The sequence below is a fragment of the Herpailurus yagouaroundi genome, unplaced genomic scaffold (assembly GCF_014898765.1).
Source record: "Herpailurus yagouaroundi ecotype Mexico unplaced genomic scaffold, PumYag 77, whole genome shotgun sequence".
NCBI lineage: Eukaryota > Metazoa > Chordata > Mammalia > Carnivora > Felidae > Herpailurus > Herpailurus yagouaroundi.
This window is the reverse complement of record NW_024412388.1, coordinates 75,441,274-75,585,452: the sequence shown is the minus strand read 5'-3', so window position 1 is coordinate 75,585,452 and position 144,179 is coordinate 75,441,274. Positions and strand designations below refer to the sequence as shown.

The following is a 144,179-nucleotide window of genomic DNA, read 5'->3' as shown; positions in this document are numbered from 1 at the left end:
AATTTCTCAAAACAGATATAAATAATATATCTGAACAAGAATTTAGAATAAAAGTCAAAAAATTAATAGCTAGGCTATTAGTCTGTTAAAAAAAGCATAGAAGACAGCAGAGAATCTATTGCTGCAGCGATCAAAGACCTAAAAAACCATCATGATGAATTAAGAAATGCTATAAATGAGACGTAAAATAAACTAGATACAGTGGAAGTGAGGATGGAAGAAGCAGAGGAGAGGATAGGTGAAATAGAAGAGAAAATTATGGAAAATGATGAAGCTGAAAAAAAGAGGGAAAGGAAATTATTAGACCACGAGGAGAGAATTAGAAGCCTAAGTGATTCAATGAAATGAAGTAATATCTGTACCATAGGAGTCCCAGAAGAAGAAGAGAGAGAGAGAAAAAGGGGAAGAAGGTTTATTTGAACAAATTATAGGTGAAAACTTCCCTAATCTGGAGAAGCAAACAGGCATCCAAGTCTAAGAGGCACAGAGAACTCCCTTCAAAATCAACAAAAACAGGTCAACACCACAACATATAGTCAAACTGGAAAAATACAAAGATAAAAAGAGAATTCTGAAAGCAGCTAGGGACAAACAGGCCTTAGCCCACAAGGGTAGACACATAAGGGTAGTAACAGACCTGCTCACTGAAACTTGGCAGTCCACAAGGGAGTGGCAGGAAATATTCAACATGCTGAATAAGAAAAATATGCAGCCAAGAATCCTTTATCCAGCAAACCTGTCATTCAGAATAGAAGGCAAGATAAAAACTTTTCAAGACAAACAAAAACTAAAGGAGTTCATGACCACTAAACCAGCCATGCAAGAGATCCTAAGGGGGACTCTGTGAGTGGAAAACAGCAAAGACTACAAAGGACTAAAGACATCATCACAATCATGAAACCTACAGATAACACAATGACACTGCATCCATATTTGTCAATAATAACTCTGAATGTAAATGGACTAAATTCCCCAGCCAAAAGACATAGAGTATCAGAATGGATAACAAAAACCAAGATCCATCTATATGCTGACTACAAGAGACTCATTTTAGACATGAGGACACTTGCAGATTAAAAGTGAGGGGATGGAGAACCATCTCTCATACTACTAGATATCAAAGGAAAGCTGGAGTAGCCATACTTACACCAGACAAACTAGATTTTAAAGCAAAGACTATAACAAGAAATGAAGAAGAGCATTGCATCATAATTAAGCGGTCTATCCATCAAGAAGAACTAACGATTGTAAATGTTTATGACCCCAATGTGATGGCACCCAAATACATAAGTCAATTAATCACAAACATAAATGTATAAATAATAATACCATGTATAATAAATGTATAAATAATAATACCATGATTACAGGGGACTTTAATACTCCACTTACAACAATGGACAGATCATCTAGGCAGAAAACCAATAAGGAAACAACAGCTCTGAATAACACATTGAACCAGATGGACTTAACAGATATATTCAGAACTTTTCATCCAAAAGCAGCAGAATACACATTCTTATTGAGTGCATATGGAATGTTCTCCAAAATAGGTCACTTATTGGGTCACAAAGCAGCCCTCAACAAATATAAAGGGACTGAGATCATACCATGCATATTTTCAGATCACAATACTTTGTTACTTGAAATCAACCACAAGAAAATATTTGGAAAGTACCCAAATACATGGAGGTTAAAGAACATCCTACTAAAGAATGAATGGATCAACTAGGAAATTCAGGAAGAAATTAAAAAATACATGGAAGTAAGTGAAAATGAAAACATGACAATCTAAACCCTTTGGGATGCAGCAAAGGCAGTTGTAAGAGGAAAATACATTGCAATCCAGGCCTATCTCAAGAAGCAAGAAGGGTTGCAAACACACAACCTAACTGCTCACCTAAAGGAACTAGAAGCAGAACAGCAAAGAAATCCCAAAGTCAACAGAGGAAGAGAAATAATAAAGAGTAGAGCAGAAATAAACCATATAGAATCCAAAACAACAACAACAACAACAAAATAGTAGAACAGATCAATGAATCTAAGAGCTGGTTTTTTGAAAAAAAATAAACAAATTAGATAACCCCCTAGCCAGACTTCTCAAAAAGAAAAGAGAGAGGACCTAAATAGATAAAAATCACAAATGAAAGAGGAAAAATCACAATCAGCTCCACAGAAATACAAATAATTATTAGAGAATACTATGAAAAATTGTATGCCAACAAACTGGACAACCTGGAAGAAATGGATAAATTCCTAGACACACACTAACAAAACTCAAATGGGAAGAAATAGGAAAATTGAACAGACCCATAACCAGTGAAGAAATTGAATTGGTTATCAAAAATCTCCAGCAAATACGAGTCCTTGGCCAGATGGCTTCCCAGGGGAATTCTACCAGACATTTAAAGCAGAGTTAATACCTATTCCTCTCAAACTGTTCCAAAAAATGGAAATGGAAAGAAAGCTTCCAGACTCATTCTATGAAGCCAGCATTACCTTGATTCCCAAACCAGGCAAAAACCCCACTGAAAAGGGGAATTACAGGCCAATATCCCTGATGAACATGGATCCAAAAGTGCTCAACAAGATACCAGCAAATCGAATTCAACAGCATATAAAAAGAATTATTCACCATGATCAAGTGGGATTCATTCCTGGGCTGCAGGGATGGTTCAATATTCACAAATCAATGTGATACATCACATTAATAAAAGAAAGGATAAGAACCATATGATCCTGTCAATAGATGCAGAAAAAAACATTTGACAAAATACAGCATCCTTTCATGATAAAAACTCTCAAGAAAGTTGGGATAGAAGGAACAGACCTAAACATCATAAAAGCCACATATGAAAATCCCACAGATAAATCATCCTCAATGGGGAAAAACTGAGAGCTTTCCCCCTGAGATCAGGAACACAACAGGGATGTTCATTCTCACCACTGTTGCTTAACATAGTGTTGGAAATCCTAGCCTCAGCCACCAGACAACAAACAAAATAAAAGGTATCCAAATTGGCAAAGAAGAGGTCATAATTTCACTCTTCACAGATGACATGATACTCTACATGGAAAACCCATAAGATTCCACCAAAAAACTGCTAGAGCTGATACATGAATTTTGCAAAGTTGCAGGATATAAAATCAATGTACAGAAATCAGTTGCATTTCTATACACCAATAATGTAGCAACAGAAAGAGATATCAAGGAATAGATCCCACTTAAAAATTGCACCAAGAACCATAAAATACCTAGGAAGAAACCTAACCAAAGAGGTAAAAGATCTGTATGCTGAAAACTATAGAAAGCTTATGAAGGAAATTGAAGAAGATACAAAGAAATGGAAAAATATTCCATGCTCTTGGATTGGAAGAAACAATATTATTAAAATGTCTACCCAAAGCAATCTACACATTCAATGCAATCCCAATCAAAATAGCACCAACATTCTTCACAGAGCTATAACAAACAATCCTAAAATTCGTATGGAACCACAAAAGACCCCTAATAGCCAAAGTAATGTTGAAAAAGAAAACCAAAGCTAGAAGTGTCACGTCTCGGTCTTCAGCCTGTACTACAAAGCTGTAATCATCAAGACAGTATGGTATTAGCACAAAAACAGACACATAGACCAATGGAATCGAATAGAGAACCCAGAACTGGACCCACAAATATATGGCCAACTAATCTGACAAAGCAGGAAAGAGTATCCAATGAAAAAAAGACTGTCTCTTTAGCAAATGGTGCTGGGAGAACTGGACAGCAACATGCAGAAGAATGAACCTGAACCACTTTCTTGTACCATACACAAAAATAAACTCAAAATGGATGAAAGACCTAAATGTGAGACAGGAAACCATCAAAAAACCTACAGGAGAAAAGAGGCAACAACCTCTTTGGCCTCACCACAGCAACTTCTTACTAGATGTATCTCTGAAGGCAAGGGAAATAAAAGCAAAAATGAACTATTGGGACCTTATCAAGATAAAACATTTCTGTACAGCAAAGGAAACAATCAGCAAAACTAAAAGTTAAACTATGGAATGGGAGAAGATATTTGCAAATGACATCAAATAAAGGGTTAGTATCCAAAATCTATAAAGAACTTACCAAACTCAACATCCAAAAAACAAATAGTCCAGTGGAGAAATGGGCAAAAGACATGAATAGACACTTTTCCAAAGAAGACATCCAGATGGCAGACACATGAAAAAATGCTCAACATCGCTCGTCATTAGGGAAATACAAATCAAAACCACAATGAGAAATCACCTCACACTGATCAGAATGGCTAAACTTAACAACTAAGGAAACAACAGATGTTGGTGAGACAACAGAGAGTAGAGAAAGGGGAACCCTCTAGCACCCTTGGTGGGAATGCAAACTGGTGCTGCCTCCCTGGAGGTTCTTCAAAAAATTAAAAATAGAATTCCCCTACCACCACCAATAGCACTAGTAGGAATTTATCCAAAGGACAAAGGAGTGCTGATTTGAAGGGGCACATGCACCCCAATCTTTATAGAAGTACTGTCAACAATAGCCAAATTATGGAAAGAGAACAAATGTCCATCAACTGACAAATGGATAAAGAAGATGTGGTATATAGGGGCACCTGGGTGGCTCAGTCGGTTAAGTGTCTAACTCGCAGGTCATGACCTCACAATTCGTGAGTTTGAGCCCCACATAGGGCTCTGTGCTGACAGCTCAGAGCCCGAATCCTTGTTCAGATTCTATGTCTCCTTCTCTTTTTTCCCCTTTCCCACTCTTACTCTGTGTCTCTTTCAAAAATAAATAAATATTTTAAAAAATTAAAAAAATATATCTGGTGTATATATACACACACACAATTGAATACTACTCGGCAACGAAAGGGAATGAAATCTTGCCATTTTCAATAATGTGGATGGAATTGGAGGGTATTATGCTAAGGGAAATAAGTCAGTCAGAGAAAGACAGGTATCATATGATATCACTCATATGTGCAATGTGAGAAATTTAACAGATAAGCATAGGGGAAGGGAAGGAAAAATAAGATAAAAACAGAGAGAGAGGCAAACCATAAAAGACTCTTAAATACAGAGAACAAATTGAGGGTTGATGGGGATGAGGGGGTTTGGGGTGGCGGGGAAAGTGGGTGATGGGCATGAGTAGGGTACTTGTTGGGATGAGCACTAGGTGTTGTATGTAAGTGATGAATCACGGGAATCTACTCCTGAAGCCAAGACACTGTATGCTAGCTAACTTGAGAATAAAAAAATAAATTTGCAAAGGGCAAGAATGAAGAGATTCACTGTACCAATCTATTCATCCTTTCTACTATTCAACTATCCATCTATCTGTCTTACTCTTCCTTCTTTCAACAAGTATTTGAGTACTTAACATTTGCACATAAGGGACATGATCCCTGTCCCTTATGGAACTTACACTCTTGTGTAAATGGTACATAGACTACTTAAGTTCACATTGGAGAGGCTATAACTGAGAAGGAAACTGGGATGGTTGGATCAAGTAGGGTTGTGGTTAGGGAAGGTTTTCCACAAAAATGATGTGTACAGTGAGAGCTGAAAGCTCATAGAAAATATGGGAAATGTGTTATGTGTCATGGGAAGTATGGGTAATATCAGGACAAAGAGAGATGATAGAATGTTCCAAATAGAAAGAACACAATGTGCAAAGGCCCTGAGGCAAGTGTGAGTATAGTTCAGCAAAATTCTCAAGGTAGCTGCTCTGCCAGGTGAGAAATGTTCATTTGAATTATTTATGAATGGTATAGTAGCTAGTTCCATAGAATATCTGACGTGTGAAAGGTGTGTGGTTTACTCATTTGCAGCTGTTCTTTGTCCTTAAGTTCTAGATTGAATTGTGCTACCCCTGGCAGCTCTCTTTGTCCTTTTTTTTTTAACCAGCCTTTGAAAAGTAGATTGCTAAGACCAAAGCTTTTGGTTTTTAAGACATGGCACTTTATGGGGCGCCTGGGTGGCGCAGTCGGTTAAGCGTCCGACTTCAACCAGGTCACGATCTCACTGTCTGTGAGTTCGAGCCCCGCGTCGGGCTCAGGGCTGATGGCTCAGAGCCTGGAGCCTGTTTCCGATTCTGTGTCTCCCTCTCTCTCTGCCCCTCGCCCGTTCATGCTCTGTCTCTCTCTGTCCCAAAAATAAATAAACGTTGAAAAAAAAAAAAAGACATGGCATTTTAAATTGAAACACTGCAATTGTCAGAGTACTCAATAAAAAAATTTCCGTCTCTTCTCATTTTAAAGAGGAGGAAACTGGGTTGCAGAGAGGCTAGATACTTTTCTCTAGGTTCCACAGCTATTGAATCGCAGCTGTTAAATCAAATAAAGGCTAGACTTGGAGTAACAGTGACCTCCACATATTAGACTCAGGAGCAACATGACCACTGGAGTACGTGAAGAACGAGAACAACCACACAGGCTACCTACTACCTTTAACAATACAGAATAACAAGGCTACTCAAACTCTTATCATGGACAAAAGCATGTTCTTTGTCTCTTTTGGTGGGTAAAGTCTTCTAGTCTGAAAACTTTTCCAATAATATCTGCCATGGTCCTTCCTAACATCCTATTATTAGAGTAGTTGAGTCTTGAAAACATGAGTTGTCTCCAAGCATTCCTTTGAAGTTGATAGCTAGTTGAGCACAAGATAGGGTCCTAGACAATGGTTGGAAACCTGGAGATTCAGAATAAGAAAAAGGCAAATGAAGTGGAAATTTAAGAAACCCCCATGCAAGCTTCTCTTTACTTAGGGCTGACAGTTTATGATTCCTAGGGAAATTGAGTAAACATAATCAGAATAATTACTAAACACCTCCAGTCTTGACCAACAATCACAAGAATGACAGAGAAAAGAAAAATTTGAATACCTGTGTAGTTAGGTATGGTGAATAGAAGAAGATATGTCATGTGTGAAGGTAGCAGTAATATTTCAAAAGTCTAAGGGATGTATATATCACACCAAGAAACATTAATGATTCAAATCTCTTCACACACACTTCCCCTAGTAAATATACATCAAGCACATCCTGCCACAGGAAATGTTGCAGATGATGTCCTAACCCTTGAGTGAAATCAAAAGACCCTAAATTGAAACTTCTCTTTATCAGAAATTTTCTACCATAAAACTTTCTGTATTGTTTAGGAAATTTTAGTTACATGTTAACAGAATACCTAACTCAAACTGGTGTAAAAAACACATTTATTAGTTTATACATTTGAAAGGGCCAGAGGTAGGACTTGTCATAGATGTGGTTTGATCTGGGGGATCAAATGATGGTTTTCTCATCCTGCTCAACCTTTTCTTCCTTTGTGTGTGAGCTTCATCTCTAGGTTGCTTCTTTAATAAGATGAGATGGTGGTAGCATTTCTGAGCTGTGTATTTGCATCTACAAAATTTGGTGGAACAGTGAAAGCTTGTCTTTCTCAGAGACAATCACCATGGCCCAGGACCTAGGGTTGTGAGGTTTTGCTTAAGTTAGTTAAGGTCCTCCATGGAGGTGAGCAGTGGGATCATTTCCACCCAAACGAGTCAGCAGAGAATGTAGATGGGAGGATTTACCCAAAGAGAACTCTACTACTAGATAAATGGGGGAATGGATGCTAAATAGCAAAGAAAAGATATTTGCTACCCTTGATTTTTTTTTCTTCTTTTTTTTTGAAATTCCACCTGGAGGGACTCTCAGTAAAGTTTAGCTTCTGTATTGGTTACAATATAGCTTTAGGTGTGTGAAATGGGGACTCAAAATAACAGTATATTAAAGAATGAATGTTACTTCACTCTTATTTAAAAAAAATTTTAATGTTTTTATTTATTTTTGAGAGGCAGAGAGACAGAGTGTGAGTGGGGGAGGGGCAGAGAGAGGGAGACACAGAATCTGAAGCAGGCTCCAGGCTATGAGCTATCAGCACAGAGCCCAATATGGGGCTTGAACGCACAAACCATGAGATCATGACCTGGGCTGAAGTTGGATGCTTAACCGACTGAGCCACCCAGGTGTCCCACTTCACTCTTCGTTAAAGTCTGAGATGGTATGGGGGCTTTGTATTCTGAAACTTTGAAGAATCAGAGTCCTGCCTTGCTCTGTCATCTCTAGGGTGTTGTTTCAATCTCTGTGATCAAACATGGATCACTACTATGTCCTAATCCAACTTGACAAGGGTAAAGAAGGGGAGGCTATGTCTCTTCCATTTAATTCAGAGTTTTTCAACATTGGCACCATAGACATTTTGGGCCAGATAATTCTTTGTTGGAAGGGAGGATGTCTTGCACATTGTAGGATGTTTAGCAGCATTCCTTGACCTTTATCCACCAGATGCCAGTAGCATCTTCCTTTCCACTAGCTGTGACAACCAAAATAATTCTAGATTTGCCAAATAACTCCCTAGGGGGGCATATTTTACTTCTGCTCATATTCTTTGTGTAGAATTGAGTTGTATGGTCATTCATAGCTTCAAGAGACTGGGAGGTGTGGCCCTTTTCTTTTTTCCTTGGTGGCTATGTGCCATCAAAAATGGGACCACCAGTATTGTCTATCAGTGTCCAAATATAAGTATGTCATTCCCTGTTAACATCAATTGAGGGGCAAAATATGATAATGGAAATAATTTTTGAAGCTTTGCCTTTATACATTTCTATAAATTCACAAAAATTTTCCAAAATATTTCTGAAACTCTTTAGGATACATTTCACAATTGTGAACATTCTTCTGGACTTTGACAATGGGAAATTTGAAATCCATGAAATGGTATGCAGGTGTCCTACAAATAATATTTTCACTGATGTCCATTTTGAGGGCAATGAAGTCAGTGTCAAATGCAATTTTAATCACTCTCAAAACTTCCACTCTGAAGCTGCTGGTGCACCCTTATGCCTGCCATTACTGCTAAAGCCATTGGTGTCAACAAAGGCTACCAGCCATCCCACTACATCATAAATCTCTCTCCACCCCCCGTCTTTGGTCTTGATGATGTACTGATGAGGGCTTCCAATATGTTATAGACATTTTAGTAAATCTAGCCTTCAACATTGCTTCTTCTGTCCTTAGGACTCACAGAAAGATTGCGAGTGTTGGGATGGAATGGAAGACAATTCTGAGTTAACACAAATCTTGACGTTCTTAAAATCATTATTCCATTTTGATGATTGAAACATTGTTATTGAATCTCTTATTTGCTTAACACCTAGCAGAATTATTTCCCAGAATTATTTCTCAGTTTCATATGTAAATATATTTCACGTATACTATCCCATAAGTTTTCCTGACCAGCCCAAACATGTGGAGATCCAGTTTAGATTCAAACTGTAATCCTTTGCTATTTATTGATTCAGTCATACATTTCAATCATTCATAATTTTCACTCATTTATTCAATAATTTATTCAACAAGTAATTGAATCAATTTATTCAATCATTTATTGAATGTCTACTACATAAAAGTGTGTTCTGGGTCTTAGAGTTGAAACTGTGAGCACCTCTGACATGATCCTTATTTACATGATTTAATAGGTGCTATGGTGACAGTTCCCTCCTCCTCCACAGTATCAATTTGTGAGTTGCATACATTGTACATTCTTTAATTGGAAGTTCTTAAGTTAGACAGTATCTCTCTGCTACCCATTTGCTGCCATTGGTGTGTACCCAGCCAGTTCAATATTTGTGTAGGTCAGTAAAATTATTCAGCCATATATTCTCGAGTTAAGCAGAATGCTTCAGTTATCAGGAGTCTTGGATTGTCAGGTGTGAGGGTGATCTGACTGCTACATCTGTCACCCCATTGATTGCCAGGGTTGATTAAGCTGATCTGGCTGGCTAGGCAGGTGTCCCCTTCTTCACTCACTGCCCCATGTGCATCTCTCCCGAAGCTGTGAAGCTGCACGCTAGGTCAAAGAGGATGACCTTCTCTGATGGAGGAGGACCGTTCTTCAGTCAAGGGTATATGAGTAGCTGTGCTCCCCTGCTAGAACCTCCAAACATGCTCTAAGGAATCTTGGATTGTCTAGTATTTGTTGAATCTGAGTTGTTCTTTTTCTCCAAGAGCTTAGGTCAGACTGAAGGGGAACTACCTCATCATGTGTGATTTGCTCTGTAAGATCTCATCATCTGAATTGCTTTTTATTTTTTTGGAATTATTAAAAATATACATATGATAAAATTTATTACTTTAACCATTTTAGGTGTACATTAAATACATTCACACGGTTGCTCAATCATCACCACCATCCATCTCCAGAGTTTTTCCTCTTCCCTAGTGGAAACTCTGTACACATGTAATGATAATAACCCATTATCCCCTTCAGTCTAGACCTTGGTAACCACCATTTGACTTCCTGTCTTTATGAGTCTAGGGACCTCATACATGTGGAATCATACAGTCCTTTTGTGACTGGTTTATTAATCTCAGTATAATGTCTTCAAGGTTCGTCCACATTGTAGCCTGTGTCAGAATGTCCTTTTTTAAGGATGAATAGTATTCTATTGTATATATAGCCTGAATTTTGTTTATCCATTTATTCATTGATGGACAGAAATGTTTTTTTTCTGCTTTTTAGGAGGAGTCTCATCTTGAATACCAAATTATGCATGCCCCCCAAATCTTGCACTGGTAAATGTCAACACTGTAAAGTAGAGTACTTAACTCTGTTGTATCAATGGACAAGCTATAAAATCTGCAATTGCCAGTCAAGAAGAAAATGTAATTTTACAGTAAATCAAATTACTGCCACCCTTTTATTAACAGTAGAAGCCCTAAGATGGGATTATGAAATTACTGGTTTATGAAAAAAATCAGTTTAGAAATTTTAGCAGTCTTAATGCCATTAAGTATATTTAAAAGTAATGAAAAATCTTTCTCTGATGTGTTTGTGCTGACCAATATGTTAACTACCAGCCAAATGTAGGCTTTAAAATTTAAATTACTTAAAATTAAATGAAATTAAAAATTCAGTTCCTCAGTCACACTAGCCACATTTCATTTTTTTTTTTCAACGTTTTTTTAATTTATTTTTGGGACAGAGAGAGACAGAGCATGAACGGGGGAGGGGCAGAGAGAGAGGGAGACACAGAATCGGAAACAGGCTCCAGGCTCCGAGCCATCAGCCCAGAGCCTGTCGCGGGCTCGAACTCACGGACTGCGAGATCGTGACCTGGCTGAAGTCGGACGTTTAACCGACTGCGCCACCCAGGCGCCCCCACACTAGCCACATTTCAAATGCTCTACCACATCATTGTTAGGGGCTACCGTATTGAACAGTATAGACATAGAATGTTTATTAAAAAATTTTTTTTTCTTAAGTTTATTTATTTATGAGAGATAGAGATAGCATGAGTGAGGGAGAGGTAGAGAGAGAGGGAGACACAGAATCTGAAGGAGGCTTCAGGCTCTGAGCTGTCAGCATAGAGCCCGACGCGGGGCTTGAACTCATGAACTGTAAGATTATGACCCGTGTGGAAGTCGGATGTTTAACCGACTGAGCCACCCAGGTGCCCCTAGAATGTTTCTATAATCCCAGAAAATTATATTCTACAATGCTGATTGTGTTAGCTGGGATTTTCTTCCCCAAAGTCTTTAGAGATCATTTAAACTTCATAAAATTCATTGCTGCCTTATAGAGTATGGTATTCTGAATGCTCCTTGGCTTTGCTAGCCTGCACTCTGTAGATGAAAGACAGGACTTAATCTTCTGTGGAGCATAAGAATGTATCAATATATAGTCTTGGTTGCTAGCCAGTCACTCACATAGGCACACAGAGCCCAGTATGCACAGAGGAAAGAGGAAAGGTAAAACTCCAATAAGGGCTAAGGAGGCAGGAAATGAAAACATAAATTCTCATAAGTTAATAGCATTTTAAGTCTTCATGGTTTTAGAAATTTAGTTTGTAGGCTCTCAAACACCAAGTAGTAAAAATGCACATAGATGGAAACCTTCAATAAATAACACATTTGGACCTAATGTCCCTTATTTCTTAGGATGGGATACCTGGTAATCTATTGTAGAGAGAACTCTCATGGGGATAGTAAATGGGGCCTGATTATGACCGAGGCAGACTACTTTAGACTTTCCTTTTTTTTCACAGAGTTGATTTTCAACCTGTCTTTGCAATTGAGATATCCTGGTAGTAAAGATTTATTTATAACTGTTATTCTATTTGTATGACATCACGCGCTCTTAAAGAGGAGCCAGTAAATTTCATTTTCAGGGTCTTGACATCCCTTTAACTTATTAGGACAGAGGCCTTTTTTTTTAAGCAACTTTCTGTATACCTAGAACCTAGCAGAGTCCTTGTACATAATTGGTGCTCAACAAATGTTGAATGAATGAATGAATGAATGAATGAATATGAACACCTAGAAGTTCTGGAAGGCTGGGGTTGGGAATCATTCCTTTCAGAAAGTTGATTTTCCCTGAAAGAGACTCTATTGAACTTTCATCTATAGGCTTGTGGGGTCCTTCAGTTAACAAAGAAGGAAGGGACACAGGATGGTGTTAGTCATAATATAAAATGGCTTGAGTTCCAGTTCCATCTCAGCCTCTCATTAGCCATGTGAACTTGACCATATTAACCTTTCGAAGTTGTTTCCACATTTGAAGCACAATAATAACTATATGGTAAGATTTCTGTGAGAATCAAATTAGATACACAAACTATTTAGCTAAGTGCTTGACACATATTTAGCTCTCAGTATATGTTAACTTAAAAAGAGCACACTTTAGGGGTGCCTGGGTGGCTCAGTTGGTTAAGCATCTGACTTCGGCTCATGTCATGATCTCACGGTCCGTGAGTTTGAGCCCCGCATGGGGCTCTGTGCTGACAGCTCAGAGTCTGGAGCCTGCTTCGGATTCTGTGTCTCCTTATCTCTCTGACCCTCCCCCGTTCATGCTCTGTCTTTCTTTGTCTCAAAACTAATTAAACATTAAATTTTTTTTTTTAAGGGCACACTTTAAGTGTCTGTGGGGAGAATCTAGGCTTGGGCTAAAAGTAAGAGAAGGAAAGAGAGTGTGTTACGGGAATCTAGGAGAAAGAGAGAGAGCTTGTGACACACTCCACAGAATCAAGAATAAAGAATGAAGAGCAGGTGGAAATCTCACTGATGCAAAGGAATCCTTATGTTCTGGATACCTACTAGGTACTTGACAGACCAAACACATTCCAGCCTCTCAGCCTTTGCTTTTTTGGTCTCTGTTTGAAGTTGTTTTCCTGCAGATATCTGCATATCACTCCCTCAGTTCATTCAGGACTTTGCTCACATGATGCTCCTCTCTGTTGAGCCTATTGAAAAAGGTACTGTCTGACCTTCTAATGCCCTATCTTCAATTATAATGATAATTATTCTTCACAGAGCTAGAACAAGCAATTCTAAAATTTGTATGGAACCAGAAAAGACTCCCAATAGCCAAAGCAATCTTGAAAAAGAAAACCAAGGGGGGAAGCATCACAATTCCAGACTTCAAGCTGTATTACAAAGCTATATAATCATCAAGGCATCTGGTACTAGCACAAAAACAGACACATAGACCAATGGAACAGAGAACCCAGAAATGGACCCACAAATGTATGGCCAACTAATCACTGAAAAAGCAGGAAAGAGTATCCAATGGAAAAAAGACAGTCTTTTCAGCAAGGTATTGGGAAAACTATACAGCACACACAGAAGAATGAACCTGGACCACTTTCTAACACCATACACAAAATTAAACTTGAAATCAATTAAAGACCTAAATGTGAGACAGGAAACCAAAACTGTAGAGGAGAAAGCAGGAAACAACCTCTTTGACCTTGGCCACAGCAACTTCTTACTAGAGGCAAGGGAACAAAAGCAAAAATGCACTAATGGACCTCATCAAGATAAAAAGCTTCTGCATAGCAAAGGAAACAATCAGCAAAACTAAAAGGGAACTGATGGAATTAGAGAAGATATTTGCAAATGACATATCAAATAAAGGGTTAGTACCCAAAATCTATAAAGAACTTACCAAACTCAACACCTGAAGAAATGGTGAATGTCCAGTGAAGAAAAGGACAAAAGACATGAATTGACACTTTTCCAAAGAAGACATCCAGATGGTGAATAGACATATGAAAAGATGCTCAACATCACTCATCATCAGGAAAATACAAATCAAAACCACAATGAGATACCACCTCACACTGGTCAGAGTGGCGGAAATTAACAACTCAGGAAACAACAGATGTTGAAGAGGATGTGGAGAAAGGGGAACCCTCTTGCACCCTCGGTGGGAATGCAAACTGGTTCAGCCACTCTTGAAAACAGTGTGGAGGTTCCTCAAAAACTTAAAAATAGAATTACCTTATGACCAGCAATAGCACTAGTAGGAATCTGTCTAAAGGATAAAGGAGTGATGATTTGAAGGGGCACATGTGCCCCAATGTTTATAGAAGCACTATCAACAATAGTAAAATTATGGAAAGAGCCCAAATGGATATTTGGGCTGACAAAAATGGATATCAACTGACAAATGGATAAAGAAGATGTGGTATATAGGGGTGCCTAGGTGGCTTAGTCAGTTAAGCACTGACTTCGGCTCAGGTAATGATCTTGCAGTTTGTGGGTTCGAGTCCCACATCAGGCTCTGTGCTGACAGCTCAGAGCCTGTAGACTGCTTCAGATTCCATGTCTCCCTCTCTCTGCCCACATGTACTGGGTGTCTCTTTCTCTCTCTCAAAAATAAATAAACATTAAAAAATTAGAAAAAAGAAGATATGGTATATATATGTAGTGGAATATTACCCAGCAATCAAAAGGAATGAAATCTTGCCATTTGCAACAACGTGGATGGAACTAGATTGTACTATGCTAAGCAAAATAAGTCAGTCAGAGAAAGATAAAAATCATATGATTTCACTCATATGTGGAATTTTAAAAACAAAACAGATGAACATAGGGGAAAGGAAGGAAAAATAAGATACAAACAGAGAGGGAGGCAAACCATAAGAGACTCTTATACAGAGTCTTAATATAGAGAACAAAATAAAGGTTGCTAGATGGGTGTTGGGGGGGTGGGCTGGTAAATGGGTGATGGGCATTAAGGAGGGCACTTATCCGGATGAGCACTGGGTGTTATATGTAAGTGATAAATCACTAAATTCTACTCATGAAACCATTAGTATACTGTATGTTAACTAACCTGGATTTAAATAAAATAAAACTAAATACGTAAGTAATAAAATGCAAGAAAAAATGGTAATTACACACGGTACTTTTTTTTTAATGAACACTTTTACGGTTTACACTATTATATACATCCTTTTCACCCACTATATTCTAATTACATGTGGGTAGAGACTGTCTTTTTTTTTTTGTCATTGTTCACTGTATTTTGAATAGTGCTTGTTAATAATAGACTTGAAATGAATTGTTTTTTGTTGAAATCACATTTTTATCATTTGACCCTCATTAGAACACTGATGGTAAGAGCCTTAACCTAGGCTGTGGGGGAAAACATGGAGCTCAGAGAGGTTAAATGACTTGGTAAAGATCTCTTGATCTTTTGAATGAGTCTTGAAACCAATATTTGTGATTCAAAAACAAATGGTCTTTCTACTATACCACATAAATTAGTTTATACTCTTTTTTCAAAAGGACTTTCAGGTTAAATGGGGGTAGTACTTATGCAAAATAAGGCAAATAGGGATAAAAGAGAACAGAGATCTTGTATATAAAGTTAAGGAAATAGTAGTCTCTTAATCTGAGATAAGCAAAATGTTGCCACAGTTCTTTTTTTTTTTTTTTTTTCCTAGGCCCAGAGCAGCTGGTAGAAGCAAACAGGTTTGCATTGACCTTGGCACTCAATCTCTGTTTTTTTTGTTTTTTTAAAATTAATTTATTATTTATTTATTTATTTTTAATATGAAACTTATTGTCAAATTGGTTTCCATACAACACCCAGTGCTCATCCTAACAGGTGCCCTCCTCAATGCCCATCACCCACCCTCCCCGCCCTCCCACCCCCCATCAACCCTCAGTTTATTCTCAGTTTTTAAGAGTCTCTTATGGTTTGGCTCTCTCCCTAATTTTTTTTCCCCCTTCCCCTCCCCTATGGTCTTCTGTTACGTTTCTCAGGATCCACATAACAGTGAAAACATCTGGTATCTGTCTTTCTCTGTATGACTTATTTCACTTAGCGTAACACTCTCCAGGTCCATCCACGTTGCTACAAAAGGCCATATTTCATTCTTTCTCATTGCCAAGTAGTATTCCATTGTATATATAAACCACAACTTCTTTATCCATTTATCAGTTGATGGACATTTAGGTTCTTTCCATAATTTGGCTATTGTTGAAAGTGCTGCTATAAACATTGGGGTACAAGTGCCGCTATGCATCAGCACTCCTGTATTGTCAAACTGGGTAACATACAGTGTGTAAAGTGTGCTCTTGGTTTTTGGGATAGATTCCTGTGATTCACTGCTTACATACAACACCCAGTGATCATCCCAGCAAGTGCCCTCCTCAATGCCCATCCCGCCATTTATTTGCAAATATCTTCTCCCATTCCATCGTTTAACTTTTAGTTTTGCTGATTGTTTCCTTTGCTGTACAGAAATGTTTTATGTTGATGAGGTCCCAATAGCTTGTTTTTGCTTTTAATTCCCTTGCCTTTGGAGACGTGTTGAGCAAGAAGTTGCTGTGGCTGAGGTCAAAGAGGTTGTTGCCTGCTTTCTCCTCTAGAGTTTTGATGGTTTCCTGTCTCACATGTAGGCCTTTCACCCATTTTGAATTTATTTTTGTATATGGTGTAAGAAAGTGGTCTAGTTTCAACTTTTCTGCATGTTGCTGTCCAGTTCTCCCAGCACCATTTGCTAAAGAGACTGTCTTTTCTCCATTGGATACTCTTTCCTGCTTTGTCAAAGATTAGCTGGCCATACATTTGTGGGTCCAATTATGGGTTCTTTAGTCTATTCCATTGGTCTATGTGTCTGTTTTTGTGCCAATACCATACTGTCTTGATGATTACAGCTTTGTAGTTGAGGCTAAAGTCTGGAATTGTGATGCCTCCTGCTTTGGTTTTCTTCTTCAATATTACTTTGGCTATTCGGGGTGTTTTGTAGTTCCATATAAATTTTAGGAGTGTTTGTTCTAGTTTTGAGAAGAATGGCCATGCAATTTTTATTGGGATTGCATTGAATGTATACACTGCTTTGGGTAGTATTGACATTTTAATAATATTTATTCTTCCAATCCATGAAGAATGGAATGTTTTTCCATTTCTTTGTGTCTTCTTCAATTTCCTTCATAAGCTTTCTATAGTTTTCAGCATACAGATCTTTTACCTCTTTGGTTAGGTTTCTTCCTAGGTATTTTATGGTTCTTGGTGCAATTGTAAATGGGATCAGTTTCTTGATTTCTCTTTCCATTGCTTCATTATTGGTGTATAGAAATGCAACCAATTTCTGTGCATTGATTTTTTACCCTGCAAATTTGCTGAATTCATGTATCAGTTCTAGCCATCTTTTGGTGGAGTCTTTTGGGTTTTCCTTGTGGAGTATCATGTTATCTGTGAAAAGTGAAAGTTTGACTTCTTCTTTGCCAATTTTGATGCCTTTTATTTCGCTTTGTTATGTGATTGCTGATGCTAGGACTTCCAACACTATGTTAAACAACAGTGGTGAGAGTGGACATCCCTGTCGTGTTCCTGATCTCAGGGGGAAAGCCCTAAGTCTTTCCCGTTGAGGATGATATTAGCTGTGGGCTTTTCATATATGGCTTTTATGATGTTTAGGTCTGTTCCTTCCATCCCGACTTTCTTGAGGGTTTTTATTATGAAAGGATGCTGTATTTTGCCAAATGCTTTTTTCTGCACTTACTGACAGGATCATATGGTTCTTATCTTTCCTTTTATTAATGTGATATATCACATTGATTTGTGAATACTGAACCATCCCTGCAGTTCAGGAATGAATCCTACTTGATCATGGTGAATAATTCTTTTTATATGCTGTTGAATTCGATTTGCTGGTATCTTGTTGAGAAATTTTGCATCCATGTTCACCAGGGATATTGGTCTGTAATTCTCCTTTTTAGTGGGGTTTTTGTCTGGTTTGGGAATCAAGGTGATGCTGGCTTCATAGAATGAGTCCAGAAGTTTTCCTTTCAGTTCTTTTTCTTGGAATAGCTTGAGAAGGATAGGTATTAACTCGCTTTAAATGTCTGGTAGAATTCCCCTGGGAAGCTATCTGGTCCAGGATTCTAATTTGCTGGGAGATTTTTCATAACTGATTCAATTTCTTCACTAGTGATGGGTCTGTTCAAATTTTCTATTTCTTCCCATTTGAGTTTTGGCAGTTTGTGTGTGTCTAGGAATTTATCCATTTCTTCCAGGTTGTCCAGTTTGTTGGCATATCATTTTTCATAGTATTCTCTGATAATTGTTTATATTTCTGAGTGATTGGTTGTCATAAATCCATTTTCATTTGTGATTTTATCTATTTGGGTCCCCTCTCTCTTCTCTCTCTCTCTCTCTCTCTTTTTTTTTTTTTTTAAGAGTCTGGCTAGGGGTTTATCTATTTTGTTTATTTTTTCAAAAAGCCAGCTCTTAGTTTCATTGATCTGTTCTACTTTTTTTTTTTTTTCTGGATTCTATATTGTTTATTTCTGCTTTGATCTTTACTATTTCTCTTCTTTTGCTGGCCTTGGGGTTTCTTTGTTGTTCTGCTTCTAGTTCCTTTAAGTGTGCTGTTAGATTTTGTAGTTGGGATTTTTCTTGTTTCTTGAGATAGGCTTGGATTGCAATGTATTTCCCTCTTAGGACTGCCTTTGTTGCATCCCAAAAGGTTTGGACTGTCATGTTTTCATTTTCATTTGTTTCCATATACTTTAAAATTTTTTCTTTAATTGCCTGGTTGACACATTCATTCTTTAGTAGGATGTTCTTTAACCTCCATGCATTTGGAGGTTTTCCAAACTTTTGCCTGTGGTTGATTTCAAGTTTCACAGCATTGTGATCTGAAAGTGTGCATGGTATGATTTCAATTCTTCTATATTTATTAAGGGCTGTTTTGTGACTCAGTTTGTGATCTCTCTTGGAGAATGTTGCACATGCACTCGAGGAGAATGTGTATTCTGCTGCTTTAGGATGAAAAGTTCTGAGTATACATATCTGTCAAGTCCATCTGGTCCAGTGTATCATCAGGGCCATTGTTTCTTTATTCATTTTCCTTCTAGATGATCTGTCCATTGTTGTAAGTGGAGTATTGAAGTCCCCTGCAATGACCACCTTCTTTCCAATAAGGCTGCTTATGTTTGTGATTGTTTTATATATTTGGGTATTTCCAAATTCGGTGCATAAACATTTATAATTGTTAGCTCTTCTTGATGGATAGGCCCTGTAATTATGATATAATGTCCTTCTTCATCTCTTGTTGCAGCCTTTAGTTTAAAATATACTTTGTCTAAGTATGGTTACTCCAGATTTCTTTTGACTTCCAGTAGCATGATAGATGGTTATCCATCCCTCACTTTAAATCTGAAGATGTCCTTGGGTCTAAAATGGGTCTCTTGTAGAAAGCAAATAGATGGGTCTTGTTTTTTTTATCCATTCTGATACCCCATGTCTTTCAATTGGAGCATTTAGTCCATTTACATTCAGTGTAATTATTGAAAGACATAGATTGAAAGATATAGATTGTGTTATCTGTAGGTTTCATGCTTGTAGTGATGTCTCTGGCCCTTTGTGGTCTTTGCAACATTGTACTCACAGAGTTCCCCTTAGGATATCTTGTGGGGCTGGTTTAGTTGTGATGAATTCCTTCAGTTTTTGTTTGTCCGGAAAAACCTTTATCTCTCCTTTTATTCTGAATGACAGGCTTGCTGGATAAAGGATTCTTGGCTGTATATATTTCCTATTCAACACATTGAAAATTTCCTGCCACTCCTTTCTGGCCTGCCAAGTTTCAGTAGATAGGTTCTGCTACTACCCTTATGTGTTTACTTTTATAGGTTAAGGCCTGTTTGCCCCAGCTGCTTTCAGAATTCTCTTTATCTTTGTATTTTGCCAGTTTCACTATGATATGTCATGCAGAAGATCAATTCAAGTTATGTCTGAAGGGAGTTCTCTGTGCCTGCTGGATTTCAATGTCTGTTTCCTTCCCCAGATTGGGGAAGTTCTCAGCTATGATTTGTTCAAGTACTCCTTCAGCCTCTTTGTCTCTCTCTTCTTGTTTTGTAACTCCTATGATATGGATATTATTCTGTTTCATTGAATCACTTAGTTTTTTAATTCTCTTGTGGTCCAGAATTTTTTTAAATCTTTCTTTTGCTCAGCTTCATCTTTTTCCACAATTTTATCTTCTATTTCACTTATTCTCCCCTCTGCCTCTTCAATCCTCACTGTCACCACATCTAGTTTATTTTGTACCTCATTTACAGCATTTCTTAATTTGTCATGATTATTTTTTAGTTCCTTGATCTCTGCAGCAAATCTCTGCAGCAACAGATTCCCTGCTGTCTTCTATGCTTTTTTCAAGCCCCGCAATTAATCTTATGACTATTACTTTAAATTCTTGATCAGATATATTGTTTATATCTGATTGGAGCAATTCTTTAGCTGTCATTTCTTCCTGGACTTTCTTTTGAGGAGAATTCTTCCATTTCATCCTTTTGGCTAGTTTTCTGTCCCTTACGTGTTTTAAAAGCTTATTATGTGTCCTGCACCTATGAGCACTACTATATTAAAGAGGGGTCATACACTGTCCTGGGCCTGGCCCTTCAGGAGGTGTTTTTTTGGAGTGTGTTACCTGCTCTCTGTTGTTGTGACTTTGGTTACTTTATCTCCCTACTCATAGTGATGTTTTGAACCCTCCACCAGGTGTGCTTTGCTTTGTTTGTTGAAGTAATTCTGGAAAGGAAAACAAACAAAAAACAAAAACAAGCGCACACACAAAAATCCAAAAACAAAAAAATCAGAACACCAGCTACAAGTAAACAACAGGGTGGAGGTGGTGCTGATGGAGTAGTCCTTGTCCCATACAAGGAGAAAAATGACAGGAGTGGGGAAAAAGAAAAGAAAGGAAAATTGACCAGAGAATGAGACTATATGGCTTAGTCCAATGAGAGAGAAAGGAAAATAAAGGAGGTGTAGAACATGTATAAAGAGAATAGATTAAATATGTCTGCTTAAACAAACCAACAACCAGAATAACCAGACTAGAGGAGGGAAGAGATAAGAAGGAGAAAAGGAAGAATATATACATTTATAATAAGAATTGCCCGAGAATTAAACGAGGCAATGCAACAGCGCTGATCGGGAGGAGGGGCTGGCTGGTTTGTCAGCATCAATCCCGCTCGTGTATACAGGCAGTTACCAGGCACAGAGGGGTGTGGCTTGGTGTACGCGGGTCCCACCTTCCCTGAAGGTCCACCTTGTTTGTGATGGGGAGAAAAATGGCAACACCCCAGTCTTTCCTCCACGTTCCAGGTGTTCCAAACCACTCGGTTCAGGCAGTCCTCCCTGTGCTGCAGGTGCTAATGAGGTGGTTTGTCCCGCTCCGCCTACGCCCACACCGCCTTGGCACTTGGCTAGGATTTAAACCAGGATGTCTTAAAAAGTCCCATTCCGGGCGATTCCGGGGAAGAGCAGCTCTGCGCCGCCTCACTGTGCGGCGCACGCGCGGTTTGTCTTACTCAGCTGACTCCCGCACCTCCCTGGCGCTCAGCTGGAACGTAAACCCCTGTGTCTTAAAGGGTCCCTCTCTGTGCGCGCGGTTCCGGGAAGTGCCGCTCCACCCTGCGGCTATATGGTCTCTGGCTGGCGGGCGCAGGCAGCCTTTGCCCTTTGAACGGATATATACCTTCATCCCCCAGAACTCCAGGGAGAGGATTACTTTCTCCCACTGCAAACTGTGCCTCTGAACTAGTTACTGAGCCTGGGACTGGCTTCCCTCCTCCCCAGGTGCGCAAACAGGGCAGCCGGCCCCAGCCGGGAGAAAGCCCCACAGTTAGAGATTGGATCTTTCTCTGTCCAGGTCGGTAGTTTTCCTCTTGTCCAGATACAGTCCTACGCTCCTCCAGCCTCTCTTTCTCTTCCTTTTGTCTCTCTGCAGAAGGGGATCCCGCCTCTTCATTCCTCCACTGCCGGTTTTCTCTCTCCCAGTTCTCAGTCATGAACCTATGGCCCACCAGTTTGTCCCAGTGGGTCCCTGGAGGCGTCTCTGTCACTTTGCTGCCTGGACTCTTGGAGTTCAAAGTTCCTTTGGCCTCAACACTGCTGTGTTTGCAAGAGGAGGGACCTTCATATCCCCCTACTTCTCCGCCATTTTGGATCCCTCTGGCACTCAAGCTCTTATCCCAAGTATTTGAGTTCTAACCCCAGATGGCTGAATCATCAAGTAAGTCTGTTTTCTTTATTACAGTTATTACAAAGTATTTCAGAACAGAAGCTGTATCTTAACATCTGAGTCCCTTACATCCTTTAGCATGATGCCTTGCCAGATGGTCAATGTCTGTAGAGTGACAGATATCTTGCTTCCATGCATGGCAAGGGAGGTTACACTAAATGCATTCTACCATCCTGGCTACCTCTAAGAGTCTACAAATTTTTGGAAAAGTACTTGGAGTGTTGATGTGTGCTTACTAAAAAAGTTATACATGTCAAACCCCAGCATAAGAGAAATTGAAAGGGAATAACAGTGGAAGTTTACATGGCATATGTTCTCGCTTCAGTAGGTGGCTACCCATCTGAGCATGAGCACTGAGCTGGAGAGCCTGTAGATGGAGCCTCCTTTGTGTTCTGGAAAAGAGCTTTGACCTGATGGGCAGATAAGCCTGAAAGCTCTGTACTGTATACTACGGAAGAGATAACTTTAAGCAGATATAGTTTTGAGTAAATGTACAATTTGATTACTCTTTCATCAAGTAGGAATTACATTTGGCTATGTATAATAGAAACCCCAAACAATAGTGGCTTAAGTCAGACAATAGTTTATTTTTCTTTCATAAAACAAAAGATCTGGAGGAAGGTAGGGATGGTACAGAAGCCCAAGGATATCAAGTTTCTAAGATTCTTGCGGTTCCTCATAGTGTTTCCTTTGTGGTCAAATGCAAGTGGCTGCTGTGGCACCTGCCATCATGCCTGCGCTTGAAGATGCATGAAGGAGAAATTAAAAAGAGCACAAACGGCAAAAAAGGCATTCCAGCTGAGTCTGTCCCTTCCTTTTTTATGTTTTTTTTTTTTTCTCCTGCCTTCAAACACCTACTTATATCTCCTTGACCAGAACCTTGACATATGGATACCTCTGTCCACGTATACAATATCTGCAATGGAATCTGGGAAATTTAGTTTTTATTAGCTGGGCACTTTGCCCTCGTTGTCCAATAAAATAAATATTCTGTCAGTAAGGAACAATGGGAGAATTAATGGACGTTTGATAAATATCTAGCAGTCTTGCCATACTATCCATTAAAAAAACCTCAGAAGGGTCCCATGGAACCATGGTTATGTTAAAGAATACTGCATTTTGATGGGTCTTCTGACGAGTTAGTTGCATGATACAATCTGAAGTAGCTTTATGAGTTTATTTTTCGATAGGGATATTTAAGAGTTCTCTGAAATGTTGGATATTACATGGAAGGCACCCTGGAGTTGGTTCAAACTTTGGCTTCACCACAATTCACTGTGAGCTACTTTGAGGTTCAGTTGAATTACATGTAAAAGGAGATAGGACAAACTGAATTTTAAATTTATATGCAAAAGCAAATGATTAAAATAAACAAGACATTCCTAAAGAAGTACAGGGTGGAAGAACTTCCTTATCAGAAATTAAAAATTTATTATAAAATTCTATTTCTTCAGATGGTCTGGGATTAGGTGCAAAGCTACATAGGTTGACCAATGAAATAGCGAAAAGAGCCCAGAAACAGACCAACACAAAAATGGAAATTTTATTTATGACTGAAATGACACTGAAAATTGATTAGAAAAATATATACTTTTCAATATATGGCACTGGAACAATTGGTTATCTAATGTGAAAAGATGAAATTGGAACCCTATCTCATACCACATATAAAAAAATCAAATCTACGTGGGTTAAGACTTATACATACAAGGCAAAATGTATAAAGTTGAGCAGAAATAGTAAGTTTCCAATGTGTTTCCACTTGAGCAAAGCACAAAACCATGCAAAACCACATAATACATTTCTTAATAATATAAATATGGTTAAGTATAAATAAAGTAAGGCAAAGATGAAGAGAAAATTTAGGATTGCATTTCCTCTTAGGGGAAATGAAAGGGGACATAGAAGACCTAAACATTCTTGTTCTTAAATTGGGTGGTGTCTACAAAGAAGCTTTGTATATCATTATTTCTTTTGCCTTACACATTTTTATAAGGATTCTTTTGTACTTACATATGACTTTGAAAAGATTTAAAATGCAGATAGGGAAGATAATAATCTCATTGGATTATTATGAATATTAAACATGAAGTATTTGAAAAAGCATTTGATAAATATAAGTTTTTTTCTGTCCACTACACTGTGTACTTCTTGAGGGCAGAATTATTTATTATTCATCTTTGTATCCTTGGCCCAGTGTCTGAAATACAGTATGCACCTAATAAGCATTTTTTGAATGAATGAATGAATGAGTGAATAAATGAATGAGAAGCCATTTTAGTGTTAGCATGTATTTATACCGATTTTTAATGTTGGTATTATTAAAACTAAGCTTCCTTCTAACATTCATTAACAAACATATCACTTTACGCACTCATTTACTCATTTATTAATGTATTCATTCTTCAAATATCTAATAAGGCCTACCATGTTCTACATGCCATGCAGGTTGTTGGCAGAACTGAGATGAGTTACCCATATTTCCTATTTCCAGCAAGCTCACAGTCTAGTGGAAGAGGCAAACAGGTAGTTAGGCAATAATTATTGCTTCTGTAAACCATTACTAGTAGTGATAAGACTATCACTACTAGCTATAATACAGGATGCTTATTTTCCTGTTGACTTTTTCTTCTCTTTAGATAATAAGGACATTTTCAAAGTGTATCTTGATCAGTGGTAAATCAACTTACTTAGCTCTATTTCACAGGCATTCTTGAGAAATGAGATTTTATTATCTCACATGAACTGGAAGCTGAGGTGTAGGCATGCTTTTGCCTTTAAATTGAGTTCAGTTTAGACTGGAAATCAGATATGAATAGGAAAAGGATCTACTTAATCAGTACCTGCGAGGACCCTAGTGACAGAGAGAAGTGCTTTAAGTACAGAGAGTTTGTATTTGACAGATTTCAGCACCTGGCTGGTGACATAACAGCCAATGCCAATATGGGAGTTGATAGCTGTGGGGGATATGAATGCAGCCAAGATGAAGTCCACAAAAAGGAATGAGGAAGATTGAAACTTCAGCTGGGTTGACACTAAGGTGATTACATTAAACAAGACAGACAAGTGTTGAGGACAGGATTTCCCAAATTGTATTCCTTGGAATGTCGTTCCTTCAAAGATGCTTTATAAAAAAAAGGAATAGAAATACATTTGGGAAATGCTGATCCTCTCCTTAGATTCACAATGCAGAGTATCATATTTAAGCCCCCATGAAACCACTTCAACTTTGTTTAGAAGATGACAAAATGATGTGAAGACACTGTTCAATTTTTGATGTATCTGTCCTTTCTATTTTTACTTATGTCTTATTTTCCCAACAATAAATTCTTGAGTGCCTACTGTAAGGCAATTTAATTGACTATTAAATTAATTGTAATTTGGGAGAAGTAAAAGAATTTTAAATGAAAGAAAAAATATGATACTGGGTTATTGTCTCTGGGGTGACAGCACGAAGTATGTATAGCAACCTTAAATTAAAATGTCTTGGGGGTGCCCAGCTGGCTTGGTTGGTGGAGCATGCAACTCTTGACCTTGGGGTTGTAGGTTCAAGCCCCAGGTTGGGTGTAGAGATTGCTTTAAATTTTTTTTTTTTTCAACGTTTATTTATTTTTGCGACAGAGAGAGACAGAGCATGAACGGGGGAGGGGCAGAGAGAGAGGGAGACACAGAATCGGAGACAGGCTCCAGGCTGGAAACAGGCTCCAGGCTCTGAGCCATCAGCCCAGAGCCTGACGCGGGGCTCGAACTCACGGACCGCGAGATCGTGACCTGGCTGAAGTCGGACGCTTAACCGACTGCGCCACCCAGGCGCCCCTAGAGATTGCTTTAAAACACACACACACTCACACACACACAAAATCTTAAAAAAAAAAAAAAGTCTTGAATATCTGCTAGAGAAACACTGTAACACCTAGTGACAGTTCCTGAAAGTGCAGGTACATCCCATAGATGGTTTTCTATCCCTTCCCCGAATGGAGATAATGGCCCTCCTCACACAAACTGAGATCCTTAAAAAGTAAATGGAGCTTGGGTGGGCCATGAATTAAAAACAAAATTATTGCAAAAGTAGTACATGTTGATTATAGAAAACATAAGATATACAATTACAAAAGAAAAATAAAAAGAAACCGTGTGTGTGTGTGTGTGTGTGTGTGTGTATGTATGCTCACATTTTCTGTGCATTCATATATACTATAAATGTTTTATAGTGTAAATTGTACTATAATTAGTAATTGCAATAAACGTTCTTTTATAACCATATTTCACATAATAATTCTAGACTATAAATCTAGATGCTTAAAATTTATTGCATAATATTCTATTATATGGTACATTATAATAATTTAACCTTTTCCTATTGATGAACATTTAGGTTGTTTAAAAATTCTCATGATTATAAATAACACTACAATGAACATCTTTTGTATTCTTGACATTTATTTCTTCAAACTAAATTCTTAAGAAATGGAAATGCTGGCCTTTAAGATCTACACATGTAAATTTTAAAATTTTCTCTCAAAAAGTTTTTACCAGTTTACATTCTCACCTGTAGTGTTATGAATCTCTTTCTTGCCATACCTTCACATACTGAACAGTTACACATAGAACACTGAATTTTATGCATAAAACTAATGTGCCAATATGAAGACAAACAGATTTCCTTGTTTTAAGTTGCATTTCTTTGATTAATTTCTGTGTTAGAACCTCTTTTCCTGATGTTTACTGCTGGCTGTTTCCTTTTCTTTTCCTACTCAGCTTGTTTTTTTTCTATTGGGGGCTGCCTTCTTACTGGTACACCATCAGATTGCTTTGCCTGTGTTTTTGTGTGTTGGTTGTTTTCAACTTTTTATTTTGAGCTAATTTTGGACTTACAAATTTATAAAAATGGCACAAAGTGTTCCTGTATACCCTTTACTAGTTTCCTCTAATATGTTAATCTTATATAACCATAGTACAATCTACAAAAGCAGGAAGTTAACGTTGGCACAACACTATAAACTAAACTACAGACTTTGAGTTTCATCAGTTTTTCCACTAATTTCCTTTTTCTGTTCCAGCATGCAGTCCAGGATCCCACATTGCATTTAGCTGATATTTCTCCTTAATCTTCTCCAATCTGTTACTGTTCCACAATCTTTCTTTGTTTTTCATAACCATGATACTTTTAGAGAACTGATCAGTTATTTCATAGAATGTCCCTCAATTTGGGTTTGTCACATGTACTCCTCAAGATGGAATGAGGTTAGGGGCACCTGGGTGGCTCATTTGGTTAAGGTCCTACTTTGGCTCATGTCATGATCTCCTGGTTCGCAAGGTGGAGCCCCACATCGGGCTCTCTGCTGTCAGCATGAAGCTGCTTTAGATCCTCTGTCCCCCTCTCTCTCTGCACCTCCCCCGCTTGTTCTTGCGCTTTCTCTCTCACACAAAAATAAATAAGCATTAAAAAAAAAAAAAGATGGAATGAGGTTATGCATTTTGGGCAAAAATACCACAAAAGTGGTGTTCTGCCATTCTCGGTGCATCTTATCAAGTGGTTCATGATGTTGATATATTATTGCTGGTGATGTCATCACTTGGTTAAGGTGGTGTCTTCTGGGTTTCTATAAAGTTTCTATCTTTCTCTTTCTAGCTAATATCTGTCTTAGGTGAGATACTTTGAGGCCAGGCAAATCTAGTTTCTCCTCAACTAATTAAGTTCTTGCTTCAAATTGAATAAATTGAAACTGAAAATTGTGTATGGTAAATTATAGATGGGGTTGTTATAAGACAGACATTTAGGATGGCAATCACTGGGCCCATTCTCAAACAAAAGTCTTTGGTTCTACATTTTAATAAATGGGTGAATAAATATTTTATATCATGTTTTATATAAAACATATAAAACATTTATATGTTTTAACAAAATAAAATATTCAAAGTATTTATTATCTTTTAATGATTTCATACTTTCACTGATTTCTTCAATTAACAACTTAATACTGGCCCTGATTACATTTGATAAGAAGGCTCCTACTGTAGAAGGAATTCTATGCAATATTACTCAATTGAAACCTTAAATCTGCAGAAGATAATTTGAAGAAATATTAAATGCTAAAAGAATTGTGGCCTTGTGTTTCTTTATAATAGATCAAATAAAATCTTATGAGTGTTGACATTGCAATATTCTCTTTTTGCATATCTCCTATCCCTGAAGAGACATAATAACTTCAGAGATATAGTTCAATTGTCCTGGAGAAAACTAGACTGTGTTTGAATTCTAAGATTGCCTCTTACTAGCCATATGACCTTGGACAAATCAAGTCACCTCTCTAAGTCACCTGTCTCACAGGGCCATTGTAAAAATCAACTCATAGAACACTGGCCAAAGGGGTTTGCAAAGCATAAAGCAATAAACATATGCCAAGGATTATTAATACTGTAATCTTTTATTAGCTCTTTTTTTTTATTAGCTCTTAAGACCATTCTTGGAGGTATAAGTGTTGGTTACTGTGATGTCAATTTTGTTTCTAGGGAATAAAGAAGTATTACGAAGCACATGGCATGTGCTATAATATTTTTTGTTTTTGTAATATACAGTATTGCATTTGATTCATTTCTATATTATTTTCTTGGTACAACTTCCTACCACACTTTGACAAACAAGGAATGAGCTGCTTATCTATAAAGATTTATAGTGTAGGGATTCTATAGTCTTGGGAAGATGTCATTGGCAGTGCAAATAGCAAGGTTAACATGGTTGTTTACGAAATAAATACAAACTTCAGTTAGTATTTCATCTTGAAAACCGGTTTAAGCACTTTTTAGATAACCTCTTATAATTGAAGTCCTTTTATAAGCTTGGCCTTTATGTTGAGTTTTGTCAAATTCAAGGTCAGGCAGAAATTCTAACATTAATCGGTTCAAAATTGTGGCCATTGTCTTCTCATGAAATATACTAGCTGCTGCTTGCTTTTCTATCATCTTCCCTTTTCTTCTTATATCTCATATGTATAGTTTTTTTTTTTAATAATTTCATTAAGTTGAATTAGTCACAGTGGAACAGAAGTTCTTGCCTTTTGGTTTAGTGAATACCTTCTGACTTATTACACCCACAGTCAAAAGCAGTTCATTCTGATTTGATAAATGCATTGAAAGCATCTGAAATTGTTTCATCCTTTTTCTTTCTTGCCTTTTCATCTTTTGGTGCAATCAAATGAAATATCCTCTAGGTTTCCTAATCGAAGCTGTCTGCTCTGGCCTGGTGTTAAAAATGTGTGTTTCAATAAGTGTTCCTGTGTGACAGTAAGTTCCCCAATCTTGAAAGTATGTTATATTAAAGCTTTAAAACAGAACACCTTAAATCAATTTCTAATGTTTTCAAGTTGTGCATTTGTTATTAAATCAGTATGTGAATATTTCACACATATGTGCAATATATTATACATATTACACATATTACTAAATATAATTATATAGTTGAGTGAGAGAAATATTGTTTATTAGTTGTTTTGTTAAGTAGGGCACAGGCATCCATGGTAACTTCTATGCTTGCATTTTTTCCATCCATGATTTTAATGCTAGTACACATTCATGGAATTATGGTCTAAAACATCATGGGAGTTTTAAGATTTTTTTCACAGTCTATCATCAAGAGCATGAGAGCACTAACTTGACATTGCTCGCTTACTAGATCACTAGTTAATAGTTAACTTGAAGGACACACACATGTAGAGTTAATATTTGATGTAGGAGTTTTATTTTCTCTGTGGAATTGTCCTGCATGAGGTCATCTTCAATATGCCATGCTTTCATTGTCATAATTACTTTTTGTTTTGTTCTCAAGAAGGTTTGTACTCACAGTTGCTGTGATTTCTCTCTTTTCTCTTAAAAACTCCTTTTATCATAATGTCATAGTGATATCTTCTGTGATGCCATTTTTATATTATGCAGCCACTAAAAAGGAGAATTACACATTGTTGAAATGTATATGGTAGTACAAAATACCACTTGTGCCCCCCAATAACTTGTTGAGAATGTGATGACAGGACAATGATTGAAATCATGTAGCAGTTGTTCTCATACTTTAACAAAAATGAGAAAGAGCTGGTTTAAAGGTGTGGTGGCACTTTCAGAAGACATGCACCTGTCATCAGACAGTGGAGTGACAGACAGGCTAGTGAGGAGTTGAAATATCATCCAGATATTCTAGGCCTCTGCTAGCATAACTTGGTGCTGAAATTATACGAGTTCCTGAATGCTTCCCAGGAGTTCTTTATTGAAATCTCTGCTAAGGAATCAACAGGATGGATTATTCTTGCTTGGATTCATTTCAAGAGATTGATTTTAGGAAGAAGCATTGTCTGTTTCTTGTATCTGTTACTACTTATACACAAAGGCAATAGTTAACCACAAATTATTATATGGAAGGTTTTTTTTTTAATTGTAAATTAAGCTCAGCTGTTTAAAAATGGTTTAAAGATTCTTTAAATTTTGGAGTTGATAAAATATTCCTGCCATGTTCAGTCAGATATTGTTTTAATGTATGATTTAATAGAAATGACTGTTATTGGGGCGCCTGGGTGGCTCAGTCGGTTGAGCGGCCGACTTCGGCTCAGGTCATGATCTCGCGGTCTGTGAGTTCGAGCCCCGCGTCGGGCTCTGTGCAGACAGCTCAGAGCCTGGAGCCTGTTTCAGATTCTGTGTCTCCCTCTCTCTGACCCTCCCCTGTTCATGCTCTGTCTTTCTCTGTCTCAAAAATAAATAAAACGTTAAACAAAAATAAAAAAATAAAAAAAAATGACTGTTATTAAAACTTTGATTTAATTAATTCATTAAATGTAGCATCTACTGTGTATCAGGTTTTGTGCTAAGTGCTGGGGATACAGAGATGGGTAAGACCTGACTTTTATGTGAGTCTTGTCCTTAAGAAATGTAGTGGGGTTGGGATGGAATTTGGCTTTTATGCAGAGAGGCAAAAGTGGTGGAACATCTCCACATCTATATAATATATGTTCTTTGTTCCTTGGCGTTTAAACTACTAGATTATAGACGATAGGCTCTTCTGTTAAGCAGTTAAAACTTGTGGTTGCAAAAATGTGACATGGTCACATTGGTCTGTGGCAGTGATATTCTAAAAACCCAAGAAGATGGGGACATCTCCTGTGTTTCAACTGGAAATGGTGACTCATATCATTTTGCACATGGGGCCAAAGACCAAAGAATACTCTTTTACTAGCTATATCAGGCCCCTGAAACCTAAGTGCTTAGTATTTTGAACCTACTGTGAAGGGCTAAGGAAGAAACACCAAAGAAGATATTCATCTCCTCCATCCATCTTGAAATCCTATTATATCTTATTCTCTTGTCTGTGCCGTACATCTTTTTTTCCCCCTCTCCCATCTTGCTAAGCTCATCCATTCTTTGGATAGACTTAGATATCTTAGCCTCAAGGAAACCCAGGTACCTCAGGCTATGTTAGGGCCTTCTGTTGTGTGTGCATATACCACCTTGGCTTTTTGTTTTGTTTTGTTTTGTTTTTTAGCTCAGTTATCACAATCATTATCTAAATGATCATTTATGTCATTTGTTTAATGTCTACTTTCACCATTAGGCTCTAGTGGATTGGTAACATTGGCAACCGGAGTTTTGGGAATTTGTAATTATTTCTCAGTAGAAAGACTTAAGGGATAAATGAAATAAATGGCATTGGTTCTTATATTTTTATGAAGGAAGAAAGGTATGAAAATGTAGCCATGATGTTGATTCCATAGAGTGGGGAAATATGTTTATAAAATAATGAAATAGCTGAATAAAGAGCTACAAAAACATGAAGTATAGGTACTTTTTAATTGTAACTTGAGTTTTTAAAAGACAATTGGGTTAAATTCTTGAATTGTGGATTGACCATTAAGGGTAGCTATGTGAGATTTGATACTCAAAACTCTCCTTTAATCCCATATTATAAAAAAGATTTTCTTGTTAAGGGAGTATATCAAGGAAAGATTGCCACTCTGATTATAACTGTTTAAAGTCAGATTCCCTGGAAAGAAAATTCTGAGATCAGCATGCCGAAAGTTTACTGGGGAGTATTCTTGGGTTAACACCTGTAGGAGAGTGAAGAATGCAGGAGGGGAAGAGGGAAAATGAAAGCTCTGATGTCGAAAACAGACTGCAGCTGACTCTACAGGAGTTCTGGATCTCAAATGGCTGTAAACAAAGGGGATGGGACTTTATACCTTCTTTGATTAGTCAGTGAACCCAAGCTGAAGTCCAATCCTTGTGCCACTCAGGTCTATTTGCCTTGTGTAAGTTCTAGAGATAGCATTTTCAGGGTTTTGGTGGGCCTCTCTTCGTGGGTGGATACTTTGAAGAAGAAAGTAGGATGAACCACAGCTCCCACTGTTGCAGCTGGACAAGGGCCAGTTCATGGTGGGCAGTCCTGACAGCAAGGTTACTATTGCCCTATAGTCAGGCATTCCATTTCTACCAAGGCCCCGTAGCACGCTAAGAGCTGTTTTTATGCTAAGAGCTGTTTTTTGTTGTTGTTGTTGTTGTTGCTATTGTTATTGTTTGTTTTGTTTGTTTTTTGGAAAGATGTCTAATTTTTCACTCCTGATAGGGTGGCTTTGCTTCAGAATCCTAGGACCCTCATACTGGAGTTTCTCATAGACTCCGCAGAGCATCTCCCTCACTCTCCCAGATACCTGTAAACCCACAAGGTCTGTTGTGTCCTCTGGCCTCAGTGGTAAGACTGCTTGTACCATGACCTAGGATCTGCGGCACAGCCTTTCGCAGCTCTGGGATGCACTCAAAGCTGGCAACCTTTCATGTTTCCTGGCATAGGGGTCAGAACAATAGTGCAAGAGTGGATTATGCTTTTCAGGCCTTCAAATACGCCTTCTGGGCATTTTGCCTTTCTTATCTTTACTCACCTGAAGGTTTTGTTTATTACTAAAGCCTCCAACACACTGCTGATTCTCAACATCCAGTCCGATTTACTTATCACTGATATGGTGGACCAAATGTGATGTTTTGCAGCTGTGCCCAGGTGATCTGGGTCCCTTTAGATCACTTTATGATTAGGGTGAGAGAGTTAGCATAGCCCTGGGGCATGACTGTGAATGTTCATTGTTGTGAGAACGCTTTCTTTTTGTCTTTCTTTCTTTCTTTCTTTCTTTCTTTCTTTCTTTCTTTCTTTCTTTCTTTCTTTCTTTCTTTCATTTATTTTTGAGAGACAGAGAGAGAAAAAGCACAAACAGGGAAGGGGCAGAGAGAAAGGGAGACACAGAATCCGGAGCAGGCTCTAAGCTCTGCCTGTCAGCACAGAGCCGGATGGCGGGGCTTGAACCCATGAACTGTGAGATCACAACCTGAGCTGAAGTTGGGTGCTTAACGAACTGAGCCACCCACGTGCCCCAGAACCGTTCCTGACAGAGATGGAAAGAATGCATAAGCCAGATCAGTGGCTGCATACCTTGTACCTGAGGCTGTGCTAATGTGCTCTAGCAAAGATACATATCTGGCACAGTAACTACAATTGAGATTGCTTGGTTCAGTTTGTGGTAGTCTACTGTTTGATCCTCTGGGATCTATCTGCTTTTGCAGGGACCAGACTTGCAAATTAAATAGAGATATGGTAGGGCACCTCCCCCCCCCCCCCCCCCGCAAGTCGTTTAGGTCTTTAAGGGTGGCACCAACTTCCGCCAGTTCCCTCAGGATGTAACGTTGAAGTCTATTTTGGTTTACTATTTTGTCTGGCCAAGAAACCAATGTTGGGGTTGCACCAACTACCAAGAAAGTTTCTTACAATTAGAGGACCTTTTGGTGGGTCCGTGAACTCAGTAGATCTTCTGAGTTGGACCTTTCCTTTCCTTTCCTTTCCTTTCCTTTCCTTTCCTTTCCTTTCCTTTCCTTGTGATGTAAATACCCTAAGTATTTAAGGACAATTGGACCTGCCAAATGGTTTTATATGCTTGGCAAATATGAGGCACTAAAGAATTGTTTGTTGCATAAATAGATGAACAAATGATTAAGTGCCTGCTGCATACCTGTGGTCTGTCATGCCCCTAACCACAATGATTGGTGGAGAGCTGAAATTAGATTCAGAAATCATCCAAATAGAGTTATTTGTCAACTCTTCCCTGAGTTAGAATGAAAACATGGAAAGGAAAGTGACTTTGGACTCATTAAACCTGGTTACATGCTTTGAGTGTGTTATTCACAAGTTGTGGGAACTGGGGAAAACAGCTTGACTTCCATGAGTTTTGGTCCTTTTATACATATATTCAATATAATAATCCTGTCTTCACAGTTTCTTATGAGAGTGAAGCTGAAACATTAGCAGCTAAAACATTGAGAGCTCTAAAACATTATGTAGACATCGGGTATTTATTATTATTATTATCATTATTACTACTAGCAGAATTAGTAGTTCCTTTGCCAGTCATCAGAAGAAGCAGGAGTATGTTGGGGAGCACTATAACAGATAAAACTGGAAGAAGAAAATGAGCTGGGAGTTTGCAGAAGTAACTACAAACTGTGAATCATAAAATATCAGCATGCAAATGTATATCCCTGGCAGATGGTTTCGAGGCCATTTGTTATGTGTTAAGCTCTGTACTAGTGATAAAATAAAAGGATGACCAAATTCCTGATTATTTGGTTAAACACATAGTTGTAATATTTATCTCTGTGTTAGATTGAAATCTTTCACAGTATTTTCTTTTAGGTCTTCTTTATTATTCGCAACTTCTGTTTCTCTCAAGCATCATATATGAGACCTATTGTCCAAAGGGTGTTTATCTGGTGTTGATTTTTATCAGTCTCATTTAATTATTCAGAGATGAGTGTCCCATGCCTGTGTTATGGTACATTATTTCTTTAAACCACACTATTAAGGTTATGGATTTGGGTATCACTGAACATAAAACACCCTCATTGGGGAGGAACTGTTTTATATCCTTGCACAAAGACCTTATGCCATGCAGTAGCAAGTAACAATAAAAATCATTGTTCCAAAAATACTTTTTTTGACCCTGAAGCATAGATGATCTTTGAATGGTCAGTATTCCAAATGTTTTCTTGTTATCTTGTGAGTGTTCAAATTCAACTCATTTAAGCTGTTAGTTGCATGATGGAGTTATAAATAAAACCATATATATATATATATATATATATATATATATATATATATATATAAAATCATTCATTGCCATGTGTCTGGGTTATTAAAAGAAAATTTCTAGAGTCACCTTTTCTGTCCTTGCCCATGTTCCCCCCTTTTGTTCTGAGATGCAGAAATCAGGTGGGAGGACAGAGCTATTCAGTTCGAGTTACAAGCTGGCAAGCTCACTTCAGCCACAGAAATGCATCAGCAACATATCTATTTTCTCAATTTGAATTCCTTCAACCTAAAACGTTCCCTGAAAAAGGAACATGTTCAGTGCAATTTAAGTTCATCACCTATCATGAACACAAACACTAGGAGAGACTGAAAAAATGGGAACTACATGTTCCTATCCTCAGGACCTTAAAACCTGGTAAATGACTAATAAATAACTACAAGGATTGGCAGGGTGATGAGTGCCTTCGGAGGGAGTTTCAACTAATTGTTGTTGGGTTTAAGCTGGAAGGAGTTATTAATTTAAACCATGTGTGGTAGGCGTGAGTGATCTGGGAAAACTTCTTAGTGGAGGTAGAATTTGGGATAAACTTAAAGAGGCATCCTTAGCCTTTTCTTATCCATATTGATCCATTCTCAGAATAATGTTTTGAAACATATTAAATAAGACACAAAAGATTACAATAGAAACCGATTTTGTTGAAATACGGTTGTTGAAATATCAAAAACAATTGTGAAATCGTAATAGGTGTACTTCTTTATAAAGGTATTAAATAGGGGCATCTGGGTGGCTCAGTCAGTTGACTGCTTGACTCTAGATTTTGGCTCAGGTCACGATCCCAGGGTTGTGGGATTGAGCCACGTGTTGGGCTCTGCACTGAGTGTGGAGCCTGCTTAAGATCGTCTCTCCCTCTGCCCCCTCCCCTCATCTTTCTCTCTCTCTGAAAAAAAAAAGTTTTAAATAAAAAAAAATTCCAATTGCATATCTAATAACTATTGTAATTTTGAAGTAGTGATGAGCATACGTGGTAATTCAAGATATTTGGAGCAACCATAATGTGATGTGGATAGGTCTGATTTCTATTTTACAGAGTCACATGTACTTCTAATGGTTCTATAGTTTGTTCCCTAAATTCATGATAGAAGGAAATGCTACATTTCAGTTAGGAATTAGTGAGAGTCAAGATGTAATTTTTCTTTAATTCAAGTTCACAAATCCCCTTATTTGATCACTGGCCTTTTAAGGATCTGGAGTACAGGTTAAGAAATGCTGGCTTAGAAATATGAGTAAGACATTGACCAGGACATGGAGAGAGAGGAGAGAAGTGAGAGAGGGAGGACTTTCCAGGTAGAACAACTTGAGCAAAGACTTTAGGGACAGGGCATGGAGGGGATTTGAAGAGTAGGTAGGTATGGCTACGTGTGTGTGTGTGTGTGTGTGTGTGTGTGTGTGTGTGTGTGTGGTGCATGCACCATGTGGGATAAAATGAAAAAAAGATGGATGACAGGAAAAGGAGAGATAGTGAGGGGCTTGGGGTATCAGGCTGAGGAGTTGGATCAGTGGGGAGCCATCAGTGTTGTTTTAAGCAGGGGACTGATAGGAATATATTTTTGTTTTAGGAAAGTAATTTGCAGCATAGTGGGAATTGGGTTAAAAACGCTGGAAGCAGGAAGCCTTTTAGTAGCTTATTGCATTGGTTAGGAGAAATATATTGAGAGCTTGAAGTAATTCAGTAGAAATGGAAAAGAGAAGACCCAAGTAAGAGAGAGAGAGAGAGAGAGAGAGAGAGAGAGAGAGAGAGAGGATGGGCAGACTGAAAGGACTTGGCAACCGAATGAACAGGGTAAATAATAGAGTCAGAAAGCTGACTCTAGGTGTTTAGCTTGTCATACGGGGCAGTGGGTGGTGGTGGTGGTGGTGGTGACGAATCCAAGCAGAGGACACAGCAAGATGGGTAAATTTGTGGAAAAGGAATTAAAAGGTTTTTTGGGGGGGTATATTGAAATTCAAGGTATTCATGGGCTATTCATGTGGAAATAAATGTTCAGCTGGCTGCTGGGGATGCAAGTCTAGAACTTGGAGAAAAGTTCAGGGCTGGAGTAGATGTGGTAATCAGAAGAAAAACAGCTGAAATCAAAGAACTGAAAGAAATTGCCCAAGGAGACTAAGGGTGTTGAAGACCGAATCTTGTGTGACTTCTCAGGCTGTGCAGAGTGCGTTCTAAGAACTGCTTGGCAGTTTTGCATATTTAGTTCTTGCTTCTTCAGTGCCACAATGTGAAAAACATACCTGTTACGTCTCCGATATTTTACTTCCTCAAAGATCAATAAGGCATTGGCCTGCTTTCGAGGAATTAATATTTCTGGTAGAGAAGTCGACATATGGACAAATGAATACAACTTGGTAGAAAAAGTGCCATAACAGAACTATGTCCTCAGTACAGGGAAAGGAATGATTAACTATAACTGTGATGAGGCATAAGGACAGCTTCTTAAAGAAGGCGACATCTGATCTGGGTTTTGAGGGATTAATAGTAGTTTGCCAAATGGGAAAAGCATTTTAAGTAGTGGGAATAGAATGTGCAGAAGCCTGGAGTGCTCAATCAAGAAACTGCCTTCCTTGCATTGTTTTCTATGGTTAATCTGTTCCTGTGTCCTACAACAAGATTTGAGTGTTTACAAGACTTGAAGTCTTATCTCTGTGTGACTCCTTTCTTCCGCTTAAACTTTAAAGAACCCTCAAATTCAACCATGAAACTTTGCTTTATGCTTAATCTAAATCTTTTCAGTTGAAATTTAGCTCTACTTTCTCTGGTTTTATTCTTTTAACTATGGAGATAAGTCAGCAATCATCCTTTGTTAAAAACAAAATTGGTCTGTAAAGTGCCCAGGGAGGGCAAAATTAAAAGTAATGATGTGTTCCATGGAACATAATTTTACCAAGGTCCTCTGTGCCCCAGCTTTTTTTTTTTTTTTTTTTTTTGGTCCTTTCATAGAAATTAAGACCATGTCCGAGCCCCTGTGTTTAACTGAAGCATGTCAGTACTGCTTACGACATATGCCAGCCGGGTAAGCTGAGTTTCAAGATAGAGCCACTGAGTAGTATTTGTTAGACAGATGTTTAATATTAAAACATGAGAAATCCCATCATAAAGTCATAAAACATATTACTTTTGCTACTTTATATCTTTATATTATTGCATCAAGACAAAATTTTCGCCTCCAACTCTTTTGGGCTGGGGTTCTAATCATACCTTCTGGAGCCCTGGCACATACCTATTAATGATGACAGAAGATATTCTTTGGAAAAATAAACAAATCAAAAAGACTCTATAAGCATAACAATGGAGTTCTGCTTTAATATGCAATCAACCACAAGGGAGACTCGTCTTTTACATGTTTAATTCTGAGCTTAGACTAGGAGTGGTTATTCCCCTTCATCTTCTCAATTCTCCTGGAACTGCTAGAGCCATACACAGCTCTAGTGGAGAGAAAACTGGATGGGACCATTTGACTAAAAGCCCATGTCCAAGGCCAAGAGGAAAAAGCCAGGACACTGTGTAGAAGAAGAGTGAGGCATAAATGGAAGGTAAGACAGAGGGACATCACAGAGGAGAGACTCAATTATAGACAGGAGATTCAAGGAGGAAAATGAGTTTTGCAACAACTTCTAGACTTCATGTATAGACCTGTCTATCTTAAAAGATATATAAATTATATATATTACTGTATGTCAGGTATTTTCTTGTTTAGGGGAGACCAGTGCACAAATGCCAATACTTAGAAGGTAGAGAGGAGTGGAATAACTAGCTAATATTTAGGGATAAGGGTTCTGTTGCATCTTGTACAGGCCTTGGAGAGAAGAAAATAGCTTTCTCCTGGGAACTCTTTTTTCAGAGATGCAGGGAGAGCCTAGAAATGGACCTTCCTGAGTCCCCTGGTCTGAAATGCTAAACGAGTGGTTCCCATGTTGCTAGAACTAACCAGAGTCTAGTCTAGCTTCTTACTGTCTCCTGTCTTGAATTGATTGATTAAATAATTAAACATTTGTTGAGTTACTCAGCATTCTCCATGTCCCATGTGTACTGTGGGGGCTGGGGGAATAAGGATGGGAATACACAGAAGAACCTTTTCTTGAGGAGCTCAGGGGTATTCAGTATGTAAATGATACCAACTACGCTTCTACCCACTGCAAACAAGAAAAAAATGAAAAAGCCACAAAGCCTTTAGGAGGTGGTGCTTTGCAGTGATTGGCTTTTTACTAGTGGGATGCGTAGCTAATAAAACTTCAGATAAGTTTAGAAATCCTAGTATGACTCTTCCTAAGGTCTAGACTTGACTCATCGCTGCTCTCTGGTTCTTAAGTTCTATTAAACAACCTTTTCTTTGCCTATTGGAGATTTTTGAAATCCAAAGTTTAGGCTGCTAGCACTCTGATCTTCCTGGAAGATAGTGACCACTACAGATTTATTTCGAATCATTTATTTCCCCCTCTCCACACCAATACCACTGGAAGGAATTGTATTTACCCCCACTTGTTGGCAAGGATAACAGTGAATGTACACACTCTTTTGACCCTCATTTTGAGGCCCAGAATGGGGCTTCCTACGTCCAGTTGGTTCTTTCTCTCATCTACCTTATCCACTGCCAAGGTTTCTTAAAAGTTAGGCCCAGTTAGGTTCTCCCATGGGGAATGATCTCATGTCCTTAGCATGGCCTCTGTGCTTTCTACAGTCTGTCTTTCCAGCCTCATCTCCTTGTCCACTGGCCACTCCGGGATACTTGTGCTTTTCCGAGTTCTTTTATGATCTTCACATTTGCTGTTGCTGTTCCCTCCACCTGGAGCAGGCCTCCCTTCTTGGGCTATTAAACACGTCAGGCTGTTAAAGTCCGAGTCATCTTTTAAAACCTGATTTAAGTATCACAAATATTTTGGAAGAGACTTCGTTATTTCCTTTCTTAGTATGAATAACTTTTCTCTGGGTTTTCATCACATTTTACTTATGTTTTCCATAACATTAAGGTAGTACACATTAAACCAAATAGTGTAAAGCACCGTGTTCACCACAGTGAAAGTGTTCAATAGATGTTAGCAATTAGTTTTACTTATCACATTGTCTAAGAGAAACATTTCTATATATGTATAAGTAGTATATAAATAAGTCCTTCACTAGCCCATTAGCTCTTTAAGAATAAAAAAAGACAGTAATTGGGGCACCTGGGTGACTCAGTTGGTTAAGCTACCAGCTCTTGGTTTTGCCTCAGGTCATGGTATCACAGTGTGTGAGTTCGAGCCCCACATGGGACTCTGCACCTTCAGTGCTTGTGATTCTCTCTCCCTCTTTCTCTGCCCCTTCTCCACTGTGTGCATGCATGCACACACTCTCTCTCAAAATAAATAAATTAAAAAAAAAAAAGACAGTAACTCATTTTCGTGCTAAGAATCTTAGACTTGTGCCTTGTTACCTAGAAGTGCAAAAGCATTTCTTGAATACTGACTGCATGAACATTGCTAGAATCTGGAAAAAAACAAAAACAAAAACAGAGTGGAACAGCTTTTGACCCTGCTATGTGTCAAGGCATCCTGTTGGGCTTTATATACTTTACCTTATTCAAACTTCAAAACACCCTGTGAAACATATTGATCTCACTTTACACAGGAGGAAATTGAGACTCAGGGGATTTAAATAATGTACCCTAAGTCAACAGCCAGCTAGAATTTGAGGCCATTATATTTATTTTTTTAATTTATTTTTAAACATTGTTTAATGTTTATTTATTTTTTGAGAGAGAGAGAGACAGAACGTGAGCAGGGGAGGGGCAGACAGAGAGGGAGACACAGAATTTGAAGCAGGTTCCAGGCTTTGAACTGTCAGCACAGAGTCTGATGCGGGGCTCGAACTCACAGACTGTGAGATCATGACCTGAGCAGAACTTGGACACTCAATCGACTGAGCCACCCAGGCACCCCTTTTTAATTTTTTTTAATGTTGATTCATGAGAGAGAGAGAGAGAGAGAGAGTGAGCAGGAGAGGGGCAGAGAGAGAGGGAGACACAGAATCCAAAGCAGGCTCCAGGCTCTGAGCTGTCAGCACAGAGCCCGATGCAGGGCTCGAACTCACAAACCACGAGATCATGACTTGAGCCGAAGTCGGAAGCTTAACCGACTGTGCCACCCAGGTGCCCCAAGGCTGTTGTATTTCTCATTCTAGTTCCCAAGCTCTGCTCCCATGCTGCTCTGACACTCAGTGATATCACATTGTCCCTTTAGGGGCTAACATGTGGATGCCAAAATGGCTCTTAGCAAAGATTACTGATATAGTTCTTAGAAAGATTACAGGAGGAAACCAATTTGACAATAAATTTCATATTAAAAAAGAAAGAATGATTATAGGCAATTAAAAGAGAAATTAATCATTCTAACCCAAAATTAAATTTCTAGGTTTTTTTTTTTTTTTCCAGAGATGTCTCCACTCCCTTCAAAACATGTCTTTGGAATGGACCATAAAATGGCATTTAAATTGTAAATTCCCATGGGAACAAATCGACCATTTAGATAGTAACATGAATGAATGTGTTGTCAGAGGACTCTAGATGTGTATAAATCCTTTAATTACCATTTCCAATGCTAATGTATATACTTTAATTAGAGGTATGTAGTAGGCTTCTTTGTTAAAGAAACAAAAAAAAAAAAAAAAAAAAAAAAAACCCTGGAACCATATGGATATTGCCTCATTTTCATCTGAGCCTTCCAGGGACTGTAAACCTTAAAGTGATGTTGGAACCCAACACTTTTCCATCTGCCAAAAAAGGTGAGAACAATAAGTCTTTGTGCAAAAGCTGCATATACATAAGAGAAGTGTAGCCCTAAACCGCTCTTTCCTTCTACATGCCTTTGCCCCACTTTGCTTTGACTAATTATATAATCTGCCAAGTAGGAAAGCAAGTGATTTTTCCCTAGCTTACTGATGACATGGCTTGTAGTAGGGATGCTTTGGTATGAGGCAGCTTTGAATTTGTCTTAAATGTGGAGCTATAAGGGACTTAAATGTGGAACTATGTCTTAAATGGGAGCCTCCTGAGAGAGAACTCTTGAGAAGCCGAGAGAGAGAGAGAGAGAGAGAGAGAGAGAGAGAGAAAGAGAGAAAGAGAGAAAGAGTGGAAGGGATTCACTTATGGCAATGGCTCAGGCTCTGGGTCTGAATTTCAGTCTGCCGCATACTAGCTCTGCAGTGGGCCTTCAGCAAGGTTTGAACCTCTCTGAAGCTTGGTTTTCTCATCTATAAAATGGGAGTAATAACTACTTCCTTGCCAGGTGATGGTGAGATTCCAAGATAATGTGTGTAAAGTGCCTGGTACTTAGCAGGTATGTGAGAAATATCTGACATAGTTACGATAGATTTTATTTTGTATGGAAAGAGTTTGTCTTCCAGCAGTGTGAGGTCAGAAAAGAATCAGGATGCAGGACAAATCTGATTCATGTTGATGATAACTCTTTTGATGCGTTTTTCTTGTTTCTTTGCCCTTCTCCTGTCCCTGGCTCTCTGCAGGTTAACTTAATGTTCCCAACTCACCCTATCTGCCCCTCTCTTTTGTTTTTTCCTTTTCATTCCTTTAGACAAAGAAACCGGCAGAGCTAGTCAGACCCCATAGTTACAGGCGGGCTTTGTTTGGAAGTCAAAAATTGCTTCTCTTTCTTTTGCCCTGCCCGACTTTCCTCCTCTGGTCTTTTACTCTGTACATGTCAGTAATAAAATGTATTGTGAGACAGATCAACAAATGCATCACCTTGACACATCGGTGAGTGAAGCATAGATTTGAATAATAGACTTAGCTGAAATGTCTTTCTGGGGGTGTCTAGTTGTGTTATTCACAAAACAATTGCTGTATCGGAGAACAACTGGTAGACACCTCCCCCAAACTGAGTATAATTCTCATAGATGTGGACTAAGGAAGCTATTTTCCTGAGGGATTCATTAGATTTTGATTAGCCTCCAATACATTTGTTCTGAACCACATAGAGGATTTCCCCCAGGCCAGGCTGGGGTTGCCAGCTGTGACAGAGATGGACATTTAATTTGTTTGTGATTGCGTTGTCAGGGCTGGACATTTGTCATCTGAGATTTCTTCTTTACTCCTTTCCCCCAAATCTACTCCTAACAAGGGAAATCTTAAAAATAAGGCAGATTAAAAATTGATGATATGGAGTGTGTACCGGGTTGTTTTCAATTTTATTTTACTTAGTGAAAATCATAATTTTGGGGCCAGCGATTAAAATTCCTGACTATGCTATAGGCAAAGCTCACACTGCTCACAAAACACCCCAGCAATCTCATCCCATTTTTTAGGGAAGATTTAATAGCAGGCCTGTTCAGTGAGGCACACAAGTTCATTACCTTTATAAAACACTCTACAGGAATTTTACTAGTGTCCAAGGCAGTGCAGCTAGTGGTTTCTGGCTACACATTTCTACAAAGGAACAAAAGACAACCTGTCCTGGGTTAGCCTTGCTTTTTGGTCTTTTTACTTCCTTGATAATTTCCTAAATTCAATTATTTATACTGACTCTTGTAATCATTTGTTTTAGTTAGCAACCTGCTCCTACTATGGTATTTCACCGTCCTTATGGTGAGGGTTGTTTTGAGAATATATTGTCTAAGCTGGAATCTGATCCCATGTGCTTGGTTCATGCAACATTTCCGCTGAGATACAAGCATAGGTTCTGACTTTTATGCTACTGTACAGAAGGTCAACTGAGGTGTGTGTTACTCGGATGCAATTTCTCAAAGGCAAACTGGGCAGGAGCAATGCTGGATGTTTGTTTTAAGGGTCTCTCTGGCCTTCAGCTTGCGTCTTTGGTAGTCTCATGTCAGATATTTATTTGATGAGGTATTGTAGTTTCAGTATCCATATTATTTTTATTTATTTTATATTTTTAGAATTTTAGTATTAGTATTAGTATTTTTGTGAGCTCTACACCCAACGTGGGGCTTGAACTCATGACCCAGAAATCAGAAGCCGCATGCTGTACTGACTGGGCCAGCCAGGTGCCCCTCACCATCCATATTCTTTTCAGAGATTAGACCACGCCTCAAGGAACTTTTAAAGCTGTGATTCTATTTGGAGCCCTTTTTATGGACATGACTTGATGGGGATTCACTCAATGTGCTCTGGGACTGGAAACTTGAGACAGTCACTTCTCTCCCACTCCCTGCTGCCCTGGCATCTGTGTACGTTGGTTCTGAGCTCTGTGTGGAAACGTTCTGAGTTGTAATACTTCTCTTAATTTCAGGGTTTATATTAAGGTTGGTCTGGTTAGGATGGAGGTACTAAATTAAGTAAATATAATTTTAATCTTGCTAGTTTGGAGAAGTTGGCTCTGTGTGGATATCCATATAGAATATAAATGGCCAATCTTTGGCTCCATCACTAACCATTTGAGCGTTCACAGGGCCTGTGGATTTGAATTATGTACTCAAAGGTCTGGAACCCAGTTTGGTTCCAGACTCAGTCTTCAAAAGAAGAATTTGGCCGAGTTGTAAGCATATATGACAAAGAGCACCCGTGCACACACTGAAATGAGCACATGAGGATGTTACGGTGAGCCCGTGCATATTTTTGCTTCACAAGCAGTTGCTGCAGTGGTGTAGTGGAGGAACATTTCACCTGGAGAAGGAAGTTTCTAGCCACAGCTTTTCCACTAACTAGGTGTGACCTTATATAAGTCATTTAATCTTTCTCAAGCACAGGCTAGATATCTGCCAGGGAGCAAATCTTACTCGATGATTTCAAAGGTTCCTTCTAGCTCAAAAAAAATCCTATGATATAGGATCATAAAGGGATGTTTTATTTGATTGTGACATTTCATTTGGCACCTAATTCTGTATAGATGTCTTCACTCAGAGTATTTGGTTTTTGTAGATTGACTACACGGAATTTATCATTCTATTAATGTACCTTAGAGTAAAATGCATGCTTGTGTATCTACCTGCTCTCACATTTATAATATATATTACATCTTTTTAATGTACATCATGAGAAATGCCAGTGGATCTAAATGAAATATTACTATTGTTGCATTCATTCTTACCAACTCTGTCAGGCTCGATGAATTAAATAAGGCACGATGTGTGCTACTGAAACTACATTTACCATATACTCAAGTGTCTGCATACAGCATAAACACAGATATTGAATATGCTTTGGGTTTTCTTTACCAAGAGCCAGAAAAGTTCCTAACTTGAAAATAAATTGAAAATCAAATGGATGATTTGATTTTTAAACATGAGGCTGAGCTATTGTTATAGCACCCATTGTCTCGGGCAGACAGCACAGCTGGGGACTTCTCAGTTCCTTTTGTCCTATACTTGGTGATTAAGCCAGTGGGGGGGGGGGGGGGGGGGAGGTAGATGTGAGAGGTACAGGTTATAAGATTATGAATAGTGGTAGGAAGGGTGAACAGAGGATCAAGAAGCCTGTGGGGCCTCCTGAGGATAGAAAAACCAGGGATCTTTGATCTCTATCTCTGTATATCCTTCAGAACATTTTATTTTTCCCCTTTCCTCTGTACCACCATCCCCCCTGCCTTTTTTTTTCCCCCTGCCAGTTGTCCAGACAAGTTCTCATCGTATTTCTTCTCTGTAAAAACACTGTAGTCTTTTTTGGAAATCTAACTTTGGCATGCATGATTCTGGATTTGAAGAGTAAATGCACACCGGGAAAATTCTACCTTGACATCTTTCCACGGGAAGAATGTGAAAGGACTCAGGAGGCAAGGGCCAGAGAGCACAGCATGGATCTCCATTTTGGGAAGTGATACTTAAAGTTCGCATTAACAGCCCCTGTCCTAGGCTGTCACCTGAAAAATTACGTAGTGATGTCAGAATGTTTTTTTTTTTTTTCTGCTTTGCGTTTTAACTTTTTAAAAAAGTTGCAAAATAATGTATAGAGAATAAAGCATACAACTCTTAAGTGTGCAGCTCTATAATTACACACACACACACACACACACACACACACTCCTTGTAATGACTATCAGGTAAAGATTTAGAGTATGATCAGCACCCAGAGGCTACAGTGTGACTCTTCCCAGCATATAAATCCACCGGTGTATATTTCTTAATCTCTTGCAACGTGTTTAAAGGAAGGCTTATAGTTGTTTGACAGACATCGCTAAGAAAAATATACCCCATAGCTTCATTTTAAGAAGCAAAATTCAAGAGGCTCCTGGGTGGCTCAGGTGGTTAAGCATCCAACTCTTGATTTAGGCTCAGGTCATGATCTCAGGATTTGTGAGATCGAACCCTGTGTGGGGCTCTGTACTGACAGCGTGGAGCCTGCTTGGGATTCTCTCTCTCCCTCTCTCTGCTTCTCTCCTACTCAAGCTCTCACTCCCTTTCTCTCTCTCTCTCTCTCTCAAAAATAAATAAAAAGCGTTAAAAAAAAAGCAGCAAAATTCAAGCCCTTGAAAACTTATTTGGATAGCATTGTAAGTGTGGGTACTAGCGATTCACTCTTTCCAGATAGTTCCAAGGGAAACTATTGCCATGATCTACAGGTATCTCTTTATTGAGGGTCATTGTGAGCCACAGAAGAATTCCAACAGACTCATTTACCATCACACTCATCTTCAATAGCCATATTTGTACCTTCGTGTGTAATGAGGTGATTTATCATGGAATGTCAGCCATAGAGAGTTCAGTATAAATGAATTTGGTTTCTTAAAAAAAGGTATTTATATCTAAACACTTTTACAATAATCTGACATTGCCCTTTAAGGGGAAGCACATATTATGTGATTTGCATATGAAGAAACCAGGCATTACTCTTACTTGACTGACTGTCAGCTTCAGCAGCTGCACCTGGTAGTCCCCAGGTCTGTCATTGTTTCCATGATAGAGCTCATTTTTCAAGGGTTAATAACATAGACCTTAACATTCACTTTGGGTTGAAACTTGGCAACTACTATGAGTATACAGCCTACGGAGCTGATTTTAAACAAAAATGGCTTAAATTGATTTACCCTTTTCAAATTAGAGTATGTCACAATAATGGTACTTTGCATCAGCTCTAATGCTTTACATTTATTGAATGTTAAAATTTGTAAGCCGTTATTCCCAGGTAGTGATTTGGGGGAGGCCAGTTATAGGACAAGTTAAATAGAGATTGGTTTCCATTTCCATTGAGAACTCCAAAAGAAATTTGCAAATTTTGACTATTTTTCTTTTGTAATATCATTGCTGCTTTAAAAGAAGAAATGTTATTGCCCTTACCTTTAATAGAAGAGAGCAGTTGTGGGAGTAAGTGCAGTTTGAAAAGAAAGGTGGAAACAAAATGTTGGAAATCACATTTAGTTGTATAACGCCTTGATCTCAGGATGGATTCCTCTCAGCTCAGCTCCTCTGAGTGGTTTTTGAAATGGGCTGAGCTGGGGTGTGTGTAGTTGTTCATGGTCTTTAGTTTTTCAGTTTTAAAAACTCCACATGGAAAAAAAGAGGGAATATTTGTATTCCCACCATCATATAAATTTTTGCTACTGTCTATGCGCATGTCTATTTTATATACATTTATTAAAAGTATGAACTCTTCCATCCTTCTTCCATCCTTCTTACTGAACCAACAGAAGTTAAAACTCCACATTCATTTCTCTTTTTAAAATGACTTAGATGTCAGCATATTTGTATATTTAATGTATAGCCACATTCTAAGGAAAAAATGCTTCTGGCTATTTCTATACTGAAGGCCTCTTCTCAATGAGAGAAGAACTGGACTAATGAGGACATCGTACTGTCAGTTTTAAACTTTGATCAGTTTTTGACTGAGCGTGATATAGACAGAAATTTGGAGAAGAAATTCTCATATGTATTAGATAGTAAGACTGAGTTATCATGCGTCAAAAGATGCAACTTCATTCTTGTACAAAGACATGGCTGAGGAATAAGAAAAGCCTTAAAGTGGTTAGTATTATAGAGTGGAGTGTAATAAATTAAAGACATGAGTCTTGAGGAATGTAGTCTAGATATAGTCATGTTCAGAGGAAATAGCATTCCCCTTGGAGAGGGGCATTTTGGGATTTGAATTATGTTATCATTTATTAGGTCATTTGTGCAGTCTTGAGCATGCTCACTATACCTGTTGATACTCAACAAAGTGTTAACAGCGGCTGCCTTCCAGCCTTTTGGTAAGAATGAAAAATAATGTCTGTAAAGTATTTGTCACATAGTAGTTGCTTAACAAGTGGAATTATTGTGATGGTGTTAATTATAAGGATTTAAAAAGAGAGTTCCTGCCAATCTTATTATCTCCTTCTGAGAGGTCTCAGGGTACACTTATATCTACAATCTTCTTGGTGGTAACTTCTTCAGAAATCTTCATAAGTTCTCTATGTGACTCTCACACCCAGGAAAAGACACTTTACACCTATAAAATAGGCAAAGGGGACAGTGCTGCCCAAAGAAGTATCTATGGTACCTATACAGATGGCATCTGGCCAACCAATCTGATCCTCTCTATGAGAAGTTTACATCCTAATCATATAGAAAATGGTAAGGCAGGAGAGTGGTAAAAGCAGAAAGATGTACAGATGAGAAGGCAGTAAGCCCCTATGGGCTAAAAAGAAGAGTAGAGAGAAGCCATAATATAGTGATAGTAAACAAATCAGTCACGGCAGAAGCACTGAAGCAAAAAACTGGGTCACTGAAATGGTGGAACAATTGAGCCATAAGCAATAGACGCATCTTCTGGAGGAGAAACTGTGAGGATAGTGGAGTGTTCTAGGAGTAATCCTACTCGAGTTGTGGCTGTACTTGGAATGATATTTCAGTTCTCCCACAAACCTGGTTCTATGCTGCCTTTAGAGGGTTTCTGGTTGCTTACTTCTCCAGTTATGTTACAATAAAGGCCCTTTCACTGAGGTAATTTGAGTGTATCTTCCAAAAAGCTCAATAAATACATTGCTTGATCTATAGATCAAAGTCAACTTAGAGAGAGGACCCTAGGGATTTTCTCTAGAGTGCAAGTAAAGTCATGGATGTGTGAAGCAGTGCGGTATTTGAAGAAACTGTGAAAGGTTTGGTGTTCCTGGGCCATAAAATGTGAGTCAGGGAGAAGTGAGAGATGAAGCTGGGGAGGTCAGCAGGGGCAAGCTCTTTAAGACAAAGTAGGAAATGTGAAGGAGCTTGCAAAACATCTTATTGCTGAGGAAGTCATTTCAGAATTTCTAAGAAGGGAAATGATATGATTAGATTTTCTTTAGGCAGAGAAAAAAGGTTGTACTGTGGAAGATCATTTGAAGGTGACAAGGCTAACTAACGGGAGACAGATGGGGGAAGTACTAAGTGGATGGGCTTCTGATTACCAGGGCTTTAAATAAGGAAGTGGCAGTAGGAATGGAGAGGAGGATATGGTATTCAACAGAATTTTAATTAGGTCAGAAATACGTGGTTAATGTAGAGAATGAAGGGGTCAGTCAAGGGTGGTTCCTAAATTTCTAGTTTGGGTGTCTCCAGGGATTGGGGTGATACCAGTGTAGAAAGAGAATACAGGAGGATGAGATGGATTTGAGAGAAGATGGTACACACTATTTTGGACGTGCTGTTTATGATGCCTATGGGACATCCAGGTAGGGTTGTTTAAGAGGTAGTTATATGTATAATATGAAATCAGGGAAGAAGTCAGTGCTGGGGACAGAGAACACATCCCTTTTATGAGGTAGTTGGAGTCACAAGGATGGAAGAAGATATGGAAGGGCAGGGGAGGAATAGCATTCAGAAGGTGAAGAAACACCATGGAAAGGGTAGGCAGAGGAAGGGGAGCCCACATCAAAAAGGAGAGAAGGGATAGTCAGAGTGGAATGAAGAAAGTCAGGAGAGGACGGTGGAATTGCTGTCAAGAGAGGATAGAGTTCCATTAAGAAGGAAGTAATGATCAACATAATTTGCTGTGGCAATGAAATACAGAAAGAAGACTACTGAAACGAGGGAAGTTCTGGTGGGAAGGAGGGTTTGGAAGACATTGCAATGGAGCCCTGACCAGAAATGAATGGATACTGCTGTTTTGACAAGTTCAGCTGGAAATACGGTGGGGAGGGGCGAGAGGCTGGGCCGTAGCTGAGGGAGATATGGGGATGAGAGAGATATAGAATCGAGGTAGATTTTCTTTTTCAAATAATGGGAGTTTATAGGCAAAAGAGGAGAGAGAGGAGCTTAATTCGAGATGTAAGTGAGAGTTTCACTCATTAAATGAGGTCTCAAAGAAGAGAGATGAGTCTTAAAGGTAAAGTCATCTCATTCTCTGAGACTGAGGGAAAGTGTCAATGTGTGTGGCCACTGACACACTTGGCTGTGGTGGCCATAGTGGCGTGGAAAGCCAGAGGGTGAGCTCATGCCTGTGGATTCCATTTTCCCAATGAGGAGGGAGGCAATGTGGACTGCTGTGAGTGAGAGGTACAGGGCTGAGCCTCTAGGGAGACTGGAGAAGGTCTGGAATTCGCAGTTACATTCAGGAGGAAGAGAAGGAGCTGATTATAAGGTGATAAAATGCTTATCAGAGCCTGAAGGCAGAGAAATTCAGAGACCGTGAATACGTGTAGTGATGCCCTTCTGCAAGGTTATAGGAGCTTTTCTCAGGCAGTGCTCAGCTGCCTATAATTAAGTTTATATCTTAAAACTGCATTCAAGTTTTTCATGTGTGGTCATTCGAATATGCATGGTCCTCTTTGGGTTCATTCCGAATGCATCGAAATGAGAATCAGGAGGGCTTCATACTGAGATGGTGGCATTTGGTCTGGACACTGTGGAGTGATCCTTAACCCTATCTCATATTTTGTTTGGTTTTCCAATTCAAGCCACATTCTCTTGGAACGAGAGCACATATATATATATATATATATATATATATTTTTTTTTTTTTTACATAAAGCAAATTCACATTTGGGGGGAGATATGTTAAAGAATCTACTGTCACTTCTTGGGCACCTTGGATCATCCAAGAACCAAAATCATGGCTGTGGCTGTCTCTGCTTCCTTCCTGCCAGAAAATGTATTCAAGCATTAGCTCAGGCACAAATGCCTGAAACAAGTGGATTTACAGTGTTTAACACTTGGGCCCCACTGATCTGCTGGCTGCGTCATCCTCATTATCTGTGCTAACTCCTAAAGACTTGAGAAGCAGTTTTGTATAAAATAAAGGCTTATCTGAAGCTTTGCTCCCAGCTCCAACTGAATGCCAAATTTCTTTGAGTATGAAAATGCTGGCAGAAATCTTTTCTTGTCAACATGTATCGCTTTTATTCTCTTTTTGCTCCTCCGACTTCTGGCTGGACACGTGAAGAAACGTGAAAACAGCTGTGGAAGAGTTGTGTAGGAGGCAGTAATGGCTCTTTTAACAGCAGGGAATAGAAAGATCTCAAAAGTGAAGCCTATTGTCAGGAGACTTGCGCCCGCCCTGGCCGACTTCCAAGTGAGAGTTAGTTTGGATTAGACTTGGGTTGGGTAACATTTAATTTCTGAAGTGGAGATTTAAATCAAATTGTTAACCTCTCAAAGTTTAACCACCCACAGGTGATGATGGCACTTTAAAAAAATTACATAAAGATGCCCGATTCTTGGTAATAATTATAACGATACCGCATGTGTTCTTCTCAAATTTTCTGTCCTTGAGCCTTTGCCTTAAAACACTACTCACATTTTTCGTGTGCGGCTGTTTGGAAATAGAGTTCTTTTTTTGGTGTTATTGTGGAATGAAGTAATTACCTACTTAACTTTTGGATGTTCAGTTAGTTTGATTTGAAAACATTCACCAAATAATTTCCCTGTAGATTTCAACTAGTGGAAGACTTATCTGCATTAGCCTTGCAGATGGGGTGGCCAAACTATATTGATTATCAGACTGTAAGGAATTATCTACGGCACAAAGGCCAAACCAAAACAGATAAGTGGCTCGTCATACACACATTTATGAGCCGATGGAATGACAGTCCTCATTTGAAAGCAAACAGTATAAATTTGGCCCATACCACAGTGGGTGTGAAAATTGCAAGGTAAAATAAAACAGATGAGACCATTTAAGTTTGAAATGGAAGAACAGATCACTGGCAACAGCTATTTACTTTCACAGTCACTAAAATAGGGTGTTTTGTTGTGAAAACTATCAATACAGGGTGATGGATACCCTGCTTAAAGTGCCAATATGATGCCATTCTGAACTGCAAAACGATTTCATTACAAGTGTATGGGGAACCTTTAAACATGACATTACGATGCGACTATAATGTAAGATAACAATGGAAAAACAATTTCAGAGTAAGTGTAAGGAGACTATAACCATGCAGTTAGAAGGCCACTGGAATGTGAGATTATAATAGCTCAACATTAAAATGGTGAAAAGGATATGGTCAATTGCTTTTTTTCTTAAACTGGGAATAACCTAGACAACATTTATACTCATGAATAGTATAGTCGTGGGACTATATTTTAGGGAGGAGGAAAACCTGTCACCACTACAACCAGTTCTCATCCCATTCAAAAGTGTATCCCCATCTTATTTCCCTTTCTTGAAGTTAAGACAGTTTTTTCTGACCTTATCATTCTCCTTCAACCATACCACCTTGAGGCTCTGTTGCAAGTTCATAAACATTTTCTTTCTTACTCACATGTAGCCCTATGACTTGGCCTATTAGCCACGTATGGGGTATGATTTGTGTTCACCTAGGCTGGTTTTCTATTGTACACCTTTCCTGTCTGGCCTCTGGTTATCACTGGACCTGAGTGGAAATCTTACCATCAGAAATGCATTCCCTCAGGTCTAAAAGGAATTTTCATTTTCTTTTTTTTAATTTATTTTTTATTTTTTATTATTTTTTTATTTAAAAAATTTTTTTTTTCAACATTTATTTATTTTTGCGACAGAGAGAGACAGAGCATGAACGGGGGAGGGGCAGAGAGAGAGGGAGACACAGAATCGGAAACAGGCTCCAGGATCTGAGCCATCAGCCCAGAGTCTGACGCGGGGCTCGAACTCCCGGACCGCGAGATCGTGACCTGGCTGAAGTCGGACGCTTAACCGACTGCGCCACCCAGGTGCCCCAGGAATTTTCATTTTCAAGAGCATCTAATGAATGAAAGTTGAAGAAACACTTAATGAATTTCTAAAATTTAAGAACCTGTTTGAGGGGGGTTAACTTGAATAATCTGAGAAGCACAGACTCTGTCATCCGATAGACGTGAGTTCATGTCCCAGCTATTACACTGAGTTGTGTGTGAACCTGAAGACTTTTCCTAGGTCTTGATTTCCTCATCTGTAAAATGGAGCTAACAACAGCACTTAATTCCTAGAGTAACTATAGAGTGAAATATACACTTTGTGTGAAACATTTTGCATGGTACCTTCCCAATAAGAGGGATTCTGGAAATACTCTTTCCATGTAGATATAGAGAAAGATAAAAGAATGGTTTGGGATCTTGGAGAGTGAAGCCAAGGAGAGAGACTGGGACTTAGTGACAGTGTAAGGGAGAGTATTTCCCCCTGATTTCATTTACAATTTCTCTTTGAGCCTCTCTAGTTCAGTTCTGATGGTACAGTCTCTTAGTCTTGATTATCTAAGGCATGCTGGAGTTTTTATATCTTTTCCTGCTATTCTGCACCTTTAGGTTGTAGTTTTTATCCATAATTATACCTCACTTAGTACTGCTTTCTCTAGGATAGTGGAAAATTCTGCCCCTGAGAGATAACGGTGGCCACTGACTATGCTGTGTGTCACTGGGCCTCTTTCCTTTAAGCTTCTGGTTGGCCTGGTGCTACCTTAAATAAAGTTAACTTGTCTTGGATCACAACCTGGAGTTGACATTTATTAACTGCTATTATACAAAAGTATGTAACCAGAAAATTTGGTATGCCCTGGAACCAGTTTTAAATCTGTTCATCAATATCATACCTAAAGGACCGATTCACTAATAAGATCAAACATGATTTGATGAGCATAGAATAAAACCTTTTTTCCTCAGAGTTTTTTCTGTTAAGAGTCTTGATTTTAACTGTGGTATTATTTTTGTCTAAAGCCCTCATGACATTAACAAAACATTCTCATGAAAGAGTTACTTGGCTCTAAAAATATATTCTTGGATTACTCAGGTTTAATGGCTTCATTTAGTGTACCCTTGGCTTATTTCCTTAAAGTTACTGCTATAGGGATGAGCCGTCAAAGGAAACAACACACTAATCTTGAACTCCTTGAGAGCAGGGCCCATAATACACATACAGTTATGGTCCTAGACCTTAGCAGTGCCAGACATTGAAGGTGATTGAGAAATGAGTTTTGGATAAATTTTATGAAGACTGTAAACCAAACCAGATTATTCAAAGCAGTATAATCTGGGGTGATCTGGAATGCAGTGCAACTGCTTTGTACTCAGCCCTTAATGAGCACCAACTATGTGAAAGAAAGAAATGAAGGTTAGCATTAAGGACATAACATGGAAGTGAGATTGGACAAGAACCTTATTTCTTATGTGTCTAATGTGTGTAAGACCTTCACATGCTTCATTGCTTCATTGTTCATTCAATCTTTAAAACAACCCTTAGATATAAGTATTGCTATCCATAATGCTAAGAGAGGCTGTGAGACTTGTCTGAAGTCACATACACGTAAGTGCTAGGTTTTGAACATACCTGTTTGGTTACAAATCCTTTGCTATTTCTGCTCTGTCGTGTTGCTGCTCCTGTGTGAATTTAATTACAGTCTAACAGAAGAGAAGAGACAAGAACATAAAAGACTGATGGCAAAGTAGTCTGTGATAAATATCATTTGAGCAGAATGAAACACACCAAAGGGTCTGGATGAGGAAAAGATCACTTCTGCCTGAGGTTCAGTCCTCATCATGCCTTTTTTTCTCTTTTTTCTTCCATCTGCTTTATTGGGGATGCTGTTTTCCCCAACTGGTATGCCCTCTTTTTCTACAAGCAATGGTCAACACAGACTTTACAACCTGCTTAAATCAATAATTGTTGCATACTAAAAAACACTAGTCCTTAGGCCACTTGCTGTATTCCAGATCTCTTCTCCTTTTCTCCCAGCCTGGATGATCCTCTTTCTCTTTCCACTGAGAGTTGAAGGTATACTTACTCTTTCGGGTCCAAATCAAATTCACTTTCTGGAAACTCTTCTCCCATCACAGTTAGTACTACCTTCTCTCTCTTTCTGCCAGCACATTGGTCATATATCTACTTGTTACCTACTGTCTAGCAACGTGGAATATCCTGATGGCAGATCAAGCTGTGTTTTCCTTTGGGATTTGGACATCTCTGAGCATATCTGCCATACTAGCAAAGTGGAATTGTTGGTAGTCCACTCACCTGAGGAATGGAGAAGTCTCTTTGGGTGGCAGGGATAAGGTTGGGAAAACAGAGAATCAGAAACACATACTTTGTCCAAAACATATCACCTTTGTGGTAGGAGGATGGGTTTCCTTGATGATTCCAGACTTCCTTGTGCTCCCATTCAGTTGTGCCTGAGTCAGAAGGTGGTGGGACATGGAAGAGGCTGTAACTAAAACATCTGAGACTGTTTTCATACAAACTATCTGTGAGATGTTTGGGACAAGAAAGTAGCCTCGCTAGAAAGTGACATACAGAGTAACACTATATGCATATGGTACTAATCTTTGGGCGTTATACAGCAAGTGCATCAGAACTGTGGAGACCACAGTCTGGCTTGAGTTCATCACGGGCTTTAGCAGAGAATATTTGTCCATGAAGTCTGTAGATTTCTGGGCAAAATGTTAAGCTGTGTGGCAAGAGGACCACAATTCCATGTGCACGTGATATTTTGTTGATGGGCAAACTGGTATGTCTCCCAAATGGATGCATTACGTCCCTTCAAATATGTGTAGAAACTATTTCAATGGATGAATACAAGTTTATTGAAAGAATTGCTACATTCATAGCAACTTGTGTCGGTATATACTTTTTCACCTAACATATAAAATATACCTATTTTTGAATAAATGTAAGTGAATATGAAGCTTTTCAGTGTTAGAAAGACATTTCCATACTCACCAATGCTGTGAATGGTGAGGGGTGGAGTTAGTGACACCTGGTGGTGGCAGTTCCTACTAGATGACTTGACTCCATGAAGACTGGTCCTGGCCCTTCTTTACTATTAAACACATAGATATTGGTGCATGGCATTTAGTAAGTCAATACTGAATTCTGACATGTTACATAGAACTCCAGGTTTAGGTTCCCTGAAAATAAGAAAAAATAAAAAGAAAGAAGCTTTCAGTTTTCAGTCAGTTGGTACATAAATATTATGCTAATTAATGTGATGCAGTCATGTGATCTAGTCATACGGATCAGCCCATGTATGATCTTATTCCCATCCAAGGATTCAGTTGAGATGGGAATAATAATTTAATGTAGTGCACCTCATTTGTGACTGTCACAATAAAACCTTGACGTATGTTAGTTGTAAGAAAAAGATCCATGTCATTTGAATTTTCCTTCACTAATTTTAAAATATGAATTATAAAGGCTTTTGACTAAAAATGGAAATACTCTTTATTGAATTCTTCAAAGGGAATAAAACATGTACTCAGGATAATTTTAATTAAAATATTTTCTATGAAGAGGTGTCAGATTTGGCTGTGACGTGAGCCAGGTCTCCTAATCAGCTTTCATACATGGGCCAGAGATTTTACTCCAAACTCTATGAGTAAAACCAGTACAGGCAATTCCTAAGTTTCTCTTTTCCCTTACCTCTGGGACTGTCAACTCTTAGAAAATCTGAGTAGGTCCTAATTTATAAACTTTCAATTTATGCTCATGCTATCGAAGCATCATGGGAGAGATAATAAGAGGAAGCAGAATCATGAAAATCAGAGAATCCCAAATGGTTCAAGTGGAAAAGAAGTTTAGAGATTATCATAGTCCATCCTGTCCACCTTACAGATATAGTCCTAAATACGAAGTGACTGGTACAGGGTCACATATCCAGTTAGTTCTAGAGTTAGATCATCAAGATTTTTCTTGCCTCAAAACCTCTACTTGGCAGTGGTCTCCATTAAAAAAAAAATAACAAAACAACCCCCCACAATGTATCCAGGTTTTAGCTCCAATGTCACCTCTTCTAATGTTCGATAAACCTAATGACTTCCTATAAACATATTTTCCATTTGCCCTTCTAGAGCATCTTTGCACCTGCTCCAGTGAGTCGACCTTTAAGGACAATATCAGTAGGTTCCATTGCCCCCTGACTTCTGGGTTGGGTTTGGCCAATGGGAGACTTGGCACGGTGTTGGTAGGCAGGAGGAAATTGAGGTCAGTGCATTTATTATCATGGTGGCCTGGCAATATGACTATAAGCCATTGGTGGCTGTGTTCACTACTAAAAGCCACAGTTCCTATTGGGAGACCCTCCTTCAGTTATAGCTTTCTCTTTGGGTTCTGGTAACTGCTCCATTCCTTTGTCCATTCAGGCCTAGGCTTAGTATTGGCTCCCACTTTTTATTAGTCCCAAGGTACTTCACTGTTCCTTATTGGCTTATCTTATACTCCCCACACCATTTAAACAGTACCTTTATTAAACTCTCTTCAGTTTCCCCATTGAGTATAAAATTGATTTCCTGCTTGAGCCCTATTACTATACCCCTCCTCTGTTGGCTTATTTTTTCCCCTCATAGCACAAATGACAAGCTACCTTCAACTTATTGTTTGTTTGTTTGTTTTGTTTGTTTGTTTAATTTCTTTATAATCTGGCCTTCTTAATCAGAATGTGTTTCCATGGCTTGGCACAGTGTCTGACACATAGAAGGTACTTGATAAATGTTTGTTGAATGAATAGATCCAGGTGTACAAAACTTCTAGCTCAAATTTTTTCTTTCTTTCTTTCTTTCTTTCTTTCTTTCTTTCTTTCTTTCTTTCTTTCTTTTAATGTTTATTTAATTTTGAGAGAGACAGAGAGACAGAGTGTGAGTGTGGGAGGGAGAGAAAGAGAGGGAGATACAGAATCTGAAACAGGCTCCAGACTCCCAGCTGTCAGCAAAGAGCCTGACATGGGGCTCCAACCCATGAACGGTAAGATCATGGCCTGAGCTGAAGTTGAATGCTTACTGACTGAGCCACTCAGGTGCCCCTCAAAAATCTTTCTACACATTATAATGAGAATAACCCTATAGAACTTTTAGGCATGAATCTACTTAAAGGGGAATTTTAATTCATTTCAGCTACAATAGAAATTAACTAGGTTTTTGTGGCTGGTGACTACTATTTAATATATAGCTTCTATGGTAAAGTGTACTTTAGATCAATCCATTATTTTCCATTATATTGTAATTTCATCAAAGCAGGGACCAGGTGGATCTTGCCCATGGTTTATGCCCAAAGCTTTGGACGCTGCCTGGTACAGTGGTAAATTTTACTTGGTGCGAAATACCAAGCTGAACACTGGTGACCTGGAGATACATAAAGTGTAGTGCTACCCTGAGGGACCCATAGTCTTACTGAAGAGACTAACATATGAACAAAATCACAGGTGATGTAATGAGAAAGTGTTTCAGGGTCACGGAGAAAGGCCAGTGAACTCTTGGCAGATGATCTGGTGGAGGGGGAAGGAGACTTTCTATGATTTTTCCTTTTCTGAAACTACTTATTCAGTAGCATTAATTCAAAACTACAGGTTCTAAAGTGATATTTTGCAACCCAATCCAATCAGGAGCTGGATATTTCATATAAATATGACGCTTTCCTGCTTCTTGCTGCTGGTTTTATATTTTCCTTCTTTTATCCTTTTATTTTCTTCAGAGAAAAAGTGAAAGAAGTAAAGATCATCTTTGAATATGGATTTCCTGAGTGTTGGCCATGTTCAAAAGATGATAAAATCTTGTTTTTCAAGAGTACTCTTTTAGAGCATCGGGAAACTTATCTGACATTGACTGTAGGGGGAAAAAAATGAACAACAACAAAAAAAAGGAAATAAAGAAAAACTTGTTATATTCCCCACCAGAGGGAGACAATTTTTTTCCTTTTGCGTTTCAAAACCTAAATTCTGATTAACACAGATTTGAAGAGTACAATACAAGGTTTACTAGGGCTGATTAATACCCAGGGGAAAAAACAAACTTACAATCTAATTTGTTTACTTTTGTCTTTTAATATCAAATTATTTTCGAGATCTAAGTTCTGTTCTGCCAGCACAGTAAATGCTACTTAAGATGCATGGAACTTTAAGAGCTACTTGTTATTTCAATGTCGACTTTATCTCTAATTATATTAGTATGGATTCAGATAGGACACTGATAATATAACAACATGGAATAATTTAGCATAATTATTTTCTGTATTAAGACGTTTAGAAATCAACCCTAAACTAATAGAGACAGGGGCATGGTGGCGGTGGAGGAGGACGAACTGGTAGCAATGTCTCTTTCTGTTGGCAAGACTATAGATGACGTAATAAGCTGAAGTCGACTCGTCAGTTTTCAATATGCTGCGACTCTTTCAAACTTTTTCAAAAGAAATTGACTCACAGTAGTTGCTAATTTAGGAGAAACAATACATGAGCAGCCACTGCTATCTATGGCATATCTGTGCTTAGGATAATTAAACATTTTGTTGAAAATGTAGAAAATCATGCAAGACCTACTGTACTCTTAAAAGGTCCAATTTCATGCCCAATTTAATAGAGAGAGTGTGAGATCTACATGTCCAGTGTAATTACTTGGACATTTCATTCTTCTCTGTGGTTCTTTTTGGAAACCAGTTCAGTTCTGACCTTGTGTAAGTGTTTTTTAAATGGCTCTGAAACATTTTACAAATCCAATTAGTGCACAGTCAGATCTTCTCAGCTCACCTCATTTGACACAGAGTACTGCCAAAGTAGCCTTACTGCTTATTGTGATCCTTATTTATTTCCTTTCTTTGTTGTTTTTTAGAAATGTGCAGCTAGACTGTGAAATAGTTCTCAGAAGCTCACATTTAAATGTGGGATGATATGGAGGCGTTAGGCAAAATATTTGTCTGGGTAGGAACATGAGTTTCTCATCATAATTCAGTGAAGGTAAATGGATGCTTTGGAAAAGCACAGAGTGTCACTTAAGTTTCGCTTGCCTCAGGTATCATTTAATCAGCAAGCACAGTTAATAATTCTGCTTTTCTATTTGTCAAGATCTCAATATTTTTTCAATATGAGGTCTGCTCCAGTGTACTTTACATGACACTTTATAATTAGTGGTACTTGAGAATTTGGCAGTTTTAAAAATTCATACAACATTCTTAGTTACAATTTATAAATGATTTTAAAGTATAATTAACATTCATCTTTACAAGTTATATGCAAACAAATATGCAAATTCAGAAATAAATATGCAAACATATAAAATGTTTTTGAATTAAGTAGTCCTTAACATTTTTAATGAAATCAATATTTTATTCATATTTTGCACACAATTTTGAGTACTTACTGATTTGAGGGGGTCTACGGCATATAGGCTTTTGCATATTGCAACCTCTAACTACCAGCAACAGGAGGAAATGAGAATGAATTCATTTTTGTGGTTAAAATATGAAAGGATGATTTAGCAGACAAACCTAATAGGTGCTGTTGACTGGATTACTGATGCAACTAAAATGGTCTTTCTGCTCCTTGAACTCGTAACCTTACAAGGAACCTCTCCTTTTTTAGATGACACAAAACCTGTTGGGATCTCAAGAAGATAAAGTTGAGGACATCAACAAAGTGCCCATTTAACTTCTTGGGTTGGTGATTAATAGAGGCTAATAAACTGACTTGTTCCCCATGGATTTTTGATGTATTAAAGCCTGAAAGGAGAAGAATGGAGGGGGCAGTGTGAGATGAACAAAGGATTATTGGAAAATGCACTTTCAATGGAGAAGTCACTAAATAAGAGTAGAGATTCAATAAGTTGCTTATGATTTTAAAGAAAATCTATTCAAAACGTTAACCGACTCAAAATTTTAGTTTGCTCATTCAGCAAACACTCATCTTTAAGGCTTGGCTTCAGTTGTCACTCTTCAAGACAGATTTCTCACTACCAGGGTCTTCCTTCTTTGAATTTATACTGCATTCTAAGTCAATCAGGTGCAGGTTTTTCTACCCTCATTCTGGGCGAGGACTAGACCTGGTGTTACTGGGGGTACAAAGAAGGAGAAGACTTAATAAGTTAGCATCACACAGTTTAGGTCTAAAATGTTCTTCAATTTTTACCATGCTTTATTATTATTTTTTAAATGGCAAATTTCTTGAAGGAAAAGAACATCATTTGTATAAAAAATGGTAAAAGGATTTATTTTGAATGGCCACTCTGATGAATGAGTAGTTGCTCACGGGAATGCTATGTAAAGAGGGATTCTGAGTTTGTGTCAGTATCGAACCAACACTGCCATGTTTTTGTCATCCTTGCTCAACTTAGAATCTTTTTTTAGTAGTAGCATTTCTTTTATTAGAGAATGAGAGCTTTATGATCCATTTAATTTCCCTTTTTTTAGCTGCCAGAAACTCAGGGGAAAGTTCTAATATAATTTTCTTTATCTCTTTATTACTCAATTTTTTCTTTTATTTTGTGGACTATGTTACTGTATTCTAATGTGTTTTAAACAGCCAGTTGCTTTAAATCTTTTTGAAAAAAAAATAGATAATTACATATTCTTCTTTCTGTAAGCTTTATGGTGCCTAGAATAGGTCCAGGGCCCCAAAGGAAGCATAGAATAGATACACTTTGATTGCATGGAGAACACTGAACTTGATGCTATCGGGGTCTCATATGGTAAATGCATAATGATGTATGAATGAGTGAGTGAATAAATGAATGATTTCAGAGGGAATTCAAAGCATGAGAAGGATCATGATGGGATGTGATTTATCAGGGAAGGCATGGGACTGGAGATGAATCTTGGCTAATACCTTTAAAAAAGGCATAGACTAAAATAAAGATTGGAATAGTAGGAAATAGCTTGGTGGAGAATAAAGGTTTAGGAGGAATTTACAATGACAGGAGCCATAATGCAATAATATTGGACTCTTCTTACATGGGCCTATTTGCTTGGGTGGAATATAAGATTTCAGAGATAAAAACTTAAAAATAAAAATTCATTCGGGACACATTAATGTAGTCATCCAGACAGAATTTCCAGGGTGCTTTTATGTTGTTATAATCCTGCCACCTACATTTATTTCAAATTCAGAAACAAAAGACACAAGATGTGATGATTTAAACTTGTTGATTTAGGGCAAAATTTTTCATTTACATGCCTCACAAATTAATCCCTTCATAGACTCAGAATAAGAAGTTGAAATTCTGATTCTCTGCAAACTGCTCCATAATGTCTGTTGGGGACTGGCTTTGTTTATTTGCTGCTGTACGATAGTCTTAGGTAAACAATATATGGTTATAGCCATGTGCATCTGGGTAGGCTTCAACATATTTACTATGCAACTTAAACATTAATAAGCCAGATCTGCTGCACTTAGCAAAATAACTAAATTTCATTCAGTGTAAAACAAACCCCTACCATCTTTTTGTCGAGTAACCTTGGTCTTTACAGACCATCCCTACCCAATCAGTCACTTCCATATGCCTCTCCTTCTTCCTTTATTCTAGGTTTTTTTCTCAACATTTTGTTTCTCTGGGCTGAATTTCATCTCAGTTGATTGCCCAATTCACTTTTCATTCAGTCATAATTGTTTTTTGAATTGTCTTAAATTCTCAAATGGATTATGACAATTTGAAAATTAACAATGGTGCCTTAATTGCATGGGGCTGTGTGATCCACAAAACCCTGTTGGCTGATGTTTTTCCCCCCACCTGTAATTTTTTTTAACCAAATGTGAAAAGGTAGAAGCACAAACACAAGCAGAAAATAGATAGGGTTGTGATTGACAAAAATTCTCGATCTTCCAATATTTGGAAATCAACCACAGATAACTTCAAAACTATTTTAATTCAGAAACAGATAAAAGATAGTTCAATCAGGTTTTCTTTTTTTTAAACTCAGTTTCTTTCTCTCATGGAAGTGGGAACATACACAGGCCGGACAGCATTTTCTGTATGTGTATGGAAATTAAAATCAGAAAAATATAATTATTCTTTAATTATCTGACTTCAGCTGGGCTCTCAATGCAACTTAGCAATCCTCTTACTTGTCCCTGGTTGGCTTCCTCTAGTATTCCTCATGAGGCAGCTGTTCTCAACCTTTAAACTTGTGTTATTCTTCTCATTCACAGCCTTTAGCCCTGCTTCATAATTTACAGAGAATGTAGCAGTTTCTAAGCAGTCTCCTTGGACTTTCCATGCTTCTACCTGCAGACTCACCTACAGAAGCACACGTATTTTAGCCATTTCTCCCTCAGTCTTGAGTGACGAGGGTTTTACCTTCCTTTGATACTAACCTTTCAGATGCATTCGATTCCATCTTCTCTGGCCTCTCCTCTACACGTCAGCCTCTTTCTTTCCCTCTCCTCTGGTTCCCTCTCTTCAGCCTATGGACACGATCACCATCTACTACTACCTTAATCTCCCCCACCTCCCTTCTTGTCTTATCCACACTTGGCCCTTTGTGTGCAGCCAACTCTCTTTTCCACCTGCAGCCCCCCCCTCTGAATTCACTGGACACTGGGGATTAGGTGCAAAGGCCACACCTATCTCAGGTAATCACCTGGGAGCTCTTGCCCACTTGTTCCCCCTTCCTAGCTCATCATCCCTGTCTGCTATTTCCTTGTTTTTAACCCTGCCTTTAGAGAACTGTTTCTGTGTCCTCAAATTTTAATCTTCTGTGTTTCCCTGGTTGTAGCTCCCATGTACCTGGGTCCTAATCATATCTGGTGGGCCGAAGTTTGGCCTTTTTTTTTTTTTTTTTTACCACAGAAGGGGGTCTCAGACATTCTCCTGAACTCTGAAGCACTTTGATAACACTGTCTCTACTTCCTCAGCCCCCACTCTCTTCTCATCCCATTGAACCACCTGATCTTGCTAAGATTACTGATGACTTCCCTATTGCTAAATCTAACGCCTGTTTCCAATTTTCAACACTTTCTCAGTTTGTTTGTTTGTTTTTGTTTGTTATTTATTTATTTTTTAGGTAATTTCTAGCCCAACATGGGGCTCAAACTCACAACCCTGAGATCAAGAGTCGCTTTTTCTTTCTTTTTTTTTTTTTTCAACGTTTATTTATTTTTGGGACAGAGAGAGACAGAGCATGAACGGGGGAGGGGCAGAGAGAGAGGGAGACACAGAATCGGAAACAGGCTCCAGGCTCTGAGCCATCAGCCCAGAGCCCGACGCGGGGCTCGAACTCACGGACCGCGAGATCGTGACCTGGCTGAAGTCGGAGGCTTAACCGACTGCGCCACCCAGGCGCCCCAAGAGTCGCTTTTTCTTTTGACTGAACCAGCCACCATCCCCAACATTTTCTCAGCTTTTAACACTGTTGACTCTTTTGACTTCTTGACACTTGCATTGGCTTCCAGAATGTCTGTCAGTATACCTGTCTTTACTGAATGCCTACTGCTCTAATTTTTGAGATATAAAGGGGAGTAATATGTGGTCTCTGGCCCCAAGGATATTACACTGTAGAGGAGAAGAAAGACAAGTAAACAGGCAAGTACAAATCAGGAAGGAAAGTCTGTGCATGAAAGTGTACTCATTTCTGGGCCTGAAGGGCTGAAGAGGACTTCAAGTCTGAACTGAGGCTTGAGGAATGGCAGAAGCCACCTAGGTAGGATGGGGCCAAGGATAAGAGTCCCAAGTTCCAAAGAAGAGAGAACATGAATGTTTGGTGTCATTGGAGCAGAAGGTTTGGTGAGTGTGTTGTAAGAAATAGAGCTGGACAGGGCAGGGGCCAGGTCATGGAAGGCCATGTGAGCCATTTTAAAGAGTTTGGAAATTATGTAAATACAATGAGAGGCTATTGAAAAATAGTACAGAGAAGAGTGACATGATCTGAGTCACACTTTAGAAGTGACACTCTAGTCTCTGAGTAGATAATGAGTTGAGTGATGGTGGAGGGATGGCAGGAAGCCGGTTTACAGGCTGTGGCAGAAATCTAGCCCCAGATGGCCCTGGACTGATGCCGGGAAGTGGTAATTTGGACAGCAAAAGGTAAAAACTGTGATGGATTCAAGTGGTATTAAGGAGAAATAATGGAAAAGGCTTGACAATTGATTAAATTATCCTAATTGTCTTCAGTTCCTTGCTATCTCACCATGGCACTTTTACCTATAGAAACTATAGCATTTCTCACTTTTAATTTTATTTTTCTATTACTTACTGGATCTATTACTAGGACTCTGTCTGATTAATCTCAATCTCCTTTGCAATGCATGATTCCTTGTGTATAGCAGTTTGAGTGACTCAAATGCTGTTTGAGTGACTCAACTTCCCTGGGTAATGTTCAGTGTTAATTTCTAGGATACATCTCTGTCAGACTTTCACCCCTACCCCTGCCCCTCTCCCACACATTATACAACCAATAGAGGAGACTGCTTTATCTAAGTTTAAAAAGTTGCAAATCAAACTTTCTTTTACATTTACACTCTTTATAAATGTTTATTTTTAATAATGTGAAGGCAAATACTCTGTTGTCCTTTTATTTGCTTTCTATTGTGGATGTTAAAATTGCCACAAACACAGAGATGCAAAACCACACAATTTTTTTTATCTCTGTACATTAGAAGTCCAGATAGGCTCAACTGGGTTTTATGCTCTGGGTATTACAAAGCTGAAATCAAGATTTCAGCTAAGCTGGACTTCTATGTGGAAACTCTGGAAGAAATTCACTTCCAAGCTCTTTGGGTTGTTGGCCAATTTCAGTTCCTTGCAGTTGTAGGACTGAGGTCTTGGTTTCCTTGCTGGCTGTCAGCAGGGGCTGCTATGGTTGCTGACAGCCACCCTCCATTCCTTTTTTTATGGCCCTTCCATCTTCAAACTGGCAATGCCAGCAATGGTCAATCAGGTCTTTCTTTTTTATTTTTTCCCCAGTTTTATTGAGGTATAATTGACAAATAAAATGATAAGATGTTTATACTTTGATGATTTTATGTACCTATTAATATATATTGATACATATTTTAATATTTCAATATATTTCAATATTGAATATTTTCTACATTTTTATTTTATTAGTATTATTTTTAAATGTTTATTCATTTTAGAGAGGGGGAGAGAGAGAGAGAGAGAGAGAGAGAGAGAGAGAGGCAGTGAGAAAGGTAGACACAGAAACCGAAGCAGGCTCCAGGCTTTGAGCTATCAGCACAGAGCCCCATGTGGGGCCTGAACTCACAAACCGAGAGATCATGACCTGAGCCAAAGTCAGACGTTTAACCAACTCAGCCACCCAGGCGCCCCTGTACATTTTAATTTTTAATTCATTTTATATTTTTGTATATTTTATATTTTTATATAATTTTGTATTTGTATATATTATATACATAATTTTATATTTGTATATATTATATAAAAATAAATGTATAGGTTGTGAAATAATTCCCCCCATTGAGTTAATACACATCGATTATATCACTTTTTTTTTTTTGGTGAGAATATCTCGGTTCTATTCTCATGTGCACATGCACATTTCTATTATACAATACAGTGTTATCAGCCATAGTCGCCATGTTATACATTAGATCCTCAGACCTTATTCATTTTCTAGCTGTACTTTGAGAACAAAGGAGTAAAATGGCAAAAGAAGGAGAGAAAGGGTGTGGTCATCTCTTTTCATATGGATCACCGTGCTCAGAGAGCTTTCCATACTGATTTTCCTTTCTTCAAAAAACAGCCTTGAATTCTGGTGGGCTCAAGGAGAGATTCCAAAGAAGGGTTAGCATTTACCAGTTTCACTCATCAGGGTTATAGGCCTCCAGAGGTGGATAGGGTTGGAAAATTACTCTACTTAAACACTAGTGACTTTTTATTTTTCAAAAGGTTTGGCAAAAAGAAAGGGGAAAATCACAAACAATAGTCTAAGGAGAAAGTTTCAAGGATGACTTTAAATATTTAGCTGGCAAAGATCCAGTTTGTTACATGACATATTGGGAACATGACTGGTGACACAAACAGTTAATAGTTCTTTGCTTTTGTGTTCTCACCCTGTTTGGTGTAACTAAGGCCCCTGATGAGTTCCCAAACAATATCAAGGTGTGAATACAAATTGCCAATCTTGAAAAATCAGTTTCACAATCAAATAAAGCAAATTCCCGACTTTGTCTTTCTTTGTCACAAAGCAAAGAATGCCCAATGCCATTGAGCTTGTTTGAGAATAAAGATGAGGAAATTGTCAGTCATTAGGTGTAGCACTAGCAAATGAAAATAATGCTTGAGAGGCCATTTATTACCAATTCAATTTAGCTTTATTTGCAGATATAAACATGTTGTGAGTGTTTCTCCATTTCTTCTTCTTCATTTTTTTTTTAAGAAAAACAAACACAAAAACAAAGAAATCCACAACACCTACTGTTATAAGGAGGAGAAAACATTTGTAGCCATGAAGATACTGAGAAAAGGCAACAGATAAATTCATATTTTTGAAACCAGGAATCTTTCTGATGACTGTAGGAAAGGGCAGACATAGAAATAAAACATGACATGCTTTGTGATGAGGATCTAACCCTGGGTCCGTATTACCCCCAGATCTGATAAGCACGAAGAACTTGCCACTTCAGCCTTGAATCATTTACTATATGAACTTAGGCAAGTTTCTTATGCTCTTTGAACCCTTAATTAAAAAAAATATGACAAAATAATAAAACCCATTTTTTAGAATTGTTACACATATGAAATCAGGTGTCAAATGCTTATTCCATATCATAAATGGAAGCTATTATTGCTATTATTATTGCTTTTGTATAGAATAGCATTTCTATGTACTTCTCAAACTCTCCCCCAAAAGCTTAAAATGCTTTGGTACATTTATTATTAACTTCAATGCACAGATTGAGAAATTGGGCAAAATATGCAGAACATTGATCCTAAGACACACAGGTGAGAAAATGCCAGGTGTTGTCTTCTTAATCTGTACTTGCAATGCCCTGGAAAGTTCTGAGATGGCCTTAGTGATACATCTTACACTCATGTCAAACATTCTGTTGACATCAGTAGGACTTTTAACTCATGTAAAATGCCCTGACTCAGGCTCTTGGACATGTGCAGCAGACAGGAAGCATTCCAAAAGTGCCCAAGAATCAAGAGGTGTCAAGTGCCCACCAAGAAAGCAAACATCTCTGGGTGCCCATTAGCTGCAATAAACAGTGCATTTGGCAGTGTGAGTTTGACATGGATGTGTAAAATAGATTGCCAAACTATTTTTCTTCCATATAAGATGTCAGTGAAAGACAAAAGAGGGGGCTGGTAGTCCCATTATTGGATGATTGTGTAATATTGTATGATGAGGATGGGCCATCTGATATTCAAGATAGAGGCAGCACTTTGGCAGAGGATACGACATTTTTTGACCAACCTTCTAAGCATTGGCTTACACAAAGCCAGTCCTGTGACTTATGGTCCCATTCTGGAGTAAAGAGCCATTGCAGGCTGCCATGTATATAGGTATAAATATTTCTGAGGGCAACTTACTTTAGCAAACTATTAAAAACACTCTTCTTGGAATATTTCTTTTAAACTAGGGCAGTAAGACTGTCTAAAACATATTAATTCAATATCTCTTGATCAGTCTTAAAAAAAGAAACTGTTTCAAATCAATGTCCTTTTATTTTTATCTTCGCGTTTAATTTCATTTACATATGACTAAGTCTGTTTCCTTTTGGTAAATTCAGTTTGCTAGAGTTTGGCCCCCAACCTAGAAAGAATGGCACTCTCTGAGGTAGGGCTGCCAAGTAGGGTAAGCAACATTGCAAGTCAATTTGATCTCTGTACTTTTCAAACTTCTCAGATGTGATCACTGACATTTGGCCTGATGAAGGAAACCCTGGGGACTGCAAAAACACCAAGCTTGCTACTGTCCTGACATGCAAAATGTCTCATAAGCCGTCTGTATCTTTCATGGCTGTGGTGGTCTGGATAAATTAGACCAAATTGAGCTAACTACTGTCCTTGGCTACACTCACATAGCTGTTTTCAAAAGCTAATAGGAGCTGTGTGTGCACATCCAAGGACAGAATTTGGCCCCTTTTGTCTTTGCACAAACAGTCGCTTTAGTTGAGATGATTATTCAGATGATTCTGAGTGACTGTTTCATAAGCAGTGCTTTTGCACAGTTTAAATCTCTTTTCACTTTGTTCTTCAGTCAAGACATTTATGAATATGAAAACATGTGACTCAAAATCTTCAGTTTCCCGAAAAATAAAAATCTGTCTGATAAACCTGTGAGTATTGCAAATGAACAGGAAATGAGGCAAAGCAAGTCACATAGATGGTGGCAGAAACAGAAGCAACACTGGGGAAAAGTGCTAACATTCATTAATGGTAGCAATCTGATTAAAATGTTTATAGCACATTGATCCTTGGTCTCTCAAAAGGCTAATCTGTCATTTTCAAGGAAAATATAGACCATCAAATATATTTATTCAGATGCAAAAAAAAAAAAAACAACCCTGAAATTAACACATAATACAGCTCTTTCCTTCTCACTCAGAAATATATTACATAAATCTCACTTTTTTCCAAAGGCCAAATCTTTTGAGAAAGAAGAGAACTAGGCTGATAGAAAAGTTTTTATTACTACAAATTGCAACCTTGGGTCATCTTTGAATTTCTTTCTAGAAAATCACACATAGAACCAGGGCCTTAAGGTTTTGGAAGGGACTTCTTGCATAAATCAATATAAGATATAAATAATGTGAAAGATAACCTAGAATTTTTTGACTCTTTGAGGCACTTACAAGGGTTAGCTCATTTCTTTTGTGCTTTGAGCAAATCTCTTTATTTATGGTTTCTTTTTGCCCTTTCTCTGAAGATGATCAATTTAAGAATGTATTTAGTTATATATTAGAACAGGACTTCCAAAACTCATAATTATGTACACTATCCATGCTTTTACCAAGAATGGCATGTTAATTATTTTCACTTTACGCAGCATTAATAATTTATGCAAAAATAATCCCACTGATTTTTTTGAGTGGTTGATAAATTGTCTAAAATAGTAGATTATTATTATTATTATTATTTTTTTTTACTACCTGCCAATGTGAACAGATTCCAGGTCTTTGAGACCCATCTTATCTCTGCTTGAAACATTTTGAATACCAACTCCAAAAACTCGACATTAATAAAACATTAAAGTTCCAACTTAAGCCCATAAAAGTCAAGAAATCCAGAGTTAAGGTCGACCCAGCTCTCTTAACTCTGTTCTCCTGCATGTATGCATGGGTGATGGGACAGCAGTGCAGGCTGTTGCTTAAATCAGTCTTCCTGCATAATCTGAAAATGTAATTGAATTAGTGTATAAAGTATTTACATACCCTGCAGTGGAGAGCCCCACACACTATATTATCCACATCCCCTCTCTGGGTCCTCATTTTAACTCCTCACTGCAGTGTTCCTGCGAGGCTTCCTCAAACATTCAGAAATTGGACTTGCAAATACAATTTCCCTTCTTTTACGAGGCTTCAAGATGAGTGATGCACACTCAGCTTTCCCAGTTGCCTTTCAGCTTCCGGCCAGACAGATAGAGTTTAGGTAACATTCTGCCTTTTGGTTAACATCCTCAGGGCTTTCTAGCTATTAGACAATGCCATTCTGTGGTTAAGGATTATTTTATGCTCAAATCCAACCAGATGCAGAACAGGTGCCATATTAATATGAAAATGAGAAACATTAGGTGGAGTTTAGGAACATATAGTTGGATACCAGGGCTTTAGGGAGGTTTTTAAGGACTTTGGTTTTAGACAGACCCATGTTCCAACAGAGTCCTTGTTTTACCACCTAACTGTTACTTAAACTTTCCAAGCCTCTGTTTTCTCCTCTATAAAATGGGGGGTAACACTAGTCTTGATTTCTAAGATTCAAGAACACTGTGAAGATTTGAAGAGATGATGTGTATAATGTGCATGAGGTGTAGTAAGCACTTCATTTAAATGGTGGCTGTAATTATTGTCCCTCATTTTGGTAGGAAATAATAATAGCATATTGTTTCAATTCATTCCCTTCTCTTCATCTCTCATTGAATGCGAGATGGGGGCCCCAAAGAGAATTTGTATATTCAGAAATGTGAAAGATGAAATTTAACAATAAGCATAAAAAGATGCTCATCCTCAGCCATGATTCAAAAAAAGTACAATGATACCATTTTTCATCATTCAGATTGTCAAAGACAAAAACAAATGGTAATATCCTATGTTTGGTATGGGGAAACAGGCTTTATTATACACTGCCACTGGTATAAACTGGTATACCATTCTGACAGGCAGTCTGGTAATGTATATAAAAAATTTAAAACATGCATCTTGTTTGACTCAGCAATTCTACCACTAAACATTTATCTTAGGGAAATAATCACATGAATTTTCAAGAATATTCATAAAAGCCTTATTGAAAAATTGGAGAGAACTGAAATGTTAATATGGGACTGTTAAATTATGGTGCAATCATACAATGGGATACTACGTAACCATTAAGAATGAATGAATTTTACATGCAATAGGTTTGATTGAGTACGCATAACTTGCAGGGCAGATATTTGAAATGCTTCTATTTTTTTTGCCATAGCTGTTACCACTACTCTATGTGGAACCTCCTTTCTTTCTGAGCAGTGGGTTTCCTTAACCACGTTCTGTTTGTTGAGACCGAAGGCCAACTTCTTGGGCCTGTGACCTCTGCAGTCATACAAGCCTGACACTCAGAAGTTCCTGAACTTGGTTTAATACTTGACTGTAGCTGTCTTGGAAATCTTAAGAATTTTATTTAGTTATTTTTTAAAGGCTTATTTATTTTTGAGAGAGAGAGAGAGAGAGAGAGACAGAGCAAGTGGGTTGGGATAGAGAAAGTGGGAGGCAGAGGATCCGAAGCAGGCTCCACGCTGACAGCAGACAGCCCGATGTGGGGCTCAAACTCAAGAACTGTGAGGTCATGACCCGAGTCGAAGTCAGATGCTCAACTGACTGAGCCATCCAGGCACCCCAAGAATTTTATTTTTGAATTTGTGTTTTATAAGTGAGATTTGATAAGAGAATGGAGCATGTGCATGAGCAGAAAAGACAAATGCAGTAAGTGTGCCTGGCATCCTTTCCCACTTCCCATTTACCACTTCCCACCCTTTACCATTTACACATAGCATTCTCAATGCCCCTGAGCATAGAATTCTAGTTAATTCATCATGTGTGGGGGTTTAAGGAGATTCAAGTGAGTATAAGGTAAGGGATTTCCATCTCCAGGTGAGCAGATGGGGGCCTTGATGGCTCCAAGAGGCCATGTGTTCCATGCAAACCAAAACTTGCTTTGAATGCAGAAAGAAGTAATGGTGTTCTGAGAACTGTGAATGACTGAGAAACCCTACCATATCCTTTCATGCTTGTCTTACGTCTGTGTATTTGCCAACCACTTGTGCCAAAAATGATGGCATAGAAGTACAGGGAGAAGAGAGAAACACGTAATTACATTTCCTTTAAGTCTTTCCTAACTCATCCGTAAGCTGCAGGTAGACAGTGTTGTAGAAGGTGCACCTATCAAGAGGTGAAATTAAAGCAATTGAGTTTGTTTCCACTGTTCTGCCTAAGAATGAAATCTGTGTGTAGGTAGGAGCTGCAAAATTCCAGTTGTACAATTTTGGTAATCCATACAGGAGTTAAGAGCTTTATATCTGCATTCAAAACTGATACAGAAAATATAAATATGAATAGTTATATCCATGCTAATAAATTGAATTTTTAATTTTTCTTTACTTAAAACAACATCATATAGTAAAAAACAAACACCATGATCAGTTGACAGGAAGAAGGTAGAAGAGCAAAAATAGTGTTATATTTTAGTACCATTAATGCCACTTTTTTCTTTTTAGGATTTTTTGAATATGGATCCCATATTTTCATGGCGAACTGAATCCCACAAATTTTGTAGCTTGCTCTGATGCCTTTGGTGAAAGAAGCGAATGTATTGGGGGTGTTTGTTGCTTTTGTTTATTAGCACTTATTTACTTTTCTGTCAACAGCCCATGATTTTCTGGAGGCATCCACTTTCTGTCCATGTGAACAGGAAGGAGTTGACTTCACAATTGGCTCCAGGGGTTTGTGTGATACTCAATCTTGGTCAATTAGAGCATTTCATTTTCCTGGGTATATTGATTGGTTTGAGGTGATCGTTTGAGCTATGGTGATCCATACAGATCATAAGACTTGTGTAAGAAATAGTAAGAATGGATTTTCCACCTTTTGTTGCTAGAATTTAATCTGAGGACAGGTAAGCCTGGAGCTGTTTGTGGACATGATATGGACCCCAAGAACACTACCAACATGAAGAATGGCAAAGGTGAGAGACAAATAGAAACCAAGTCCTGGTAATATCATTTGAGTCCCTGGATCAAGCTATGCCTGAAACTACCAGGATTCTTTAAGTGATGTGAGACTTTTTTGTGTGCTTAAGATAGCATGCATTAGATTTTGTCTCTTGGAACAGAGTTCTGGCAGAGGATGTACAATATACACTCATTAGTGATTGTGCATAACAGATATCTCTAAAAATATATACCAGACTGGTCACAGTGGATATCCCAGTCAGAGAAAATTATGAAGAGGCCTCTTATTTACAACTTTGTATTTCTCTGGTGTTAGGTTTCTGGAAAGCAGGCATTTATTACTTTAAGAAGCAAAGGCAAAGAAGGTGTTTCCATTTTGAAAAAAAAAGGTCAATGCTGCATAATGTTAATGTAATAATTTCTCATATAGACACAAAAGCAGATGTCGTCAAGTAGACCTCACATGGATTATTCAGTAACAGGAGCTGGTGTTCCCATGCTAACTTCTATGCAGAATAACATGGGCATGCAGGGCAGGCACAGAGTCATAACACAAGCCTTTTACCAGCATTTTCACTGGTCAGTGCCATGTAATTATATTGCCGAAAACAGCAAATAGGAGAAGATGAATGAGTTGGGCCTTACTAACTTGCCTAGAGGTGAAAAATTTAATTCTCAAGTAGGTAAGTTTTTGTCTTACTGTGTTCTAATGCATGCATATGTGTCTAGAAAAAGAAAATTTGGGTTTCAAGCAGTATCACAAGAGGGCATTGAAAGGCAGAAGGGAGGAAAGTCAAGCAGCTAAGGAAGGTTAGAGCAGCCTCATGGAGAGCTGTCTAAGAACCCTGCAGAAATACTTTCACTAGCCCAGGGTTCTGCCAGGTGCAATTGCTCTACCACATTGAAGGGATGCAGTGACAGTGTTTTATGCGTATCATTGTGCTCAGGGCTCGCGCAGACACCAGCCCCATTGGGAGGGGCTGGGAGTAAGGACCCGGTTTACCCAGCATCCTGTGCAGAGGTGTGCATGGTCAGGCCCGCCTATGCCCCTGGTGGGGTGTCCTCCAGTCCAGGACTCCATCTTCTGCTCATGATCACAGCCCTCCTCTTCCCTGCACAGATATTCCTCTTCCCTCCAAACTGGAACACACACAGGCATCCTCCCCAACCAATTGTGTAATCTAGGAAAATTGGTTTCCAACGGTCTTGACGATGAAGATTTGTGTCGTTCCTTTCAGTTGGACATTGCTTTTGAATGTGTATGTATGAAAGCATGACTGTCATCCTTCATTTGTATTCAGTAGTCAGGTAGTTTCTTGGGCACTTGCTTTAACAGGGTGAGAGTCTAAGGACACTGGCTGCGGTCAAGAGGAAAACAAGTGAGGAGCTGGGCCTCCCGGTGGCAGCCTTGGCTCCTGCGCCATTTTGCTGGTGCTGACCTTTGGGATTGCTTGTCACGGTGCTGGGAGGGCAAACGCTATTTAGCTATCACTACATTTGTTTGTTTTTAAAGTAATACGAACATCAGGTAAAATGTTCAAATGGAACAAAATAGAACCCAGTGAAAAGTAATTCTTCCTGCCACCCCAGCCCTCTTCTTCCATCCCCAGAGGCCAGCACTGCTGGCTGGTGCATTCTTCTGGACAGCCTGGGCCCATTTATGCATGCCTGCCTCGTTCTTCACCTTGGCTTTACCTTGGCTTTGACCTGTTAAATAAGGTCCTAAACTGCAATCAGAAGATGATACTCGGCTCTGCACTTTAGCATTCTTCCCTTGAGCAAAACAATGAATAAAGACACACATACAAGGGCTTGAAAGTCCTCACTCTGGATAGGTGATTAACTCCTGTACCTGTTTTTCACACCTTCTCTTGGCATAAGGCCGAGCAGGTGACTAGTACATTCTCTATTTCTGCAGCATGCGATATTTCCAATTCACTGCAAAACAAAGTTCAAGCTGCTAAAAAAGCTAATTTTTAATTACCTTGAATTACAAGTTGCAAGGAGGCAGCCTGACAGCTCTCATCAATGAGATCAGTAAGCTGTGAAGACAAGTGGCCAGATATGTCTTGTCATTAATATATACAGTGTGATCAGATGCCATCATAATTGTTATTATTACAGGATCATAAAGATTTAAAGTAACAGAAAAAGCAAGCATCTTTGTTTGAAAGGTCAGCCAAAGAAACAGACTGAGCTCATCAATAAAACAGTGGTGCAAAGAGAGATGAGTATTTAAAAGGAATTCTTATGAAAATCAAGTAAGCAGAAACTTTTAACAATAATGTGGGCAAATGAGGCCCTAGTAGATTACTTTGCATTGGACTAAATTTTGAAATAAACACTAGCAATGGTTTTCCAATACTTGTCAGTAACACTGGCTAAGAATATAAATTGGCTTTCTCAGGTGACTGTGTGTATTTGACTAAATTTTCATGACTGAGGTTTTATAATTTTAAACCATGGAAACCATGTAATTATAAAGTTACTGAAGAAATAAGTTTTCTACATAAAGCAATAACAATGCATTTTCCTTTAAAAAAGTGCACGCGCGCGTGTGTGTGTGAGCGTGCACGTGTACTTTCTGCACGCTTTGCCCACAGATCATCACGAGGAGGGCTTTCAAGAGGATCTTTTTCTTGCTGTAGTGTCAGATCTTAAAATAAGATTTAAGGGCTGGAAAGTCTGATTGAGTGGGACTGAGACGTGATTTCTAGTAGGAGCGCTCGCCAGAGCATGGAGAACAGAAAATTCTATTTCTATATGTTGGAGGTTAGATGTTTTTGGACATGTTTTAATCCAGCCTTTTCTTTTGAAATCAAATATATGCTGTAACTATCTTGAGATGTGTAGTTGCTTATTAGAGTTAATGGATTGTTCATCCTCTTTGTCCTTGAGATAATCCTAAGTATGTGCATAAAACTGAGATCATGTTGCCCATAAAAACCAATCAGCCTGGAGTTGGTCCACAACGTGCTGAACACTCACTAGAGCAGATGGAAAAGATAATGTTTAATAAAGAGTTAGAGGATTAGGTGGTACAAAACAAGCTAAGGGAAAGGGACACTTTTATTTCAGGCGAACCTCTGTGACACTTCTTGCACCCCAAGACAGATTAAAATGATCCCAGGGCCATGACATTCAGCTACTTCCCGCCCCCCCCTCCCCCCCATCGCTGACCCTGCATACATTGTCAGCTTTCCGCCCTGCCAGCATCAGCACCGGCATCTGTGAATAACTCAACAGATAGTTTTTCAGGTTTGTCAAGATGTATGAAGCGAGTCATTCGCAAATTAATATACATATGAGGAAATGACAGAAATCTGCTAAATATGTTTGTATTTGAACAACTGATACATCTGAGCTTGATTTAGGAGGGGATGTGTATCAGCTTACAGAAATGACAGTTAAAAAGATAACTGTCACACTGTTTACTGATGAGGTTTCTATTTGTCTTAACGTTTAGACGTTAAATGAAAACCGGATTGTGGATTACAGCCTAAGCGTTTTTGAGGCTGAGTTTAACATAACAACTGGTGGCCAATGGAGGTAGCACTAAAGGTAGAACCAACTAGTCAGAAGTCCTCTGGTGAGGTAAGGTGGTGAGGCCTTTGACAGCTTAAGTACAACCTCATTTATTTTTTACCGTGTTTGCTGAAAAAATTAAATATAGGCTGGAGAGGTGGATTGAAGTACTGTCTCTGACTTGCTGGTCTGGGGTCTGGTGTTCATGCAGAAGGGCCAGAGGTTCCAAATGGCAGCCATGGGCCTCGGAAAGCACTTTGGTTTGTGACCCTGCTGAGGAACAGGATCATTCAGGTGGCTCATCACCGCTCCTGCTCTGTCCTTTGTTCCAGGCCTCGGGCTGTGCCCTTTGCTCTTCAGCTTAGTTTACAACAGACGTCAAGAAGCACTTCTCAATTTAGCTTCTCGTGGTCTCAGCTCTCACAGCCCGAAGGAAGTTGCCAAACAAATGTAACCTCTCCTGCTGGCCGAGCTCTCCCACCTGTGTTCGCAGCGAGCTGGCTGTTTGGCAGTGCACTTACACACCGTGGAAATGTGCTCTGGGATGTGTTAAGCGGAATTGGGGAATATTTCAAACCATTTCTTAAATAATAGAATTGAAATGTTGTGCTGCTGAAGTGGCCTGAGATGGAAACTTCTGAGTGAAAAGTTAGATCCTGATTTTTCTTGAAGACAAAATGGAGCCCTGGGGTGTGTGGTTTTCAGGCTTTCTCTATTTGTTAATTTTGGAAATGGACTTTTCACGGTTTTTCTTCCCTTTTGTGTTAAGCCTTTGGTTTTGCTTCTACATGCAACTCTGGCTAGAAAATTTGGGATTGTTTTTTTTTTTTTTTTTTTACCTTGATTCTAATTAGTAGGACCAGAGGTAAAGCAGCAATGGAAAGAGCCATTAAGAACCATAAATAAATATATTAGCTTTTAAGTATAATCAGTGTCCCTGATGTGGTATCGAACATAAAAGAGCAGGGTACCAGGCAAAGGGTCCTGTATTGCCAGAGATTCACAAACCCTGGATCTCAATTAAGAGGCCTGGAAAGAAAAAGATCCAGCCTGCCTGTCTCCCTCCCCCTTTCCTTCCCTCCCTCCTTTCCTTCCTTCCTTCCTTCCTTCCTTCCTTCCTTCCTTCCTTCCTTCCTTCCTCCTCTCTGTCTCTCTTTCTTTCTTTTCTTCTTGTATCTTAAGTAGATTTTTTTCTTTGAGAGAAAGAGAGAGAGAGAGAGAGAGAGAGAGAAAGAGAGAGAGAGAGAGAGAGAATCTTAAGCAGGCTCTACACTCAGCGCAGAGCCTGGCACAGGGCTTGATCCCACAAATGCGAGATCATGACCTGAGCAGAAATCAAGAGTCAGACACTTAACCTACTGAGCCACCCAGGTGCCCCGGATTTGTTTTTTTTTTTTTTAAAGCAAAGACATATAACTTTTAGAGGAGTACAAGTACACAAATATCCTGAAGGGGTAATTTCGGTCTGCTATCCAAATCTTACTTTAAGGTCTCAGACAGTATGTCTTAGTTATGAAGGCAAATATCTCACAAAAAGACACCATAGCTTGTGCTCTTTGAATAGAGACACACAAAGAAGGCCAAGCTTTAGGATTCTCAGGCTCAGATAAAATATGATAACTGATCTTACAATAATAAGTATTCGTGCTGTTATAGAACAATGTTTATCAAATAGAGGACGTTCATGAGCATCTTCATGGTGTCTGCCATGACTGAGTACCAGCAGTGCTATCATTAGTATTTTTCTTGAGGGTGATTCAGCATGAGGTGTTCAGGTATTAGGGCTTAGAGGGTAGCCCCTAATGAGGACATGGGTGCACCTTTCATTCCGGTCTGGGGTTAACTCCACTTGCTTCATTTTATTCTAGGTAGGCATAGGGAAGTGACTGTCTTGGGGGACATGAGTCTGCATCTGGGAATTGTTACATAAACTATTACATCTGAAGCAATGACTCTCCTCTGCAAGCACGCTGAGAGAAATTCCTTTATGCACTTGACCAGTTATGGAATAGCTGTTCTAATTCAGACTCCCATGTCAGAGCCAAGGACTCCAGGAAAACTTTCTGCCATGGAGCTTGAAGACTGACTGTACATCTATACATACCAATACCAGATGCCACACAGGTAGTGGAGTCCTCATTATAAATTGAGATAATTTTTAAGTTGTCATCTTCCCTCTTGGTTTTTCTGTTTGAACCAAATGCTATTGCCCAGTTTAATTTCCCAGCCCTTAGTGTGACAGGCTTTGCACACAGGCACTGGATTTTAGAACTACAGCCTTGTAATTCTTCCACGAGCACCTCTAAAATGGAAAGTAATTTTTTTCCCATATAGTTCGGCTTCCAACCGCTCCGTGTAGGAGTTTCCTTAGCACATCCTGACCATCCTGGGTAGCCCCTTATTGGACACTTTCGGTGATGGGGCACTTACCAGTTCTTAGGCGAGTCCTCTCTGTTTCAGCAGCTCTCATTAGTGTAAAGTTTTTCTGTAGAAAACTCAGATCTGCCTCCTGTCCTCTCACCCTTTTGCCTCAGTTCTGCTCTCTAGAGCTACAAATATAGATCTCTTCCCTCTGAAATTAGAATTGCAAAATATTAAAGAGAGTTTTCTTGTTCTCCCTTTATCTTCTTTCCAAGCAAAACTTATATCACTCATTTTTCAAAAAATGTTTATTGTGTAGATACAAACACTGGGTTAGATGGAGTAGGTGACTTGGACAACCGTTTCTCATTGATTTTGCTTACAGAGCTGGTAAGACACTGGCCAACTTCTAGAGGGACGTTCTCATCCTTTGTTTCTAGAGTAAGAGCTCCTTAAGGATAGTGACCATGGCTTCTAATGAATATCTCCAGAACCTGCTATTTGACTCACAAATGGTTGTCCAATAAACACTTTCTAACTCTCTTCCCTTCCTCTAAAATCAAGGCCCCTATACCTCATCACAGTGTTATTCTCTGGTTTGACTAGTGCTAACCATGGTAGAGGCATGATACTGCTTGAACTGATCCTGACATTGTGTGGGGGCTCATAAGACCTCAGTCCACATAGACTGCTATAAGATTTGGTCTCACATGTCATCTCATTTAAATGGCCTAACAGTCCCGAGAGGTAGATACTGTTATACCCAGTTTTTACATGAGAAAATAGATGGAAATAAGCAAGTTAAATTGATTTAAATCACTGGTGTTCTCTAATTCCATATTCAGGACTTTTTCTTCAAAAAAAATATTTTTTAATGTTTATTTATTTTTGGGGGGGGCAAGGGGCAGAGAGAGAGAGAGAGAGAGAGAGAGAGAGAGAATCCGAAGCAGGCTCTAGGCTCTGACCTGTCAGCACAGAGCTCAACTTGGGGCTTGAACTCAGGAATGAAGAGATCATGACCTGAGCCAAAGTCAGATGCTTAACCAACTAAGCCACACAGGTGCCCCTAGGACTTTTTCTAATACAGACCCTAGCTCCTAGTTCTCCATCATTTTCTAAATTTGCACCCAAGTTTTTGATCCCAGTGTAGAACTATACCTTCCTGAATTATCCTTACTAACGATATCTTGTTAGTTCTGGCCTATACTTCTTGAGTCCTTCTGGAATCTTAACATACTTATTTTACCATCTTCACTAATCCCTTCAGTTTGTATACTTGTTACTAATATGCTGGGCTTATTCTTTTATATAACTTATTGATGAAAAATGCTCTTGGTCCCAAGGCAAAGAGAAACCTTGCTGCAGGATGACATTGAACCATCAATACTGTTTTGGGTACACTCCTTCAACTATTCTATCACATCATCCGCAGTTTTCTGTTTTGGCCATAAAGATAACATGGAAGATTTTGTCGAATGAAAGTGTATTTTATCTTAAATCAGATATTTTTCTATATGAGGAGTTCTGCAGTTTTCCACATAATAAGGATACTACACTTAGTTTTTTATTTGCTATCCCAGAGGGTATGATTTGGTCCACATCCCAATTTTATCTCCAAGTGAATAATGTTTTTGAAAGAGCTATAGTCACTTATGTAAGCTTCATCATGTATTTGTCTCTCATGATATTTTTCCTTTCCTTTCTGCCTCCACATACCTTTATGTACTATATGTTATAAAGTATGGGGGCAAAGTTGTATTTAAGAGAAAATGAAAGCCTTGATGCAAACAAATACATTTTCCCAAAAGAAACACTAATTTCAGTGTATACATGAAAAACTTTAAAACCTGATTAAAAAATGTATGAAGGAACTCTATCATGTGGAGGATGTTACTTAGGAGCTGAATTACAGGATTTGCTTGTGTCTCTTTTTCTCTCGCCCTGGGCAATCTAGTCTAATTACAAAACTTGCCTTTCATTCTGTTTAGTGTTTTTCAGCTATGCATGAGAAAAGTTAATCAAAAAATAAAATGAAAAACTGTGATGGCTAATCGAAGTTCCATAGATTTCTCTGCTGTTGCCTAGCCCATCCGTGGGGATGAACTCCAAAACGTTACCTTTAAAACATCATCAGATGTACTGTGCCTACTGGCCTCTGCTTCTTTTAAAAAAGAGAAAATTTTCCTTTAATTTCAGAAGTTCCCAAAATTAGAAATGGAAAGAAAATCATGGCTTTTCCTATCTTCATTTATCCCTTACCCACAATTACTGGGAGGTTTTATGATCATAGAAGACACTAGACCAATAATCTCAGAGATGGGTAATCTCTTTAGAGAAGATAGAAAAAGGCAGTTTATCAGCCCCATTCTGTCCTCTAGTATGCTCTTGTAGGGGAGGAAAACAACCAAGGGAATAAAACCTTGGTTGGCAAGCATAATTTGTTCTGGAAACATGCTTGTAAATCCAAAGCACTTGTATATCAAAGCGAATTTTAAGAGCCATTGGCTCAGTTGTGATCATGTGACATTTGGCATCAGGTACTCCTCGTATTGCAAGATGTCGCTCCTTTATCAAGTTAAAATTTATTAGAAATGTTTGCTCATCAGGGCACCTGAGTGACTCAGTTGGTTGAGCGTCCTACTTCGGCTCAGATCATGATCGTGCAGTTGACGAGTTCGAGCCCTGAGCGGGGTTCTGTGCTGAGAGCTCAGAGCCTGGAGCCTGCTTCAGATTCTGTGTCTCCCTCTCTCTCTGCCTCTCCCCTGCTCATGCTCTGTCTCTCTCTGTCTCAAAAACAAAAGTAAACATTAAAAAAAAAAAAAAAAAAAAAGAAATGTTTGCTTATCTTGCAGAATACTCACAGAACAAATTACTTGCAATCCAAGGTTTTACTGTAACTCTCTTTCCCTCTACCCATCTTAGGTGCATTGGTTGGTGCCTTGCAAATTAGACTGACAGAAGACAGATTAACAGGTAAAAATACAAACGGGTTTATTACCAAGTGTGTCTTATGTACACATGGGAGTACTCAGTAATGAATATCTCAAAGGGGTGGTTAGAACTTGGGCATTTAGCGCTTAAGAAAAGAACAATATGCTATACATTTTTAGTGAAGGGACAAGACTAAGGAAAAAGACTTTGAATTTCTAGGGTGGCAAATTGTGGTAAGGTTAATATATGGGGAAACTAATGGCAGATAAGTTCTAGTTAATGGAGTTTATTATCTAGATTCCTCTGGTGCCCCCTCGGGGCTGAAAAGTGTCCAGAATTATCTTCAGTAATGTCTGTCCTTCCTGGTAGAGGGAAGAGTGGACCCCTTTACAAATCTGTATCCTGCTTTTAGGACAATGGGGAGGGGGCAGCAGAGAAGTGTTTCTTCTTAGTTGCCTTCAGTTCAAAGTAATCCTGTGCTAAAGAGGCACTTTGTAGGGTGGCATATTTTGCTCCCCATTACTTTGAAAGGACATTGGATTAAAAGGATTGCTGATTCTTGGCCTATTTTCTTTCTGGCTTCCTTGTCTCGAACATAGATCCAAATGTCAACCACTAGAACCAATCCTGGCTGTGGTTTTGTGTGGGGTTTTTTCTCAAGGGCTGAGATGTCATTTTTGGAACATTTTAAATCCTCTCTGTGACAGCACTACTGCAACCAAACACAATGTGATACAGTTAGTGCCTTTAATTAATATTGTTAACTAACCCTGATAAAATCACAGAATTGTTTCTTTGTTCTTTGGGAGATGAAAGAAAAGGTATGGAGATGGTTGAGTCTTTTTGAGAGCTCTGATTTTTTTTTAAAGGGTTGCTGGCAGCGGTAATGGGTTAATGGTGAACAAAAATAGCATGATCAATGCAAGCTTGTGGCATTTTTGTCAGACAATAGGAGATTTCTGGATGGTGTATGTCCATTGCTCCTGTGGCCTAAACAACCCTGAGTTTCTCAGTCGTTTGAAGTGAGTGGTGTTGAGAAGCAACATATGCTTCTTCTCTTCCATGCAGAGCAATGGAATTTGGAAATATGTGCTAAATAGAAAACAGAGTTTGTCATGACAGTTTATCTCCAAGAAAGGACAACTTCCTGGGATAGTAATAATGGTTGCTAAAACCTCACTGAGAAAAATAATTCAGTTGCCCAAATTTGGGCTGAGCTCCTGCTGCAGCTGGCTTAGGAGAGTGGCAAGGTACCATTGATCTGCTTTGGAATGAGGTGTGCTTGGGAATCATGTGGATGGAGCCTCCCTTTAACTGATACTGACTATGATAAAAGAGGCCTGGGGACTTTCAGAGTAACATATACCATTCACATAACCCAGCATCGTGTAAGTCTTATGAAGTTGTTGTTGTCGTTTTTAATGCTTTTTAAACTTTCTTTCAACCTAAACAAGCATAACAACCTAAATAAAATGAAAAATATATTAGAATCTATTGAAGAAATCTGTGAATGCTTTATCAATAACAGCAATGTGACCAAAGTCCTATGCACTTGTTTGTTTGTTTGTTTGTTTGTTTGTTTGTTTTTGTAAATATTGAAGTCCAGGCACATAAAGGCATTAAACCTGTAACTTCCTATTTTAAATCCTGGCTGAGACAAATTTGGCATTCCAAATTTTAGCCAGCAGCTGACTCAACAACTGGGAAGCCAATTGACCAAAAGTTCTGCCTTTGACTGTTTCAGGGTCAATATAGGACAGACAAAAGAATTAGAAATGTTTAGAAAACCATCACCAATATGGAGTGAGAGGCAGAGTCTGGAGCTGCTTTGCACACCAAAAAGAGATATTTTTTAATATAACTGACATACAACATTATATTAGTCTCAGGTGTACAATATAATTATCCAGTATTTGTATATATTGCAAAATGATCACCACAATAAGTCTGGTTAACATCTGTAACCTTACATAGTTACAGAATTTTTTCTTGTGATGAGAACTTTTAAGATTTACTTTCTTAGTAGCCTTCAAATATGCAAAACAGTATTATTAATCTGGAGTCACCATGCTGTATGAGATTTATTTATTTTACTACCAGAAGTCTGTACCTTTTGACTCCCTTCACCAATTTTGGCTACCCTCCACACCACACTCCTGCCTCTGGCAACCACCAGAGAAAACCAACCATGTTTTCTCTGTATCTACAAGATCAGTTTTTTGTTTTCTTTTGTTATTGTTGTTCTTTTAGATTCTACATTTGAGTGAGATTATATGGTATTTGTCTTTCTTTGACTTACTTTGCTTAGCTTAATGACTTCAAGGTCCATCTGTGTTGCAGTGGGAAGATTTCGTTATTTTGTATGGCTGAATAATATTCTACTATGGATAGTTGACCATTGAACAATGTGGGGGTTAGGGGCACTGCCCCCACCCCCCGATGCAGTTCAAAATTCATGTATAACTTTTAATTTCTTAAAAATTTAACCACTAATAGCCTACTGTTGACTGGAAGCCTTACTGATAACATAAATAGTCAATTAACACATATTTTGTATGTTAAATTATTACACACTGTATTCTTACACTAAAGTGAGTTACAGAAAAGAAAATGTTATGAAGAAAATCATAAGGAAGAGAAAATACATTTACAGTTCTGTACTGTATTTATTGAAAAAAATCTGCATATAAGTGGGCCTGATCAGTTCAAACCTGTGTTGTTTAAGGGTCAACTATATATATACCACAGTTTCTTTATCTACTTATCCATTGATGGACACTTAGGTTGTTTCTATGTCTTGGTTATTGTAAATAATGCTGCAGTGCACATTAAGGTGCATGTATCTTTCTGAGTTAGTGATTTTGGTTTCTTTGGATAAATACCCAGAAGTGGAATTCCTGGATCATATGGTAGTTCTATTTTTAATTTTTTGAGGAACTTCCATACTGTTTTAAAGAGGCATATTTTATAATTAAGATTCAGTGAGTTGTCCAGGACTCCATCGAGGTCACTTGCTTTATTACTGTGAAAGTTTGGCCACATGAATATAAGATAATGCTAATTTACAAAATCAGCAATGCAGTGTTATGAAAAGATCACTGACTCAGGAATCAGGAGACCTGAGTCTTAGTCCCATTTAATAACCATTAATCATAATCTTCATTTGTGTGCATTACTGTATCACTATATGTCAGGCATCTTGGAATATATTTTCTCTGGCCTGTGCAATCATGCAACCAGGAAGATATTATTATCCCATGTCCAAGCTGAAGAATCAGTTTTGGAGAGTTTAAGTGACTTTCCCAAGGTCACTAAGCTAATAAGTAGCAGAGTTAAGTTTCAAACTTGAAACTGTCTCCCGAGGCTCTGTCTCTGCTGAATGCTCCATACTCTTTTCTGCAGATTTGTCCTTCCTTCTGCCATTCCTGCTCGGAATATCCTTCTTGCTCATCTCAGCGTGTAGGACTTTTGGTCATTCTTCACGCCTGACTTCATCTGCATTTTTAGGAAGGTTTCTAGGAACGCTCCCATCCACTGGTTCCTCCCCATTTTAACCTCACAGCTCTTCCTACTGCTGCTCTGGACATCTGCTTTTATCTCTGGTACATTCTCTGTAGCTTTGGCACTTCCCATTTATTGTGAATGGTGTTTTCAGTGCGACACCTGTCCTCACTCTCCTCTCTCTCATTTATACATTTGGAAGACATTAGGGGGAAAAACCATTAAAATATAGAAAAATGCCATATATCCTACCACCCCAGATTAACAAAATTTACCATTTAAAATTCCTGGCTTCAAATATTTTTCTTTAAATAAAGAAATAGCACCTTACCAATCAAGTTGAATTTCACATTACACATTTTCCAATCCCATTCATCTTCTTTCTCTCCAGAAGTAACCACTAATCTGATTTTGGTACCTAACCTCTCAATCTGTGGTTTTAATTTTTGTTACACATTGTATATTTGTAAGCAATACGTAATGTCATATTATAATCTTTTTTGTTGTTGTAGAGAACATAGTGCAATTATTGCATACATCTTTTGAAAATTTGCTTTTTTCACTCAATATATTTTAAAAAGTAGCCATATTGATGCATTTAAATCTAATTTATTCATTTAAATTGTAGTATTCAATTTCATGGGAATAAATGTCTCCTTTATCTAATTCTCTTTTTATGGACATTGAGGTTCTTACAGGAAGCTATTTCAATGTATTTGTTTCTCCTTTACTATTAGACGCTGAATTCTCTGATTGAGGGACTGTGGATTATGCTTCTTTGGGCTTAGCACTGTAATTGCAACTCAATAAATGTATGCTGAATGAGTTGATGAAAATATCTGGGCAAGTGATGGTCTTCAACTTTGAGAAGGTTAACGTGATTGAAAGCAGGCAGAGGGTGACTTCAAAGAAGTTGAAATTGCATTTTTTCTTGTATTTATGGAGATGAAAATATAGGGTAATAAAAAGCTACTCGAAATGATACTGAATTCTGGATGGGTAAGTTAGTAAATTTTTATGATCCTAATGAAATTTGTAAAAGATTAGTAACAGAAAATATGTAAAACAATTGATTAAGCTACAAGCAAAAATGCTTAGAAATGTGCCTACGTGTATTTGTCAAGTCAGTGCTGCTTTATGGCTGGACAGCAAAAGTTCTGTATCTGCTTCTAACTAGAATGTCTCCATAATTCACCTTGGAGAAATCTAATTACCCTGGAATATTTGACCTTCAATGTGTCAACATAAACATTTTCTCAACCTGGCTTCATGGAGATATGGCAGCTGTGCTTAACAGAGATAACATTTTTCTTTAGAAATGTTAAAGGCCATGGTCTGTTTCTTCAGTTTTGTATCTTCCCTTCTGACCCACTTGCACTTTTGTTACTTTCTGATTGTTGTCTAGATGGATCACATCCAATAATGGGGAGAGAAGTGTGAGGTCAGGGGGTGGAGGTTATTGCAAGGAAGAAATGAGTTTATACTTGTGAAACCTCAGAATAATGTCTGTCACAGGGTTAGGTCTCAATAACTGTTAATTACTGCTCTTCTTTTTTATACTTTTTATAGCAGAAATATAAGGTAGCTATCTTATAGGCATTATTCTATGTCTGCCAGGATGAGTACAGAACTCTCCATGTCTCTTCAGCCCAAGATTACAATTTTTTTCTGTGAGTCCTGGTGGATGAAGGGCAAGTGTCTCCACAGTGAGGAGACATGAACTCCAAAGACTCTCTATCGATCACAGATATCAAATGATCAAGAAGGGACAGCAGGATTGGGCATTGATTGTATAATTAGAATGAAGTTGTATTAAGCTTATTATTTCACATGTAGCTTCGTGTGATGTTGGCTATTATCTGATAGTTATAAAACCAGTCTTCCCTATTCACCCATTCAGTGATCTATTGATTCATCATTTGTTAACGAATATAAAATACTTACGAGGTACCAAAGATACTTGAGATACATCGATAAACAAATAAGAAAGGATTCCTGCTATCCCATGGCTTACATTCTGGCATGGGAGGGCAGAAAATGAGCAAAAATTGTAATAAGTAAATTATATAGAACATGAGAAGGTGATAAATGCTATGGAAAAGGGAAAGGTAGATTCAGATAAGAAAGATGAGGAGTGCCTGATCAAGGTAGGATGGTCAAGGTTCATTGCAAAGGCATGAAGTGAGCAAAGGCTTGCAGGAGGTGAGGAAATTTGCTGTGCAGATGTGTGTGAGGCAGAAGAGCTGACACCAAGGCTATGCCTGTTGTGTTTGAGGCAAGAAGGGCTATGTGAGTGCAGTAAAGTGAGCAAGGGAGGCAGTAGTAGGAGGTGAAATCAGAGGGGTTATGGAAGGCCTCTATGATGTAGCACCAGTAGGCCATTGTGAAAACGTTGGTGATCCAATGGAGTGCTTGACATAGTGTTTCAAAGACCACTCTGACTTCTGTGTTGAGAGAAGGTTCTGAGGGGCAAGTATAGAAGCTGGAAAGCCTGTTAAGAAGTTATTGCAGCTCTAGGAGAGAGAGGTAAGAAGTAATTCCATTCTGATACATTTTTAAAACTAGAGTCAGTATCCTAATGGACTAGATGTAGGGTATGAAAGAAATAAAGGGACTAAAATGCCCCCGAAGACTTTTTTTTGACAGAGCATCTGGAAAGATGGAGCTTCCATCAATTGGACTGTCTGGATTAGGTTTGGGCAAGAACATCAGGAATTCTCTTTTTAGAAGCCTGTTAGCCATCTGGATATATCAATCTGGAGTTCAGGAAAGAGGTCTTGGGTAAAGATATAAATTTGTGGGTTTTTTTGGCATATATATAGAATTTAAAATCAAGGGATTGGATAAGATCACCAAGGGAGTGAGTGCACACAAAATATAAGACCAATAAGTCAGTGCTGAGAGCACTCCAACATTAGGGGCTTGAGGTACAGAAGAGAAACCAGCAAAGAAAAATGAGGAGTAACCAGTGAGTTAGGGAGAGAGGTGGGTGAGTCATAGAGGCCCAAATAATAAAGTGTATTAAGGAGGGAATGATAAAATATGTCAAATGCTGATGAGGAGTAAAGTAAGATGAGAAGTAACAGTTGACTAGTGGACCAAACTCTGTGGAAGTCATTTGGTAACATTCATGAGGGCAGTCGTTGGACGTGTGGAGGTGAAGGCCTGTGGGTAAAGTGAGAATGGCAGGAGATGACATGCAGGCAGCAAATAGCCTAATAGTCAAGACTAGTCTAAATGGAACCTGAGCACTTGGGACTCAAGTACTCCTCCGCTTGCTCATTAATGCCCAATGTATGAAAGTCAGAATTTCCTTACTTTCCTTTAGGAGGGCCCCTGTATTCAACCACTGAAAATGTAAGTATCTTGAAACTGGTATCTCAGAGCTACTAACATCGTGGTGTGGATTTATCTGTTTTCACTGAATTCCTGAGGTTACAATGATATTGTAGAATTTCAGAGCTGTAAGTGATTTTAGATATGACATAGCCCTATTAACAGAGGTGTATATAGGGAAAGTGAGTCTCTCAAGATCACATACTTGATGGATGACAGAGTTGACACAAGGGATCCAGGATTTCTATTCCAGTGCCTTTACAACTGCATAATATTTTATCTTGAATTCAATCCCACATGTATATGGGACAAGTGAAGACACGAGGAGATATTACATAAATGTCTGTTCTATGAAGGAAGGAATGAATGAACTAATAGATGAGCAAAGACAAGACAAAATTTGAAATGTATGGGAAAACCAGTTGAGGACCCATAAGGCTGATGTTGGGGATTTGCTCTGAGATACAGGAGCAAAAAGCCAGGGTGAGAAAAATGTAACAGCTGAGGGAACAGTAAGTGAGGACCGATCACTGCAACACTAGAGCTTTCTACCTTGAAAGCAGCAGAGATGTTTCAAATTATTTTAAAAGAGCGAGCAAAGTGTTAATGAGGGTTAATGGAAAGGACTGAACATAGAGAAGCTCTTTGCTAACAAGAATTGGGATGATGGCATTTTTCAAAATCCTTGCTGACAACATAAGAAAACTACTGACTTGGCGGCAGCAAGTTTACAACTCCCTGAAAATAACCAGATACAAGAGGTTTCAACTTGCTGGAACTCTTTATTATATGCTTGAATGACTCCTGGAACAAAGGAAAGCTGTGCATGATTGTTTAGGAAAGTGTAAGATAAACAAAGCGTATGTTTTCTAACTTCTACTGACTGTAATCTGATAGTCGTGTTAAATTGGTCTCTGCTCATTTTAAGGTTATGTGATGAAGATGACTTTAGTGGTTCTTATGTTCAGTATATAAATAAATGATGTTAAGACTCCACTTTAACTCATGCCCCTCAATTTTTCATACATATTTGCTGCTTTTCTTTCAGAAAGGAAAATGTACATTACTTGTTCTCTTGGAAGCATTCCATCCTTTTTTATGCTTTTCCTTTCTCTGTTGAAAGATCCCCCTCACACTGCATAAATAGAAATGTCCCCGAGATTCATTTGATTTCATGGATGGCGGAGTACTCATTTCAAATATCTTTGGGAGAACCAGATAAAATAGCTACACTATACTGCATTACCTGATTTAGTGCTGGGGACTGTTAGAGGACTAGATGGCTGTGGAAAATTGTAATGGGAAACTCAAGTTAGTTTTCACTTTTAAGTTCAGCGCTTTGAATCCAGTGGAGTTGAGGGTAGTCAAAAGTCATTACTATCTGATTTGACTGTTCACTGTTCTAAGTGAAATAAGAGTGGTGCCTCTGTTTTGCTGGTAGTGAGGAAAATGCTCCTAACGCCTTGGTGCTAAATGGCAGTTCTTGAGTAGTGTCAGCAGAGAACTGCCTGGGTAAGGTGACTTGTCCTTTCTTTCACGAAGCCAGCATTACTTTGTCAGGGTGAAGGCACAGTGGGGAAGCAGTTGGGGAAGTCTCACACTTCTGCTTATCAGCCTGTATCTAGTCTTCGGAGGAAAAGAAGCCATCTATTTCCAAAGCTGTCAATCTGGTACCCCCAGCCACCACTAAAAGCCACTTCAATTTATTTCTTCAGTTCTTTACACTTTGTAGAGGGTTTATTGTAAAGATGTATTAACCAGTAAGATGCCTTTAAGATAAATTATATCCAACTTTGGAAAGAGATAGCAACTTTTGTAAAGGTGCCTGTGGTAGTTTCAGGAGGAGAAAAAAGCAGTGCTTGACACTGCTGGAGGCATCATTATCTCTATCTCAACCATCCATCCGCTCCATTTCTATTAGCATGCGATTTTCATCTCTTATTCTCCCTTCTTCGAGCTAGCTCCCTTTCCTTCGTATTTAGCTTTGTTTTTGGCTTATTTATTTATTTATTTATTTACCTAGTTGTTGTTGTTGTTGTTGTTCCTGTTCCTCTGATTTTTGCTACCTACAAGGAAGAAGTAGGCATGCACATAATAACATTGGACCTTTCCCTCTGTGTTGGATCAGAACCAGAGCTGTCCCAGAGGAGGGACATAACCCTTGATCTTACTAGCTAAGGTTAGTTGATTTCCCTTGGCTTCAAGCTGTTTACATAGAGTTTCAGGGGGAAACTGAGGAGGGGTAGTTTCCCTTGGTGGCTAACCCTAAGCTTGAGGTGGAGAGGAAAATGACTTTTCGTCCCTCTTTCTTTGCAAACACAAAATCATCCATGTGAAGTCTTATCATATGAATTTAAATGAGCTCTGAACGGTATTCCGGGCACTGACAGTATTCTGAGGTCTGACAGCCATGTCTCCAGCCTGGAGAATTACTCACGTAGGAAATTTAAGGTTGGGAATCCCTGGGAATGTATGACCAGTTTTTAAGAACTATGGACAATGTAGTTGATAATCAGTTTCTTTTTTTTGCCAAGTGGAACAATGTAAAATTAGAAAAAAAATTCCTGTGTGCCCTGGCAAACAGTTTTGAGGCTGCTGCCTTAAAAATGGTGGATAAATTAAAAGATGAGAGAAATACATCCAAGTGACTTTAACAGTTGAATGCTGAGCAGTAATAATACATCAGGCCTCAAATCACCAATCTGAAACATAGGCTTGTTTCTTCTTTTTATGTATAGTCTGATGTTTGTTTAAAATTCTAAAGCATTTTGCAAATTATTGGGAAATGACTACATGTGAAAAAGCAGAGGAAAACCTAAAATGGGCCTCTTTTAGGTGTTTTTCTTTTAGATTTTCTTTAGGTTCTTAGGGAACTTCTGAAATATTTTATTTCTATTATTATTTCTTCCTATGTCACTAGATTTGCTTACTAAGCTTAGAGAATGTCCAAGGGCTACATGACATGGTCATGACACTGAGGTCCTTTTACTGCTGTATCTCTTAGGACTCCAAAATACTATCTGGTAGACATTAATTTCTTTAATGCCCCTTGAGCAAATCTCAACCCTATGATGTTATCCCATTTTCATAGAACCTTTTCCTACCTTTGCTTCATGGATTGACATCTTCTGATCCTTTAGTCTTCCATTAAACACTTGCTTTCTTCAGAGAATATTTAGTGAATGAGTGAATAAACTGGGTACCATTTTGTAAATAAATCTCAGTCCAGAATTATGAATGACTAGGTGCCAGAATGCCTCCTCCTCTCCTAAATTTCTCCTACTTTTCCCCTTCGACTTGGCTCTTTTTTTCTTTTCTCCTTTCCTTTTTTCAATTCCTGGTATTAGCTTTTACACTATTATCGCAACTGGAGTAAGAATACAAAGCACAGGGGAATAATAGTATTCAACATCTTTTGTTCATTAATGCAATGTTTTCTGCTTTATATTTGAAAAGCTTCAGTGAATAAATGTAAAGTCTATCTAAAAGACAATCAAGAAATCAAAGACCATTTAAGTGAGGCTGCCAAGATTTAGGGATGAAAAAAACCCCCTCAGTTTTCATTGATGCTGGGGTGAGGAAGAGGGATAGGAATATTTCTGAAAAGTCACTTGGCTTGGTGGAAAGAACATGAGCTTTAGAAGGTACTGGCAGAAGGTGAATCACATCTGAGTATCTTTAATATTCAAGGCACTGTGTTAGGTAGTGCCTCCACCTAATTTCAACCCTCTGATGGAGGGGCAATTAATTCTATTTTACAGAAGTAAAATTGAGTCTCAGAGACTCAGTACTTTGCCTAGGGTCACATAGCTAATAAAGAGCAGGACTGAGATTTAAACATAAGTGTGATCCTGAAACCCATGCTCATTGTACTCTATCCTAGTCATAACTATATCAAAATATCTGTGGGAGTTAGGTAGGCACAGGTTTGACTCCAACCTTCAAACTTACTAACTTTACCTGTTTAACTGGATAGATTTCTCTGTATATTGACACTGAATGAAGAATAGTTTTAATATTACGTGTATCTTCCCAGAGGGAACTCCAAAAATATTCTGCTAGCATATGCCAGAATTAGAAAGTTGAAGAAAATTAGATATTAGAATAATTCCCAATAGTCTCAGCAACAACTTAAAGACAAAACATGTCTTATAAAGTTCTACCTTCTATGGTGACTCTGTCTAGAGTTGGGTCTTGGTTGCAGAAAAAGCCTCTAGTTTTTGCCACGTAGAGTTGTAATGTGTTATGTGAGTGATATGTAGACATACCAGTAACCTCTCTTAGAGAATCTTTTTCTCATGAATGGCTGTGGACTCACAATGAGGCCATCGTTGATGAGTATATATAGGAACCACACTTTACTAAGGTTATGGAATGATGGTATAAGTCAAACATGATACAAACTGTGGAGAAATTGAACTGAGGTTACAACACTACATTGGGAGCACTACATGATCTCTGCCTGGGCTTGGCTAACATTTGCTCACTTCCTGATTTCATATTTAATCAGAGAAATCCTTGAGGGGAACAGTCCTAGCCAGGGGCCCCATTTGGTAGAACTCTACTCTGTGAAGTCTAAGAAAGTCTTCAAAAATATTACCATTTCTGCAGTTCTGGATACTTCAATTATCTGGTTGAAATCTTCACTCAGTCAGAATGTGGGCTGTTTGGGGCTCCTTTTTTTTGTTTGGTTGGGATTTTAATCAGTTTGTGTAAAAACATATGGGCCATCATGGCTTAGTTCTGAGATGTCTTAGAGGGAGTGGTGAGGAATATATTCTTTGCTGTTTTCATGTTGGTCTTCAGTTTCATTGTCTGCAAATTGAGGGATTTAGACTACATAAATGGTTCTTAACTTTTGGGGGCCAACTCCTCCTTTTAGAAGCTGATGGAATCTATGGGCACTCTTCTCAAAAAAAAATATACATAGCTGCAATTTTGAGAGGTTGACACACTACCTGAAGGACTTCCAGAAACCCAAGAACCCCTGGTTGGAAAATCTATGGACTAAATGATCTTTTGGGTTCCTTCTAGTTCAAACATTGTATTATTCATATCTTCTATGATGATTTGGATGATTGATGTGATGGTAGTAAAAATGGGATATGAACTCTTTATGTAGGTCTAACTTTTATAGCTTTAAATGGCAAAATGTCATCTGATTATTTCATTTTTTTTCCCCCAACAGTCTTCCTGAACCATGACTGCTCTTCAGAATCACCTGGGGAGCTTTTAAAAATTCCAGTGCCTGGCCACACCCCAAATCACTTAAATCAGAGTCTCTGGGGTGGATTCCAGACATCAGTTTATTAAAGCTCCTCAGTTGGTTTCATTGTACATACAGGTTGAGAGTCAGTGCTCTGGCAGGATTAAAATATTTTCAGAAGTTCCCTATCACAGGAATATGAACCACCAGCTGAAGATGAAAGGGCATTCTATTCTTTCTCTGCTTTCAAATATCTGCTATTGAATATTGTATTTCTAGCTCAAAATAAGGATTTGAAAACTCTTGTGTGTAGTCATGCCTCCCAATGTGTTACGATCTTGTCTAAGCTGGGCAAGTATTAACAAATACTGAATGGCCTTCCTGGTACTGTATGTAGATGTGGGAAGGGCTATATCAGGACATGCTCTGCTCTGCCACAGGCACACATCAGTAGCGATTTGTTTTCAACGTAAGAACAATTACCATTGTCATATTCCAAACTGTGTGCAAATTGTTTTATTATAAACTCACTGTTGGTCCCTATTTAACTGGGAAATCATTTGTTCTAAATTTATCTATTCTCTCTGCATGGCATTGACATTTGCTGGCAATGCCAGACTTGCTTCACTTACAAGAAAAAGATTCCATGGAGAACAGGCAATGCTGATTAATAATCTCTAGAGGATCTTTGGAACTGGCATTTTAACTCTTCCTGCTCTCTTGCTAATTTTGACTTCGATTGAACTCAGAAACACAAACAATGGTTTTCATGAAATGGAGCTGTAAAAGCTTTCTTCATCAGACCAGCTCTCCAAAGAATGCTCACTGCCAAAGCTTAAAGATGAGAAATGAGATGTGTAATGAAAAGTTGTTTGTTTTCAAGTGTTTTACAAGTCAATTTGGGTTACTTCATCTGCCAATTTTTTATCTCTGTACTAGGCAACCATTACATGTTTTCAGCTTGAAAACAAATTGTCCATCTTTGCTTTCCATGGCATCTGTAGTATGTTCAAACCATTCTGCAATTTAATGCAGACAAAGACTCTCTAAAGTCACATGGTCTGTTCAAGTAATAGGAGTCCATTAAGAATGAACAGAGACATCCTGTATTATAGTGATTTCTCCCTTTGTGGGTTTTGCAATTTTCCTACCAAGCTTTGGTGTTTGAAGGTGACATTTTGAAAATTGTATTTAACTACCTGAGAACCTGTGACATGGAATTGCCAGCAGCCATTTGGTATCCTGGAAGGGTCTTATTTAGTCATGACTATCTGTTTATCACTTCTTTTTAGGATAAAGATAAGCTCCTTCATGAGGATCTCTTGATTTACAGACATCCTTTTTGTTATTTCCTTAGAAGTGCTATTCAAATCTAGAGCTAAGGGAAGTCAGATATGAATCTTCAGAGTCATTAAGTGGCACAATCTGAGTGCAAATTTCATGGCACCAGTGAGGGCTCCAGATCTTGATAGTGACTGTTCTTAATTCAAATATTGCCACTGAAGAAAGGGCACCCATTAATAATTACTATTCTAAACACATGGAAGTACCAGGAAAACCTTTGCTTTAGCCATGGTGTGTTTGAATACAAACAACAATGGCATACATATGTATATGTAATTATTTTCTACATGTGTTTCATTTGACAACTAGCTAAAATTTATGTTGCCTACTCTTGATAAAAACTAAAAGAAGTAAACAATTAAAATGAAAGGCAAGCTGATTTAACACTGACTTGCCAAAAGGCTCACTTTTAAGTTGGTATTGTTCACCAGAAAACAAAACACTGTCTATTATTTGGGCTTTGGTTATATAACACAGCGCATAGTAGGCTGCCAATAATAAACATAGACAGAATAAAATGAATGAATGAAAGTATCTGTAATGTATATTTGAACATAAGAACCAAATTTTGAATAGAAGATCATATGTGCTTTTTTTCTTTAAAAATCTATAAAATTTATATCAAACCTCACAATTTTTATTACAAGTTTTTATGATTAAATTATTGCCCCATCTACTCAGGCTGCTTTTAATATTGCCTTTGTTCATGTAACCATAGCAACATCTTTGGTATCTATACTTCAGGTCCTGATCTCTCATTCCACAATGGGTCACTTTGCTCTGCATCATTCATAACAGAAATCATCTGAGGGCACAGGCAGTCTTGGAATGGGATTATATTTTTCATGTCCTTTTTGTTATGGGCTGAGTTGTGTTCCCACCAAATCTATATGTACAAATCCTGTTTTGGAGACAGGGGTTGTTAAAGAGGTATTAAAATGAAGTCATTAGGGTGGGCCCTAATCCAATATGACTAGTATCCTTATAAGAAGAGGACATTCAGACAGAGATATGCGCAGATGAAGGCCATGTTGGAGACACAGGTTGAAGATGGCCATCTCCAAGCTAAGGAGACAGGCCTCAGAAGAAACCAACTCTGCAACATCTTGATCTCAGACTTCCAGCCTCTAGATCTGTGGGAAAATACATTTCTGTCGTTTAAGGCACCAAATCTGTGTTTATAGTAACCTTAGCAAACTAATACAACTACCTTGATTTTCTAAGTTTTTACTCTTCCTTTCCAAATATCACTAGCCCTTGAAAGTTTGAAATATATTCTAAGCTTCACATTTATGCAAATTTTCAAGTTTGTTTGCTTTTCTTGCATCTTCTAGACCATTAATAAATCTGACCATATGATTTTTTTCCCAGACTACCTCCTTCTCTGATATTAACAGTTGCATATTTCCTAGTTTTTATAACGTATCAAATAGGAGATCTTTTAGGAAGTTCCTATAAATCAGAAAGGATTTGTTTATCATAGTTTTAGTTAAGCCATCTGAAGAGGAAGATTTTAAATCTATGACATGTAGCTGTATAATTTAAAATGGAACTTGGGGAGGGGCCCTTGAGTGGCTCAGTTGGTTAAGCATCTGACTGTTGATTTCAGTTCAGGTAATGATCTGTTTTGTGGGATCGAGCCTGCGTTGTGCTCTGCACTGATAGCTCAGAGGCTGCTTGAGATTCTCTCTCTCCCTCGCTCCTGCTCTCTCTCCTTCTCAAAATAAATAAATACATTTTAAAATAAATAAAATGGAACTTGTGGAGAGAACACTAATAGATTAGATTCATTTAGACTGTGCACATGCATAGGTTGCACATTATTATTTTTCTGTCTTACAGGCTTGCCCATTCTAGCATTCCATGGCAATGAAGAAATACAAAGATACTGAAACAGATGACTAAAACTTTGTATTTGGCATGGGATCTGGTGTCTGCTAAGATTCAAGTTTGGGGTGGGGGGAATCAAGGTCAACGTGGTAGAGTAGGCAGCATCCAAAGGCTATGAAGAGCTAAGGAGGCCAGGGGAGGCCTTTGTTTTCCAAATCTCTCCTCAACCCACAAGCCAGGGTTAGAAAGGCTGTTGGTGGAGAATTTATGTTTTGGGTCAGGAAAACTTTCAATCATTAAAAATTTCTTTAAAAATCCAGAATATGCTCAGAAGAGCTGAGCAGTATTTGGCCCCATGGTGGTAATGTGATGAAAGTGACTTTATTTGGGGTTATCATTAGTCTGACAAATTGGAAAAACAAATGAAACAGTCCTTTCCTTTGGATGATGTTAGGGGCTACTTGAGGTCATTTCCTAATTAGGGATTAAAAGCAGTAGGTCTCTGGGGATTTGGATGTTAAGCCTGGACTTAATGTGCCACGGAGTTTAAAGGGCAAGTATGATGATGGGCATATCGTGCTCTGTGCACTGAGTAATTTCTAAAGGCTTCATGTGAGGGCAATGTGCAAACAGCCTGTACAATCATGCTTAATGACAAATCATATTTTCATGTATAATCATGAAATGGTTACTTAGATAGTCTTGGAAGTCTGAAATTTGTCATGTTCATGTAGAAAGCAGACACATGTACAGATATATTCCTTGTCATTCCATTAACCATAAATCCCTGTTAATAGGCACTTCTGATATATTGATAATGAAAGCATGACTGATGTTTCTAATGATGACCCTGAGGCATGACAAAATTCTTAAATGCTTTTTGAATCTTCAAAGAGAATAAATTATATTTCTCATGGCCCAAATTTAGTTTTATCATATTCGAGTTCCCCGGAAAGTAGTCATTTGTATATGGCATGGTATACATATTCAACATGGTAAATGCAAAAGTAGGGGTAGGGGCTTTGGAATCGAACAACTTGGTTTATATCATGCCTCTTCATTTGCTAGCCCGGTGAGTTCACAAGAGTTCTGTAACATCACTCACCCTCGGTCTTTGCATCTGAAAAATGGGCCTAACGATACCTACCTTGCAGAACATCATGAGAACTATGATATGGAATACAATGGAGTGTAGTTGCCACATATAGGTGTTTGAAAATGTTTAATTCCTGTCTCCCTTGACCAACACATTAATCAAAACACCCCGTTTACTGACCACATCAGATGAAGAATTTGCTATACATCTAAACAGATTAGAGGCATGGATGAAAGATCATAATAAGAATAGTAGGAGAGTGTGTCCTTTGTAGGTGGGGCTGCCTTTTACCTAGCCTTGTTTTCAGGGTGCTGGCTGCTGTGGCTTTAATTTGCAGGCTTATTTTCTTTAGGATAATGAATTTTTATTTAAATTTGGTGAATTTCCTTTGAGCTCCTTTTAAGTCATTTGAACACAGGAAACACTTTTTCATGCTTTTAGAGTTTTTCTGATTGACTTTGTTCTCCAAAAAGGGCTGATTTTAATATTCTAAGTGATAAAAAGTGCCTTTGACACGATTGAAGCAATTTAATTAGTAAATCCAGAAATTATAAAGGATTGGAAATCACACCCTCCATGCTTTTAATAAAACAGGGTAGTGAAACTTCTGATAGGTGCATACCATGTGTTGAAAGAATTCTGGTATCACACACACATTGAAAGAAATGAAAAAATTGAGTGAACTTTGTGAGAGACCTACTAAGGGAATTACATGACCATGCAATTATGTGATCAGTATACCTCATGGATCAAAACTTCTGTGGCTTCATAATTTACACAGAGTACATGTTAAGCATTTAAGAATGCAAAATAATTAAAACCACACTTTGAAATTCAACATATTAAATAGAAAAAAGGGGCTAGCATAATCATGAGGCAGTCTAATATTTGAATTAGCTGACCTCAGAGTATCTTCATCCTGGAGAAAGTAATATTCAAAGGATCATTTAATGTTATAGTTAATAGGACTTTTAGTGTCAGGCTGTCCATCTCATGATGGTAGTGTATAAATTATTTCTAGTTAGTTTACTATGAGTACTCTCATAGTATGTCATCACTAAACAGGGAACATGGCTATAACTGCTAGGCATAAACATAATAACATGTTCAACTGTAAAACTATCTACAGTATATAAATACTGATGCTGTACTCAAAAGCGCCATCATTTTTTATTGCTCTGGTAATGGAGTGTTCCAGAGAGGCATGTATATGGATGATTAGTGATTGGTGGATTTTGTTCCGGTATTTTCAAATATTAAAAAGCAACCTTGATCACTAGCAGTTAGAGGAATCAAAGAGTAGCTGATTCCTCTTAAGAAAACAAATTATACGGTCAAACTCTGATAATATTTCACCCTAAATCATAGGTAATGATAAGGAATATCAACAAGCACACTTCAAATATTGTAGGTAAAAACACAGACTAGTACTAATAATACTAATAATATTAGGGCATTAAGAATTATAATGTAATTATTACTCATAATGGTAGCTTATAAAAAATGGGGATAATTGGGTAATTGGATCTTTTTCAATGTTTTTTTTTATTCTTAATTTATTCTTTTTTTAAATATAATTTATTGCCAAATTAGCTAACATACAGTGTGTTAAGTGTGCTCTTGGTTTTTGGGGTAGATTCCCGTGATTCATCACTTACATACAACACCCAGTGCTTATCCCAACAAATACTCTCCTCAATGCCCATCACCCATTTCCTCCTCTCCCCCACGCCCCCATCCACCCTCAGTTTGTTCTCTGTATTTAAGAGTCTATTATGGTCTGCCTCCCTCCCTCTCTCTTTGTACCTATTTTTTCCCCCTTCTCTTCCCCCATGGTCTTGTGTTAAGTTTCTCAAGATCCACGTATGAATGAAAACATATGATATCTGTCCTTCTATGACTGACTTATTTCACTCAGCATAATACCTTCCAGTTCCATCCATGTTGCTGCAAATGGCATGATTTCATTCTTTCTCATTGCCAAATAGTATTCCATTGTATATATTTTAATGATTTTTTAATTCAAGATGATAGTGTACTATAATTGATAATAAAGTTTTTGAAATGTAAGATTAATCAATGGTTAGGTAAGTTTAAGAGACACTTGGCAATTTGGAGAGCTAAAAAGTTCAACCAGAGGAAATTAAGCATGTGTGTGGGTTGAGAATCAGAAGAAAATCGTACTAATGAGCCTAAGACACATTGACTTTTGACCCAATTCTTGTTCACAATGATGTTTCCAAGTTTTTGATTTTACACTGAACCAATTTTGCAAAATGTAAGTATTTGGGGATGGAGAACCTTTCAGAGAAAGGTTCACTATAACTTAGTGAGATCAAGTCGATTTTTGTGGCATGTCCTGTATATAAACTTTTTTGTCTCTGTTATATGCTGATAAAAGCTGGTAGATGATTTGCTCATTTGAAGGGTGATTTTTGATGTCATCTGAGCAGAAAATTCCTTTGGATGTTAATTTTTGCTCAGAGATGCCACATTCTCTGTCCACTTTTTTTTTTTTAACATATATGGAAATTGTGACCCCATATAGATTATTACTACTATTAGAAGTTAGCTTTTGACCTACTACCAATGTTTCAAGCTTTGGTAACGTTGTGGTAATTGTTAAAAATCTCAGCTGTAGTCAAGAGATATAGGCCAACTACTTTGAAGATTCTTGGTAGAGAATGAAGTTTTCTAATCTTGGCAAAATCAAGATGTATCATTTCCCCAAATTTAAAAGAGTACACTGAGTTTTGGGCACTGTCGAGAATAACGTAGAGGTCTTTCACACATGTGAGTGTAAGGTCACTGTAGAAACTGCCTCTAAATAACTGCACAATTTTTTGGTCCCTCACCTTGAGAATAAAAAATTACAATCTATTCATATCACTATTGGCATCTTTGCTGTAGGAACTAAATCCTCTTTAACATGTAGCTATACTTTCATTAATAAAGAATTTGGATGGGACATATGGTTTGCCTAGAGCTGGTTGTTTCATTACTTTTCTTTCTTTCTTTCTTTTTTTTTCAATGAGCCCTAAAGCCCTAATTTGCTTCAGCTGCTGTAAATTGGTTTCTAGTAATTTTCACATCTTCTTCATCTTGCATTGACATCCATAAATATAAGGGCACATATTAAATCTTTGGTTGTATTTGTGGGAACTTACACATGATCTGCTAGGACTATAGTTTGTGTTAAGGATATCTCTAGGCATATTTCTCCTGGTATTATGCAACAGAAATCAAGAGGGTCCAAGTAGCAGTAAACATTGTCCATTTGGGAAGAGATCAGTTTCAGAGAAATAATCAGACTCTACTTTATGTACTATAATGCAATTATGAAACATATGATGTCCCATGAAATGTCTTTATTATTTTCTAGAGTCCTGAGGGCACTGAAATGACATGAAGGTAAAGAGAAGGGAGTAACTTCTTTGTACTAGGGTGCAGAGTTGACTGTCAGTAAACCTGTGAATTAAGGTAGTATTTAATTTTGGCATCCTCTTACTTCTTCTTTTAGTGCCCCATTTCTCTTTCAAAGTGTTCTCTTCTTTGCTTACAGCTACAATCAATTAAGTTCCACCAGGATTAGCTGAAAATGGTTTGTATTGGAGGACTTTTTTTGCAATTTGGTGAAAGTGTTTTCATGACAAAAAACTTCAAAATAGAAAAAAGAATGAATTTCTAATGGTGGATTTTCAAACTTCATACCTGACACTTCGCTAGAAAGGGAGATAGATACCTGTCAGATAAAATCACTTTGATTACTACCTACTCCAAATGGGCCCTGCTTGGGCAAAGCTACCCACAGGGAACCCAGCATATGCTTTGGAATGGGCATGACCACAGAGGGGACCGAAGAGTTTGTTTTTTCTGTGCTGATTATGGCAGGTTTTAGGCAGGGTGATTATGTAATTTATCATGCAATTAATGGAAGCCTGGCTGTCTTGGCCCACCTGGAGATGGCTTTGGGGGCCATTTTAGACCCAGACTCTCTGTGAGTCTGCTGAGGTTGGTTGGGCCTGCGTGACAGCTTGACTTCTCCCTGCCTGTTTATACTTGCCATCTCACTTCTACAGGTATTGGTACCATGGGGAACTCTGTAGTCAACATCCTGCATGCTAAACTCTATCTCAGAATGTGCTTCCGGGAGAACTAAACTACTGTGGACAAGAAACTGATTTGCCCCACCGGAAATCCTGGAGTTTTTCTGATGGTGGTGGTGGTGGCTGACAAAGGGGACACTCAGCGGTGGGGCAAAGGAGGCACTCAGGGCAGACTTGGAGGAGCTCTGGAAGAGCCCTCAGGAGAAAGAGAAGTGGGGATGATATGTAGCCCATTCAGAAAATGTACATGCCCTGGAACCACACTGCCTTGGTTAAAAAACTGAGTCGGGTGACTCAGTCAATTAAGCTCAACTTTAGCTCAGTTCAGTATCTCACAGTTCGTGAGATCGAGCCCTACATCAGGCTGTCTGCTATCAGGGCGGAGTCTACTTCTGATTCTCTGTCCCCCACTGTCTCTTCCCCTCCCTTGCTCTCTCTCTCAAAAAATAAATAAACATTAAAAACAAAACAAAACAAAAAAAACTGGCTCTGTGACTTACTAGTCTGGGCAAATTTCTTAACCTCTCAGTGTCTCAATTTCCTTATTAGCACGATGGATAATAATGACGATGATATGAGACTTATATGACTTAATATAAAAGGCTTATAGAGGTTCTTCATACATAGTAAGTGATAAGGAAAAGTCTGCCAATAATTAGGCTGTTATTTTTCTGTAAGTGTTCACACTGGGAAGAGTTCCACAGGAGAGCAATTTCTAGGAGGGAGCTGAGACTCTTGAGCTTTTTTCCTTGCTTTTCCAAATCACTTACAAATGTTACCATTGTTATTTAAATCAGTAAACTTTTAAAACACCTTTTGAGGATGGGGGTTGATAACTTTGATATTTTCCTCAAATGCTACCTCTTAGTTATTGATGGTGTTTTTATGTTGAGTTAACCAGTAACCTGTGCTAGAAAAAGGAAAATCAATAAATGAAAATAGTGTATTTTACTCCTGATTCACTTAGGCTCATTTCAAAGGATTCCAGAGACTTGTGAATGTACATTGTTTTCTTTCTTTAAGCTGAAATCCATATTTTAATCAGACTTCCTTAGTTTATAGCCTGTGTCTTTTTTGTGTTCTAGGATCCCATCCAGGATATCATATTACATTTAGTCATTATGTCTCCTTAGGCTCTTCTTGGCTGTGACAGTTTCTCAGACTTATCTTGTTTTGGATGAGAGTTTGGAGTACTCAAGCCTTTTGTAGACCAGCCGTCAATTGAGATTTGTCTCATGTTTGTCTTATAAATCGATTGGGGTTACAGGTTTTGGGAGAGAAGATTATCAAGGTAAAGTACCATTCTCAACACATCATCTCTCAGAGCATCATCTCAAAGATGTATACTATCAATATGACTCATCACTATTGATATTGACCTTGATCACCTAGCTGAGGGAGTGTTTGTCAGCTTTTTCCACTGTCATGTTATTCTTTTTTTGCCCACTTTCCAAACTGTACTCTTTGGAAGGAAGTTACTATGTATACCCCACAACTTAAGATGTGCAGAATTATGCTTCATCTCCTTGTGGACAGGATATCTACACAATTTGTTTGGAAAGTTTCTGCATAGGAGATTTGTCTCTTCTCTCTCATTTATTTAATCATTTATTTATATCAATACAGAGCCATGGATATCTGTTTTACATTTTGGATTATAATCTAGTGTTACGTCATTTATTTTGTTGCCCAAATTCATTTTCTTTTTTTATTTTAAGACAAAGATGTTTAAGTGGAACCAAGATGATTTGTTTTCTGTGTGACTTATGGGTCTCAAAGAACTTAGATAAAGATAGAGAAGGAAGTAATGCGTATTGGTGAGTTTTTGGTTTTGTTTTTTTTTTTTTTTTTTTAGAGAGAGCATGTGAGCAGCAGGGGAGAGCAAAGGGAGAGAGAGAGGGAACCTCAAGCAGGCTCCATGTTCAGTGCAGAGCCCAACACAGGGCTAGATCGCTAGACCCTGGGATCATGACCTGAGCCAAAATCAAGAGTTGGATGTTCAACCAACCAAGCCACCCAGGCTCCCTAGACAACTAGCATTTTTAAATAAAGAAGATAGCTTCTTTTAATTGATAATATTTCTTACTGAATTAGAAACTATTTGTATTTTCTCTGTATAGCTCCAAGGTTTGGCCTGTTGGATTTGAACTGTATTTGAAAGTAGCTTTCTTGGTGTGCAGACATTTTTATTGTTTGGAAGAATTAAGTAGCTTAGGCTTTAGTAAATATTAGGGTAATAATTATGAAGTACTATGATTGAGTCAGTTATCACCCAGGGGTGACTTAAAGTTAAATGTTAAGAGGGATGCTTATGAATTTGATTATGCTTAGTACAATTAACTGGTTTCAGCAGCTACTTTAGAAAGTGTATTATGAACACGTAATTCTAGTCACAGTAGTGCTACAGTTCTGACACAGTCCATGTGCTTGAACATTTGTGTATTGATAATGCAGAAGATATGCATATTTATAAGTGACCCAGGTGGACTCATTGCCACTTTATCAATATCAGTTTTCACACATGCACAAGATTTGTGGAACACCCTGCAATGCTGGTTTTTAATGAAATGTTTTGCACATGGCAGACATATATTCAAGGGTATTTAAGATGAAAAGATATATTCATGAGCATTTAAAATTAAACATGAATGTCTGTTTCTATGAGGAGATAAAGCAAAGCTCAGTTCTGGTGGTTTAGATAAACACAGCTCGCTAGCATTATTTGGAAATTATCCATAACTCTGAGTGGATGAACCTCTTTTGGTTTTATAGATATTGAAGTAGTTACAAGATTTCAGTGCCCCCAAACATTAATGGTAATGACAATAACATTTACTTTTGTTTTTGAGTGTCTTAAGATGTGTTAGGGACTCCTGAGGGCATTTGCAAATGAAATCCCCAATGATAATTCTGCAAAATTGGCATTATTGCTATTTTCATCTCACATCTGAAGACAGTTGTCACTCAGAGAAAAACGCCGAGGCTTTTTTAATTTTCTTTAAACACACCAAACTGGTTTCAACTGAGGACCACTGTGCTGTTCTCTTTGCTTTGAATAATCTGCTCCCTCCCAGCCTTTACATGCCTGGCCCTCCGTGTCATTCAGGTCTCACCTGGGGCATCGTCTGCCCTTTGAGGTCTTCACTAACCACCTAAACATATTTCCCACTCCAGCCTCCCTCCACTCACTCTCTGCGGACTTAAGGTTATTTGAAATTATTTTCTTCCTTTATTTGGTTATTTTCTTCTCTCCACTAGAGGGAATTTAACCTAGAGAAGTTAGCCTTCACAAAATAGGGACTTTGGTCTCATTGCCACCACCGTATCTGCAGCCCAGAGTAGCTGTATGATACATATTTGTTGGTGAATTAACAGATAAATCCTGTAGACCTAGTGAGGGATGAAGCTGGATTTGAATCCAAATCTGTTTGGCTTCAGGGTCTATCCACTTCCCACTCTAGCACGTTGTTTTCCAGCTGGGCCTAGTGTTTAATATCTGAATAAATAGCAAATATCCAGGCTTGATGCAAGATATTTGATTAAAAACACATTTAAGTTTTGGCAAATAATTGATTCTACTAAAAATAAAAGCGGATTGCTTCAAAGATTCCATAATATTGTGCTTCTCTTTGCCAGTGAATAAGTGACCCCAGTTAACAGTCAACTGTCATGCTAATGTTAAATATTTGTTATATTTTTATAGACTTACCAGATATTTCACTGACTTGGAGCACTTCAAAAACTGATTCTTTGTTAGGTTAATTTGAATTGTTGTAGATATATAATAGTAGGAAAAACAAGTACTTTGTTTTTAAAGAAATCTTTCACAGTCCAGAGTTTTCCCAAATTTGCATTATCTTTCCCAACGCTTAGATGGAATTATTGAGGCTTCACTGACTTTCTAAACTTTTTCTCACCAACAGATGTGTACAGTTGTCTCTTTTTTGGGGGTATGTAAGCCATCATGATTTCAGGAAACAAGGCCATGGTTGAGACATTTGAAGGAAAACAAAGTGTTGAAGAGCAGCTGACTGCATAACTAAGAAATCAATCATTGCCCAGGCTGCTTTATTGGCATAATTGGCAATGATTTATAGAATGATGGCAGGAGTCCAAATGGGCATGTGTATCCTTAATACCATTATAGCACTCTGGCATGGATCTTATTCAACATGACATAACTGGACTGGGGACGAAGTTTTAGAGACACCTATTTAAATTAGCTAATAACCAAGAAGAAGATATTGCCCATGAGTTTATTTTGTCTAATAGTGTGAAAATTTGTGACATATTTTAATGGAATCCTGACCCTGAACTGTGCTTAAAGCAAATCAGTCAGAAAATATCTCTTGAATGCTTGTGTAATATCTAGTGTTTTGCATATATCTAGTGTGATATTGCTTTATTAATCAACATTGCCACATGAAAGAAAGTTATGTCCAGGAAATAATTATGGCTGTTGAGCGCTGAGGACACTGGAAGGGATTTAGAGGCAGTGAGTGTGCAATTGGCCAACTGATAGATTTGGTTCATTTAAAAGGAGTAATGGAAGGTTTATCTACTGTGCTGCATCTTGTAACTTACTTGTTAAATTTATTCAGGAAAGATGGCTTTAGTGATTTTTCTGGAAACTAACTAGTGGGTTGTGAGAGATAATTAACAAAACTTCCTGTTTCTTCTCTTGGAACAGATGGATATTTTTGAAATGCAGCAGAACACTGAGCTCAGTTTGAGGGCATGCATAGTTGAGTTGCTTCTATTTGTATAATGAGGTGCTACTTGCCTGTATTCCAGAGGTCTACAGCCTTTTATCTGCAGAGTCATACAACTGGTTTCCACGGAACTAAGCAGCTAAATGTAGCAGCCAACATTGGCTTCAGAACCTGACTTTTAAGGACACTGCCCCAAAGCAGCTTTTTCTCCCCCTGTTGTTTTTTTCTACCTGATAAAACACATCTCGTCTACCTTATTATCCTAGCTGTATGGGTGCCAGCATTTGAAAATGGCCTAGCTCTCTGGATGGAACTTATTGAAAGGGCATATATGAGGCAAACATTCATTGCTAAAGTGTCAAGGTGTGGAATCTAGAATCAGTAAAATTGTTAAAATACGAGGTGGGGGGAGAGAGAGAGAGAGAAAGGACAGGCTGTGCACAAAAATTTCCCTGTTGATTCAATATTCAGGTGAAAACTGCTCCCTGTGATAAGTCAAGGTTTTGGCAAATGTGGATGATGACAGCAGAAAGCAGGGGATTTTAATGGAGTTTTCATGTTTCTGATAGATTTCTTACACCCAATGTAGGCGCACATTTGGTTAATAACTCTTAAAGTACCTTGCATGTTTATATATTTGTCCTTCCTGAGAGGAGAATTTGCCACGAAGCTAATAAAGCTTGGCCCTTTATTTGTGAGGATCCCTTCCAACTTCTTACAAGGAGGAAAGCTAGGAATCTGTATATAATTTTGTGTTCTATTTTCTTAAAGAGTCCCTTTCCTCTCCCAAATGAATGAAGTTCATGTCCAAACAAACTGAATCAGCTCCTGTTTGTAAGAAGGAGGTAGAAAGAGTTTCTGGTTTTTAGAAGATAGTGATGTCTCAGTAGTTTCCCTGGGAGAAGGAATGCGGGTCAACTTAACCCACTGTCTTTAACTTAACTTGTTCATTAAATAAGAAGCCCAGAGGAAAGGTTGGAGAGATGTACAGCCATGGGATTACCATGAAATTTGATGGCGATTCCATTTCACTGTCATTGAACAGTAGAGAAAAATATGATGGGGGCTTATGAAAACTGCTTTGGGTCGTAACTTTGGACTACGAGCTCCTTGAGGGCAAGTTGAAATGAAAGTTCCATTTGTATTTGGAGGAGTGGTGTCCAGCATCAATATTTAAAACAAGCCATTGTGGCTCGTTTAGGTAGCCTAGGTCCTTAATTAACTAAAAGAGAAGTAGAGTTTAAATTGCTTCAAGCCAAGTGATATATTTCCCGACTTGTGCACTGTAATAAAGAGGAGGAATACACATTTTGGGTAAAACGCACACAGAGTCCATTTTCTTGTTCAGAAAACTTGGATAGCATATTTATTATTTAAAGTCCAAGTCCTTACTATGATATAAGCTGTAACATAACTTTTCAGTTTTTTTTTTTTAATTTTTAAAAAAAGTTTATTTATTTGAGAGAGAGAGCAAGCACATGAGCAGGGTAAGGGCAGAGACAGAGGGAGAGAGTGAATCCCAAGCAGTCTTGATGCTGTCAGCACAGAGCCCAATGCCAGGGCTCCATCCCACGAACAGTGAGATCATGACCCGAGCTGAAATCAAGAGTCAGACACTTACCCTACTGAGCCTCAGAGGTGCCCCTGTAACTTTTCAGTTTTATCTTCTGCCACCCAGCACTCCTGCTACCCAGGTTCCCTTCTTACCAGGATACACAGCAGTTCCAAATATTCTGCTCTGTTTTCACACTGACTCCTGAGGCTGAATGCTATTACCTCCTACCGGCCAAGTACAGTATCTTGCACGCAGTGAACCTGTAATGGAAGTTTGTGACATTATTATTTCACCTATGAAAAAAAAAATCAGAACTTGCTCAAAGCGAGTATGAAAGATTTGCTTCTATGCTGAGCATAGTTTTTTATTTAATGCTTGTTTCAGAAGGAAGTCCACATTCTTAGATATGGAATACTGGAAATAGTTTTGAATCTAGTCTTTGCTTCCTTCTCCAGTTCCATTTCTTACCATTTTTGCTTGTTGCTCATGACTGCTTCTGCTTCCTGGCCTTCACACGCATTGTTCTGAACACCTGGAATGTTCCTTTTATCCCATCTATCTCAACTTGCTTCCCTTTGCTAATTTGTGCTGGTCCTTTGAGGATCACTCAGTTCAGGAGTCACCTCCTCAGGAAGCTATCTATCACCTAGATTCCCCCTCCGCCTCCATGGGGTTCACTGTTCCATTTATATGTTTTAATGGCATCTTATGGTTACTCTACAATAGCAATGGTGACTTTTTTTTTTTTAATTTACTGTTTACTTAATTGTATTTCTTCATTAAACACAATAGTTCCTGAAGGGCATGATGTCTTACTTACTGTGGTATCCCTGGACAAAATATGGTGTTCAGCTCTAATATTTATTAAATAAATATATTTCAGTTATCTATAAACAACTAGTTATGAGAGTTATAGAGAAATATGTTTTGCCTACATATCCTTGAGTTCATCAGAAGAAGCTTGCTAAAGTGGAGAAGTGTTACTATAGAGCACTTATGCTGCCAAAAGTATAAGTTAGATGTCAAGAAAATTCTCATACAAAGTGTAGGCACACATCCCTTCTATGTCTCCTGAGGAAGAAAAAAGCTGTCTCCTGCTGTTGCAACTCTTATAGTAATACGTTAATATCGCAGTGGGTAACATGTCTTAAAGAATCAGAAATTGGTCCAAGGACACAGGGAAAATTGCTACTGAAAATCATTTAAGTTTTTGTACAGAGAAGCTTTTATGGTATCACCTAAATGAAAAAAAGATGTTTTTAAAGCTATATATCAAGAGCTGCATTCTACATGAAAATGAAAAATAACAACAGAAGAAGAAGAATAGCACTCTGTTCAGTTTTTTTTTTTTCAAAGAAAAGAAAACCTGGGTGTATTTTGCCCTTTGTATCCTGTTTTATAGTGATAAAATACTTGAATACTTAAACTTGTGCTTTGGTGTTACTTACGTTGTACAACATATTCTTATATTTAAAAATAGTACTGCTGAGAGTATGGTGCAGCAGTTTAATTTCAACTGTGTTACCCAAGGTAAACTTCAAGTTTTCTAGCAAGATGGCAGACTGAACACACAGGTCTGAAAATAAAATATAGTAAACACAAAGAATAAACCAAAAGAAAAGGAGGGATGCCATCTGTAGATGAGTTATTTCAACAAATTGCTAAAAGATGAAAGGAGAATAGAAGGCTGTTGATGGCTTTTTTTTTCTTTTCCTTTTTTCTTTTTGAGAGAGAGAGGAGCAGAGAGAGAGGGAGAGAGAGAATCTTAAGCAGGTGCCATGCCCAGTGCAGAGCCTGACACAGGGCTCAATCCCACAACCCTGGGAATATGACCTGAGCAGAAATCAGGAGTTGGCTTAACTGGTTGAGCCATCCAGGTACCCCCTTTTTCTTTTTTTAATTGAGAAAATACCAACCCAGGACACTTAAGCAGAGACTGTGACAATGGAAAGAAGAACTGACTTGCCAGGAAAAACTCTAAAGGAACTTCAGTTCAGAGTTAGCAAATACAGTGCATCTGTCTAGTTATTTAACCTTAACTAATGGGTGTTTTTGAAAGACAGAACAGAGGGAAGGAAATTAACCAAACATTAGAGGAAAAATATCCAGAGCTGAATATTTGGTCTTGAAGAATCCCACCCAGGGGCACCTGGGTGGCTCAGTTGGCTAAGCGTCTGACCCTTGATCTCAGCTCAGGTCATGATCTCGTGGTTCTTGAGTTTGAGCCCCACCTCAGGCTCTATGCTCACAGCGTGGAGCCTGATTGGAATTTTCTCTTTCTCTCTCTGCCCTAAAAAAAAAAAAAAAAAAAAAAAAAAAAAAGAAAGAAAGAAAGAAAGAAAGATAGATCCCACCCAATGTTGAAATGATTGCAAAAAGAACTACCTGTCTAAACATAGCATCATGACACTTCAGATATCAGAAATAACCAGTATGTCTGAGAAGCTTCCAGAAAGAAAATATAGGTCAAAAACAAAGGAAGAAGAATAAGGCTGACAGGTGGCAATCCCAAATGTATGGGGTCTTGAAGACAATAGAGCAATACAAAGCCTGCAATGTTCTGAGAAAAAAAAAATTAGAACCAATCAAAGTATGAAGAGAAAACAGACTTCTTCAAACATCTAGGGGCCTGGAACATTTACTTCCAGGCACTCTTCTTGCTTAGAAAATTATGGTGTACTCTAGAAAAATGAGGGTAAATATCCATGAAAGAGAAAAAGGGTCATAAAAGAAACTGTGGCATTACACCGAGAGTCTAGGGAAAAGACATTGCAGCATGACAGTTTGGCTGGAAGCTTCTGAATCGCCCTGGAAGCATGACTCAAGTAGAAGAGACACATTTTAAAGATTAGAATGGGTTAAGAGCTGATGTCATGAATGACCAGGTGAAGCAGGCACATCTCTTCTCTTTTAAGAAAACAGAAAAGAGAATTAGAAAAGGGGAAACGAACCAACCAACAAACAAAAAACAGGAACGTCACAACCCAAATAGGAAGCACACTAAAATGTAGCATGATTCTATCTCTGTAGAAATAGAAGAATGTAATGGCATTTGACTTGCGTGTTAGGAATATTTTCCCTTGAGTTGCCTGGGATATAATACTGGATCCTGTATCATATGGGGTTTGGTTACAAGTAATAGATAAATATCAGAGGTTTAAGGAAGATAGATTTATTTCTCTCTTGCATGGAAGAAGGAACTTTAGGGCTGATACAATAGTCTCAAGATCACTGAGAAACCCATGATCTTTCCATCTTGTTGCTCTGTCAAACTCCACCTATGGGTTCCATGTAATGGTGATCGCGAGAAAATCTCACATAATAAACTATTAAAAGAGGATGCTTCTGGAATTAGAGCTAAGATGCAGAGTGTCAGAGCAGCAGTTACTTCTTATTATAAACTGTTCATTATATTTTTATTTTTTTTACCATGTACAAGTATTATTTTGATTAAAAGTAATACAGAGGATGAAAGATTAGTAAAGGAAAGGCTCATTTTATATTCCTTTAGTTCTAATGCTACCTTCTCAAAGAAATCATGCTGATTGCTTTTATGAAATGCCACGAACACTCTAGTTACCACCAAGAAACTCTCTAGTTCATTATCTTGTTTTTATTTTTTTCATTAGCTGTTATCCATATCTGCAATCTTGAAATTTTATTTATGTGTGAATTGACATCTCCTTTAGAATGTAAGTTCTGTAAGGAAAGGGAAATTTTAAAAATTGCTCATTTCTGGGACACTTGGGTGGCTAAGTTCGTTGAGCATCCAACTTAGGCTCAGGTCATGATCTTGCAGTTCGTGAGTTTGAACCCCACATTGGGCTTGCTGCTGTCAGCCTGTCTACTCAGAGTCCACTTCAGATCCTCTGTCCCCCTCTCTCTGCCCGTCCCCCAATTGTACTCTCAAAAAAATTGCTCATTTCTGTGTCTCCAAAGCCCATAATAGTGGTTTGAATATAGTAGGCATTTAATACGTATTCATTGAATAAATAAACTCCCAAACAAATATTTAGACGTTAGTAGATTCAGAAGGAGATAAATAAGAAGCCTGGAAAGGAATTTTATCAGTAAGGAACCTATAGTTAACATTGGTATCAAAAAAATATTGTAAGAAATGGCTTAGATCCAAGTTTCACAAGATATTGTTTTGGTTGTTGAGATATTTTTGCAATATTTTGCAAAATATCTCATGCATGGTCTCCATGACTGAAACAAGTTTGGAATGCTATATACAACATGCTGTATATACCCTAGAAGATTTATAATATATATTGGTATATAAAAAATTCTGATAGGAATTACCATAAATAAATAAATTTGCTTAACCCAGCATTGACATGAAACTCTTTTATGTCATAATCATTTTATTAACATGTTGTAGAGCTAGACCTCTATGGAACATATATTCAGAAATGCTGCTTAAATGTGTTACTTAAAGATCATGTAAGGCATACTTTAAGTTTTGAGGAATTCAAAGAAATATGAACAGTACAGATTCAAATATGGTGGGACAGTGATTGTGGGGTTCTTGTCACTACATGTGAAAAAAATATGAAGTTTTGAATTTGTCCTCATATTTCTGTCTCCGGACCAAGGGTTGTGCTTGGAGAGAAGAATTTTGGGATGGAACTGCATGGCTGGGTGTAGAAAATGGCTCGTCTTTTTCACATATCCAGACTGCATGCTGTCAGCTACTGACTATACTCAGAAGAGAAGCTCAGGGTAGTGCAATGCACAATTTTATCCTTTCATTGTAAACCCACAACTTGGAGCACACCTAGTACAGTTGAGGCTTTATAAAGACAGGAGAAATTCAAAAGCAATCAGAAATATTTAACCATTGCAGTATACTTCGTACTCCCCAGAAACACTCACAAAGGTCTCCCAAGCCTATGTTTATTCCCAAAGATTATCAAATGAAGTTAATGTGCTTTTAAATTATATGTCTCTTTGATTTTAATTTTCTTAGCATATGGTGGGGTTTCTTGGTGACAATTCAAATAGGTGGTTACCTTGTAAACTCTGCCACAGCCTTATTATTATGTTATACTGATCATAATTCCCAATCATTTTGGTCATGTTTTTGTGGATATCTATTTTATGGATCATAATTATAGTATTAAGTACTTATTAAGTACTGCTTAAGGATTCTTCTCATTACTTCTAACTTCTGGGGTAAATTGAGATTAGTTTGTCCACTTCACAGTTTAGAAAACAAAAATCTTCAACCGTTCCAGTGAAATTTGGTCCATTAAAAAATCCACAACAGCTTTATCCAGTAATATCACATGTCTTCTTAAAGACTGTCCTATTTAAATGTTATTGACTAATTTGCATAGCAGCTAAAAGACAGCCCAGATAAACAGGCATTTCTTAGTTGTTTGCTGAAGAACTGAAGTGGTTGACTCACTTAACAGTTAGTGATACTACTTTCCTGGGATTTTACATAAAAACATTATGTACATGGAAAAACCATTTGAATCTTTAGTTAAGGCTCATTCTAGACTGGCCTTGAATCAAATCCCTGACTTGGGTTTTGCAACGAAATTTTTCACTCTGAACAATGCATATATATACACAGCCATTTGAAATTCCCATTGTTTTTTTTTTTTGTTGGACAAAACTGGTTGATTCTCAGCAACTTATTATGTCCAACCTAATAGAGGCAGAGTCCAAGAACTCTCTCAGTCCTATCTGTCCCTAGGGCAAACTAGTCTCACATGTCAGCCAGGTCTAGCTGATATCCATTCAGGGAGCATATTTAACAGTTTCATAAGAAAGGAGTGGTAGGACTTCTGGTGTAAAGTGGTAGGTGATTTTCTGAGTTTAGCAAAAAAACAAGAAAACAATGTATTCATTTGGTGGATGAGTGAAAATGGAAGCCTAATGGTGTGACCAACTATCAGATCTTTGAATTGACAAATACCGCTTTTGACTGTTGTGCTGAAAAAACCCAGGTCAAACACCTTAGAGTACTTTAAAGAAAAACTTTCCAAGGCCTATCTTGTCTTTCTTTAGGCTAAAAAATATTTTAAAATCTGATTTGATTGATGAGTTACATTCTGCTTGAATGTCTTGAGTGTGGCAGAAATACTGCTGTGCAAATTCCTCCAAATTCACCGGGGTTGCTGATACGTCTGCACATGGGCTTGACACCAGGTTACATGAAATATGAATGTCCTGTCATGTTATTTTAGCTAACCTCAAGTAGAAAAGCATCTGAAGCATCAATATTTTTGGTCAGCCTTTCCTAAGTTTTGGTCACAGAAGTGAATGTTTCACGGTCCCTCCATAAATTATTCCATACATATCATGTAAATTATTACATAAAATATTACACATTGCAAGACTCCATGAAGCCTTGCAGCTCCACAGAACAAATCTGATGTGTGAAGAGTGGAGAACAATGTCCCTTATTGCTGAACAAGAGAATGGCATAATAAGATCTCAACGGGAGCAGTGAAAATAAGAGACTGAGCCAGAGAGAGATTTGAGCAAGTACGTCAGTGTGGCACATTGTATTTTACAAACATGGAAACAACGATATCTTCCCACCCAGGCTTCTTCTATAACCATGCTATGCCCCCATCAAGAGGTGGAGTGCACATTCCTCTTCGCTAGTTCCCCATCCCTAACCTTTGAAACTAGGTGAGTCTCTATGACTTTTTGGACTAACAGAGTTTGGTGAAAGTGACTATGTGACTTCTTAGGACAGGATAGAAAAACGCCATGCCCTGCCCCCATAGGAATCTCGCTCTTGGAATCCAGACGTCATGGTGTGAGGAAATCCAAGAAACCCATAGAGAGGTCCACAAAGGAGAAGAACTGAAGATCATTGCCAGTGGTCCCAGTGTAGCTCCAGCCAATAGCCGGCACCAACTTGCCAGCATGCGAGTGGAGCATTGTGCAAATGGATCACCTGGGGTGAGCTGTTACAGCTGATGCCACACTGAGCCACAAAGAACCATCTTCACTGAAGTTCTGATCAAATTAGAGATTCAGGAGCAAAATAATGAATTATCATTGCTTAAAACACTATGTTTTAGAGTGATTTGCTACATAGCAGTAGATAACCAAAACAGCTAATTTTATTCAGCCTTAATTGAGGCACAGACAGTGTAAAAGGAGCAAACTGTGCATCTTCCTCAGTATCTTTCCCCCTTTGCTTTCTTTCACTGGTCTAAATCATCCCAGTTCTCTTTGCCTTTCCTTATATCACCTACTTATTTTTCATTGTTTTGATTACTCTTCCCTAAATCCCCTCTCAGGTTTTAAGACCCCGAGCTAGACACATTATGTTAATAAAGGCTTGATTAAAGCTGAGAGTAATTAGAGGATTAAGTGTAATTCCTACATTCTATTATCTTATTTATAGAACTTGATGGCAGGCTCTAAATTTCAACAGCAAGTGCTGAATTTAGGACTTAACCTGACACCAAGTTCTTCCAACTTCAACAGGCTTTAACATTTTCTGTTTAAATTAAATATTGCCAGCACCCAAAAAATTATATAAGACATGACAACAAACACTCACCTAGTCTGTCTTGTATCAACTTTTAACCTTCTATAGATTAAAAAGATAATAATGAATTGTAGATACCATTGACTAGACCTCTGTGATACTGTTCCCTCCCCCAGAAAAAATTACTGTTCTAAATCTTTCCCATGGGGGACCCAGAGGAAGATGGCGGCGTAGGAGGACGCTGGGCTCACCGCGCGTCCTGCTGATCACTTAGATTCCACGTACACCTGCCTAAATAACCCAGAAAACCACCAGAGGATTAGCAGAACGGAGTCGCCGGAGCCAAGCGCAGACGAGAGGCCCACGGAAGAGGGTAGCAAGGGCGGCGAGGCGGTGCCCGCTCCACGGACTGGCGGGAGGGAGCCGGGGCGGAGGGGCGGCTCGCCGGCCAAGCAGAGCCCCCGAGTCTGGCTTGCAAAAAGCGGAGGGGCCTGACGGACTGTGTTCCGACAGCAAGCGCGACTTAGCGGCTGGGAGGTCATAAGTTAACAGCTCTGCTCAGAAAGCGGGAAGGCTGGAGGACAAAGGGAAGGAAAGCTGCTGAGCCCCCGGACGACAGAGCTCAGTTTGGTGGGGAACAAAGGCGCTCGCCAGCGCCATCTCCCCCGCCCATCCCCCAGCCAAAATCCCAAAGAGAACCAGTTCCTGCCAGGGAACTTGCTCGCCCCGCGCAAACACCCAACTCTGCGCTTCTGCGGAGCCAAACCTCCGGCAGCGGATCTGACTCCCTGCTGCTGCCACAGGGCCCCTCCTGAAGTGGATCACCTAAGGAGAAGCAAGCTAAGCCTGCCCCTCCTGCCCCTGTGCACCTTGCCTACCCACCCCAGCTAAGACGCCAGATCCCCAGCATCACAAGCCTGGCAGTGTGCAAGTAGCCCAGACAGGCCACCCCACCCCACAGTGAATCCCGCCCCTAGGAGAGGGGAAGAGAAGGCACGCACCAGTCTGACTGTGGCCCCAGCAGTGGGCTGGGGGCAGACATCAGGTCTGACTGTGGCTCCGCCCACCAACTCCAGTTATACACCACAGCACAGGGGAAGTGCCCTGCAGGTCCTCACCACGCCAGGGACTATCCAAAATGACCAAGCGGAAGAATTCCCCTCAGAAGAATCTCCAGGAAATAACAACAGCTAATGAGCTGATCAAAAAGGATTTAAATAATATAACAGAAAGTGAATTTAGAATAATAGTCATAAAATGAATCGCTGGGCTTGAAAACAGTATAGCTGACAGCAGAGAATCTCTTGCTACAGAGATCAAGGGACTAAGGAACAGTCACGAGGAGCTGAAAAACGCTTTAAATGAAATGCATAACAAAATGGAAACCACCACAGCTCGGATTGAAGAGGCAGAGGAGAGAATAGGTGAACTAGCAGATAAAGTTATGGAAAAAGAGGAAGCTGAGAAAAAGAGAGATAAAAAAATCCAGGAGTATGAGGGGAAAATTAGAGAACTAAGTGATACACTAAAAAGAAATAATATATGCATAATTGGTATCCCAGAGGAGGAAGAGAGAGGGAAAGGTGCTGAAGGGGTACTTGAAGAAATCATAGCTGAGAACTTCCCTGAAGTGGGGAAGGAAAAAGGCATTGAAATCCAAGAGGCACAAAGAACTCCCTTCAGACGTAACTTGAATCGATCTTCTGCACGACATATCATAGTGAAACTGGCAAAATACAAGGATAAAGAGAAAATTCTGAAAGCAGCAAGGGGTAAACGTGCCCTCACATATAAAGGGAGACCTATAAGACTCGTGACTGATCTCTCTTTTGAAACTTGGCAGGCCAGAAAGAGTTGGCACGAGATTTTCAGTGTGCTAGACAGAAAAAATATGCAGCCGAGAATCCTTTATCCAGCAAGCCTGTCATTTAGAATAGGAGAGATAAAGGTCTTCCCAAACAAACAAAAACTGAAGGAATTTGTCACCACTAAACCAGCCCTACAAGAGATCCTAAGGGGGACCCTGTGAGACAAAGTACCAGAGACATCACTACAAGCATAAAACATACAGACATCACAATGACTCTAAACCCATATCTTTCTATAATCACACTGAATGTAAATGGATTAAATGCGCCAACCAAAAGACATAGGGTATCAGAATGGATAAAAAAACAAGACCCATCTATTTGCTGTCTACAAGAGACTCATTTTAGACCTGAGGACACCTTTAGATTGAGAGTGAGGGGATGGAGAACTATTTATCATGCTACTGGAAGCCAAAGGAAAGCTGGAGTAGCCATACTTCTATCAGACAAACTAGACTTTAAATTAAAGGCTGTAACAAGAGATGAAGAAGGACATTATATAATAGTGACAGGGTCTATCCATCAGGAAGAGCTAACAATTATAAATGTCTATGCGCCGAATACCGGAGCGCCCAAATATATAAAACAATTACTCATAAACACAAGCAACCTTATCGATAAGAATGTGGTAATTGCAGGGGAATTTAACACCCCACTTACAGAAATGGATAGATCATCTAGACACACGGTCAATAAAGAAACAAGGGCCCTGAATGAGACATTGGATCAGATGGACTTGACAGATATATTTAGAACTCTGCATCCCAAAGCAACAGAATATACTTTCTTCTCGAGCGCACATGGAACATTCTCCAAGATAGATCATATACTGGGTCACAAAACAGCCCTTCATAAGCTTACAAGAATTGAAATCATACCATGCATACTTTCAGACCACAATGCTATGAAGCTTGAAATCAACCACAGAAAAAAGTCTGGAAAACCTCCAAAAGCATGGAGGTTAAAGAACACCCTACTAACGAATGAGTGGGTCAACCAGGCAATTCGAGAAGAAATTAAAAAATATATGGAAACAAACGAAAATGAAAATACAACAAACCAAACGCTTTGGGACACAGCGAAGGCAGTCCTGAGAGGAAAATACATTGCAATCCAGGCCTATCTCAAGAAACAAGAAAAATCCCAAATACAAAATCTAACAGCACACCTAAAGGAAATAGAAGCAGAACAGCAAAGGCAGCCTAAACCCAGCAGAAGAAGAGAAATAATAAAGATCAGAGCAGAAATAAACAATATAGAATCTAAAAAAACTGTAGAGCAGATCAACGAAACCAAGAGTTGGTTTTTTGAAAAAATAAACAAAATTGACAAACCTCTAGCCAGGCTTCTCAAAAAGAAAAGGGAGATGACCCAAATAGATAAAATCATGAATGAAAATGGAATGATTACAACCAATCCCTCAGAGATACAAACAATTATCAGGGAATACTATGAAAAATTATATGCCAACAAATTGGACAACCTGGAAGAAATGGACAAATTCCTGAACACCCACACTCTTCCAAAACTCAATCAGGAGGAAATAGAAAGCTTGAACAGACCCATCACCAGCGAAGAAATTGAATCGGTTATCAAAAATCTCCCAACAAATAAGAGTCCAGGACCAGATGGCTTCCCAGGGGAGTTTTACCAGACGTTTAAAGCAGAGATAATACCTATCCTTCTCAAGCTATTCCAAGAAATAGAAAGGGAAGGAAAACTTCCAGACTCATTCTATGAAGCCAGGATTACTTTGATTCCTAAACCAGACAGAGACCCAGTAAAAAAAGAGAACTACAGGCCAATATCCCTGATGAATATGGATGCAAAAATTCTCAATAAGATACTAGCAAATCGAATTCAACGGCATATAAAAAGAATTGTTCACCATGATCAAGTGGGATTCATTCCTGGGATGCAGGGCTGGTTCAACATTTGCAAATCAATCAACGTGATACATCACATTAACAAAAAAAAAAAAGAGAAAAACCATATGATCCTGTCAATCGATGCAGAAAAGGCCTTTGACAAAATCCAGCACCCTTTCTTAATAAAAACCCTTGAGAAAGTCGGGATAGAAGGAACATACTTAAAGATCATAAAAGCCATTTATGAAAAGCCCACAGCTAACATCATCCTCAACGGGGAAAAACTGAGAGCTTTTTCCCTGAGATCAGGAACACGACAGGGATGCCCACTCTCACCGCTGTTGTTTAACATAGTGCTGGAAGTTCTAGCATCAGCAATCAGACAACAAAAGGAAATCAAAGGCATCAAAATTGGCAAAGATGAAGTCAAGCTTTCGCTTTTTGCAGATGACATGATATTATACATGGAAAATCCGACAGACTCCACCAAAAGTTTGCTAGAACTGATCCATGAATTCAGCAAAGTTGCAGGATACAAAATCAATGTACAGAAATCAGTTGCATTCTTATACACTAACAATGAAGTAACAGAAAGACAAATAAGGAAACTGATCCCATTCACAATTGCACCAAGAAGCATAAAATACCTAGGAATAAATCTAACCAAAGATGTAAAGGATCTGTATGCTGAAAACTATAGAAAGCTTATGAAGGTAATTGAAGATTTAAAGAAATGGAAAGACATTCCCTGCTCATGGATTGGAAGAATAAATATTGTCAAAATGTCAATACTACCCAAAGCTATCTACACATTCAATGCAATCCCAATCAAAATTGCACCAGCATTCTTCTCGAAACTAGAACAAGCAATCCTAAAATTCATATGGAACCACAAAAGGCCCCGAATAGCCAAAGTAATTTTGAAGAAGAAGACCAAAGCAGGAGGCATCACCATCCCAGACTTTAGCCTCTACTACAAAGCTGTCATCATCAAGACAGCATGGTATTGGCACAAAAACAGACACATAGACCAATGGAATAGAATAGAAACCCCAGAACTAGACCCACAAACGTATGGCCAACTCATCTTTGACAAAGCAGGAAAGAACATCCAATGGAAAAAAGACAGTCTCTTTAACAAATGGTGCTGGGAGAACTGGACAGCAACATGCAGAAGGTTGAAACTAGACCACTTTCTCACACCATTCACAAAAATAAACTCAAAATGGATCAAGGACCTGAATGTGAGACAGGAAACCATCAAAACCCTAGAGGAGAAAGCAGGAAAAGACCTCTCTGACCTCAGCTGTAGCAATCTCTTACTCGACACATCCCCAAAGGCAAGGGAATTAAAAGCAAAAGTGAATTACTGGGACCTTATGAAGATCAAAAGCTTCTGCACAGCAAAGGAAACAACCAACAAAACTAAAAGGCAACCAACGGAATGGGAAAAGATATTTGCAAATGACATATCGGACAAAGGGCTAGTATCCAAAATCTATAAAGAGCTCAGCAAACTCCACACCCGAAAAGCAAATAACCCAGTGAAGAAATGGGCAGAAAACATGAATAGACACTTCTCTAAAGAAGACATCCGGATGGCCAACAGGCACATGAAAAGATGTTCAGCGTCGCTCCTTATCAGGGAAATACAAATCAAAACCACACTCAGATATCACCTCACGCCAGTCAGAGTGGCCAAAATGAACAAATCAGGAGACTATAGATGCTGGAGAGGATGTGGAGAAACGGGAACCCTCTTGCACTGTTGGTGGGAATGCAAATTGGTGCAGCCACTCTGGAAAGCAGTGTGGAGGTTCCTCAGAGAATTAAAAATAGACCTACCCTATGACTCAGCAATAGCACTGCTGGGAATTTATCCAAGGGACACAGGAGTACTGATGCATAGGGGCACTTGTACCCCAATGTTCATAGCAGCACTCTCAACAATAGCCAAATTATGGAAAGAGCCTAAATGTCCATCAACTGATGAATGGATAAAGAAATTGTGGTTTATATACACTATGGAATACTACGTGGCAATGAGAAAAAATGAAATATGGCCTTTTGTAGCAACGTGGATGGAACTGGAGAGTGTGATGCTAAGTGAAATAAGCCATACAGAGAAAGACAGATACCATATGGTTTCACTCTTATGTGGATCCTGAGAAACTTAACAGGAACCCATGGGGGAGGGGAAGGAAAAAAAAAAAACCCATGGGGGAGGTTAGAGTGGGAGAGAGCCAAAGCATAAGAGACTGTTGAGAACTGAGAGCAAACTGAGGGTTGATGGGGGGTGGGAGGGAGGAGAGGGTGGGTGATGGGTATTGAGGAGGGCACCTTTTGGGATGAGCACTGGGTGTTGTATGGAAACCAATTTGACAATAAATTTCATATATAAATAAAAGAAAAATAAATCTTTCCCATGAATGTTTCATACAATTATGATATATGTATATATCAATAAATAATATATAATATTGCTTTGTTTTAAACTTAAAAAAATGTGTATTTATTTAGTTTGAGAGAGCGATACAGTGAGACCGGGAGAAGGAGCAGAGAGAGGAGAGAAACAGAATCCCAGGCAGGCTCTACACCAACAGCATGGAGGCTGACATGGGGTTACATCCCATGAACCGTGAGATCCTGACCTGAGCTGAAATCAAGAGTCAGACACCTAACTGACGGAGCCACCCACGTGCCCCTGTTTTAAACTGTTATAAATGAAATTCTTATATACCCTTCTGTGTCTTAGTTTTTTGATATATCCATTTTAGTGCCTATATACTTTATTATGTGACTGTAACCATACTTAATCAAATCTGCTGTTGATGAACATGTAGGTAGAAACAGATTTTTGCTGTTACAGATCATGCTCTACTGCACGTTCTTGTACATGTCATCTTATGCACACGTGAAGAAGTGTCTCCAAGGTTCTACCTGGAGGATGAATTGCAGAGTATAAGGATGCACACAACTTTGACTTTAGTAGGTATTGACAAATTGTTTTTTTTTAATGTGTTTCTTACAATTCAGTTTCCATCAGAATTGTTGGAAGTTCTTGTTCCTTCAAATTCTTACCAAAGTGTGGGATTATCAGACTAGGAAGTATGATAATTTTTGGCAATCGAATGAGTATGAAATGCAATTTTAAAAGTTTTGCATTTTGGGGCACTTTGGTAGCTCAGTCAGTTTAGAGTCCGACTCTTGATTTTGGCTCAGGTCATGATCTCATGGTCCGTGAGTTCGAGCCCCTCATCAGGCTCTGTGCTGACAGCTTGGAGCCTGGAGCCTGCTTTGGATTCTGTGCTTTGGATTCTGTGTCTCTCTCTGCCCCTTCCCTGCTCATTCTCTGTCTCAAAAATAAACATTAAAAAAATAAAAAAAAAATAAGTTTTGCATTTCTTTGATTACTAATGCTGTTGAGTATTTTTTGTACATTCATGTTCTTTGTCTATTTCTCTAATCGATTTTTGTCCTTTTCCTATTCATTTATAGGATTTGTATACAAATCTTGCATATTAACTTTTTATTCATTATGTGCATTGCAAATACTTTCTCTCAGCTTCATAGATTGCATTTTAACTTTGGTGTCTTTTTTTGAACAGAAGTTTTAAAAATTTAATGTCAAATTTATTTATCTTTTCCTTTATGGTTTGTGCTTTTTTCTGTCCTACTAAATGGATCTGTTCCTTCCTGGAAGTCATTAATTATCTTCTCTATTTTTAACCCAATGATTGATTATTTGCTTATTCATTATTTATTTATTGAGAGAGGCAGAGAGAAAGTGAGAGAGAGGGAGGGAGAGAATGAGAATGCCCGTGAGTGGGAGAGGGGCAGAGGGAGAGAGAGAATCTTAAGCAGGCTCCATACCTAGCAAGGAGCCTGCTGTGGGCTCAACTTACTACTGTGAGATCATGACCTGAACTGAAATCAAGAGTTGACATTTAACTGACTGAGTCACCCAGGCGCCCCTCCAAATGTTTTGACTATTTACTTTTTACATTTGGATCTTTCATTTTTTTTTCCAATTCATTTTTGATATGATGTGAAGTAGGAAGCTATCTTTTTTCCTACTTGGATAACTTATTGGTCTTGATCATGTTTTCTGAATAATTAATCCTTATTTATTGATTTGTAATACCATCTCAGACACAAACAACATTTCTATGTAAGTGTTTGTTGGTTCTGGTCTCTTTTTTCTGCTCTCCTGTTCTATCTGTCTAGACCTGTATATCTTAATTAATATAACTATTCTAATATATTATAGAATAAGTCTCTACACCTTAGTTTTCAAAATTATGTTAGTGATTCTTGGTTCTTTCCTTTTCTCTTTGAATTTTAGGATCAGCTTGTCATGTTCTTTAAAAATACTCCTTGGGATTTTGATGGAATTAATTTGTAGTAAAATTAATATCTTTATAATTCTGAGTCTCCCTATTCATGACCATATTCTATCTCCATTTACTTAGGTCTTTTTTTTTTTTCCTTTGGTCCCTTTATAAGGTTTTATAATTTTATCCATAAATACAGTTGGTCCTCATTATTTGTGGATTTCATATTTGTGAATTTGTCTACTTCCTAAAATTTATTTGTGATCTTCCACATCTATACTCACCGTGCATTCACGGTCATTGGCAAACACGTGCAGAGTAGCAAAAAATTTGAGTTGACTAACATACACCCATGTTCCCAGCCGAGTTCCAGCAAAGCAATGTTTTGTTTTCTTGTTTTAGTTCTCGTATTGTAAACATGAGTGTCCTTTCCTGCAGTTTATTTAGTGCCATATTTTTCATATTGTTCTGCCCTTTTCCAGTGATTTAACTGTTTAAAATCCCCCTCAAGCACAGTGCTGAAGTGTTATCTAGTGCTCCTAAGGGCAAGAAGGCTGGGATGTGCCTTTCAGAGAAAATACATGTGTTATGTAAGCTTTGTTCAGGGATGAGTTATAGTGCTGTTGGCTGTGAGTTTAGTGTTAATGAATCAACAATATATAGTAACCAAGGTCTTTTAAAACAGAAACACACATGAAACAAAGTTATATATTGATCAGTCAGTGAAAATGTGACCAGAAACTTGCAGGAACCCTTCCCTGTATTTCCCCTAGGAGCAATGGTTCAGTATTTGCTACTTTAGTGTATGTGGCAACTTTATAGAACATAATTACCACGAATAATGAGAATCGACTGTAGCCTAAACATTTTTTATTATATTTATTTTAAGGCATCTTGTATTTTATGTAATTGTAAATAGTATCTGTTTTTACATTACATTTTCTAGCTTGTTTTTACTGGTGTTGAGTGTATTGATTTTGGTATGCTGATCTTATGTCCCAGCTTTGTCATTTTACTAGTTGTGTGATTCTTGGCAAGTTTATTAGGTTGGTAGGGCAGCCCTAACAAAGTACCACAATCTGTGTGGCTCAGAACAACAGAAATTTATTATCTCACAGTTCTGGAGGCTAAAAGTCTGAAATCAAACTGTTGGCAGGGTCACGTTCCCCCTGAAAACTGCAGGGGACTCCTTCCTTTCCTCTTCCTAGCTTCTGATGGTTGCGAATCATCTTTGGCATTCCTTGGTTTGCAACTGCATGCCTCCACTCTCTGACTTTGTAGTCACATAATGATCTCCCTGTGCGTGTCTGTGCCCCAATTCCCTATTCTTAAAAGGGCATCAATCATGTTGGATTAGAACCCACCCTAACGGTATCATCTTAAATCGATTACATCTGCAAAGATCTGATTTTCAATAGGGTCATATTCACAAGTACCAGGGGTTAGGGCTTCACCGTGTCTTCTGGGGAACACAATTCAACCTCTAACAGTAAGTTCCTTAATCTTTCTGTACATCAGTTTTATTTGGAAATAGTAATTGTATTATTGTCAGAGGGCTGTTGTATTAGATTAGTTAATGGATTAGTTAATAATATATGGAAAGTACCTAGAACTGTGTTTGGCCCACAATAAGAATATAATATGTGTTAGCTGGTTAAATTACTTTTATCTGTCTGATCACTTTGCTGAACTCTGTTACTGGTTTAAAAAGTTTGTAGATAATTTTGAATATACTCTATAGATAGTCATGTTGGATGGAAACAGCAGTTTTATCTTTCCTAATTTTTATACATTTTATTTTACCTTCTTACCTTATTATTGTAAAACACCCATGATAATATTGTATAGAAGCAGTGATAATAGGATGGTGGGCATCTTGTTTTGTTTGTGATTTAAATGGGAGTTATTCTATAATTTTATCATTAAATATTATGATTGCTCTAGCTTTACAATGATGTCATTACTCAGGTTAAGAAAGTTTATTTCTAGCCATAATTTTCACAGGGTTTTAAAATTAACCTTTGAATAAGTATTAAATACTTTTTAAATGCATTTTTTAAGAAAATTATGTTTCACCCGCCCCCCCCCCCCCTTTAATATCAAGCCTGAAAGGATAGGAATCAGCAGCAAATGAAAGTCTGGGCTATGAGTCAGGAGGTGAATAGAAACCAGTTGGAATTTACCCAAGGGCTACAGGAGTGCTGATGCATAGGGGCACTTGTACCCTAGTGTTTATAGCAGCACTTTCAACAATAGCCAAATTATGGAAAGAGCCTAAATGTCCATCAACTGATTAATGGATAAAGAAGTTGTGGTTTATATATACAGTGGAATACTACTTGGCAATGAGAAAGAATGAAATCTGGCCTTTTGTAGCAACATGGATGGAACTGGAGAGTGTTATGCTAAGTGAAATAAGTCATACAGAGAAAGGCAGATACCATATGTTTTCACTCTTATGTGGATCCTGAGAAACTTAACAGAAGACCATGGGGGAGGGCAAGGGGAAAAAAGTTAGAGAGGGAGGGAGGCAAACCATAAGAGACTCTTAAAAATTGAGAATAAACTGAGGGTTGATGGGCGGGGAGAGGGAGGGGAAAGTGGGTGATGGGCACTGAGGAGGGCACCTGTTGGGATGATCACTGGGTGCTATATGGAAACCAATTTGACAATAAATTTCATATTAAAAAAAAAAGAAACCATTTGGAATCAGACTGGGTTGGCAACAAAGGAAGAAACACAAATTATATTTGAATGGCTGTTTGTCTATATTGTTTTGCAGGTGCAAAGTGTGTGGTTGTGGAGGACGAGCTTTAGGTTGGTAATAATAATTAATAGAAATAGTGACAACATGGTAAGTGATAGTTAACAATAACATTCCTTACCAAGTCCTTCCAACACAATGGAAATAAGAAGACATACATTTCTTCTTGTAGTTTACAAACTAGTTATTTTGTGAGCTCTAACAAAGCACCAGTATTAAAAAAAAAATTCTGAAATAATGAAGGAAAAAGTGTTTACAACACGCTGACCCAGGAGATGGTGTAATTTCAATTTCATGCTTAGTCACAACATCATCCTGAATAGCTTGTTGAATTCAATCTGCAGTGTGGTATGGATTCTGTAGGGGGCCAGCTCTTCCCGCCTTCCTCAGGCTGTGTGAGTCACAGGAGGCTCCCCCTCCCGCCCTGTTCTTTCTTCTAATCAAATAATTTTTATTGTTATTTGAAAGTTCATTGCACTGAGATAGGTCATCTTTCTGGGATACCGACAAGGTAAAAACCTGGCTCCGATCCATATAAAGCATTCTGAAACCTGTTTGTGATGAATGTTTGGACAAGCTTTGTAGCTGATATGTCTGTTTAGATGACAACTGAGGCCCGGCCTGGACCTTTGCACTCACCTTCTTTTTATACCATCTATGAGTAATCTCCTGTTGTTCACACCTGGGGGGTGGGGTGGGTGCTGCTTGCCTTGAAATCCTCAGAGTGAACAAAGCAAAGGAGAAGTAAGGAGCTCATGGTATCTGGAGCCATTTCAGAGTTTCTGTGAAGTGAGGAAAAGTCGGGGTCATTTCCTTTAACTTCTGAGCTATTAGTCTTAGTTGTCGGCAGCCAGGTTACCTGTGATTGAAGGCCACAAGTGCAAATATTCAAAAGGCAATTTAGGCATGTTTCTGGCTGGGTGTGGGACCTGCTTCAATAAATTCCAGTGGAAAAAAGGAATAATGCTGTCTGCTTAACAGCTTGCTTTTCGGGTTCTTAAAATGACTGACAAAAGAGTAAATGCTCAGTAAAAGTTTTAAATTACACCAAAACTCTCTTCCTTTCCTCGTTCCTGCCAACACACCAACACACACTTCTTAAATTTTTTTTTAATGTTTATTTATCTTTGAGAGAGAAAGAGACAGAGTGTGAGTGGGGGAGGGGCAGAGAGAGAGGGAGACACAGAATCTGAAGCAGGCTTCCAGGCTCCGAGGTGTCAGCAAAGAGCCTGACGTGGGGCTGGAACCCACAAACAGTGAGATCATGACCTGAGCCGAAATCAGATGCTCAACCAACTGAGCCACCCAGGCACCCCTCGCCAACATACACTTCTTAAGTGTCCATTAGATATGTCAGAGATGGATGAGTACAAAGTACTTAGCACAGTTTTCCCGTGGATGGTAAGTACTCAGTGAGTGACGAGTACTTATCCCTATTTAGTACTACTCCCAAGGAGATCATTGCAAATTTTGGTGTGATTTGTCATCTCATGCAGTGAACGCCTTACCAAGAAGACGTTTTACCATGATGCCTTTTTCTGGTCAGAAGCTGATGTTTGTGATAGCACAGTCCATTCATTGGTCAGAACAATGACAACAACGCATGTATGCGAAATCCGTTTTCTAGGGGTTTCTACAGGGGTGGTGAAACAAAATCTGCCTGAAAGCCTTGATCCAAACATTGGGCTAATGAGGACACGTGGCCTTAGATGATTTGAAGACTGTGTAAAAGGTTAATGGGTTACTATTTAAAAACATACGTAAAGACTTTTTTTTTCTTCAGTTTGGAGGGCTGCGTTTTCTAAGTTCGCACACAAATTCCTTTTTATAGTGGGTAGGCTGCCTTTCTCAGCTGCATACTGTCATTCCTAAACAATCCTAGAGCTAAAAATTTTAAGTGCTGTCACCCAAAATTGCTAGACAGAACTTACTCTTTAATTTGTCTGTCACTCTGTCTGTCACTCCACTTGCACTTTGTGGTGACGCACTGGTTCAACTGTCATATCCTGTGCTCTTTTACAATAATAAAAAAAAAAAGAGGCCCCAGTTGTACTCCTGGGATGGCTGGAGCGGTCACCTCCAGCTGCCCAGAGCTCTTCTGACCTAAAACTTTGGCAGTGAGTCCTGCTGACAAAGTGCAAGTAAAGTAACAAATCTTTACTCTTTTACATGAATGATCCCTCACCTAGAAACTGTCAATTAGTAGCAAAGACTCAAACACTGAGAAGCAGAGGATGGGGAGAGATGTAACAACTGGTCACCCCAACCTTTTACTATAAGTGTACTGTAAGCAAATGACTTGCTGTAGGTGCCAAGCTCAGCAGTGCTTCACAGAGGCAGGTAAGAAGTGCATTCACCTGCCTTTTTCTCACTGTCTGAGCACGGAATTTCTGGAGGGAGCTAGTTGGTTCAACTATGGGGATTCTGTTTGGACTCCACATTTCGATTTGAACACTCACTTAGGTGGTGTTCAAGGCTGTGACAGGTTCCAGAGGGGAAGGAGAGATGGTGTCACAGTCAAGTCTGTGTGATAGGGTCCCAAGAGGAGTCAAAAAGTAAATTTTGGTTTAATCTCTACCTCCTGACCCAAATCCTTTCTGATTACTGCAGGAAGCCTTTGGGCGGGGGTAGAGGTAAAGAAAGAGCATCTCCTGCACTCCAGTGTTATGACATGATCTCCTACTGCTCCCAGCTGGGGATCCTTGGCCCCTGTCAGCGTGGAGGCATACCTTCTTCTCACCTGTGTCAGCCCTGGTGTTAGGCCACCAAGCACATTTGGTATGTGTGCTGTATGCTTACAGAGACCTGAGTAATACAGGGCTTTGTTCTATATTGCTTTTCACATACAAGATTCTTCTATCTGTGATTTTGGCTTTGACCCAGGGGGAAAGGATGGGGTGCAGGTTGAGGACCATCCTGTTGCTCTTCACTGTGTTGTTCTAAAGCCACACTCTTTTCTAGCCCCTGTCCTAAGGCTGGAACTTAGCTTGACCCCTGTGCCTCCTTGACCTTCCATCTACACTGTCCTGTTCTCCCCTGAGCTCATCTACATGCTGGGGGATGAAGGGGTGAGGAAGGTGATCTCCAGTCCCACTGCCTATCAGACAGAGCCCCAGATGAGTTTGATTTTGCAACAAGTGCACATCTCGGGCCTCTGTTCTGGGACCTCAGCAACAATAATGGCCTGTATCTTTTTTTAGTTTTTTTAAGTGAACAACTCGATTTTAATTTTATTTTTATTTTTGAGAGAAAGAGAGGCAGAGAGAGAGAGAGAGAGAGAGACAGGGAGAGAGGGAGAGAGAGAGATGTGGGGCTCCATCTCACGACTATGAGATCATGACCTGAGCCAAAATCAAGAGTCAGATGCTTACCTGACTGAGCCACCCAGGCGCCCCAACAACTTGATTTTTAAAGGAAAATTATTCAAGGAAAGAATATTAGGAAAGGTTGGAGGATGTAAAACATTTTAAATACTCCATCTACTGATGATTTCCTTTTTTAAAAAAATCTCTGTTAAGTTTTGGAAGTGTGAACAGGGAGACTTTTTCTGGGTCTTTAATGGAAGGATCAACAGTTGGAGAATATATACCTGCCTCTGCAAAAGTTATTTTTTTGACAATTCTGTGGGAGTTGACGCTATCAATTCTGTTAGTCTTTTCACGCAGAAATGTTCCAAAATAGTAGATGATGCCCACAGCTCAGTTTACATCTGTCCCCTGATCTCCCAACCTTCCTCCCCTGTGAGGAGCTACTATTTTTCTGATTGGCTTCCTTTCTCTCCTTCTCCTTGAATTTCAGCTAAAGTCCATTTTGGGAACTTGTGCCTATAGTTTAAAAAACTTTATTGATGAGAGGCTTTGCTCTAATATATAATTAATGAGTCAGAACTTTATGTCCAAGATGCTTTTTAAGTGCCAACAAAGTGTTTTAATTTACATACTAAAGTCTTCATTTTGTTCTGAAACCTTTTGGACTTGCTTAATACATTTATCAAGTATGATTCCGAAAGTTCTTACATGGGCAATGTGCAGTGTGTGCTTAATAGATAACATTAATAAACGCACACTCAATCACAACACTAAAAGCCACTTCCATCTGGATTTACTGGCAATAAAAAGAGACATTACAGAACTTTGGGAATTTGATCAAGGCGCCAAATACTAGTCTTAGATTACAAAACTGTAGACTCTAACTACTTGGGAAAACAAAGCAATCAAGGACAGACTTTTGTTAAAAGCTTTGCACTGTAGATTAATAATTAATGTGTTAAATGTACTTTGTAATAAACTCTATCATCATGGATTACTTTTGATAGCTAAATTGGCAATGATACCCCGACGTGGCTTCATTGACTCCGGCTTTCAATTTTACTTGCTAGACTTATTGGGTTAAACGACAACGAACCTATTCTAGGCCTATTTTAACTTGTTTAGAAATCATAATTAATTTAAAAATATTGACGGAGACCGCAAAAATTATACAAAAATTGGCAAAGTTACAAAAACTAATAATGGGAGAAGGTCTTTAAAAGAGAAAGTGGCATAATCTACTTTTAAGGTAAATAACTAGCTTTCAGTAGGGGAAAAGCAGTTCAAAGGAACCAATTAATGGTTTTCATTCAAGAGACCATTGAAGGTAGTGTTATCTGATTATTATATGTGGATAATAAAGATGAATAATGCAGTAAGTTAGTCTAAAAATAGTCAAATGTTCCGGAAACAAGTAAATGCTAGATTATAATTATATATATTGTATATAATTTATATTATGTAAATTATAAGTTACATCAACTTTGAGGTCAGGAATTAGAAGTAGACTTAAGCATCAAATGTTTGGAAGACTGAGAAAATATCCTTTGTGATGTGTTTAAGTCCAGAACTCTCGGCACTTTTTTCAGAAATTGAATATAAATCCCACCAGAATCCTTTAGAACACACAGAGAATAACAAACCAAATAGACCATCTCTTAGAAAAGTGAATTTTATTTTCCTCAATCTTTGCCTTAACCTTAAGGAAATTGCATTTATTTCTATTTTCATAGGGCACTCCATTTTCAGAAGAGGGATATTCAAGGGTCATGCTGGAGTTAAGGTACAGGGTTACTGCAAAAATCTGTATTTCATCACTTGTTTTGAGAGTCCCTTATTCCCCACCCCCAAGTAACAATAATCTCACACACACTTAGAACCTTACTTGTTGCAAACGGTTTTTGTTTTTCAGTTGTATGATGCTGTTCATTATTTAAAAACTCACAGGAAACAATAGTGTATTTGTTATAGGTATATGTAAATAGATTATGTGGGAAAAAACATACCATTGACAACGGTGCAGACTTCTGTAGAAGGAATAAAGATTGAGGTCTTCATCGAAGAGGACTGGGCCCACAAAGCACTCTCTCACACACTGTTTCTCTTATCCTTGAAACATGTGTAAGTCCAGTTTGTATAGGAAGTTCCTCTCTATTCATCTCACAAACAGTTGAGAACCTACTGTGTTTCAGCTGCTTGCGATGTATCAGTCAACAAAGCCCGTGACTTCAGAAGCAAAACCCTTGTTTGATACTCTTGTTGATAAAAAATAACAGATGTAAAAAAACAAGTAGATTAAATAGGATGTTAGAGGGTGATAATTAGTATAGAAGAAGAAAAATAAATTTGGAAGGAGGTGAGGGCTTATCCATGGGGATATCTGGGTGAAGGGCATTCCCAGATGAGAGCCCAGTCAGTGTGAGATCCTTAGGAGGAATGTGCCTGTCCCTCTGAGGAAATGCAAAATGGCTCATTTGGTTGAAGCAGAGTAACGAAGAAATGAAGTCAGACAGGCAATACAGACCACTGTAATGTCTTTGGTTCTTCCTTAAAGGGAAATAGGGAGCTATTGCAAGAGTTTGAGCAACAGAGTGACACAATCTCACGTGAATTTTAGAAGTTCCACGCGGCTGTTGTGTTGAAACAGAGTGTGGATGACAAGGTTCTCAGGCAGACCAGCCAGGAGGCTCACACACTAATTCAGGAGAGTGGTGAGGTGGCTCAGACCCAGGAAGGTCCAGGGGAAGTAGTGAGAAATGGATACAATTTGAACATATTTTGAAGGAATAGCTGACAGGATTTCCTGAGATTGGATGAAGGTAAAAGAGAACGGCATGTGAAGAAGGACTCCAAGGTTCTCTGACCTGAGCGCCTGGAAGGGTGGAGTTGCCATCAATGGGTATGGGGGAAGGCTGCAGGTAGAACAGGTTTTCGACAGAAGGCTGGAATTCAGAGGTAGATGTGTGAAGTTTGATACTGTCTTTAAGTATATGTAGGCCAACTGCCAAGTAAGAAATTAGATTCCAGAGTCCGGAGTTTGGGAAAGGACTCTGGAGTGGATGTATGCCTGCATCTGGTTTTGGGAATTGTCAGTATGGTGATGGTGTTTAAAACCCTGAGGTGGATGAGACTGCCAAAGTTGTGAGGCTGGAGAGAGACAAGAGGACCAGGGACCAGGCTGTCTTCATGCTTCAGGCTTTAAACACATACTTAATGAGCTAAAGATGTAATTGCAATAATGAGAAAGTTCTATGAAGGAAAACCTCATGGGGCTCTGGTGGAAGACGGTCAGCTCAGGGTGAGCCTCCCACAGAAAGTGGCACTAATTCATTCATTCATTCATTCATTCATTCATTCAGAGAGCACAAGTGCCAGTGGGGGAGGGGGACAGAGGGAGAGAGAGAGAGAGAGAGAATCCTAAGCAGGAGCTCATTGTCAAGCCCAAAGTGAGAGCTTGATCCCACCACCCTGGGATCATGACCTGAGTCGAACACTCAACTGACTAGCCACCCAGATGCCCCAGAAAGTGGTGCTTTCAAGGAGACCTGAAGGAGAAGTAGGAAGGAGTCAGCCAACTAAGACAGAGCAATTGTCTGAGCAGGCAACCTGGGGCAGCCAGGGGCGGGTGCACACTGAACAGAGCACGGGCAAGTGGGGCAAGAACATGGTGTGCCATGGGAGGGTGATGTAAAATGCAGTTGAAGGGAAGGTAGGAGCCAGATTGCGTAAGGGGCCACGTGAGGATTTTGAACTCATGAACAGTGGGAAGCCATTCAAAATGCTAAGAAGAAAAAGACTGTAAAACAATGAATTAAAATCTTTTAGCTGGAAAGAAGTGAATAATGAAGGGCTTCAAGGACAGGGTAATGGAAGTTTCTGCTTAAAATGTGTATTAAATACAGGGGAGAAAGCAGGATGAATGAATGGCAGAATTGCAAAACAGCCTCTTGAGGTACAATGACTGAGACCAAAATAAGGTGGGATTGTGAGTAATATTTAATTTTTCAGTCATTTTATTTTAAAAAAAGATAAAAACCTCATAAAAGCTAGAGAGGAATAATAGAAACCAGGTATGGTATGGCTGGCGGTGTGATACCCAGACTGAGAGTTGCAGAAGCCTTTTTTTAAGTTGGAAAGAAGAATGGAACTAGGCATGTAAAATAATGAATGCTACAGAAGAGACCAGGTGGCCGGACCTGTTTGTCCTTTGCTGTAATGTTAGAACAGGGCATGGTTAACGAGTGGTGACAAGCTATAGTCCGTCTACAATGAAAATCCAAAAAGAAAAAGAAAAGCCTCTACTAAGGATTGAGGGATATCAGAGGAAGAATGTTTTGACATTATAACACATGATAATAAATGTTGTGGGCTTGCCTTTTCTGAAAGTCTTTAGAAGCTGGGCAGACCAAAGGGTGACAATGTTCAAAATTAGTTAACTATGGTGAATCTTAGGGTGCTTTGCTAGTTGGACTTCTTAGTTTTAACTGCCCCTAACCAGGAAACCATTCATGAGGTGAGAGTGATGAGACTTAGTTAGCATAGAGAGACAGGAGAGGGACTTGGCATTTTGCAGGAAGAGTTACTTGGGGCCAGGATGGGTAGCTGAAAAACAATCATGTATCATTCAGGGAGTTCTGTGGGTTCTCCTCACACAAGATGCATTGTAATTTGCAAATTTGCAAGGCAGATTCTCATCTGCTTGGGAAGGTACTCAAAGGGGGAAGGACACAATTCTAGCCCCTGTTTTTGTGAATACAATGGGCAGCTAATCCTGAATCAAAGGGAATAGTTTAAAGACCTTTTAAGAACTATGAGATTACTTGACAGTCAAATACTAGATAATCTTACAGAAATATTTTAAAGAAATATCTCATTAGCTCACTCATTTGTTCATTCATTCATTCACTTATTCATTCATTCATTCAAAAAATGGTAATCAAGCTCCTCTTTGTGCCAGGAGAAGCACTAAATGCTTGATTAGCCTTTATCCTTACAGAGTCTCTTTTAATGGGGAAAACAAATAGTAAACAAGGAAATGAACAACTTTGATTTGTCCTATGAAAGTAACACACCAGATGGGGAGGTAAGTAATGGGTGTGGCTAGGGCAGGAGAGCCCTCTGAGATCAGGTGTTTGGGGAAGTTTTCTCTGGGGAGGTTATCTGAGCTGCTGATAGTCTGGAGCATTAGATCATCTCCACTCACATGCCCGGTGTTAGGTCAAGGTGTCTTCAATTTAATTTGTCCTTTTCAAAAATCTCCTTATGTGGTGAAGCCTTTATGTCCGTTTATGACAACTTTTAGAAAGCTTAACGCCTCTGCCACTAAAGTTATAGCTTCCATTTACCTGCAGGCATAATTCCTTATTAACATCTATTTTCAACTATGTTAATGCAATGGAAGCTTGGTACCTACAACACTGTAGTTCCCAGGACAGGCTTAAATAGGAAAAGACTCGATTACTAAATAAAATGTTCGCAAACAATTTGCATGTTCAACTGTAGGGGGAGTTAATATTGCTAATAGGAAAAATTCCACTACAAAAATGAATCTAATGGTTACTGGGGATTTGGAAACTTGGAAATATCATCAAAATATAAATATTGGTATAATGCCAAGATTGCATATTATTCTGTATTATTAAATCATAAAAAAACTCAACTTTTATCGCAATCAGGTTTGGAATGCTCAACATTCTCTTGCCATTTAACTAGAACACATTTTTCTAGATACAAATGGATATATTAATTTCCATAAAAGTGTTATCTTTTTACAGTATATTTAATTCAGATCCAGTTCTATTTCCACTAAAATAATTGCTTATAATACACAGACTCGATTTTATATGACTAATTAGAACAGTGTATGGGAAAAAATAGGTTTGCAGGTAATATTGAAATTAAATATGTTAATCTGTACCTCTGTGTGCACGTTTTATATGAGCTTTAATTTGCCAAATAAATTATAGTTCTGTGTTTATAAGGTGCCCTTGAAAGAGTGTCCTATTTTTGAGCACTAATACCATGGGGAAACAAATATACAAAGCTTTTAGCTATAGGGCTACACTTGCATAAATTAAGGCAAGAGCTGTTGGTTGGTAAGTAGAGCTATGGTATCCTTAGCTTTTTAAACACTCTGAATTGTTAACACATTTTTTTTTAGTTGGTTACTAATATTAAGATAATAAATAATATTTAGTTTCAATATCGCACCCTTCAGCCAGGGCATAAATTCATTTTGAATGCTGTGTTGAATTAATGTATAATAAACATACTGCAGTTTGCTATCAGGAATTCTCAATGAAATGCAGGAAGTCAGTTCTTTGCTTATGCATTAGCACTGCCAGTCTTGCTCTGTTTAATTTTAGCTATTTATAAAATTGCTCTACTGACAGTCCTCTTTATTTTCACGTGATTGTTTTAAGGTTAACCAGAAATGGTATGGTGTGTTTTCTGAAGTGGGTTATAGTGCTGATGTAGGAAGACGGGTCCTTAACAAAAATCCTTTTCACAATTAGCCACCTGCAGTCAGGACATCCAGCTGCCTAATTGGGTGAATTGTGGGGTTTCCTGTGGGGCAGGTGGGGGCCTGCCAAGGAGCAGTGGAGTGTCTCAGAAGGGAGTTGGAGCACAGGGGACTTGGGAAAATAATGTTGCCAATGGAAGTAGAATCTGGAATCTGATAGCGGTTGTAGCAATTGCCATTTACTTCTGAGACAAATCAGAGCTGTATCTAAAAATGTTATGTATTATTGTCTAATAGATTGGCTCCTTTTTAGGATATCTATTTAAATAACTTCTAGGACTTTCCCCTTAAAAAAGGCTCTGAGGCTTGCATCTTGATGGAGTACGGTGAATTCCCCAGTAACACCCAAGTTTGCAACCACAGAAAGTGGTAAGGAAGCCTTCAAAAAGGATATACCTAATGTTACTCTGTATCAGTCAGCTCAGGCTGCCATGACAAAATATTACAGATGGGTGGCTTGACAGAAATTTGTTTTCTCACAGTTCTCTAGGCTGGAAGTCCAAGGTTAGGCTGCCAGCATGAGACATTCTGGTAAGAGCTCTCTTTCTGGTTTGCAGATGGCTACCATCTTGCTGTGTCCTCACTAGCAGGGAGAAGGAGTGAGCCCTGGTATCTCTTGTTATAAGGATATTAATGTTATTGAACCAAGGCTCTACTCTTATGACCTCATTTAACCTTAATTACTTCCGTAAAGGCCCCATCTCCAAATACAGTCACATTGGGGGTTAGGGTTTCAGCATGTGAATTTTGGGGGGACACAATTCAGTCCATAGTATACACTAAATTATTTAAATATGGGGCTTTTAAAATTGGGGTTCATAACTTCTTTTGGTGCCAAAGAGCCCTTTGGCAGTTTGGTAAAGCCTGTGTATGGACTCCCTCTCAGAACAAAGTGTTTAAATGCATGAAGTAAATTATATAGGGTTACAAAGGCATCTAATTATACGGAAACGCAGTTAGAAAATATTAAAATGCTGTGATCTAGAAATATGGTTCTTTTTTATTAACAATTAGTTAACATGCTCTAGTAATGGATAAAAATGATATTTTGAAATATTTGCAGTAACTATAATATAATTGGAAAATGTTTGTGTTTTTTATTGGTGACAAAATCACAGGTACTACTAATACTATTGTGGTTGGTTCCTAACATCTGTAATGAAAGGAAATGTAACATTTTAATCAGACCTGGAAATAAAAGTGAAATTTTTGTTTTTATCCAAATTCAAAGACTTTCTTACTTTTATGAATGGACCATAGTCAAGAACCCCTGGATAGGTCACTTTTTGAGATGTGTTTGTAATTTTAAAATCTGTTTTTATATTAGTAATGCTTATAATCATAAAAAATATGTCAGCTTTTATTATACTTAATAACAGACTTATTCATAGTTTTTGTTATAGTGGAATTTGGTTTTAAAGAATATTTTAAAAGTTGTGATTTTCAGCTGGGACTAAAACCGGTGTAAGTAAGGTTAAAGTGGTAAAATTACTTTAACAACTAACTCCATTTATAAAGAGATTTTACAGGGGCACCTGGGTGGCTCAGTCGGTTAAGTGTCCGGCTTTGGCTCAGGTCATGATCTAGCAGTTTGTGAGTTCGAGCCCCGTGTTGGGCTCTGTGCTGACAGCTCACAGCGTGGAGCCTGCTTCAGATTCTGTGTCTTCCTCTCTCTCTGCCCTCCCCCACTCACACTCTGTCTCTCTCTCTCCAAAATAAATAAACATTAAAAAAAATTTAAAGGGATTATTACAACATGAGGATCCACTTTTAAATTCACTTGCCAAATACAGGCATACTTCCTTTTTGTGACTGACTGATTTAGGAAAGCCATATATTTTATGGGCATTGCTAAAATTCCCATCAAAGAAAAAAATAAATCTGGGTTCAGGCCATATGAAATAGTGCATCTATGATTTTATCTCACAGTAGTTTCTGAGCTTGGTCCTTTCGGAAAAGGAAAATATGTAAGCAAAAAGCAAAACGATTTTCCTTACTGAAGACAAAAGACTGCTTCCCAAAAAAAGCCAACCTAAGAGGAAGCAGTATCTTCAGGAAGAATGGCTGGAATATTGAGAAGATCTACTTGAGTAAAAGCCCTAACATGCCTCTGGGGAGTTAAGCTCTGGATAAAGAATTCAAGGTACTTAAAACTTTTTTTTAAAAAGCCAGCCCATTTTAAGGGGCAGAAGTTCTGATGATCTGAATCACTTAAGAAATGCTTTAATCCCAGAGGCATACCCAGGCTGCTGTTTCCTATAGCACAAGTTCCAAGATGGGATATATTACAAGAAAAGCAGCCAGGCCTATTCAGGTTAAGTTTGAGGATACAGGGTCTTTTCAGTGAAGTGAGCATTTGGTATTTATGACTTCCTGTTCTGTGTTCCTGTTTCCAGAATCCATAAAAAATATTTGGCTTTTTAGATATTTCATCACCAAATAGAAGAACCTGTCGTTATCATAATGATAGTTTGTAGGACACCCCAAACTTGCTTAAGAAACGTATTTTTACTGTGCTTCCTGGTCAGATGATAAAATTGAGATTTCAGAGGTTTAGTGGTTTGTCCAAGACCACAGCACTGCGGATGTTGTGGTGTTCAGATCAGAACCTAAGTTATTTGTGTCTGAATTTCATGTTCTTTTTACTGGACTCTGTGGCCTTATTAAAATTTTTTAAATGTTTATTTACTTTTGGGAGGGGGAGGGGCAGAGAGAGAGGGAGACACAGAATCCGAAGCAGGATCCAGGCTCTGTGCTGTCAGCACAGAGTCCGATGCGGGGCTCGAACCCTCGGACTGTGAGATCATGACCTGAGCCGAAGTCAGATGCTTAAACTATTGAGCAACACAGGCACCCTTCTGTGGCCTTATTTATAGCCTCTTTAAGGAATGGACAGTGACTCACAAGAAATCACATTTCAATAAATATTCAATAGATCTAATTATTGAATATTTAGTCTACAAATATTAATCAAACGGCTACAGTGTGACAAGGTGATATGCTAGGCACTGACCTTATAATGTGAAGAAAATGGACATGGTCTCTAAGTGAAGCTTACAATCATGTGGGGCAGGCGTGAAATGCATCATTATAGTAAAGTGTGATGATGTAAGAGTTTATGGTACTATGTAGGAGGGACTGGGCCTGCTTTCATGTACATCAGTATCTGAGCATACTGGGTTGTGTCCTTCATAGTGTTCTTCATACTGCATATACACATACCATTCTCATTCAGAATACGAGTATCGGAGTCTTTCTGCCTGGGTTTTTGAGTCCTTGTTTCTTCATGTACTTGGCTTGTGTGATCTTGGTCAAGGTTCTTAACCTCCATGTCCCTCAGCTTCGTCATCTGTACAATGGGATAACAGCAGTACCTACCTGAAAGAGTTAGTGTGGAGATGTGAGATGATCATTCTAAAATGCACAGAATGGGGTGCTTGGGTAACTCAGTCAGTTAAGCGTCTAGCTTCGGCTCAGGTAATGATCTCACGGCTCGGCTCGTGGGTTCAAGCCCTGCATCTGGCTCTGTGCTGACAGCTCAGAGCCTGGAGTCTGCTTCACATTCTGTGTCTCTCTCTCTCTCTGCCCACCCCCCTCATACTCTGTGTGTGTCTCTCTCAAAAATAAATAAACGTTAAAAAAATTTTAAAAATGCACAGAATAGGGGCACCTGGGTGGCTCAGTTCATTGAGTGTCTGACTCTTGATTTTGGCTCGGTCATGATCTCAGGGTTTGTGGGTTCAAGCCCCATGTAGGCTCTGCACTGACAGCGTGGATTCTCTGCATTGGATTCTCTCTCTCTCTCTCTCTCTCTCTCTCTCTCTCAAAAGTAAACATTAAAAAAAATTTTAAATGCACAGAATAGTCCCTGATACACTGTACGTAAAATGATAGCTGTTATAATTTTTTGTGGTTTATTCCTCCCTTAGTGTGTGACAAGTGTTCCTTTGAACTTGTGCTTACAGCTTGCTGTGGGTTAATGTCCACAATTAATGCTTGTTAATCCTGATGCCATCTGCCACCTTGTCCAGGCCCTGATGTTTTGACTTCAAAGTAGAGTGTCTTTGAGAGTTTTCTATCAGTGTTGATCTGGTCCATTTCATAAAGCTCTGCCTAATACCCGTGTTAAGACTCAGCTTTTCCCCTTTAGTCTTAAAGGAAGCAGAGATGGGCCTCATATCTTTGTTGAAATTCTACAAGGTGCAATTTGAAGTTGGATTGACCTTCAAGCTGACAAAGTAAAATAAACAGTTTTATAAATGAAAATGGCTAATCTGAAATAGATCACAGCTAAGAACTTCATTTTTTATTCATTCTCTTCATACAAGGTTGATATCATACAAGTGAACATCTAATATTGTACTTCATTGTGGGGCTCACCAAAGATGCAGTTAGAGGAAATTGAGGGCACAGTGGACTTGCAGAAAACAGAGAATATGTCTGTAGTCCCTTATTTCAGAGAGTTATTATATTTAAATGTAGATATGCCTAATTAAAAAAATAGTTACTAAAATTTTGCTGTTGAATTCTTTTTCTTTTGAACTGTTCTGGATTCCTAGAAATCAACTTAAACTGGCATGTTTTAAAACAGTTTTTTTTTTTTTTTAAGTATGGCAAAGCATCACATAGTTCAGGAAATCTGCCTGAAGTTGTGGAAGGTTAGTTGCTTCAAACTCATGTCCTTTTAAGAGTGCTTTGTAGCAATTTCAGTTTTTCAGCAAAGAAAATCTATCAATTAAGAACCCACATATTTACCAGAGAAAATATAGTAGAAGAAAAAAATCTTTTAACAGTGTGGGGAATAAATCACAGGATCTATACATCTCCGCATACTTCCTGACAGCTGAATCTAGTGCCTTTGCACAAAGGAGAAGCTTTACTACTGGTAAGGGCTGCTTCCTGAGATTCGCTGAGCAGTCTGAGCAACTGGCCCTTGTTCTGGTTCTGAAGCTCAAGTTCAGGGAAGGCAGTGGCCCCGGCTACATTAGTGGGGAAAGCCTGAGGGTGATAGGTAAGCACTTGCTTGGGGTTGGCTAGACTGTATGGAAACCGTGCACTCATGTTATGTATGGTATAACACCAAGATTGATGGCCTAGAATAGGTGGTCCCCTGAGCATTTCCAGAGCAGCCTCTAAGCCTGTTGCAGATCCTTACACACACACGTATACACATGCATACCTAAAGCTGAGCTTGTAAGAGACCATTTGAACGTTCTAAAGGTCTGAGACCCTATCTCATTCATATATTATCACCTTGGTTCTTGATTTTTGGCTCCAGAAGTTTACAGCTCCCACCGTCCTAGGAAACATTGTTTATCTCTTTGTTCTAATCTTCTTCTGTGTATCTTAGAAATGTAACTCTTCTTGATTTACCCAAGAGGTGCTCACGACTAGTCTTTCTACCAAGCTGAACATCTCAGCATTTTTAGTATGGTAGTTTTGTGACTTTACATATAAAACTTGATAAATAAGGGTTTATTGAATTGAATCATACATGGCTTAAAGTAAAATGGGTTCAAAGGATGCGCCATCTACACCCAGCAGTGTTAAAAGTATATCTAACTACATTAAATCCAAAATGCATAACAATGGAAAAAATAGGGGGAAGTTTTAGAAATAACATCACATATAGAGATGTATCCAGTTATTGACTTAAATTCATATTAAAAGTCCTACCTTCTTATACACTCTTGGTGTTCTTAGAACACTGGGTTCCTGTGATGTGTTGTTTTTTCCTTTCACTTTTTGTGTTAATGTTCCAAAGGGAGCAACCAAAATTTCATCGTTGATTTAAATCTCTCCGGAGACACCCAGTACCACTGATCGTCTCTTTCCTCTGATTCTCCTCTGCAGAAATTCAGTGTCCAGATGTTTCAGAATCCAGATGGCCTATGAATCCTCTATCACCCAGAAAGGAGGAAAATATGCATGAAAGTGGAACACTGAAAAGAAAAAAAAAATAATTTAGTGTTGGCAATGTAATGGCGACATACAGGGCTCAAGGAAAAGCTTCCTTTCCTAAAGCAGCAACTTAATAAAGTGCATGTTGTAGGCTCTATCAGCAAGCCAAATTTTCATGCCTGCCTCTTCTTTCCATCACCATTAAGAGGCTTGCAGAGATCCACACTGTTTAAAGGGCAGACAGCATGGAGGAACTATCATGTACAATTTAAAGTAGCAGCTAAAATTGGAATGGTCACAAGAAAGCCTGTTTCTTTGCAATTAAATTGACAAGCTGTCTATGATTACCCTAGGGAACTTGGCAGCTGAGTGATAAAAAGACTGCAGAGTGTTGAAAGGTCTAACACAACATACTAGGTGGACAAAGACCACATCTGCTTAATATACTGATTGGGAGAGTTCTGGAATGTACTTGGCTAAATTAGCCGAGGAGGGATACTAATGATACTTTTTCCTCTCTAAGATCCTCTGCTCAGAACCCATTTTAGAAATTACCCACAAATATTTGGAAGCATGCCTTATAAATAGTATAGTGCAATACCTGATGTTATTTAGCATGAACCTATCATTACAAATCACCAGAAGAAATGAGCAGAAGTTTAGAAAGAAATAATAATAAAAAAACTCTTCCATCAAATGTTTTTGAAATATGTGTACACACACACACACACACACACACACACACACACACACATGTTTTCCTATA

At 38.5% G+C, this 144,179-nt stretch overlaps 1 long non-coding RNA gene across 4 annotated transcripts; it reads left to right on the top strand.

Annotated features, from left to right (window-relative positions):
- Window positions 1-76,058: 76,058 nt before the first annotated feature.
- On the top strand, window positions 76,059-143,573 carry LOC121027428 (uncharacterized). Of its 4 annotated transcripts, none has more exons than XR_005788738.1 (5): window positions 76,059-76,140; window positions 82,688-82,738; window positions 129,178-129,286; window positions 132,723-132,772; window positions 143,366-143,573. It is a non-coding gene; the product is annotated as an uncharacterized LOC121027428 (long non-coding RNA). The 4 variants fall into 4 exon arrangements; XR_005788737.1 differs by lacking the exon at window positions 76,059-76,140 and adding an exon at window positions 77,367-77,473; XR_005788739.1 differs by lacking the exon at window positions 129,178-129,286.
- Window positions 143,574-144,179: the final 606 nt, after the last annotated feature.